Raw genomic sequence first — 118,539 nt, 5'->3', positions numbered from 1 at the left:
AATGATTGTTGGACACGTCCTTGCGTCCCTACTGTTGTCTTTCGTGTTTATTTGTCTTTAGTCTTATTCTCTTTATAAATTGTATTCTATTAATTCTATAAAGAGGAAGCCAGTTGTATATTCATAATCTATGATTCGTTTGTATCTACAGGCTGCAAAATAACATATATAAAAGTTTTGATGTATTGTATTGTTTTTGATGAAGTTTGTACATTGCTATTTAATGCGATTTCTTTTGGTGTTTTTCTGCGGTTTCCTCAATCCTATTCTGGTACATCAACAATATAATGTTGTTTCAGGCCCTTGCCACTAGATGGAGCCATTGGAAAGTGAATACTGTTCTTTGAATTATGTTAGTGCGTGTATAATTATTGATTGACTATACTTTGCTAAACATTGAAACATTTGTTTTACTGGAAGTAATATTCAGTGTAATGTTAACATCAAGTGTTGTGTAAACAATCGTGATTTGCATTAGTACTGGTGTATTTTTTTGCTTTTATCTGTGCTTGTCTTATTGTTTGTTTTTGTTTATAGTTGATGGTGATATTTGTGTTGTTTGTTACATCAGTCATCTCCGTTATATATGCTTATTAATATTTTCCTGTATCTCTTTGTTGTAGACCACTTGTACATGTTTGTGTGTTTTATTTGTTTGCATTCTTGTTTGTTTTTGTGTTTGTACTTGTATCTGTGTGTTTCTGTGTGTGTGCGTGTGTACAGGTGTACTTTGTGGCCCTTGTGGACCCTCGACATGATTAGGGGTCCAGCAGGAGTCTCGGAGCAGGGAGCAGCAGCACAGAGGAGCTGATGGAGTCCTGAGCCTGGAGCTGGTTTCTATTGTCCACGGTAATTGGATTTGGTCTGGGAGAAGAGATGGCTGCCAGTGAGGGGCTGCGATCATTAGGTGTGAATGAGACGTGTGGTGCCAGGGCTGAACTACACACACACAAACAGAAACGCACACACAGATTGGTATTGTGCTGTTGAATATGCGCCTTATACACTTGCACGTGTCAACATTAATCCAGATAGATATGAATTTACTATCTTCATGTCGAACACCAGATCATTTTCTAAGCGCTCACCTACACACTGACACATTAAAACAAATCTCTTCTTCTATAACCATTTACTGTCTTGTGCCTTCATGATATATCCAAAAGCACAGCAAAGAGGGATGTTTCAAAAAGCAAGTGCAACTGCACTTTTTAGCAGGAAATTCAGTTCCCTAAATTAGGTTAAAAGTCTGACAGTTTACTCTAGAAGGAGCTGCTGGAACATCCTCAAGTGATCGTTTTGGGAAAAGTCATGCTCCATTTTTCCTCCTGCTGAACGGGGAGGAGTTATACAGATTGCCACAGGTAATCCTTGGCATCCTTTGCCTTAAGCCTGCTGTACTACAGCGTAGAGGATGATGCTGGCCACCACTGAGTGATAAAACATCTGCATCATTGTTCTGCAGACGCTGAAAGATCTGACTCTCCTTAGGAAATACAGGCGGCTCTGACCTTTCTTGTTCCAGTCAAGCTTTTTGTCTACGTGGACGCGAAGGTACTTTTACTAATCCACAATGTCCACGTCAGTTCCGTTGATTTGGACTGGTGCTTTGTTTGTTAAAGTCCACCACCAACTCCTTTGTCTTTGTGACATTGAGTTGCAGGTGGTTTAGTCCACACTACTCCACAATCCCGTCCACCACACCCCTGTACTCGGCCTCCTGACCCCTCCTGAGTCGTCTGAAAACTTCCGTCCTACTGACAGGACCATGAGTAGATTCCGTAGTCTGAGGTGTAGAGCGTGAACAGGAAAAGGAACTGCTCACTACGGTGTCAGACAGGTTGTTCTTAAGCCTCACCTACTATTGGTGGCCTGCGAGGAAGTTGGTAATCCAGGCCACGAGTGTAGCGTGCACCTGCATGTCCAGTAGCTTATTCCTCAGCAGGGCAGGTCTTATGGTGTTAATAGCTTCAGATACATTTTGAAATATATTTTTGCAGAGAACAAGAGCTGTAAATTTTGTTCCACATCACGTGCATTGAAGGTGCACAATGGCACACTGTATAAGCAGTTAAAACAGCAGCTATCTTTCTCATAACAAATGCATGGGGTCAATGTTTCAGTTATTGCCCCCATTAGAGCTCTCTGTTCAAATAAAGATGTTTAATGCAGCTGTACACGTGTTGCATCAGAGGAGAGCAGATGATTTGCATATTAAAAAATTAGCCTGTGTTTTGTGTGTGTGTGTGTGTGTCCAACTTCAGTGATAGAGAAACATTTACTGGACACACACACACACACACACACACACACACACGGGTGTTTCCATGGGGACCAAACAGCCACTCTGCTCTTCAATAGCGGCTGAGTGAATGGAGGTAGATGGCTATTGTGTTGTGTGTGTTTGGGGGGTCGCGGTGGCGGTTCGAGAGGGGTTAGGGGGGCCAATATTAAACAACGCACTAGACAGATGAAAGCGCTGCACATCCTTAAATCTAATCATAATTTAGTCATCACTGGAAGATGGTATGATCAAAATAAAGAAGGAAACAGGCCGGACTGACAGGACGGAGGGAGACCTGAGTGCACGAGTCAAGGAAAGGGGATGTGAGATTGCTGTTAGATGAAAAATGATGGAGGGAGATGGTCTTATTCCTAAAGTTGATGCTTATTTGTTGCATCAATCCCTATATCCAGGCTCGGGCACTTAGCTTAAAAGGGTTTCTGAAGCTCAGACGCAGCCTCGGCGCTGCAAAGACAGAGGACTCGAATCATACAACCCAACCATAACACCAATACCTGGACTTCCATTTCAGCCTTTTCTAAAATCATGACAAATCAGATTATAAAAGCTGAATGGAAATGGAAAGAAGAAAGGCCACTAAAAGCTGAGAATTTATTGTCAATGTAAGCATATTGTGTTAAATAGAAAGCATGTCAAAAATATTCCGATCCTCATTTATTTGCTTTTTTAAAAACAGGTTTCAAGACTGAGCAAATGTGGAAAAAAGAAAAATGACAAGAAAGCTGAAATCTTCCAATTTATATCTGAGACATGTCGGACTATTGTCCTGCAACAATGCTGCAGAAAGAGTAACACAGAAGAGCCCATTAGGGTGACCTGGCCCTCCTCTCCTTCACCGGTGAGAACTGTTGAAACAAAATCAGACAAAGAGCATTCAGAGAGGAGGAGGAGGAGGAGGAGGAGGAGGAGGAGGAGGAGGAGGAGGAGGAGGAGGAAGGGGAAAAACTTGGGGTTTCTCATGTGAGCTTTTTAAAGCTGATAATGATATTTCTTTGATCAGGAATGGCCGAGTATCAGTGCTAATATTTGGAATAAATAGGATTCAACTCTTGAAATATAAATATTGCACACTGTAAGCACAATATTTATGCTTAAACAACTAAAACTTGTTTCTTGAATACAGAAGTGGCCATCGTTCCTTCAAAGTTCTGCTTATATTTTGCTTTATTGGAAAATAAAACACTTTTTACCTATAAAATCTATTTCATGTTGTAATTTATTGCTTTTTCTACTATTTCAAAAAAAAAAAAAAATGCTTTTTACAATTCCATTTCAGATTTTAATACTCACTTGGACGAATAAGACACGCCTCATTATATTGGATTATATTGCTGCTAGTATTTTCTATTATTATTTTTATGGACATTTTTATGTTTTTCTTCAATAGCTTCTATGCCATGTATCCCAGTGTCCTCAAATCAATGTCAGATGTTTATACTCACTTGGACAAATAAGACACACCTCATTATAACGGATTATATTGCTGCTAATATTTTGTATTAATATTTTTAATACAAATTCATCTTTTTTTCCCAATAGCTTCCATGTAATGTGAACCAGTGTCCTCAAATCAATGTCAGAAAAAAACACTTTTATTATAACATATTCATATAAAAAAAGCAAAGACGGTTTGTCCTGTTTAGTATTTATTTCCCTTAAAAATTTTGAGCCATTACGTCACATGACCTTGAAGCTATTGGCACACAAAAAAAACATTATTAGAAGATATGTGAGCAATACCAACTCAGTTGTATTTTTAATCCTAATTTATATGGGCAAGTCATGAACGTATTATAAAAACGTCAATTTAGCAGTCCTTTATTGATGGTCCCTAAGTCAGGCTCTGCCTCAAAGACTCATTATTCTGCCTGTTAAGTGCGAAGGCTCGGAGTTTAGCTAACCGCCCTCCCTCTACCAACTCTGGGGGAAGCCTGCCTATCGCTTACTCCAGAGTGAATGTCTATCGAATATCCAACTTAAAACTAACTTCACTGCAGTCTCTCTCTGTTGGACTGACGCTGACACTGGGTGCTGGGGCAGCTTCAAGCAGCCCATTAGGGGGAAACTATTCCCCTCCTCTGCGTTGCCCTCCCCTCTCCCGTCCCCTCCCCATCTTGGTCAGATTCGCCTGTGAAGACGTGTCACGACCTTCCTTTGTGAGACTAAATAAATGCTCCTGCTATCAACCCACGGCCTTGATCATGCCTTTTAAAATCTTGTTTCATGGTAATGAAAACATAAAATGCCCAGTGTGTTACAGAAACAGCCTAATACAGAGCACTTCAGTGAGAAACAATTAGTGTCGGGAAAATGTAAAAGCTCTTAAGATTTGGTAAAGCTTTTTTGTTCCCTGTTATGTTGGTCATTATATCTACAAATGGAAATTAAATCAAAACAATTCACAGTAATACATACGCTATACGTAAATGTGACCTGATTCCTGCATGAATAAAAATATTAAATAGTTTGTTTGACTTTTTGAAACTTGCTGAATTATTTCCATATAACTACCTTTTTTTTTTTTTTTTTACAATTTCTATTTTTTAAAACTCTAATGCATAAAGGGACAAGAAAATATTGCACTGTGCTGTTATTGTGTATTGTGCTATTACATGACACTTTTTCAGTCAAATACTTGTGTGTATTTATTCACAAACATTAACAAATAAATTACTAGCTCATAGGGATTATTCCTTTATCTAAATTTTACTTTAGGTATAAAAATGTAAGAATTTATAAAAAGCACTAAACACGCTACAACTTTAGATGGTTAAGGTTTTAAACACAACGGAGGGGGAAATGAACGCTGAAAGTAACCATTAGTTACAGCTGTCAGAGAAAGGTAGTGGAGTAACAATGACAACATTTGTGATATGTAGTAAAGTTGAGGTGTAAAGTAGTGTAAAATAAAAAATACTCAAGTAAATAAACTACAACTACCTCTAATTTGTACAGTACAGTGAGTATAATAACATACCACCAACGTGTATTATAATGAATAACCTTGCGTATAAGGAATTCTGTGTATACTGTCCAAATGTTAAACGGAACCTTTATCTCGTAGCTCCAGTTTCTTTCAGGGGACTCTATCGCCGACGGACTGTCAAAATGACATAGTGGTAAACACAATAAGGTGAGTCTCCTTTTTTGATTAAATGCTTGTGAACGGCGCCAGTTTCACCACAAGACAAAGCCAGTACTGGTCGGTAGATACATAATTGTTTTGACTTCAGTAAGAAGACAGTTTTCTCCTGGTTAAAATTGACATTGCTCAAGGATGGAGAGAGGCTAGCGTTAGCTGCGAGCTAACTAGCCCCGACTCTCATCACATTAGCTGGGGTAAAAACAGGCCTGATTCTGTCAGCCTTCAGACTAGCTTGTTAATTTCATATATGAAGCTTTATCATATGCGTGCTGTGATAAACAGGAAATATTTATGAGCTATCTTACATTTCAAGTTAGTATAGCTTTTCGAAAGACTGACCGTGGCTTCACCTCTGTCAGTGTTTACTGCCGAGATGCTGACTGTGTGATTTTGGATACAGGAGCAGTGGCAAACATACCCTCAACATCAGCAGCACCGAGGCTTCAATCCGCTTGTTTTTCCATCTCTTATCGCTGCTAACCTTATCGAACTTAAGCAGCAATGTGTAACACAACTGATTAAATGAAAGATGAAGCAGGCGTTAAAGGTGAGGAGCAGTGATGCGTTCAAGTCTTCACGTTAGATGCCAACCATAATAGAGATCATCTGTATTAGATATAATCGCACTTAAGGCAAGGGATTTTGAAAAAATGAAAAATCACCAGTCAAGAACATGAAAACATCAAAGTTGTTTTGGTGCTTTTATCTCAGCGTGAATTCATACATCAAACCACAATAAAAATCCAGCCGTATTAGATATAATTGCTCTTAAGGCAGGGAAATTAAAAACGACCACCAGATTAAACATGAAAAATTGTTTTGGTGCTGAGTTTGAGTGTAAATTCATACATCAAAGCATAACCAAAGGGAGAAAGAGTTCAATACAGGAAAACACACTTATAAAAATAATAATAAAGTAGCAGTAATACAGTGTAATGTGTGCATATTACTTAACTAAGGTGTGAAAGTTTGATGGCTATGGATATGTGGTAAATATTAAAATGAATTAAGTTAGAATAAGTAATAACCAGAAAACAACAAGGTGCTGTGTTTGGGGAAAAAATACATATGGCTGTTTTCCCTTTAGAACGTGCATGTTGTGTTTCTGTCAATGCTAGGGCTGGGCAATATGACTATATATTGTTAAAACAATCTGAAAATGTCTATCTTATGTGTTTTTCTGTATCGTCTCTATTGTGATGTCACAAAACTAGCGGCTGAGCTGCTTTACGGCTATTTTTACGTCATTTTGACAACGCTTTATGTTCTAATCCTGGCACGTGGGAGTGAACCATAGAGGGACGCGCTGTTTATTAACATTGAAATTAACGTCCAGAAAAGGACTCAGCCCAAGAAAAAACTGAAACTCAGTACTTTCTATTTGTCAAGTATTTAATTCACACAGGATTATCCAAAAATAGGATTTACCATGTGGTTATTTCACATGGAATAATTATTTGTTAAATTACAAGAAAACATGATATATCGTGATATATATCGTTATCGAGAAATTAAAAATCCTTTGTCGTGATATAGGATTTTGGCCACATCGCCCAGCCCTAGTCAATACTAAGGGTGAGAGAAATAATCCATAATCGTAGTAATGGGGATTCTTCCCTTAGTGATTCTGCAAAATTCAGAAAGCGATTTTCTTTGTCCACTTTTCTGGGCTTTAAATCTGTTAAATCTGCTGGCATCATGTGTCAATTTAAACCTTCTAACAGTCAGAAACTGAACCATAAAGTGTAAAAACAATACTTAGCAATTACGTGAACTGGTGTCAAAATAACTCAGATCACCATGTGTTGAATGGGATCGAATAAAAGATTGCGATGCACCGAGAATCGTTTAATAATCGAGTCGTAGCCCTGATAATCGTGATTGCATTGAATCGTGAGGTCACTGGTGGTTCCCAACCTGAGACAACACTGAGCTTTTGTAAGTTAAAAGGCTGACTTGCTACGATTATAAATGGCAAACAGAAGAAAACCTGCAGCTTCACCTTTAAAATGAGATCAGAATAACTTTAAAGGTAATACATGATCAAACATGTGTCGGGGGGAAGTTAAGGGCCAAATGGAGCAGGGTGGGTTTCTCTTATATGTGTTGTTTTTGTGTTTACATCATCCCTGATCATCCCTTTGTTTCCCCGGCTCACGTTGGCTGTATTTGCTGAACAGTATGAGTAAACGAACAGGAGTTTGGTGGGAAGTTTTCTGAGTAACTAACCTTGTGGATGATGCTCAGTTAGATCAGAGCAGAATCTGCAGGCAGATGATGTCATGGTGAATGTGTTGGAATATGAGTGTGTAAATCACTACAGCTGATTTGTCCGCTAAGCTCCTGCCCTTATAAATCAGAAGATTAGATCAGACCTTGTTATCCTCACATTTTAAAATTTTGTTTATCACAGAAGTGGCTTTTAAATGTTCAAATATTGAGCAGTCAGCAGTTTCAGTGTAATGCTGAAGCTGTTTACAAGCACTGTCCTGGTGCTAAACAGTAGTGAATGTATGATCTTTCTTGTGTTACCAAAATGCATTTTAGTTAATAAATTGGCAAATAAAATAGGATTCAAACCCTTTGTAAAATCTGCGCTTACATCCTCCTTCGTATCGCAATTGTAAACTTTTATCGGCCGGCCCGACTAGAATTGAATCGCAGTGATGTAATGGTCTTTAAATAATTCATATGTGGAGGAAAGTAAACGAGGCTGAGCTGTGGAGGAGAATAAAATCAATGAGGGCGAGAGAGCACAAAAGAGAAAGAAAGAAACAGACAGAGAGAGAATGAGAGAGAGAGAGAGACAGAGAGAGGGCGAGACAGAGGAGTGGAGGGAATCAGAAGAGACAGGCGGTCAGGCAGATGGATGGGAACCCCACCCAGGCCGCTTCCTCTCTGCCTGCTCTGTCCACTGATAACAGCTGAGGAGGAAGTCGAGTATTATTTCATCAGGACATGTGAGAGAGGATGATCAAAAAGCTCCGGTCTCAGTGTGGTGAAGATACTGTAGGGGGGTATGTAGTTCTGATGCTTAAAGTTGTTGAACCTCTAATCTAACTTTCCTCTTGGCAGGCGTCTGTTTTGTTTTCAGCAGGCGCCTGGAATCAGTTTTACATTTCTAATAATCACGGCATCCTCACTATCAGCTGTGTTTCCGTTCTTTTGGTTCCTTCGGCATGCTTCCTCTTTACTGTTTCTTCTTTCTCTCTTTCAGTGAAGCCACAAATAGTGTCCTTCAGATGACATCACAGCCACCTGACGGGAAAAAAAGGAACATGAATAATAAAGTCTTTTTTGACTTTGCCTCCTTCAGACTTTATCTCCAGCATCTGAATATTTCAGTCTGAACAGAGCGGTTTTACAGTCAAGTGTGCGTATCTGGCTAACTGACTCAGTTTGCCACCCAAACTGGCTCGATTCGGGGACTCCCAGGCTGCTGTAGTTCCTGTTTCGCTCTGGAATAAAGCCGCAGTAGCTTTCCCCAGAGAGGCAGTCGACTTTTCCCTCCAGAGCTCGAGACATAGCACTGAAAAGGAAGACTGTAACCCGGGACGAAGGCTCTGTCCTGAGGGGAACTTTGCTTCACTCAGCAGTTTTTTCGGAGCCTGCAGGCTGCTTGAATCTTCCTATTTTGTCAGCATACATAAAAGACTTGCTTTTTTATAAGCTAACAGTCAGTTTTAGTGGACATGTGGATGCTAACAGGGTTTTTTAGCCCATTTTGAAAAATAATTAATTGTGAGACTTCTAGCTTGGCTGAAGGCCCAGCCATGGAGGGTCTTGCGCAGCTTGACATGGTGGGCGATATCAGCCCGGCTCTGGAAGCCACTGAGGACTTTATCCACTGCATGGACGGGATACAAGGCCAAGGTCCGAGCCACGCTCCAGCTGGAAGCCTCCAGCCTTCGAGACCGCCGAAGCAGCTGCAGGAGGTGTCCAGTGCTGCTCTGGGGAAGCTGAGCTCCAGCGGCGTGTGGGGCCTGCTGGCTGGAGAGCAGCCAGAGGTGGGGCCCCTCGGCCTGGCCTGGGCTGACAACTTCTCCGTTCTGGGGCTGGGGATGGGCCTGAGGCACGGGAAGAGGAGCCGAGCACGCTCCACCAACGACTTGGCAGCTCACACCAAGGAGTGTACCAACAACGCCGCCAACACGTCGTCCAACTCGGCCTTCAAGAAGGGACACAACAGGTCCAGGTCAGATGTCAACTACCGGCCGTCTGCGTTCACAGATAACGGCCTGCCCACTGTGGACTGCAACACTCTGAAGAACATGATCCTCAACCACCAGCAGGACGGTGAGTTCAGAGTTCAGTGTGTCTCCCTGTTTAACAAGTTCTATAAAGTTATTGTTATGAGTCAAAACTATTTACATCTATGATGGAGCTGATCTGCAAATATTTTTATTATCTTTTGGGTTTGGACAGTTAATCATTCACAATCGTGATTTATGATAATGGGGTATGAAAGCTGTCGATGACTTTAGAGGCGAACAAATTCACGGATTACCAATATTGGAGCCGATATAATGAAATGTGTTTTGCACCAATATGACCATGCAGAGGTGATCAGAAGTCTTAAACAAGTCATTTTATTAAGAATATTTCACATTTTTTTACAATATCAACCAGTGATCTAGTGTCCACTCGTCTGTGCATCTCTGCTACATGTGCTGCAGACTGTGCTGAGTGCATGAAACTGTGCAGCCTTTGCACTCCCTGCTAAACAAACTGATTGATGATTGATCTCTAAAGCATTGTTTTGTTATATGTTCTGTAAAAAAGGTTTCCATATCAGAAAACATGCATGCCAGAACTATTTATACTTTTTTTTCTCTTTTCTTTTTCCTTTTACTAAATTTAATTTAAATTTTTTATTAAATTTAATTTTTAATTTTTAATTTTTAATTTTTAATTTAATTAAATTTAATTAAATTTAATTAATTAATTAATTTTTTATTTTATTTTATTTTATTTTATTTTATTTTATTTTTTTTATTTATTCATTATTTTATTGGTTGGTTTTGGTTTTTTTTTTTTTTTTTTCGTATTTATACAGTATCAGTGGTAAGTCCATATCAGCCAATAATATCAGCAACTGACATATTGATCTAGCTCTTTAGAAATGAAACCAAAGCTTCTATCCATTAAGCTGAGAGGGAAAATATATGTTGTCTAATTTGGGTCAAGTGACCCTTTAATATGACTGGACCTAATTTGGGCATGTGTGGCGTTAAACTCCTTAAACATGATGACATGTCCTCTGGCGACCAACTCATTAAACGGGCTGGTCCCTCCCTACCTGTCAGCAGCATGCACACCTCCCCCTCCCCCTCCTCCTCCTCCTATATCTATGCTCTAATTGACCGCCCTTTCACTGTAAAGCTTTCTCAGCCTTTGAGAGTCTGTGGGAGAACAGAAGTCTCGGACTATTTGTGCTGCAGATCGGGGCGTACGCTGTACTTATGTTGAAGCATCCTCAGAGAAAGCAATAATGATAGAAGATGATGATAACTTGAAATGACACAGCTGTGCTATGACAGTCAGTATTCAGGCACAGGGCACACGCACACACACACACACACACACACACACACACGCACACACACACACACACACACACACCATTTGTTTGTGTGTTTTGGCCATCTGAAGGCCTAAGGAGATCCTAAGGGATCCTGAGGGATAATAGCCTGTAATCCTGTCAGCAAATGGACTCAAATGAGGCGAGAGAAGAGGCAACCCAATTACCCGGCCCCTGATACTGGCAGGATTATTTAGTATTAGCATATGTGTGAAAAGGCATCAGGCTATTTAGTTTGGCTCCATGTGTATTGAAAGCAGAGAAGTAGGAAAGGGACGGTAATAAGCAGAAGGCAGAGTGATTTAGCTCGGCCTCACGATGTCTCTTCATTCACATTAAAAAAGAAACAGCCTGTTTGCCTTTCCATTAGTGACAGCTGGGGATGTTTAGATGGTGAATGTGATGATCATTATTACGTGCACATTATATGTCTATGTATGGAACAGGCTGTATGTATAGCTTTAATGAAATTATGTTAAGATGTATAATGTTACCGACTGAACTGTAAAGTTTGCTTTCATCTGAATGAGGCCTGTTTTTGTTCGCATTTTATTTTTGCTGCAAGCTTTCCTAAATAGTTTAATAACCAGCTAATTAACAAGATTAGGGGTGGGACTCACAGGGTAACTCAGATACGCGATACGTGGCCAATGCTAACGATAATATCACGATATATGATACGCGTTACGTGGCCCATGCTAACGATAATATCACGATATATGATACGCGTTACGTGGCCCATGCTAACGATAATATCATGATATATGATACGCGTTAGGTGGCCCATGCTAACGATAATATCATGATATATGATACGCGTTAGGTGGCCCATGCTAACGATAATATCACGATATATGATACGCGATACGTGGCCCATGCTAACGATAATATCACGATATATGATATGCGATACGTGGCCCATGCTAACGATAATATCATGATATATGATACGCGTTAGGTGGCCCATGCTAACGATAATATCACGATATATGATGCGCGTTACGTGGCCCATGCTAACGATAATATCACGATATATGATATGCGTTACGTGGCCCATGCTAACGATAATATCACGATATATGATACGCGTTAGGTGGCCCATGCTAACGATAATATCACGATATATGAGACGCGTTACGTTACACAATACGCGATATATCACAATACAGTGATTCTGCGATAATTGATATATTGCATACTAGAGATAGACCGATATGGTTTTTTCAGGGCCGATATCGATACCGATTATTAGTAGTCAAGGAGGCCGATAACCGATATTTGGAGCCGATATTCATTTACAGTAAAAGTGAAAATATTGGCGTCAACATTTTGAATAATACAAACTCCAACACTTAACTTTGTTTAAATGCCTTTAAGCACATGTTTATTAAACAAACAAACCAAAAGCGCAGGGAGTTCCCAGGGTCAGCAGCATCTCTTATAAAGTTAACTGAAAATTTAAATAAATAAATAAATAACTTCCTGAAGTTTTATAAAGTAAATAAAACAAAGTTAAATAAAATTTGCAAAGAAATGAACTCTTATCGGCCGTCAGATCAAAAAAAAAAAAAAAAAAAAAAAAGGCAGATGCCGATATGCGTCAAAATGCAGAATATCGGCACCGATAATAGGCGCGGCCGATAATCGGTCTATCCCTATTGTATCACGATATCTGATTAACTTCTTCTCTGGCCAATATTTTCCCTTCACGTTACCCTCATTCATGTCATAAGTGCCACTGTGAGGAGTCATGAAGTAGGGATCACTAATTATTTGTAAATAAAAATATCTATATTTGACCTCAGCCTGTCAATAATTGTGTTGCACGAGTGAGGACGTCGATATATTGCTGTGTCAGTATTTTGTCCCACCCCTTTTTAAAGTGATAATCTTCAAGATTTTCATTTAAATAAATGTCTGTTAAGTCACTATCTATCACCAAATGAGGTAACACAATGGTGATTGAGCCTATGGCCCACTGATGAAAGCCTTTGTATCTGCAGTATTACAGACTGGGTGTCTGTGGCGACTTTTGCGGAAAACATCACAAGCAGCGCCCAGTTAGTGACGCGTTTTCCATCAGCCAGCAGTGGTTGGTCTGCCAGAGAGGGTAGGCGGAGCTAAGTGGCTGCTTTTCCGCTCTCTGCAAGTGTTGCGAGTAAACAGTAATCTACTATGGCTGAACAAACAAAGAAAAGATGGATGACTACAGATACAACTTCAACAAGAAGTGAAAATCCAAAGAAAAAGAAACAAACTCGACGCTCAGATGAAGCAAACAGTCTGAAAAGGAAAGCGACCGTCAGCCAGGAAAATCAAGAGTTACAACCGGAGCCAACCGTGGACGTCACACATGCAGCACTGTCTGGATATCTGGCAGCAGTATGCGCTGGTTATTCAAACTATAAAGAGTGTAATGACAAGTTAAGCTCGCACAAGAGTTATCAGTCATTATGTGAGCCCCCAGTTTTAAGTAAAAAAGTCAGGGGTATTAAATATGATAGAAAAATATCACCCTAAACGAGGCTGTGACTTGATAAGCTCCGGTCTGTCGTACCTCTCAGCTGCAGCTGTTCTGTACGTAAAGTCGTACTTCAGTGGGAATATTTCAAGAGAGCAGCTTTCCTCGAGTCTTGTGTTGAAATAAATTTTAAAAATGTGAACCCAGAGGCGTAAATGATTAAAGTCTAAACATGCGTTTAATTACAGCCTGCAGCAAATTTTCTTCTCAAGCGAGTTTGCTCGCTGGAGTCTCTTTGGTCCTTGTTTGTTATCTGCAACAAGCTGAGGGCCATGTTCCCCTCACAGACATGACGATTATTTGTTAAACACACACACTGACTGCATGTCTGTGTTTGTACAATATGAGTGCAAACAATAAAGTGAAGTCTCATCGTATAGTCGCCCAAAGCAGTTCCAGTTGTTTGAGTTATTATACCAGAAGTCTTTTCCCCTCTGCTTCTTCATACTGAATGTTCTTCTTCTCTGGTTGTGAAATTTTAGGTTGCGTCAAACCGACAGCCTCTGAAATGATTGTGTGTTTTCATACTTCCTCTATAGTATGAAAATCTGTGAGGAAACAGCTCATGAATCTTCCTCAGTTGTGTAGAGAAGTTGTTTTTGTTACAGATTATTGAGGTAGATTTTGAGTTGAACAGTTAACTCACACGTTGAGCTGTTTTACCTGACCCACGCTCAGTCAAGTTAAAGTCAGTTCGTCTTCGTCTCCAGACACGGCCGACACGATCTGACATGAAGGAACAGTTGAATCTTGCACAGTTGAAATTTATTCCTCAGAGTTTCTTTCAAGTTTCCACCCGTAGACGGGCTTTAAAGCCAAGACCCCTGTTCTGGTTCTGGTTCCCGCCTCCTCATTCTTCTTCTTCTTCTCTTTCTCCTTTATCTTAGTCTTCTTCTTTGTCTTGCTCTTCTTATACTCCTTCGTCTTCTTGTTTATCTTCATCCTTATCTTCCTCACCTTCTCCTTATTCTCCTTTGTCTTCCTCTCCTCCTTCATCTTCCTCTTCGTCTTCTCCTTCTCATTCTCCTTCTTCTTCTTTGTCTTCCTTTCCTTCTCCTCCTCCTTCTTCTTTGCCTTCTTGTCCTTCTTCTTGTCCTTCTTCCTGTCCTTCTCCTTTGTCTTCTTCTTCTCCTTCATCTTCTTCTTCCTTTCCTCCTCCTCCTCCTCCTCCTCCTCCTCCTTCTTCTTCATCTCCTTCGTGTACTCCTCCTTCTTCTTCTTCATCTCCTTCGTGTACTCCTCCTTCTCCTTGATTATCTCCTTCTCCTTAGTCTTCTTCTTCTTCTCCTTCCTCTCTTCCTATTCTCCTTTGTCTCCTTCTTCTTCTTCATGTCCTTTGTCTTCTCCTCCTTCTCCTTTGTCTTCTTCTTCTCCTTCATCTTCTTCGCCTCCTCCTTCCTCTCTTCCTATTCTCCTTTGTCTCCTTCTTCTTCTCCTTCATCTTCTTCTTCCTTTCCTCCTCCTCCTCCTCCTTCTTCTTCATCTAATTTGTGTACTCCCCCTTCTTCTTGTCCTTCATCTCCTTCTTCTTCTTCTTCTTCGTCTTCTTCTCCATCTTATATTCCGTCATCTCCTTCTTCTTGCCCCCCCCTCCCCTTTGCAGTGAGACTAGTTTATTCACTCCCAACAAGTTGATGCAAACACACCCAATTAGCATTCTTTGTTACGACACCCGCTCGCCTTCTGGAGAGTTCTGTTTAAATTCTGTTGCATCATAAAACACTGGAACTCAGTAATCTGGACAAACATCTGTTATCCCCCCCATTTCAAATCTTGCTCAACTTGGAGAGTACCACACACACACACACACACACACACACACACACACACACACACACACACACACACACACACACGCACACACACACACGCACACACACACACATGCACTTTTTATATGTTGATGTTCGCTAAAGTAGAAGCTCTTACTTCCTGTCCACTGTTTAACCCAGTTTTAGTCTCACCCACTGCATGCTGGGATATCTTGAGCCCAGTGTTTTTTCATTTGCGTTGTGTGTGCACTTCACTGTAACCAGGAACCCGAGGAAGTCTGTCAGACCGTAAAACATTACGATTGGCGACGTAACCAGTGTCTGAGCTTGCTCGTTTCAGGCCGCAGCCGAGGTTTTGGACTCCTGTTTGACCTGCAGCTCTGAGAGAAACGTGTTAATCCTGGTTGAAGGCTTGTTTGTGTGTGTCAGACGTATACTAGAGCGTGATGTCACAACCTACCAGGTGGAGATGAAGGCTAATCGAACAGAGCAGCTTTCGCCTCATTCTCATCTCGATCCTCCCAAGCGTGAACGCTGCCAATCAGCCGGACTTGATTCCAGCTCAACTTATTTGCATATTCATTTGTTCCTTTTAGCGAAAAAAGGTTTGTTAACATGCAAAGTCCGGGACCCGGAGTGACACGGCGTCGGCTGCTGTTTTGATAAGATTGATGAGGCTCTTGACTTCGCAGCGTCCAGTTAACGGGAGCGGTGAAGGATTTAGATTTTCCTTTTTCCCCTCCTCGAGTCATTTAGCACGTCGAAGAAACAAAATGCAATATGTGCCCATCAGACTGCTGCTGGAGGGGCTTTATAATTAAATTAGTGTGTGTGATTGGTTTAGGGGTAGGGAGAGAGTGATTGTTGTTATTTTTAAGTAAACTTGTCTACTCATTAAGGAGCTCAGACCGGACTAAATAAGGCTGCTTTATTTTCAGCCATTGTTTCAACTCCCTTCCAACGTGAAGCGGGTCCTAACTACACGCACAAATAAAGTAAAGTCTTTGCTGCCCAGTCTTGAGTCTTAAAGGTATGAGCGTTTTCCACCGGTTTTATACTCTTACCTGTACTTTCGGGCGATCTGCGCTTTGTAGCCGGTGTTTCTCTCTCTTCTTCTTTCGCACACTGAAAGTGGGATGTGATAAAACGGAGACAGAACCCTCAGGAGCGGTGACATCTTTGTCCTCTGCGTCGTTTCGTTGGTTAGTATGAAACCACTAAAGCATGGCTTCAGTTTCATCCACACCTGACGAGGTTAAATCATTGTGAAACCTCACTTCAAAAAGTGCTTACCTTTCACTATCTTCTTTAATACGCTGCTATTGTACTGACATGTTCTTGTCTTCTCAGTTGTATTTATTACACTCTTATTTGAAAGACAGTAACATGTCCGACCAGCACCAACAATTTCGCATTCTGCTAAATTACTCTTCAAAGTTTACGACTGTTTTTTCTTTGCCTGATCTCTAACCAGCACCTAAAGCCAAACCATGCCGTTGTCAGATACCCAAGAGTTACAGAAAAACAGGTTAGGATGCAACTGTCCGGACAAGCCTCTCTAAAACCACTCCTGCAACGTAATCCACCATTAAGCCATTGATCCGTATGCCACAAATTATCATTGCTTAACCTGTGAATTGCCAAATACGCCGCCTCTGCAAGAGATAAGGGGGGGCCAAGAGGACGCAGTAGCACTCAACAGAAGAGGTGTGTTCAGCTGTGTTGTGGAGAATATTTGAGGTCTGTATGTGACCGACTGACTGAGTGAGTGACGGTACTTTCACAGCCGTAGAGAGAGAGAGTTGCGACATCGCAATGGCGGATCATGCAACATATTGGACCTCCACTGATGCGGCTCTCCGTCTATACGGTTCTGGATACTTTGTTCGGGGAGTAGGCGAGGCTGCTCCTCCGCTGCTCGTCCGCTGTCCTCACCTACGTCCGCAGCGTGCACCTGCTTTCACGCACGTTGTCATCGGCAACATAAGCGCACATTGGTGGGTGGTGGGAGGACTTTATATGGTTTCTGCTTCAACTGGATCTTCTGCCGTCCTACATAAGAGAGCATAATACAAACTTGCTTAATTCTTGTACCTCTACTTTATCTCAGGAACTGTAATCTACATGAGCCAGTTTCCTACACAAGGTAGCTTACTGGAGGCTTATCAGAGGTTGGTGTTTTGGTAAGAGATAGCCGTGCGTGGGAGCTCCTCTGAGACCTTTTCTTGCCACCGCAGCAGGAAGAAAGAGTATTGTTAAAGACGTCACAAGGCAGACTGTCCCACTTTTAAAATCTGAAGTCTGGAGACTCCCTTTCCCTATTTCAGCCTTTTCTCTCCGCTATATATCTTCTCTCTGATTGTGGTGTGTTTCCTTCTTGATTAAGGAGGGTTTCAGGCTCAGGTAGACAACAGGCGCGACCTCTGCTTGTACAGAAAACTGGGCCAGCCTTTATTGTGAGTTATGCTGCAATCACAACCACATCCTGCCTGAAAAAAGGCAGCAGATCTGAACAAACTGTTTATGACAAAATATATGACTGGGATTGCAGATACATTGATTGAAAGTTTTCTCTTACTTAACCACCACTGCACCTGCCCTGAACTAGAAACTTAGACCCTAAATTCTAAGAGAAGTAGGATAATGTTTTCATAGACTTACTAAAGTACCTACTGGTACCTGTACCAGTAGAAGATCAGTAAAACGCTGCTTGTTGTCTAACTGTCTCATTTCTATTCCCTCCTCTGTATCTCTGTCCAGCTGACAAAAGCAGCAGCAGCAGCACGGTGGTGAAGCACGGTGCGATGGAGCAGCGCGAGGGGCCCCGGGGCCGTTGGACGTCCTGCCACGTCGAGCTGACACCCTGCGAGCTCCGGCTGTACACTCTGGACAGCAGCGCCAACCGCCAGCTGGGGACCGCCTACTCTCTGTCACACTGCCAGAGCGTCATCTCTCCGGCTCCCTGCAGCCAGCCGGGCCAGATCGCCCAGCCGGCCGATCAGCGCACGCTGCAGGCTTTGTTCTTCAATAGCACGCGTCTCCAGCTGAAGGCGTCCAGCCAGTGGGAGGCGATGGAGTGGAGGCGGCTGATGTGGGAGAAGGTGCAGGCGGCCAGACCTTTGAGGCCGGAGAACCGACAGCGTAAGAGCGGATCAGAAAACAAACAGGTCGCCAAGTTCCCTACACCCATGTCACCCTCTTCATCGCCCTCTCCTTCAGGGCTCGACACCCGGCCTGATGGTGACAGCGACACCCCCACCTCAGCAGAGGCGTCAGAATCTCTCCAGTCTACTCTGGGCGTCTTGAGCAGACCCACCACCCTCCCTCTGTTCACCCAGCGCTGCCAGGACGTCCTCAAAGCCGGTCTGCTCCACCAGCTGATGGATCAGAACAACTGGAGGGCCTTCACCTTCGTCCTGACCAGATCTGCTCTCCGCGCCTTCGCGACTGAAGGACGCGGCTCCGTGTCCCAGCCTGTCCTCCAGTACACGCTGTCCTCCTGCTCGGCTGTGCAGCTCGATCAGGAGCCACAAAACGAAGAGCAGTGGACCGACAGAGGAGACTGCTTCCAGGTGGTTTTCCCTAAAGAGGTCCTCCGGCTTAAAGCAGACGATCAGCTCAAGGCCCAGGAATGGGTGGAGGCGCTGCAGGAAGCCGTCGCAGCGCAGAGGCCTGCCCAAGAAGAGGGAGGAGGATCAGGAGAAGGAGCTCCAGGCCTCCAGGGGGTGCTGCTGAGATCAAAACCATCCAGAGAGAGGAGACAGAGGGAGGCCCAGAGAGCCAAGAGGCAGTCAGTCACCACCAGTTTCCTCAGTATTCTCACCTGTCTGGCTGTGGAGAAGGGGCTGACTGCTCAGAGCTTCAAGTGTGCAGGTAAAGGACCTTCAAAAAAACACACAAACACAAACTGTTCTATTATTCTATTATATGAGCATCAGCATCTCTTCTTTATTTTGGCCTAATTAGATTTTCACCTTCATTGTGTTTCTAAAATAAATTTATCAGCAAAGACTAGAAATTTAAAAATGGCGTCCAGACTTTCAAAACTCCTCCTCTCCTCTGATTCCCAAAACAGTGTATAAAAGGTACACAGATACATTTTCACTCTGTGTGTTTGATTGACTCTAACACAAAGTTCAGACTCATTTTATTGCACATCTTTGTGCTTATTTAGTATAAAAATATTCTCCACCTCTTATATCTATATCTTATATATATATCTTATCTTTTTGAAAGCCGATACATTTGCAGTATTAGTGACGCGTTTTCGCGGATGGATGACTACAGATACAACTTCAACAATAAGTGAAAATCCAAAGAAAAAGAAACAAACTCGACGCTCAGATGAAGCAAACAGTCTGAAAAGGAAAGCGACCGTCAGCCGGGAAAATCAAGAGTTACAACCGGAGCCAACCGTGGACGTCACACATGCAACACTGTCTGGATATCTGGGAAGTGTGCTCCTGCAATTACCGTTTATCACCACAGGTGCCGCCAAAGAGAGCGAAACTGAGATCTTCGAGATTATATTTTTAAAATCCAGTTATTCTCTCTCTTTGAACAATCAGGGATCTATGAATTCTTTGGGAATCGCAGGGTAACTCACGATACGATACGTGATAAGTGGCCCACTATAATGATAATATCACGATACAGCGATTCTGCGATAATTGATATATTGCAAAACAATCACATAACAATACATCACAATATCTGACTAACTGCAGGATACAAAATGCCCGTAAAAAGATAAAGTGCTGGATTAATGTATTTATTTACAGCAATTTGTTGCCAGTTTAACAGAACTTGACATAAACTGAGATAAAACGGTAAAAAGTGGACGTGTTTTTGTCTCGCATGAGTTGGGACGACGATATATTGCCGTATCGATATTTTGTCCCACTCTTATTTAAATGTTTATCATTTCAAAGGTTTAATTTCTGGACACAAGATGTAAAACTCTGCACATACAGTCCAGCTGTAAAAATCATTCTTTCGGTGGTTATATAATTCGCGTCCTGTTGCACAGATATATAAAGGATGCTGTCTCTGCCTCTTCCTGTCAGTCAGTGGTATTGTGTGTTTTTCAGTGTTTACCCTTTTTCATGTCCTGAACCATTACTGCCTCTCCCCCTCCCTTATTATTTCTCCTGCAGCCTCTTGGACAGTCCCATAAATGGCAGGCGGTGCTTTTACTCTCCCTGGGTGTGAAACGTGGGCTTCCTCTCTCTCTCTCTCTCTTAGGAGGGCTTTGAATAATCACCGCTCACCTCCCTTTTTATTTGTAACAACTGGCTTATTAATGCAGGGCTGTTTGAAAGGCCAGCTGAAACAGGAACAAGGACAGAGGCCGTCTGGGGGCAACTGATGATAATTGGTAGGCTTAAAGCACCGGAGGAGAGGAAAAATGGATGAATGAATGTATGAATGAGAGCGAATGAAAGCGGCCTGGGGATGCTGCAGTGGTCAGGCTTGATCGTAGTTGTTTGATTGAAGGGTTTCTGGGTAGAGCTGCATGGGAGGGACAGCTGGATACGTCTATTTTCTATACAGAGCACACCTCTGCTCGCTCAGTCCGTTTATTTCCCTCCTTTTCCTCCCTTTCTCCTGTTTTTCTTTCACCAGTTCATTCAGACCCGCAGGCTTTCCCCCTTTTTGTCTCCCTTAGTTTCTCCCTCTGTCCCCCTCTCGTTTATTTGACTGTATCCCTTCCTAGTGTCCTGCAGGGTTACTTAACCGGTCCTGAAAAAGGCTTTTACACCGTCTCAAGTCAGGGCCTTAAAAGTAGTTTTATTGGTTAATAGTTTAAAATGTTTGTGTCTCTTTCAGTTAGAAATTGGTCTTTAAATTTCACTTTCACCAGCTTAAAAATAAGAATCTTAAATGCAACTGTACATCACAATTCCCTGTTTACTGTATCCTTACTCCAGCTGCTACTCCCCCTCTTTTGTGATGTTCCAGCTTCATTTTATTAAAACATGGCTTATTTTTTTTTACACTTTAATTATTCTGGATTCTGGATTCTTCTGGTCGGTCTTATGGCTCACTGTCCTGAGGAAGAACTGGTCAAGAGGAGGGTTTGAAAGACAGTTTAGGTCGATATATACAATATAATTTCTACTCCTTGTTGATACAGTGAGTTAATTATTTGTTTTAACTAGAGATAGACCGATATGTTTTTTTCAGGGCCGATACCGATTATTAGAAGTCAAGGAGGCCGATAACTGATATTTGAAGCCGATATTCAAAAGTGAAATTATTGGCGTCAAAATTTTGAATAATACAAACTCCAACACTTAACTTTGTTTAAATGCCTTTAAGCATATGCTTCAGAGCCAAAATAACCCAGTTTTAAATTGATCTCTTATCGGCCGTCGGATTAAAAAATAAAAAATAAAAAAACAAATTTATGCGTCAAAATGCCAAATATCGGCCCGGCCGATAATCGGTCTATCCCTAGTTTTAACATGTTAACTCTGTTTCTGTTAACAGTCAGACATCAACTTGAGCTCTGAGATCTCTTCTCAGTACTTATGACAGATTGTTTAAAAGTATTAACCTGATTAATCAGTTATAACATTGTTCGTTTTGGTCTTTTAAGGAGGAATTGTTTTTTAAATAAGTAAAACCCAATAATTCCAGCGCTTTTCTTTAACTAAGTTCAATAATCATGCTAGTAGAAAATATTGATTTAGACCTACCTGACCTCTTGACCTCACCAACTATGGTAACACTCACACTAGCCTTCAGTTGGTGCCAAAGACAGTGTTGGAAAAGTATATAGAGACAGTCTAAAGCTAGGAAAACTGTTGCTGGCATATGCGGCCAAATTGAAAAATCGGGAGCATCGATCAGCTCCCTCTTCTGTCATGAGAGACATGATCCTCAGCTTTATAAGCATATTATTAATCTCTATTTACAGATTCTACATAGAAATGTAGAGGGGTGGATTTTAGGGATGGCAAGTGTTCTGTTGTACTACACTTGTAGTCCAAGTAATATTGACCAATCACGTATCAGCAGGCTGCGGCGTATGCAGGAAAAACAGTCTGTGAGAACAGCAAAGCAGGCGGAACGTAATGCGCCGTAATGACATCACTGCTCCCATCAGCGTCATCTAACAAGGATTTAGCTTCTTATTAATCTCTATAAACAGACATCTGCATGCTAACAGCTAACAATCAGCTGTAGATCAAAAATTCAACTTGACGCTGTGTCACGAAAGCCGTTCAGCGTTCAGATTTCCCGACTTCTTCGAATGCATCAAATCGATCCGACCTCCGTTCAACAAACGAGCATTTTAAAAGTAGTTTCTTCTCCTCTTGAAGACAGACCTGACAAAGCTTCATTTTTACTTTTACTAATCTGCGTCGTGATGTTGTAAGGTCGGCAAAGGTGAGACCCGTTAATTAAAGTCGAGGTGAAATGAAAAATGTCATTTTAATCCTTTTAGATCACATCCCCGGTAATATTGTGCATCTATTTGACAATATAGGCCCAAAAAAAATCCATTTCTTCGTATTCTTATATCAAAATCTGATCATTTTTTCTTCCGGTAAACCTAAATTTCACGCGTGCTTGCGTAAGTTAGCACCAAACAATTTCAACCAATCAATCTGCAACATTTAGCCGCAGAGCACCAAGAACGCTCGGTCAGTTAGCTAGCTACTGCGCTGTGGAGAACGTCTGTCTACGCCCACTTCTCAACGATCAACTCAAATCCCTCTAATGATATGTCCCGCCTGCACGTCCTGTTTCACTCGGAAATACGTCACGATATGGAAGCTAGATACTCTCGGAATGCCGTTTCAGCTCGACTTTAAAGTCGATCACAAGAAAAACAAGTTATTTTTCTATAAACAATGCAGCACGCGGAAGAGGAAGTCTTGACTTCAAGTCGTTTATTGCTAGCCGCCTGGCATGTTCGCCGTTGTCCCCGCACTATATCGTCGTCAGACCATAGACGATGGGATCCGAGAATTGGCGTATTCTGATATTGACTGTTTTGCTAAGTTTGGCAGGTTTGGTCTCAACGAAGAAAAAAAGGATCAGAACACTGCCTGACATGTAGACCTGTAAACACGTTCGCCCTTAAACCTCACAGGCCTAATTCATCACATTCATCCTGTTATGTGAGCCTGAATGAATATGAGATTATTCATATATGAAGCCACTCATCGAAACAAGGTCTCTGTATGGAAGCGACCGCGGCGCCCAGTGGTCAGCGTGCTCCTTACGTTTCCTCTGATTCCTCTTTGAACTTGTTTCAAGTCTGCCCTCTGCATATGCATGCTTCGCCGTCCATACATCTCCAGTGATTGGTTATTTAACATCAAAATGTGAAATGTATTCAACTAATTACACATGGGAATTACTGCGGTTTGATTCCTTTTGAAGGAAACGGTTAGTGTTCGTTTGAAGACCGTCACTCCCCATCACCCCTCGTCCCACAAACACACACACACACACACATTGAGCAGAGTGTGTCCATGGCTTTGGTGACCCCATGTCGTGGCACCGGAGCACGTTCTCAGGCCCCCAACAGACCATGTGAGTCTGCGGGACAGGGGGGGCTTTGGGTGAAGTGGTAATCGGTAGATGTTAGGGGAATTGAGGAAGTAGGTGGGCTCACATCAAAAGATAGACAGTCTCCTGTCTCCAACACACACACACACACACACACACACACACACACACACACACACACGCACCCACACGCTCACTGTCTTACTCCTAGTACTCTCCATTTGTGCACATTTTCATTTGAGTGTTTGGTCGGTGTGAATGAGACACATCAAAGCTCAGGCTTCTCCCGTCCTTTTAGTTTTAATTCACACACACATGTACATAAACACACACACACACACACACACACACACACACACATCAGTGTCCTCTCAGAGGTGTGTTGGTTTAAAACCAGCGGCGGGCAGATGAAAGCGTGCGCCCCTTTTTCTCCTGATGTCATCCCTCTCTCTCTCTCTCTCTCTCTCTCTCTCTCTCTCTCTCTCAGTATCTGTATCTCTCTCTCTCTCTCTCTCTCTCCACCGTTCACTCGCCCCGGGCGGGTCAAAGTGACCCTCTCTCACTACAGAGAGCCGCGGTACAATCGGTAGACCTTTGAGCCACGTTTGAATTCCCATTCATCTTTCCCTCCGTCCCCTCTTTCTGTTCGTCCCAGAAAGACCCATAAAAGATCAGAGGCAGGCGGAGAAAGCAGTTGTTACTCTGTGCTGATAATGGAGGATGTATATTAGCAGCAGAAAGTGTTAATAGTTACTCTTTAAGATGAGCAGGAAACATTAAAAAAGAAGGAGTAATATGGCAGTTAAATATTGGTTGAATGGCTTTAAAAATGCACATTTCGTTTACGAAGCAGCCGTAAAACAGGAAATCCTTTATTTGATAAATCTGTTTTATTCTGACAATCACTTAAAGCCACAAATCAAGATTAAAACTGTTGTTGTCTAGGTACTCTGTTAGACCAAGGGTCGCCCCCTACAGGCAAAGAAAGGTATTACTTCTGCATTTTGAACACATGCACCACCTATAGGCACTGAGTGTCACAGCAGCTACAGTTGTCTTAAAGATACAGGTTTTCAAATGATCGCTGACACCGCTTAATCTTTTTAGGCACTTTACCAAGAAGGGATAAAAGATAGTTACACTCTGATAACCACCTTTATAAAAGAGAAATAAAACAGATACAAAAGACAAGATGGCGGAAGTATTAGAACTGCAGAGTCCATGCTTCACATCAATGAAAATGTGACCAACAGTGCGATGTAGAAAACCTTCAATCGATGGTGCTTTAGTCTGATGAGAACTGAACTGACAAAATCGTCCCTTGAGGGTCAGAAATCTATTCCAGAAATATTCCTGCCAGTCAAGAAGACGATCTACCCGACTGGGAATCCTCGCTTACTTTTATAGATTTACAAATTTATAATTTAAACTACTTCAAATACTTACTTTAAACTTATTGTGTACATGCATACATACTGATATACTTTATTTAACCTCAAGTCAAGGCAAGTCAAGTCCAAAGTCAAGTCACTTTTTTTCCACCCAAGATCCAGCACTCTTACCTGTAGTATCCGGTCTTTATAAAGAGGAAAGAGGAGGTGTTAGTAGCTCGTCTAATGATGATATTATTGGCCAGTTTATATAACCTGTCCAAAAAGTATGACAATGAATTGTATCTGTATTATCTTGGCTCAGACGCAGCCATGATGATGGTCTGCTCTGAGACCGTATTTAGTAGTAACGAGTACGACTGATGAGGGTTCTATTTGGGGGCTTTGATGTTGCGTGTTGCCATAGCGAGGAGTTTGACTGACTACATACTTGATAGTTAGACAGAAACTTGACAACATTGAGTTTTACCATTTTATATTTAACAGCTAACATTAAAACTTATGAACGCACGCAAGTCATCCGAGTCATCATGCCTCGAGTCCAAGTCGAGTCTCAAGGCATTTATTTTTTGTCAAGTCAAGACACCAGTCATCAAAACGTCGACTCGAGTCCAAGTCACCAAGTCTCAAGTCCACATCTCTGGTATATTCTGTAGGGCTGTGAATCTGCAGGGAGCTCCTGATTCGATACTTGGGTGACAATTTCGATATGTTTTGTGATTCGACATTACATTTCTTTTTTCTCCCTCAACACTAGACCATCGAAGACACTTGTCACAAAAGTCCAGTTTAAGTTAAGTTGTGGGACTAGTTCGGTTGGTTGAGCCAAAAGTAATAACCTGTTGTTGACTGTGACTTTTTACTACTATTTGCTGCTTGTGTAACTATTTTATAAAAGCAATATCACACTCGAGGTCGTGCTGTTTCGGTCGTAGGCACGACCCCGCAGATAATCACAGCCGAGTACCACATCACACCCTCTCGTGTGATGTTGCTTTAAGATAGCATCAAATATAATTAGTGTCTGTATGTAAAAACAAAAGGTATTTAAAAGTGTTGACCGTGGGAGCCGTCCTTTTTGGTTCGGTCTTAAATCTTCTGGTGCTCTCTGCTGAGAGTTCCTGCAGTGTGCTCTCTGTTCTGAGGCTGTTTTGCTGCTTGTTGAGGTTTTGGTCAGAAACAGATTTATATGCTTGGTGTTATTTTATCCTTTTCTTCTTCCACAGTCCCACATGCATTATCTGCTCAGGCCCGGGCTTCACTGCTTGTTTTTATGTGCAGAGCACATTATAGCCGCCTTTGGTAAAAGTACCCTTTTCCCTGTGTGTGTGGGTGTGTTCTCCTCTGGTCCTCATGATATAGAATTTGAGGTTAAGGTTAAAGGTTGTCATTTAGGTTGCAACTGTTTTCAGCTTCATACGTATGTGTCTTTGTCCCTCCGGACCCGACAGAAGCCGACCAAACTGAAGCCACAGTTGGCCTGAAAGCGGGCCGGTGGTCAGCTGTTTCCTCGAAGTGACACGGTGTTTCTCTGCCTGCTGGATCCCAACCAGTGGACTGTGGGTTTTTTCAAAGAGCATCCACCCCAACAACAGCATGAGCTCACTGCTGTAATTAGCCTAAATCTGACTTAAACATATGTGTTTGATCACAGGCCCTTCAAAAAGATAAGATTTTGTTGTTTTTGTTTTTCCCAGCGAATACACAAGCAGTAACTCCAACCAAAGGAAAAACAAATATCCATTGTTTGAACTTTGGAAAGTGCTTAAATTCAGCTGATAATTTATGGATGTTTGGAGAAAGTGAAACAATTATTGGAATGAGAGTTTGATCAGAGCAGCCAGACCACATGCGGAGGTGGTCTGACTCACGCTGTGATCAGATGTTTGATGGGTATAAATGTAGTCCGACCACATGAGACAATATTTAAGTTCAAAGGCCAGCTCAAACATCCCCTCAAAACGCTCCAGTCAACCGTGTCCCTGGCAAAGGAAAAGTTAGTAAAGCCCATAAAGCAACATGGCTTTGGGTTATTCGGGGACCTGTGTGACCTGCAAGACAAGGATCAAGTGACTGGTGGGGTTGTTGAGGACGAGATCTTAAAAGCTATTCCACTAGAAGTAGCGTTAGCCTCGTTAGCAAGGCAGCCAGAAAGTCCCTAGACCCTCGCCTTAGACATGTGGTGGGGTTGGGCCAGTGTCTATGAAGGTCATCAACCACTTAGCACTAACACCAACCTAACATTATGATCCAGAACAGAGGAGGAAGATGTTCAACCGTCCAGAAGATGATGAGAGAAAGTTCTCACCCCTCTCTGCTACAGTTCGTTGAATTGTTTGTCGTCATTTTGAGTCTCGGTTAGTTGAACGGTCGATCTGGTCCTAACCCAAAATGTTTTCCTACTGGAGCTGTGATGTGCGCCTTTGAAACCAAGTTTTTTTTTAAGACTAAGGGCCTGTGTCCACTAACTCTTTCCGCTGGCAGCGCCTATTTTCTATTCAAAACCAATGCAATTCAGTGTTTTCAGCACTCAGCGTCCTAAGTGCAAGATTGTCAGTTGTTTTTTGTTGCTACGCTCTCAGTTGAAAATAGTAACCCTTCGATTCCACAGGATCCGTTTCCGGCGCGACCTCTGGAGTCGATCGCGCCCATTCAAGTCAATGATAGTGATTCCACAGCACGCGCCGCGGTCCGTCTCCTGTCTCCGCTCTGCTCCGCTAAAGATACGCGCCGGGTCTATTTTTTGATGGCGGCTGCTTCAAACACGCGTCAAGCTCAACAGAGCAGATCGCTCCAAACAGGAAGTCACACACAAAAGCAGCATACAGCATCCGGTCATTTCAAAATAAAACACCATGTTCAGACCGGCATAGACACGCTTCCTGTGGGCGAGGGCTCGCACCGCTGACTGACCAAAAACGCGGTGCAGACGGAACGCGCCGGAGACGGATCCTGTGGGATCGAGGGGTTTAACTTTTGTAACACCGCCACGCTTGTAAATGTCACATCTCCCTCACCGACCAATCAAAATCAAGAAGGGGCGGGACTTCCAATATCAACTTTATCAACAGCAATGACGGAGGAGAAGCTAATCCTTTCGTCTTTTTCAAGGGAACAATTTCCAGGTGTAGAGCTGCTGCTGTTGCCAGGACAACAGTCCTTTCATTGTTTCTTTGTAAATTCCTCTCATAAAAGCAGATATTAAGCATACGGAGCAATTTAAAACAGACTTAACGATCACTACCGAGGGAAGCGGAACTGCTGCCAGACAACTTTCGTAACCTAGCAACGGTAAGCGCTGGTGAGAAGCGCTCGGAAAATGAGGTTGTGGGCGCTGCCGGCGCGCAAAAAAAACGCCATTAGTGGACACAGGCCGTTACTCTTTCAAACATTCATCTGAAATTATGCAGAAAAAACCTCAAGAAACAACATGTATTTTTCTTCGCCTAAACTTAAATCTACTTTTTTGATAATTGAGATGTTTGTTAGCTCGGTCTGTGTGCGTCTGCTCTGCTCCAACATGAGTTTTTCTCTTTCTTTTGCTCCGATAAAACATGAATCCAGCTGATTAGACCATTGTCTGTTTTTATCTGCTGTTAGATCGCCGTCTCTGATAGAAAAGTAGCCTGAATAACTTCTCTGTATTGTCTGCGTTTATCTGTCCCTGTTTGATGTCACTCTTCTTCTCCATCATGCAATTCCTTCTTTCCTCTCATCCCTACAAATCCCTACATCCATGCTGTCGTTCCTCCTTTTACAGCCTGTGTTGTTTCTTGTGTTGAAGCACCGCTCACAAACAGGCTGACACACGTCTCTCTTCCTGTGCTGTCCTCCCTTTCTGTAGCTCTCCATGCCTCTGTTATCCAAAACCTAGATAGCAATCTTCTGATTCTTTTCTTCTCTCTTCATTTGCTGTTTTCCTCCCTCAGATTGTGCGGATAAGGGACACCTGTCGCACTGCTGCGGCGCTCAGCTGTTTGTATGTGTGTGATCCCAGAGCAGGTCCGGGTGTTTGGGTGGAGAAGGAACTTTAAAGAGTCGAGAAGACAAAGCAGAGAGAGGGGCAGCTATCAGGCTGAATAGAGCTGATGATCTGTTGGTCTTTTGGGTCGACAGATTGCTTTCTTATTGAAGTCTGATGTGTTGTGACTACAGGAAGAGCCAAGAGTCTGGTATCTGAGGGGTTACTTCAAATGGATCTGGCAGGACGACTTTGGGAATCATGGATGTTCTTATGTGAAGCAAAAATATTACTCACATTTGTGTTCTTCCTGAAGGACCGTCAGTTGGTTTAAGACGTTTTTAAGGCCGGACTGGACTCAATGAAAAAGTCATGTTTCTGCTTTTTCCTGCAACTTCAGCAAACAACACATCGTCATGATATAAAGATGTATCATGTAATCAGAACTTAAACCACAAAAGTACATCGTGCAAACGCTTCAAAACCGACGTATAGTTTTGGTCTCCAAATGTTTTTCAGGACCTTAATTGACAACTAATTAGATGAAGTGTTTCCTGAGGGCAGCACTCAGGGGCAAAGTGACTGAAAGATATGAAGAGGGGTGCATTAATCACTTATGTGTGGAGACATGAAGCTGTTTGTTAGCACTTAGTGACTCCGTTCCTTCCTGTCTTGATCCTTGCTTGTGTTGTATTAACTCTCAGATGTTCGTCGCTTCGGACAAAAGCTAAATCAAGTTGTAGTTTTTGCTCTTTTGCACACGACAAAAAAGTGTTTCTGGAATTTTTTGTGTTTACAAAAAAGTAAGTATTTATTTATGGAACACTTTTTAAAACACCAGGTTACAAAGTGCTTCACAAACACAGGAACAAAAAACATATAAAGAAAAACAAAAGGCAAATATCAAGTTAAACAAGGCAAAATGAAAACAAACTTAAACACAAGTGAGCTACAAGAAGGCTCGTCTACACAAATGAGTTTTCAGCAACGTCTTGAAACTGTCCAAAGATTCTGGGCCCGGTCGTTCAAAAGGTTTAATCCGGATAAAAATGATCCAGATTTAGAAATCCACTTTTTTTCTATCCAGGACCAGGTAATCCATCTTACTCTTATCCCGGTTGTTCAAAGAAAACTGGATCAACCTGATCTAGATACTGACTTTTAATGATTACTGAATCTGGATTGCCAGTGCTCTAAATGGGACTTCATACTTTGTCCACAGGGGGCGCCAAAATACACACAAAACAAAAGATCCTTCCAGTTACTTGTATTTTATTATTATATGTTTCAAAAATGATATTTTGTTTGACCAATCTAAAAGTTTTATAACATTCTGTAATCCAGCCTGAATCCTCCCCTCTGCGGGGATCAGTCCCCATCCTACTCCAAAGTTTTGAACAACTCAAACATGAGGTTTTATACAGATAAAAGCCAAGATTGAATTCCCTGATCTCATCCGATTATGTAATCCCTTTTTTTCTTTTGAACAACCCGTTTTCAAAGATTTGATCCTATCCGATAGCTCTAATCCGATCAGATTACCTTTGAACAAACCGGGCCCAGCAGATCTGATTGATTGAGGAAGATGATTCCTGAGAGTCGGGGCTAAACGGGAAATGCGCGATCTTTTGTTTTGCAATTAGAGCGCGGGATGGATAGAAGGCCGAGATTAGATCGAGTGGACGAGAAGTAGAATATGGAACGAGAAGCTCTGAAACGTACCTGTGGGCGAGGTCATGCACTGCTTTATATATAATTAACAGGATCTTGTAGTTTATTCTGAGTTCATACATTTTATGTTATTTCTGTTCATCTCAAGCATATTTTTAGTGTATCATAACTACACATTGTCACATTTGAAACCCTATAAAACAGGCTGGAAATTAAACCCCTTATCCAAACTTAGACCTTGATTTAAGGACATCTTAAACGATCTAATCAGTGCGATAAAATAATAAGCCACACTTTTTATTATCAGCTTATTTGGGTCATGATACAACATATTAACTTATTAGGGTCAGAGTCCTTTTCAAACCTTCACTATCTTGTTTATTATCTACACATTCTCTCGGCTGAATGTTTTTAAAGAGGGGCAATAAACGGACAATTATTAACACCGTGTTCTTTCCTTTACGACCTTTGTGATCTCCTGATCTCTTCTCTACCTGCCGCTCCTGCAGGCTGTTAACACCTAAAGCTGACCTGTGTAACACCTTCTGTCTGATTATTCAGTTAGGACGCGTAAATAGACACATAGAGGAGATGATAATGGATCTTTTTATTGGAGCCGTCATTTAAAGATGTGCAGAGTTTGCAGTAAGTGAGAGATATCGTACTTGTTACCCTTTAAGATAAGAGAGTTTATGGTTAGTTTGAATCCCATTTTACACTCAGGTGAGGAGAACAGTTTTTTTGTTGTCTCTTCTACAAACAGCTGACACAAACAGCTGATCCAACACCGTACGCTGCAGGCGTAGTAACACGTATGTGTTGCGGTCCACGCAAAGTAGTGCCAAATAAAGAGGCGTTCTTACTGAAAGATGAACCCGGTGAAATATCCAAATATTGCGTACAATCGATACCACTATTGATTTTTGGGAGAGACGTCCTTATAAGTGGATAAATTACGTGTGGAATTGACCCTATCTGCAGCGGCATGTAGCATAGCTTCCGTGCCGGCACTCCGGCCGCATCCTAAACACCGGGGCCGTGCTGACCGGCATCCAATGTATGTATTGATAAGTATCTCACAGCCCCGCTTCAAACAAACCGAACTATCCCTTTAAGCTGCTTTCCTCTTAATAACTGAGACACTCATACAACCTGTTGAATATAATTATAGTCCAACAGGGAGGAGACCCTGAGCTCGCTGGCGGGATTATATATCCCGTCTGGCCTGGGAACACCTCGGAATACCCTAGGAGGAGCTGGGAAATGTTGCTGGGTCACCGTGCTTAGCCTGCTGCCATTGCAACCCTGTCCCTGATAAGCGGTAGATGATGGATGGATTGATGGTCTTTAACAGGTCGACACACACACACTTATCCAATGTCTTTCCCCTCAGGTTGTCAGCGTCCCGTCGGTCTGTCCAGAGGGAAGGCGAAGGTCTGCTACTACAGCGGCTGGTACTACTGTCAGAGCTGCCATCAGGACAACTCCTTCCTCATCCCTGCACGCCTGCTCCACAACTGGGACACCAGCAAGCACAAGGTGGGAAAGCACACACAACATTATGAAAATCCCCACCGCCTCCTCGTACTTCCTGTACCTGTACCAAGAAATCAGCTACAGCCAGGAGAAGTTCTGTTAACTTAGCTTAGAGAGGGGGAAACAGCCTGCCTGGGTCTGCCCAAAGGAAACCCACCAGCACCTCTGAAACTAATTAATTAATTGATGTAAACTCGGATGTTTTCTTTCCAGGTGTCTAAACAGGCCAAGGAGTTCCTGGAGTTTGTGTACGAGGAGCCTCTGCTGGACGTCCAGCAGCTCAACCCGTGTCTGTACGAGCACTGTGAGGCTCTGAGCACCGTGCTGCGTCTCCGTCAGCAGCTGCAGTCACTGCGGGCCTACCTGTTCAGCTGCAGAGCAACTGTTGCTGAGGACCTCAGACGAAGGTAGGCAGGCGGCGATGTCTGTGAAGCACTTCTTAAAAGCGAGATAAAAATGCCTTTTCTATTTAGAGCACTCTTTCCTGATCTATTCTGGGTTGTGACTCCGTGAGAGAAGCGATGTCTTCCTGCAAACCATCATCATAGGCTGATACTGTATGCCTACGAGTAGTTCCCCCCTTATTTTATGATATCTTTTATCGGTCGCTTGTAAGGCAAAGTAAAGATGATCAAATACTGTAGGAAAAAAGTCATTAAAATGTGACTTCCTAAAGGAGCTAATAAAGACTTGACTAGACTTGTTATGTTCCCCTGTTGATGCCCAGACTCTTAACATCTCCTTGTGCGATCCGTTCATGTGTGTCTGAGTGCATGCATGTTTAATACCATAACTTTTATCTGCATGCATTCCCGTGTACGTATGCTTTATATACATGAAAGATGTGTGTATATGTTCATGTGTGTGATGGTCAAAAGGGAGGGGGGTGACTGTTTATCTGAGTGGGGTCCCTCACTGAAAGCCTTGTCTGTGGGCTGATGGATGCTGCTTGCCCCGGTCCAGGTCACTAATACGCTCTCATCCAAAGGGCCACGTCTGATGGAGAATCGTCCGCCTCAGCACACACACACACAGATCTATCAAGATAATTTACTAAATAAAACACATTTTAACACAAACCAGTAACATCAGCCATGCAACTAATTTTAATCTCCAGAGAGCAGTTCTTTTATAGAAGGTAGCTCCCGAGAAAGAAAGACAGTGAGCTCTGCTCCAGAGATGTAAGGAGCGTCTCTGGACGGTTGAGTGCTAACACCACAAAAACAAGAATAACTACATAGTATTAAGTTGTCAGCAGAAGTCTCAAACACAGTGATCTGACTCTGTAACTTAAACCAACCATTGATTTACATTTAATGAAACCAATTACTTAATTAAATGGTAAATGGACTGTGCGTATATACCGCTTTTGTAGTCAGACCACTCAAAGCTTCTTTTACACTACGGCCATGTCCACACGGAGACGGAGCCGACTTCGTTTTGAAAAAGTTTTCCGTAAACACGGCGCCGTCTCAGGAAATGTTTGCGTCCCCACGAAACCGCTGAAACGCTGTAATAAATACAACCGGCCTGTTGGTGGCGCTGTAACGCAGCCACACAAATACAACAAACCGGAGAAGAAGAAATGGAGCATGTGTATATGTGTAACAACAAAGAAGAAACACAAGCAGTTGTTGGTGGTGGTGGTGGGGTTAGCGCATGCGCGACGTACAGAGGCGGCGCGATTCAAGAAAGATCCGTATAGGCTGTACACACGGAAACGCCAGGGTGGCGTTTAGGGATTGATCCACTCTGGGAGGCGGTTTCAAAAATTAGCGTATACGGGCTCCTGAAACGCCGGTTTCGTGTGGACGAAACGACCATACGACAAAAAACTTTGGCGTTTACTCCTAAACCCGTCTCCGTGTGGACATGGCCTACATGTCACATTCACTCTTTCACACACACACATTCACACACTGATGGCCTAAGTGCCAATCTCAAGTCAGATCTATGCCCATTCATACCCGATGGCTCTGCCACCGGGAGCTATTTGGGGTTCAGTGTCTCGCCCAAGGACACTCCGACATGTGACTGTAGCAGTCAGGGATCGAACCACCAATTTCCGATTGAGAGACGACCGACTCTACCACTGAGCCACAGTCGCCCTCTGATTTACAATAGTAACCAATAAACCAAATTACTGTCCTCAATTGTTGACTTCAAGCTACATAAAATACATGCCCAAACCTGAGACGCCCATGTAACTCTCACTTGTCTTTATTTGATTCTCTATATTGTACCAGAGCCTCTATACGTCCATAATTTGTGTTTTGCGTGTGTTTTAAATCCCCTTCACCGTTAGGTTGACAAAGCAGAGTCAGAGCCGGAAGACAAAATGTCATAGACAAGAAAGACTACGGCTGCTAATGTTAGCCTGAGTGTCCTTGACAGGTTATGCAGCAAAAAAAAAGACCTTAAAGTTTCTTTAGCAGCAGTACGAGGCAAATATGTCCCTGTGTGTTATGATTCAAGCCAAGTATAAACACATCCGTCATTCCATTCAGGGTTTCCTGTCAGTCAACACTGTCAACTTGTAAGACAGCTTTTCCAGGGCTTGCCAAATAGCTTTAAACCAAACCCAGTGGTGTCTTTTTTTATCAGCCTTTGAATCCCATTCTAGTCGCTCCCTGTTGCAGCACAGACACGAGCAGCATCACGGCGTTCTGTGTTTACTTCTGTCCCATTAGCTTGTGCCGGCTTGTGCCCCGCCACTTCCAAACACTGCAGGATTGATGAGGGCCGTGCCGCTAAAACCTTCCCCTTGTCATCAGTCTACTTCAGGGGGGGATCTGAGGGGAGATGTCTGTTGAATGCAGGCTGAGAGTCATGGATACACAAACGCACACACAACCACGTGAGGCACTAAAGGCTGGAGTTAAAGAGCGCTGTAGTTTTGGCCCTGATTTCTCAAACACTTTAATTGCTTTATATGCAGGGTAAAGTCTATCCTCTGTTATTTTATTGTCAGACTTTAGTCAAGGTGTGAATTTATCACAGAAAATAACCAACAATGTACTTGTTTTTGTGGCAAATGATGTAAGAGCTAAGGTATAGTGAGCAGGTTGTTATTGCAGAATGGAACCCCGACGGGGTGAGCAGGACACTGACGAGCAGGTACTTTATTTTTCTCACCGCTGTTTTCGTCTCTTTTCTTTTTTCCCTCCGTAAACAAACCAACGTCAAACTTACCGGACTTCTTTCGGCGGATTGATACGATTACAGTTAGTCCTCTGGATTGTGTGATTAGAGCCGCATCCCTAGCAACGGTCTGTTCTTCATAGCAACGGTCTATTATTGAGAAATATCAAACCTCTGAATGCTCTATTAACCAGTCAGATTTAGGTATTTAACTTTGCCGTGTAATTAAATGTCTTTATGTCCATATGATGGTGACAGAAGCAATATTGAATAGTAGTGTTGTAGTCAAGGCCATCCAACCAAATCATGACCAAGCCAATCTCGACTTTTTATTTACATTGTGATTCCGCAACAGCGCCGTAATGTAGCTCCGTTGTTACGCCGCATTCGCCATTTTACTTTGAACCAAGCAAAAGAGCTTCACATACACACACACAGCGCTGTCCTGCCCTGCCAGCTCCACCATTTACACTGACGCTGTTCTGCTTCTGTTACTCCCTCCGATGCCGGCTCAGAAGTGGAACGACTTGCACCCACCGTTCCGTCTCAGATGTAACAATCCTGCCTTGAAGCAGTGTCACAGAGGCTACTCTGACATTGTTAGATGCCCTCTAGGTAATACGTGTCTGTTAGGTACAATCTGGGTTAGGCTATGTGTTATATACAAATAGGTTTCTGTAGTGTTTATAGGTCTTTTTTTCTTCACTAGGATAAACAAGGTGGTTTCTTGTGTTCATAAGGCGCTTGTGGAAGTAACAGATGGTTGTAGTAGTTGTTGGAGAAGTTACAACTGGTGTGTAAAACTACAATGTAATATTTTATGTAAAGAAGGTTATCAGACTTACAGTGACCGAAATGTTGTAGCAACACTTCTTTGAAACTGTGTCAACACAAATATAATGTTAAAATTAAGATAAGATTTAGTGCAGAGACATTGTTGGTTTGAATCTGATTGTAATGTGTTAGTTTATCCTCCCCCTGCACACACACACACACACACACGCACGCACACATGTATATTTGCAGGCCTTCCCTCGTCTGCTGCCTCAGACATTTACTCAGGTGAGACCCTCCCTGAGTAAACGATCGTAATCACTGTGTGATAACAGAATCATAATGAAAGGCTGGACTGAAAAGAGCTCCGAGGATGGAGAAATAATAAATGAATACCGTCATGTGTTGGCAAACGTGTGTGATTGTACTCATGCATGGATCTGTGTATCTTCTGTTTGTAATCTAATCTTAAAATGCATTTGTTCTTTGGAACGTTATCACGATCTGCACACTTTCAGGGCGTGTCTGAGTCAGTGTGTGTTTGATTTTTGGAGTTGACTGCGCGCGCGTGTGTGTGTGTGTGTGTCTATATTGTCTTACGAATACTCATGCGGTAACCATTGGGAACATGCCAAACAGAGAAGTTAATCAGTGGTGCCTATCAGTATGAGGTGTCTGGATCACACACACACGCACACACACACACAGACACGCACACATGTGGATCTACAAACACACATACTTGTGTTTTGGTGACACTCATCGCAGCTTAGACGGGATTTAACGTGGTGCCATCCATCTTAGTGGTCTGAGAGGAGGCCTCCCAACACACACGCACACACACACACACACACACACACACTTGGCCAGAGCTCCCCTGTCTTTGTTTTGTCTCATGACGACGGACGATTAAACGTTACAGCTGACACTAAATTAATATTATGACTTTGTTTTTGCGCCTCGGGCTGAAAGGCAGGGGGATAAACATTAATTCAGTGTAATGCTCATGTTTAACTGCAGTGTTTGGTAATTGATCCATTTAATGTGTTTAAAAGATTATTGATTATATAAAAACGGTCCGGCACAGCAGGTGTTAGGAGCCAAATGTAAGCTTTGACTTACTGAGGTGTTCAGTCACCTAGCTTAGCTCGCTAATGACCTTCATTAGCCTCCACTTATGTAGCCTAATGTCGACATTAAAAGCTTGATGGTGTGTGATGATGTTTCTGGAGGCTCACAGGGACGCTGTGTCTCCCCAAATAAAAGACCTTACAGTCTGTCAACAGTTGTCTGACACAGCTAGAAATAAATGAGTTCTTAAACTATCTTCATTATAATAATAATTAAGCAGGGAATTAAACTAGTACCTAAAAGAGCTCTTCAATTCATACATGATATTTTTGTCAAGCAATTCTTCGTCAAAGCTCCGGGTTTAAAAACATGTAAATTATTGTGGTTTCCACCAAAGTTGCTGCCAAATACTCAAAATTCTAACTGTCCTTAAATGCCACATCCGCAGTCTTTTTCTTTTTCCTGGTAAAGAATGCAGCGCTTGTGTACCTCATGAAGACGTGCTTCAAAAACAATGAAATATTTTCTTGTGTCTCCTTTTACAGGATCTTCCCCAGGGAATACCTGCTACAGCACATTCACCTGTACTCCATGGCTGACCTGCAGCAGGTACACACACACACACACACACGCACACACACACACACACACACACACACACATGCTCCCATGATGCATGTAAACAGTAATTGTGGTGTTATAGTCACACATGGACTTAAACTGGCATGAGAACTAAGGCGATATAGAGCACATTAATCTATTTTAGTTTGACCTTACTGTCTCATTTAAAAGCCATGAGTTAGGCAAATAAGCAGCAGCTATAGAACAGTTACTTACATCATATACACTACCAGTCAAAAGTTTGGACACACCTTCCCATTCACTTGTATGAGAAAATTTGTCCAAACTTTTGACTGGTAGTGTAGCTGTTTAACATTTAACTAGTTTAACGAGTTTTTAAGCTTTTGTTAAAAATGAAACTTAAAATTTGTTACATTTTACTTTTTAAAAATATATGATTTCAATGTGGGCCAATAGTTTGGAGCTGAAAGCCTCAGTGAGGAAAGAATGGAGGACAAACAGATTGTTGTCTTTGTTGACAAAAGTAGAAATATTGTCTTTTGACTTATTCTTTAAAGACCCCCTCCTGTGAAAATCAGGTGTTTCACCTTGTAAACATCTCCCTGTGGTGTTCTTCATGTGCTACAAGGCATAAGCAGTCATCGCCATGGCTGGGCCTGTCTGCTTTTAAACTGTGGTGTACCAAGGACAGGCTGAACAACACGTTTTCAGATTGGCAGGGTTTGTGACATCACAAACCTAAGGAGCCAATCCTGTGAATGGATGGGGTGAAGCTATGCATATCATTATGTGCAACCTATGGCAACCACGTGGACGATGCACAAGCCAGCTCTAACAGCCATCGTAACTTTTGCAAACTCACTACTGACTGCTAACGTTAACGTTACTACGACTAATTACTAGATTTCAAGCTAGCTACGTTTCAACAAGTTGCCCCTAAACGACGGCAGAGACGTGTTTTGTTATCGCGACGGAGGGGGCGGTTGGAAATGTGCAATTGCATTTTTACAAGTTAATTAAACGTATTTAGCGGAAAACACAAATCAGTTTCATATGTCTTAAAACATGACTGGAGCTGCTCTTTAAGTGCACACAACCTCTCCTTTGTTTCTTTGGCAAGTGTCCGTGTCGTAACAATGATAAGAGAGGATAATACCTTCTAATGGCCTGACTTAGGACAGGGTTAGCTCCTTCAAGTGTCCTGATCCAGGAAAACAAAGGTCTCAGTGGAAAGAATTTATATCTGGGGACGTGGAAACCTCACCACGCTAAGACACCACATTGTGCGTTACCACTTTATTGTACTTAAAGTAAATTAGTTACACCGCCCACCTGTGATGTAAGGAGAATGCATCGCAGGGAATTTAAACGTGTTGAAGTTACTAAGAAAATACAGAAACTGTTTTTAACGAGGATTATAAAAGAGGAAACACATCGTGGCCTTTCAGCGCGTCAGGATCTCGTCGAGCTGAGTCGGGGGTCAGAGGAAAGCGACCACAAATGACTGAAAAGTTCTTTTGTGTGTCATTATGTTCACTATGTTGGACCCTGCCCCATTTTTTCTCCCCCCCCCCCAACCCCCCCACCCTCTCTGACTCAGAGCTCGGCCACAGTCAGACTCTCACGCTGAAAGAGATTGGACCCCCTCCCTCCCTCTCCTCCCCTCCTCCTCCTCCTCCTCCTCCACTCCCACACTCTGTGTCTCTCTGCTTCACTAATTGGTCACATTCAGAATCAACAGGCAGAAAAACAAAGCGTGACATCCCTCCATTCTTCCCAACATCCCCTTGGCCTCACACACGCTCAGCACATGTGTGTGTTACGTGTGTGTGCGCGCGTGTGTGTGTGTCTTTCCCTGCTAAACTCTGATTTACTCATAAAACTCCAAACTGGTGATTTAGTGCGAATTTTAACAATAGGCGTCTTTGGTGAGAGTCTGCGCTGCTCTCTCCTCCCCTCACCCTCTAACCTCCCTCCCCTCCTCCCTCCCTCCTCTTGGAGATTCTCAAGCACTCTGCCTCTTAATTGGTTTTCCATATTAACAAGCTTGTTTCTTTTGATTCACCTCCTGAATAAAATGACGCTCTTAATCAACATGGCTTTTTTTGTTCCAGCTCAGAGGTCAGCGAAGGCCAAACTCCCCATGCTAAACCCCGGACCACACTAGTCTATTCACCTCCTCCGACGAATAGCCTCCGCCCGTATCCCCTCCTATTAGCAGCCAGCTCATTTGGAGAAAACATATGTGTTTGTCTAAGGACACTCTGCCCTTTTCCTCCGCTGCCTTTAAGGATTGCCTCTGGGGTTTTGTGAGAGGACTAAAGTAGCAGGAGAGTAGGTGTGTTTGTGTGTGTGTTCGTGTGTTTGTGTGTGTGTGTGCAGCAGGCTTCCCACAGTGACACCCTGGCATTCCCTCTATGCCAGGCATGCCTCTCCACTCACACTTGTCCAGACACACAGAGGCCTCTTAAGTAAATGTTAAAAGTTCTCAGAAAGTTTTCACGGCTTTGAGTTCGGGTGGAGCTTTTACCCATAAACACTGAGTTATATGATAACGCTGAATATATAAAACATAAAAGATAATCCTCTTATGGAAGGTGGGAAAATTAACAGAAATTAGAAACAGAGATTAAACAGAAGATGCAGGATTCAGGAGGTGTGGCTGTTTCCTGCTCCATGCTAATTAGAGAAGTAGAAACTAAAGTAAACACATATCATCATTACTATGCTGTTCTTGCTTTAGCTTCATTAGTCCGGCAAACTGTGTTTCTTACAATATCTCAAAAGACACCCATTAATTAATGAGATAAAGCAGCTAAGAATCGAGGTTTAATAGGGACTCATAAGCCACGCCCACACACAACTAAAGCTCTTTCCCACTGGTCAAAAAACCCGCTAACACTCTGCTTTTTTTGCTTAATGGAAAGGCTACAATCGGCATTCAGACCCGGGTCAAATGACTCTGCAGTAGACCCGGGTAATTATCGCCTCGCCTCCCAGCGGCATTGATGGGAACACCAACCGTGTCGACACGCTAATCTCCGCCCCCTTTCCGGAGCGATGCTATGCTCCGTCTGTAACTTCTGCGACTCCTCGTCATCTCAGCTACAATTTCAGCCCGTCTCCGTCCGAGCAGCGCTCGAACATCGTTCCACATTTGTCGGCGCAGAGTTTGATAAACAGACTGAATGAGTAATAGACACAATAAAGACCTAACCACCGTAACATCTTCACTGTTTACTAACCCTGTTTCGGGCGCATTTGTGACGTCGGATGGCGACGCAGCAAAAAAGAGACCAAAAGGAGGATACTTCACTGGCAATGGGAAAGGGGACAATCGGCATTTATTAGCGGGTCTTGCCGGGTCTAAAAAAACCTGCGTTGGAAATTAGGCTGTTTATATGGCATTTTCAAATTTGGCATGACATTTGAATATCGTCCACTGTGACGCAGGTGAAGCCGATGAAAGTGAAATGTCAAACAGCTTTACATTTTTAATTTTGATATAGTCTCAGAACACCCACAAGTATGTGAAAATGTAACTTAGATCATCATCATACTCAAAAAACACATACGTATGTTGAAAATGATTCCAAGTTTACATTATCATTTGATTAAAGTAATGTAGCTAAATTGTAGTTGATGTAATTTTAGAGTCGTTTGAACTCTCCAAACAACAACCAAACAACTGAAACTTAAACAGCTTTTCTCTGAACTTGTCAACAAATCGTTTACGTCCTCCAGGAGTGCCGATCCACAGGCTGAGGCACAAACAGACACAGAGTGGTGCGTTAGTACTGCATCTGTAATCTTACACACATGCATTGTATGTTGAATGTTACAGCAAAAGGTGGCAGGTTTCTCAAAATGTAGGGGGGAAGTCTTCTACACATACACTGACAACATAGATCGGGTCTTCTGTGTGTGTGTGTGTCTGACAGAGGAGAGGTTGCTATCCAAACACAGCTCACCCTGCTCTTTCCAGCCATGTAATCCCAGCTGGCTCTCTAGTTCCTCAATGGAGCTGCGGTAGTCTCCAGTGTGTGTGTGTGTGTGTTTGTGTGACTCTGTGTGTGTGTGTGAGATAGAGAGAGAGAGAGAGAGAGAGAGGCAGGGAGGAGGGCAGGCGAGCGGCTGTTAAACAGCAGTTTTAGGGGATTAGGAGGTTTTGGAGCACAAAGACTCTGCGTGGAGCGAGAAAGAGGCAGAACTGGAGGGGAGGAGTTTAAGAGGATGGATGGAGGGAGAGGAGGTGAAGTGTGTGTGTTGGGGGCATGTTTGGAGGGAAAGAGGGTAAAGGATGTGAGGACTTCTGGAGGGTTTGTCTTGCAGGCTGCTCCACGGTCATATTGTAAATACACTTAAAAGCTGTTTCCCACCTTTGCCCCGCTCCACAACATATTCTGTATTCTTTGTGTTATCGCTGTAGAAGTCAGACACACTGACCGGCTTTAAACTGGCTGTGTTTGAGCTGATGTTCCTTTGGTCAGCAGCTCACGAGGATCAGGGAAGTTACTGCAAGTCTGTGTTGTGTCTGTTACTTAATCATGATTTATAACAGGTTCCAGCAACTGTTGAACCGGCAGGGATATTTGCACCGCACTTGGAGAGCCACCAAGAGTAGCTAAACGAGACAGATGACAGATGAGAAAAATGCTGGCTGTTGGAGACGTCATTTTTACCCATAAAGAAGTAACAACACAAAGACTTCCAGCTTCTAAAGCGGCCATTGCACGGACAGATTGTGATTTCACACAAAGATATAAACGGCAGGGATCATTCGAAAAGCAATCCACGGCAAACTGTCAGATTTTGCACATTTTACTCGAAGCGTTTTGCAGAATCCGCTGTGGATTGTAAGTTTGTTTCTTTTCCCCCGTCCTGTTTATAATCTCAAAACCTCTCGACTACATCCAAACCTCATAAGGACTCTTTAGTAATTCTGCAGAATCCACATTCGGACAAATCGTGTTTTGTAGACAGAAGTAATCGTGACTCAGACGACCCTGTGCGCCCGTCAGAGAGCAATAGAAGGTTTGGCTATAAGTTCCCTCAGACTCTCCGGGCAGACATCAGTATTTGGCCTCGTTGCTGTCCCGGTTGGATGTTGGCGAGTGTACAAATTGAAGGGGTTGAATATGCGACTTCCTGTTTGAATAATGGCCACGGTGCGACCCTGCGTGCCAGTGCTACTTCGGTGCCGTCGGTGAAGCTAATAAAACGCTCACTGGATGTTTATAACGAGCAGTAACAGCAAAGGGAAGTGCAGAAAATGGAGTAAAAGTTTTGTGGGTTTTTCAGCCTTCATAATGAAATGTTGCATTCAGGCTTCGTTGTTTTCACCGCTCTGCATCCATCCATCTTCCCGTGCCTCCCTCCATCTTTTCCCAGCGTCCCTCCAGAGGACCAGTCAGCCACCAGAGCCGAGCTGCCAGCCGTTTGATTCTGCCCAGTCCAATTATAGAGGGACTTAATTACTGAGCCTGTCAGCCTCCATCAGGAGAGCCATTCGTCACCGGGACTGGGCTGGACCGGACTGAGCAGGGCTGCGCCGGGCAGAGGGGGACACGTATATCTGTCTGTCACTCTCAGTACCTGTCTGTCCTGGTCCAGCAGGAGACATTTATCATCTAGACTAGACTCATATTTTTCTCCTTCAAATGCAGCGAAACATCAAAGTAGGGACGTTCAGAGGTACACTGTGTTAAACAACACATTCCCTGTATGTAAGGCCTAACAAACATGTTACATGCTTTCTATCAAAGCCTGCACAGGACAAAAAAAACAGTGTAAGAAATGCTGGTGGATTTTAAATTAGTTAAATAAATGTCTGTTAAGTCTCTATCTAACAGCGAATGAGGTAACACAATGGTGATTGAGCCTGTGGCCCACTGATGAAAGCCTTTGCATTTGCAATATATAATATTATTATGGACTAGGTGTCTGTGGCAACTTCACAAGCGGCGCCCAGTTAGTGACGCGTTCTCCATCACCCAGCAGTGGTTGGTCTGCCAGAGAGGGTAGGCGGAGCTAAGCGGCTGCTTTTCCGCTCTCTGCAAGTGTTGCGAGTAAACAGTAATCTACTATGGCTGAACAAACAAAGAAAAGATGGATGACTACAGATACAACTTCAACAAGAAGTGAAAATCCAAAGAAGAAGAAACAAACTCGACGCTCAGATGAAGCAAACAGTCTGAAAAGGAAAGCGACCGTCAGCCAGGAAAATCAAGAGTTACAACCGGAGCCAAACGTCTGCTTAAATTGGGAAGTGTACTCCTGCAATTACCTGCATTTTGTTATCTATCTATCTATCATCCTGAGATGTGACTATAGCATGTGCGCACGTCACAACTGTGAAGCGATAAAGGATATATGAAATGCAGCCCTGTTGTTTAGTTCCCTTTTTAAACATTATGTGCATTGATTTTTTTGTATCAGAAGAACACGAGGTGATTCATGCATTGACATTTATTAACATTCCCCCTCCCCTCAGCGGTGTAGGTGTTCATAAAAGGTCCCGCTTCATCCAACGCACATTCGGACGATTGCTGCTCCAACCTTCATCTGTCAATCCTTTATTATTAAATAGCCAGCACACTCCTTGTTTTGGTCTCCATCAAACACCATTAAATGAATGATAAGTGTCTGCAGCCCTGATCTGTTTTAGTGCGAATGCGGAGTCCTGCAATAGATCTGTATTTAGTGAGAAATCGCTCTTAAACACGAGTCTCGTGACGGCCTCAGACTGCAGCAGTTTGTACATAAAGGCAGAGTATCGGTTGTGTTAGTAAAAGCCTTCAGTGTGGACATTAATCTCAACCTTTTGGCCCTGTCGTCAGCAGGATCACTAAACATCCGTGTGTTCTCAGAGTGTTTGTTTCTTCCTCCTCTCCACGTCGCGTCCTCCTCTCCTCCTCTCGTCCTCGTCGTGTAACAAACAGCATGAAGGAGGTTATAATTGGGAGGTCCAGAGCTCTGCCAGGTGGAACCACTTGTATCTGAATGCAGGCTCTCGCTCTCTCTCAAGACCTCTCTCTTATGTTGTATCTCTGCCTCTCGTTCTCTTACTTTATTCCCTCTTTCTGTCTTAATAAGCTGCATTAATAACATGATATAACAAATCTTTATTCCTGTAAGCTTTTCTTTTCACTACTGGCCGTCCTCTGAATCATCCACTGTCTGTTCACTACAATACAACCCCGGCCCCCCATCGCCAAAGACCCCCCTCGCTACTTAAAGGAACTTGCCAAGCGTTTCCATTAAAGGCGTTCACCTCTTCCTCTTTCTTCCTCCTTCCTTCCTTCCCTCTCCTCCTGTTTGTTGTCTTTCCTCCAAGTCAGAGAGATTCCTACTTTCTTATTAACTGAGGTTGCAAATGTCACAAATAAGCATCCACGTCATTCCTTATCCTCCTTCCTCCTCCAGGTGATCGATGGAAAACTGGCTCCCTTCCTCGCCAAAGTGATCAAGTTTGCCAGCTCCCACGTGTTCAGCTGCAGTTTGTGTCGAGAGAAAGGATTCATCTGCGAGCTCTGCCACGACGGACAGGTCATCTACCCCTTCCAGGAGAGCGCCACCAAGAGGTAAACACGCTCAGATGACACAGCCAAAGCATCCTGGGCTGCTTATAAAGTATAAAGTTATGAGTATTTGATCCAGAAAGTATGTACACCAAAGAAAAAGCAGATCTCTCGCTGTGTAAAGACACAAACTAAGTTCATCCCCGTTATTGTAGAGTTGATTCAATGGCATCAAGAGAAACCATCACTTTCTATGATCTCCTGCTGTAGCTTTAGGAACATCAGGGCCTGTGTCCACTAACGGTGTTTTTTTGCGCCTGTTTTCTAAACAAACTTTAATGCAGCTCATCGTTTTCAGCACTCAGCGTCCTCGCCGTCAGCTGTTTGATGTCTGTGTTGTGCGACAGTTCGCTCGTCAGTGTCATTTATTCCTCACGACCAATCAAAATCAAGAAGAGGCAGGTATTCCGATGTCGACCTTGTCGACAACAAGGGGATCATTTCCAGGTGTAGAGCTGCTGCTAATGTCAGGACACGCTTTCTTTCCATTGTTTTGCTGTTTTCTTCGCCGAGCCAATATGAAGCATACAGAGCAATTTAAAACAGACTTAGGGCCCGATCAGACAGGACGCGTTTTAGCAGCTTGCTTTGCAGAGCGCTTTGCTTTTTTCCGCTCTGTGCGCCTTGCTTTTTTGAGGGAACGCTCCGAGCGCCTCGAGTTGAAAAAACTTCGACTCAAAGCAGAAAAGCGCCCGACGTCATGGACGTTTTTTCTCATTGTCCAATCGGATGAAAGGAGAGGCGAGCCTTCTGTCAGTTTACAATGTAACGGTGAGGTTAATGACAGCTAATGATTCGGTTGTTGCCTTAACAACAGTAGGAAAAAAAAGCCGCCCCCAGCTGCTAAAACGCGCTCTGTCTGATCGGGTGTTCACTTCCACAAAAAAGGCAGTGCGGTGTGCCTCACGTTTTACAGCCTGCAAAATGCGTTCTGTCTGATCGGGCCCTTAACGATCACAACCGAGGGAAGTGGAAGTGCTGCCAGACAACTTTTCGTAACTCGCTCTGAAATTGAGGTTGTGGGAGCTGGCTCGCAAAAAACAACGCTGTTAGTAGACACAGGCCCTAACACACTTACTAAACTCACTGTGCTTTAAAAGAGTTCAAACCGCTTCTTAAAGGTAAAATTCAAACACCAAGGAGCCCGAGGAGGCTAGCAGTCTAGCTCCGGTCTGCTCTGGTCTGGTGTGAGACACCAGGAGACTGCAAATAAACATGATGCCAGGATGATTCTGATCAGAAATTTAACAACCACTCGTTTACAAAACTTAAAAATAAAGCATTTTCAAGGCTTTTAGTGAACGTAGCTTTATAGATACAGATTGAACTTAAATCATTGGAAGTAAGTCTGTGCTAGTGTTCTTATTTGACCCTAAAAGCCATCCGACCAACTGTTAAGAGTTTAGCTTTAGCTAGCTTGCAACGTAACGTTTATGTTTAAGTGGCAGCTCAGACTTTGGTTGAGCGTTTTTTTAATTAAAGGCTTAGATTCTCTTTGCCGCCTGTAAAACGTTCTTCCATGTTGAGTCTACCTTGAGAAATCCTGTTCTGCAGAAGCTTCTGGAGAGCTTCTTCAGAAAGCATTGAGTTGTATTAAGAACCCTTTGTTCCTTTTCCTGAGGGTACCTAAGAGCCAAGCACCTGTATGAAGAACATAATGTACTTTTATACGTCTCTGGAGCCAGATACGCTGAATGAACTCTGTAATAACTCATCATAGTGAAACTCACGGGTGAAAGATCATAAACTGACACTGTATCATAAACAGGGCAGTCATGTCACTGCCTGAGCCAGGAGCTGGATTGATGTTTGCGTCTGGCTGCGCAATCACTGTCACACACACACACGCACACACACACACACACACACACACGGACACACCTTCTCTGTTGACTTGCAAAGTAAGTGTTAAGTGTTACCTGATAACAGCTGTATGTTTGACTTACTGGAACTGGGCTGAAGCTGTTGACTTTGTTACTCAGATGATGATGAAACAGGAAATGAGCAATAACAGCCCAACATACCTAATAGATAATTCCAGTTATTATGGACGACATAAATCATGCAGGGATGAGTGTTAAATACATATTTAATGCTCCGTATACAGGCTACAGTTTTTGATGCATTGATGGCAGGTTTGACACCTTGAGCTGAGGAGAAGAGTAATATTACAAGAAAAAACTGCACAAAGTCGCAAATTTTCAAGAAAATAGTGACAAATTTGCAAGAATAAACAAGCTAATTTCTGAGATTATAATCAGAAACTTGCTAGAAAAAAAATGGAAAATAGTGTTTATACGAACCTTTTTGATCCTCGAGTGCAAATTTGTGACTTCATAATCTCTTAAATTAGCCAATTTATTCTCGCAAGTTTGTGACTTCGTAATCTCGTAAATTTACCAGTTTATTCTCGCAAATTTGTGAATTCGTAATCTCGTAAATTTACCAGTTTATTCTCGCAAATTTGTGAATTCGTAATCTCGTAAATTTACCAGTTTATTCTCGCAAATTTGTGACTTCACAATCTCGTAAATTTGCAATTTTATTCCCGCAAATTTGTGACTTTGTAATCTCGTAAATTTGCGAGTTTAGTCTCGCAAATTTGGGACTTTGTAATCTCACAAATTAAGCACCTTATTTTAAAAAAAATTCTTGGAGTTTTTTCTCGCACTATTCCTCTTCTCCTCCGGCTCCACCTTTTTTTTTTCTCTTTGTAGTGGCCCTGATACGCTGCCCTAGAATCGTTAAGTTTTCACATTATTTTTTGTCAGTGGCTTTATTTGAAAACACAAAGGTTGATATAGTTTACACTGAAGAAATAAACATTGGTGTAATGTGGAACTGTCACATGTTGATGGTCTTATTCTGAACGCACATATAAACTCAGCACTGAAGTTTTTGTTTCCATTTTTCACGAGTTTAAATAATGTTTGAAGACTTTTTCTACTCATGCAAAAGACTTACTTAGCTTTAAATATGCTCACAAATCTGTTTCAGCGAGCACTTCTTTGCCGTCACGATACGTCCACCTGAAAGATGTGGCTGATCAAACAGCAGGATTATTACACAGGTGTTCCTCGAGCTGGTTACAATAAAAGGCCACTCTGAAATGTGCAGGTTTAGTTGGTTTCAGGTGGAAGAATTATCTTGCAAAGAAGACGTCGTGGCTATGATGGATGAACAAATCTGTGCACAGAATTTGAGATAAAAGCCTTTTTTCTCCGCTCATGAAAAGTGTTTTATTTATATTTTTGTTCAGTATAAATAAAGTTGCTGACAAACGTGTTTCTCTTTGATTTCAGGTGTGACGGCTGCGGCGCCGTGTTCCACACCGAGTGTCGACAGAAAGCTCAGCCGTGTCCTCGCTGCGTCCGCCGAGAACTCCACCACAAGAGGCCGTCCTCCTTCTGGTCACCTGACGACGACAGCCCCGGCTGCTTCCACCTGCCCTACCAAGACACCTGAGAAACACACACACGCTTTCAGGCCGTGACGCTGGACAAAAGTGCCTGATTTCTGCTTCTTGCGTCTCTAGGACAAATTGACGAGCTCAGAGCGTCTGGCGTTTTGTCAGGTTTGTGTTTATGTGTGTGTACCTGCTAGCACACACACACCTTTGTCCTACTGTAAAGAGCAGGGAGAAAACCAACTGAAAAACTGCTGCACAAGGCTTTACAGACTGAAATACATGTATTTTGTAGTCACACATCACACGTCAAATCTGTCCTCCTCCATCTTCATCCCTTTACCTCATCGTTACCTTCACTGGTTTCAAAGTTTAGGGGTGAAACGTCAATTTACAGATAAATACCTGCAAAATTCAACCGTATAGGCGATACGTTTTGCACTGACGTCAGGATCAAGCTAAAAAAAATATTCTCTCGTTTCAGCTTCTAAAACGTGAAGGTACTGTTGGTCAAACAAAATAAGCGACTAAAAAAAGTCTCCTCAGTGTCTTGGAACGTGTGACGGGTGTTTTTGTTTTTGTTTACAGACTAAATTGAGTAAAAAACTGATGAATCTTGAAGCTTAAAAAACCTGTAGCATTAAAAGGTGGCTGTAAAATGTTTGTAGTTTCCTTCTTTACAGATAACAGCAGCTGTTCTAATGAACCTGGAGTCAGGTCAGTTACAATACCATACAGTGTGTTCAAGTTTAAGAATCACAAACCTTTATGAACAAGGTTTTATCTTGCCTCCTGTTCATCCATTAAAACACCCCTTTCTAACTTAATTTAGATCGTGTAAACCTTCAGTGAAAGGAAATGATGATTGATAGAAGCCCTCAGCAGTCAGGATTTGGGTATTTTATGGCAAATACACTTTCTCCTTATGTTACACACGGGCAGAGATCTGGACTTGAGACTTGGTGACTTGATGACGATTTGAGTCACTGTTTTGATGACTTGCGACTTGACTAAAAATAAATGACTTGAGGCATGATGACTCGGATGACTTGCGTGTGTTCATAACTTGAATGTTAGCTGTTAAATATAAAAAGATAAAATTATCAAGTTTCTGTCTAACTATCAAGTATGTACGCAGCGCAAACTGGGAGTCATGATTGGACGACTCAAAAAGCTCCTCGGTATGTGGTTGGCATGATTGGAGGACCGGCTGTCAGTCAAACTCCTCGCTATGGCAACACGCAACATCAAAGCCCCCAAATAGAACTCTCATCAGTCGTACTTGTTACTACTCAATACGGTCTCAGACCAGACCATCGTCATGGCTGCGTCTGTGCCAAGATAATACAGATACAATTCATTGTCATACTTTTTGAACAGGTTATATAAACTGGCCAATAATATAATTATTAGACGAGCTGCTAACACCTTGTCTTTTCTCTTTATAAAGCTGAATACTACAGGTAAGAGTGCTGGATCTTGGGTGGAAAAAAAGTGACCTGACTTGGGACTTGACTTGACATAACCTGAAATTTGTATTTAAAAAGTCTAGAATATATCCACTTCATTTATCCAACAGAGACTGCTGAGGCACGACCACTACCTAAAACATTTGAGAAAATTGTGCTGGGCATTTTTTACTGTTCTCTTGAGTTTTAGAGATCAAGTGGTTCATCTTTTCATCAGGGAAATGTAACAATAATGACATTAATCAGTAGATGAAGCCCCAGTAATGAACAGTAAAGTCTACATCTAAAGCCTGTCCCCTTTTTCATACATTATCATCCCTCAGCATCACTCTCAAAGTTTATTTACAATCCGCTCAGACCCACAACCGACCTGTGACGTACAAGCTTGAAAGGACTCCAACAGATACGTATTTAGTAGTGTTTTTGGAGGGAATATGGGTGTTTGGAACGTATAAATCTACAACAGGAAAGTTGATTATACTTGAAGTTTCAAACCTCGTCAGTGTTTCGCCACTGAAATCCAACTTTATAATCTAAACTAACACAGCTGCTTTTGTTTGTGAAGAAGCAAAATAACTAGAAAACGTTTTACAGTCATATTCAGGTCTTGATGAGGGACTATTTGATCACACTTTGTGTTCACTCGGGATGAAAATGGAACTATTATATTGGGCTGTTTTACCAAATAACAATAATTTATGCTCTGATTGAAGTGTAGAAACCCCTCCATCCTGATCTCATTCACCTTCTCCTTAAACCGTAACTTATAGATGTGGAGTGAAAGATAATGTGTAACTGATTTCACTCATGTTATCATGTTTAAACTTTAATTCAAAGGGACTCTGTCAGTCTGTCCGAGCACATTCTCCTCCATCACTCGAACTGTAAAATAACAGGCAATAATATACTGTAACTTATTCTTTCATTGTTGCCTTTACCCTCCTCTCTTCCTCTGTGATTCTACTTCCTGTTGTGCTTTATTCATGCAGAATCTATCAGACATGATAGCAGCTTTAGCTTTTAGTATTTCTATGCAACCTAGATGGCCTTTATTACCACCTGCTTTCATGTGTAAAGGTCGGGAAACACTTTAGTCGACATTTTCCTTACAAAACCGCTGCACCACGTGGGTCTGTAGCTGTTACATCAGTGTCCAGAGTATAACAATATAAAATCAACCAGATAAAACAGCACTTTTCAGATTTTTTTCAAATTTTTGGATTGATGATGATGTAAAACATTTATGATTCGAATCCTAAAAAGTTGATTTTCATAGTTTTGAACAACTTTGTATTGTTTCTACAAACACAACTCAGAGTTGATCCAGTCAGAATTTAAACTTTTTGTGAATGAAAGAAAGTACAAGCTGCCTCTATTGGTTATTTAAAGCTCCCTGATTTTGTTACAGCGTTGTTTACTTTAAGCTAACGTCGACGGAGCTTTAGGGCCACATCAGATTCTCAAATGAGAATAAAGTCGGGAAAAAAAGAGAAGAAAGTCGTAATATTACGAGAAAAAAAGTAGTAATATTATGAGAAAAAAAGTAGTAATATGAGAAAAAAAGTTGTAATATTATAAGAAGAAAGTCGTAATATTACGAGAAAAAAAGTTGTAATATTACAAGAAAAAAGTGGTTAAATTATGAGAATAAAGTCGTAATATTACAAGAAGAAAGTCGTAATATTGCGAGAAAAAAAGTTGTAATATTATGAGAAAAAAAGTAGTAATATGAGAAAAAAAGTTGTAATATTATAAGAAGAAAGTCGTAATATTACGAGAAAAAAAGTTGTAAATTACAAGAAAAAAGTGGTTAAATTATGAGAATAAAGTCGTAATATTACAAGAAGAAAGTCGTAATATTACGAGAAAAAAAGTTGTAATATTATGAGAAAAAAGTAGTAATATGAGAAAAAAAGTTGTAATATTACAAGAAGAAAGTCGTAATATTACGAGAAAAAAAGTTGTAATATTACAAGAAAAAAAGTGGTTAAATTATGAGAATAAAGTCGTAATATTACAAGAAGAAAGTCGTGATATTACGAGAAAAAAAGTAATATGAGAAAAAAGTCGTAATATGAGAAAAAAAGTTGTAATATTACAAGGAAGAAGTTGTAATATTACAATAAGAAAGTCGTAATATTGCGAGAAAAAAAGTTGTAATATTATGAGAAAAAAAGTAGTAATATGAGAAAAAAAGTTGTAATATTATAAGAAGAAAGTCGTAATATTACGAGAAAAAAAGTTGTAAATTACAAGAAAAAAGTGGTTAAATTATGAGAATAAAGTCGTAATATTACAAGAAGAAAGTCGTAATATTACGAGAAAAAAAGTTGTAATATTATGAGAAAAAAGTAGTAATATGAGAAAAAAAGTTGTAATATTACAAGAAGAAAGTCGTAATATTACGAGAAAAAAAGTTGTAATATTACAAGAAAAAAAGTGGTTAAATTATGAGAATAAAGTCGTAATATTACAAGAAGAAAGTCGTGATATTACGAGAAAAAAAGTAATATGAGAAAAAAGTCGTAATATGAGAAAAAAAGTTGTAATATTACAAGGAAGAAGTTGTAATATTACAATAAGAAAGTCGTAATATTACGAGAAAAAAAGTTGTAATATTACAAGAAAAAAGTGGTTAAATTATGAGAATAAAGTCGTAATATGAGAAAAAAAAGTTGTAATATTACAAGAAAAAAGTTGTAATATGAGAAAAAAAGTTGTAATATTACAAGAAGAAAGTCATAATATTACGAAAAAAAATCGTTAAATGAGGATAAAGTCATAATGTTACAAAAATAGTCATAATTTTACAAGAATAAAGTGGTAATTTTTCAGGAATAGAACATTTTTCAAGAACAAAGTCAGCCACCTGCGCTGAAATGAGGAACGTGCGACTTCACAGTGAGCATCCTGTGAAGTTATACTTGTAAATGATTGCACAGGAGGCTTAAGATAACTTTAGCCGGAGCTATATTTATTAAATGCACCCGATAGCATGGAAGCATAGCATACATGTACCTCACGAGAACATGTGAGATCTCCTGCCTATTAAAGCTCAAGCTCATTAGACAGCTTTATATGACAATACTTTAGAATAAGTTTCACAAATATGAAATACTTATTTGACACATCAGCACCACTTTGTGATGTTATTAGAAAATGACTTGTGCTTTTAGTCATTGTAGTGCAGGCTGCTGGCTGCTCTTCTGACATTCCCCTTCATAATAACCTTTAGGCTAACTATTACGACTTTATTCTCATCTCAGATTTTTCTCTTTAACGTGGCCCTAACACTCTGTTGTATAATGTCAATGACAAGCTCAGAGAAAAGTTTGTATTGATTTTTTTGGCATCATAACAAAGTCATTGAGAGCAGCTTTAAGGTTAAAGTTCAATATGACAGAATTTGTAATTCCTGGACTGAAATGTAGCTGCTGCTTGTTTTCTTCTCTCGGTGCAGTTGGACTGATTTTAACTTCATTTCAGTGTTAATTCTTCGCTCATCTGTCATCTCTTCATCTTGTTCTCAGCTTGTTTGAGCCATAAAAACATGTTAACATAGAAGGGAATAAGCTGTTAAAAAAAACGGGTTTATTAGGGAATATGTATTTTTGTGGAAAGCAGAGCAGTTATTCATGTTTATGAAGCATGTAGGAAACTTAAGACTATCTAGAATAGAATCTAGATAACTCAGTGTTGTTTAAAATGTGATGGGAAAAAATGCACTGATGTGTCAGTTTATATTTTATTTATTGCTGACTGAGTGTGCCTGCTGCATAGAAGAAGTGTAGAATTTTTTGATGTGTTTTTTTTGTCTGTGTGAAGTTTTTGTATTTATTTAGTGAGGGTTTGTTTTTGTTAAATCATGCAGTTTATTTCTGTGCTGCAGAGCCCGGCAGGTTTCAGGGATCTTATTTTACCGGACAGAGAAAGAAATAACCAAACCTCAAACTGGATCAAACCTTTTCCCAAAATTAGATTGAATCTAATAGATTGAAGTTTGAATGAAGAACTCAAACACTTGATTTAAGTTTATGAAACAAGACTTTAAACGAGCAAAAACTATTTAAAATATGTTTCAGGGATGTTAAATGTTTAAATATATCCATCTATACTGTATATCTGTGTATGTTCAGAATAAGTTTCCAATAGATAAATCAGAAATGTTTTCGAAATGTTGTTGACACTATAACATTGGAACTTTAAAAAAAAAATTATTATAGGCATATATAGATATAATTTTTTTTTTTTGCCTGGTCTGTCAGTAATAATTTGGTTAAAATTGAATAAAACTGAACATAAACTGTTTCGGATGAAGAGCCCCTACTGCTCTAACTTTTTGTTTATTTCTGAAAAATTATCTAATTAGGATTATTTTGACTTATTTTGCTATTTCCATAAGATTTGTGATATTAAAATGAATGATAATTTTAACATCATAATTGCCATTTTCATTAAAAAACATATTTAAGTGATTATGATGTGATTTTTGATACTTCAGTCTGTGTACGATGTGTAGGCCAGAACATCTCTGCAGCACAATATCTAAAAATTTAAACATAATTTGACACCTTTAAAGTCGAGGTGAAATGAAAAATGTCATTTTAATCCTTTTAGATCACGTCCGGTAATATTGTGCATCTATTTGACAATATAGGCCAAAAAATATCGTATTCTTATATCAAAATCCGATAATTTTTTCTTCCGGTAAAACTAAATTTCACATGTGCTTACGTAAGTTAGCGCCAAACAATTTCAACCAATCAATCTGCAACATTTAGTCCCAGAGCACCAAGAACGCTCGCTCAGTTAGCTAGCTACTGCGCTGTGGAGAACGTCTGTCTACGCCCACTTCTCAACGATCAAATCAAATCCCTCTAATGATATGTCCCGCCTGCACGTCCTGTTTCACTCGGAAATACGTCACGATACGGAAGCTAGATACTCTACTCTCTCATTTTTGATTCATTTTTCAGCCCTATTTTTTAGCATTAAATACTAATTTTGGGACGTAAATGTAATAAATATTTTAAGATGATCCCCAAATGCCTGCTGGGAGCTGTAGTTCGCCTCTATGTAGCGTGTGCATCCGATCACTTTAAAAGTTGTGTTAATTTATTCGCTTGTTTTGCAGTATTATTTTCACTCGTACAAATTGGAAGAGCAGCTTTGTGTTAAATTTGTTTTATGTTTTCTGCCTTTCCTACAGTTTTTTCTTGTTTTGGAAGCATAATATGAACTTTAGTTTAACCTCTGTGCTTTGTTCTGTCACCAAATTCTTTTAATGTAACTCTTCAGGCCATTCGATGACTGAAAGTGAGCTCGAGTGCGTTTCTGTTCCTGAAAATGTTCTTTATGTCGCAGGCACATCACGTTCCTCGCAGTATGTTTTACTTGAAGAATATATTGTACAGTATTTAAGCAGAGGAACTGGACTGAACTTCTTCTCTGTTTTGCACTTTTTAAGTAATTTTTTTATCATTATTTGTTTTGATTGCTGCCAAACTTTTATGCAAGTACAGGGAGTTTATTTTCTGAACATTTTGTTGTCTGGTTTGTTTGTTTGTCTGCTCGCCACTGATGCCAATAAAGACCATCTTCTTAATAGTTACAGTGTTTGAGTCCTGTGTGGAGAAATGTCTCTTTTCTATCCCTCTGAGCAGGTAGTTTAAAAGTTATGATTAAAACTCTGAATAGTGCTGTCCTGCATTGGTGAGCTAACAGTGCTAGCTACACTAGAAGCTGTTAGCAGTTTTTGGACACATCTCTGCAAAGGTATGAGTGAACATCTGATACTTTAAGTACATTTCAGCCCCTTTCACACACACACTCCTGACAACTTCCAGACAATCTGCCCCTGACACTGTCCCTGTCGGACGGGGGCGGGGTCTCATGAGGCAGGAAGTAGTCTTTGGTCGTACACGACTAGGGATGGGTCATAAATTTCGAATATTCGAAGTCATTAATTTTATAAAGTTCATGCTAGTATTATCTCATCTTTCGTCGTCGTCGTTTTTACCGCCGCGTGGTTCTAATGAGGTACGACCACTGTGATGGGTGAAAGCTGCCTGCTAACTGCCATTAAATAACAAAAGAAGAAGAAAGCTTTAGCGCCAGGTGCCGTTAAAACCTATGCAGCCGAGAGGAATGATCTATGTGTTATATACGGTCTATCAAAGACGAGAATGCTCCTACTTCTTCAACCTCGGATGTTTCTAATCATCCTGTTATGCGTCAGTCTTGTGGTGTTGCACCGGTCACATGATATAAGCACCATCGCCTCGCTCACAGTGAATGTTCCTATTACTTGCTGCGATCACACGTCGGCTCACCCCGACTGTTTGCGGACATTTTACTCGGAGACTGGCAGGAAAAAGTCTGCATGAAGTCGGGGTGAAAAATTTGTGTTCACACATGCAGCCCACCCGGACAACACCGGTGCAGTGCAGTGTAAAAGAGACTTGAGTTAATGACTACTTTTTGGAGTTTTGAGCGCAGGACTTTCTTATCATTGAGGATTTTAAATTGTTGTTACTTCTTCTACTGCTTCGAGCACTTTTTAAATCCCGTGACCTTCCTTCAGAGAAGACGCTTTTTGTAATTGTCATGGAATTCAAGGTTTGAATTTTTTGAGCAATCTAATGACTTTTCAGCTAGCCAACAAATGTAAATCTAAACATTCAATTCAACACAATCATATAAAAACACAGATTGTGTGACATGACTGAGGCTCCAGAAGAGCCACTAAAAGGCCCTTGTGGTGAGACTGTTTTGTGCCAACGGCTTGCTCCGAGGTCAAGATGAACTTCCAGACGAGTTCACAAACTTTTGCTGAGACGACAAACCACAACGTGTCGGTTAGCAGCCTGTGTCAGGCCTCAAACTGAGCGCGGAGTAACGTGTGAATTAAAGGTGCATGTAAACCTGCCTGAGTGAATCTGCATATTGTGTGAGAGCAGCAGCGAGCTCCGGGGCTGAATCGTTTGCCTGTGATGTATGTCGAGCAGCGGGCAAATTGAAGCTGAGTGTCGACCGCGCTTAATTGTCATCGCCAATTAGTGCATTGTGGGACGCCCACAATGGATCAACTGTAGCGAGTAGAACGAAGTCCTTTGTGCTTCTCCAATGGCCCGCGGGCCAGTCAAGACTCATTTAGGACTCGAACAACGACGGAGCAGAAATGCCAACGAAAATGAAAACAAAAGACAGTTTAAGGAGAAAACGGGGACGGAGGAGAGAGAAAGACGGGAGGAGGGGGGAGGAGGACAACGGTCACAGAGGAGGGAAGCACCGGGCCTCTGCGCTCCCAACATGAGGAGGGTGCATGGCTCTGACACACACACACACACAGGGTGCCCCCCCTCTGACATTTAGCGAGCTGCTACACAAAAGCTGGCAGGGCCCCAGTGTTCCCAGTGACCTGGTTGTTCAGAGGCTCCTTTGGCCACGTCAAAGCTTTCAGCAGGTTTGAGCTGAGCAGATTGTTTCTGTGCTTTTGTCACTGTTAAAGGGAACATCCACTGTTTCTTTTTTCTGCTCAAATCTTTGTTAAAAAAAACTTCTTACAAGGATTTAAAGAAATCACTGAATCCAAATTCCCCGAGCTGAATCACAATCTCCTAAAAAATGTTCGACTAGCTGCCAACCAAACCCTGTACAGATTTCTGAGTATTTAAGGAATTCATAAGATCCTAGATTTGTTTGGTCATTAAAGGTTTGACATGCAACATATCAGCAGTAAAATGTCCTGATGTCTTAAGTTATGTACAAACATCTGTCCTTTTATTCAGGGTAGTGCAGCGTTGAATTCATCGCTCGTCTTTCGGGAAAACCCGGAAGAAACCAGATGATTCACGAGTGAGTGATGAAGAACGTCAGTGAACTGTTTATTTTAGCTAATGCTGCTCAATCGATAGCTCAATAAAAGGAAATGACATAATCTGAGTAAACATGACTAAAAGCAACACATGGAAAAGTTAAAAGATAGGGGAAACATTTAGCCTTACAAGCATTTATTCTCTTTACACGACAAAAATCAATTAATCAAATGCTCTCTGTGCTGCAACAGGACTATAAAAAGTCTGTCCGAGCACTGAGCTTGATCCAAATAAATGAAAATGAAGGTTAAGTGAGGAAGCTGGTCGCAAAAAGATGGTAGAGAAATGTAAGCTGTGTCCCAATCCAGCGACTGAAGCCTTCGAAGGCCGTATTTGAAGGCTGATGGCGTCACAGAAGCGCGTCGAAGGCTCCTTCAAATGCGTCCTCCGTTACCCCGGCCGATCGTATCCCAAGATGCATTGCGCGTCAATTCAAACGAGATGGCGGACTTTTAAATGGCCGAGGAATACACTTCAAAATGTAAAAGTTTTTGGTTTCAACTCAATCGAATAGCTAGTGTCACACATGTTTAAGAAAACGAAAGGGCCCGTGAAACAAATTATCTTTACGCAACGTTAGTTATGCTAGCTAGTTAGCCCACTAGCTACCTGTTGCTAGGCGACAGGAGCAGCGTTTGGTGACGCAAGGGTGGAACAGACCCGTCTCATTTCAGTTCGGCTTTTACGGTCTACGCAGGCTACGAAGGGAGCATCCTCCGTGGACCGCCTCCTTCGAAGGCCGCAGCCCGTGGATTGGAACACAGCAGCTAGCGATGATAACGACCTGCTATGCTCCTCTCTCAGCGAGGACACGGTGCACGTTTGGAATCCTTTACAATCTAGCTAACTCTTGCTAGCTCCTCTAAAGTAGCTTCCCCAGCTTTAAGACATGGACCATGATTTCTCCTGAGTCACGACTGATTTTCAACAATGGCTGTTGTTTAACAAAGTGGACAACAACTCCCATGATCCCACGCTCAGTGGACGTCATTAAGCCGTGTCTCTTGTTGTTGTTGTGTTTGCTGCAGAGCTTACATACTGTGCCTTCAATAGTTACATGTTCTCTTCTTTGTATTTCCCTGCATGGCTCCTGCATGTCCGTGTGTTTGGGGGGAGCGGCTTTGACAATTCTCCAGCTGGATTCTTTTCAGATCTATCCTCCTCCAGCTGTTATGTTTCAAAGTTGCCTAACTCGGCTTTAACTGACTGCTTGCTACAAGTGGACGTGACAGAGTACAAAATAATCTCGACACAGCCCAATGAAACGATCACGTTTTTGTTTTTCACTTGTCGATGGGGACGTGTGTTGGTTTATTTTTGCATTTGGATAGGATGGGCACTTAGCATCAAAGAATACAACAAAACTTTAGCAGCAATCTTGTGCAGCAGCATCTGCACAGTATATATATTTACCTGAGGCTGTATGCAGATAAAAATAAAGCTGTGCTACGTTGGAATAAATAGATGAAACAGTTTTAACAGTACTAGCTGAAGTAGGGCCGTCTAGCCCAGCAGCCTAAGTGAATTTATACATTTAAAGTTACTTTACAGTTAAATAGTTAGTCAGATCAATATTGCACTTGTTGGGGGTTATGGATTGAGCTCAGGGGAAGAAGCTGTTTCTCAGTCTGTTTGTGCGAGTAGTTCTGAGCGGTGAACACGGAGTGTCCAGGATGTGATGGGTCCCTCATGATAGTCGGGGCTAGGGATAGACCGATTATCGGCCGGGCCGATATTCGGCATTTTGACGCATATCGGCATCGGCCTTTTATTTATTTTTATTTTTTTAATCCGACGGCCAATAAGAGTTTTTTGCTAATTTTATTTTACTTTGTTTTATTTACTTTATAAAACTTCAGGAAGTTATTTATTTATTTATTTAAATTTTCAGTTAACTTTATAAGAGATGCTGCTGACCCTGGGAACTCCCTGCGCTTTTTGTTTGTTTGTTTAATAAACATATGCTTAAAGGCATTTACACAAAGTTAAGTGTTGGAGTTTGTATTATTCAAAGTTTTGACGCCAATATTTTAACTTTTACTGCAAATGAATATCGGCTCCAAATATCGGTTATCGGCCTCCTTGACTACTAATAATCGGTATCGGTATTGGCCCTGAAAAAACCATATCGGTCTATCTCTAGTCGGGGCTCGTTTGTGAAGACGGTCTGTGTTTTGGAAGTCACTGACCAAATCAGCAGCACTAACAAACAAGTAAATCGAAAGTTATTGATGCTTTTTTACATGAAATCTTCAGTTAAAGTATTACGGAAACATACCTGCTGATGGGCTTTAAATCAATAGTCAGAATGGTGCCCTAGTTTCAGGTAAGAACTGAGTGTATTTGGGCAGAGCTGTGGACGCCTACCATCGATGTTAATAGAGCTGCACATCTGTTGTAAAAGCAAAACAAAAACTACAAATAAAAATCATTAATGTCAGATAATTTAACTGCAATTAAACATTTGTTGAGAGAAGTGTGTGTGTGCGAGAGTGTGTGTGCAGCAGGGCAGAGGCTTTGTGCAGACACCTGTATGAGCCGACAGGGAGGAGACAGAAAACCACAGAGGAACAGATGTCGTTTCAAAAAGGCTCCAACATCTCCGGACGGAACCAGACGCTAGTTTAGTTTTTGTGCTGACAAACTGAAGCTTTCAGAGTTCTACGAGCAGCATGTATACATGTAATTCACTCACACTGAGCTGTGCTGTTTAAAGGGGGTTTCTCTAGTTTTAATCCATTCCACTGTCACATGACAACCTGCAGAGACCCAATGAAGCCAGACAAATAAATATTGATGTCTGAACAGAAACGTAACTCTGACAACAAACAGACGTGATGTTTGCTCAGCGTGACAGATCGCCTCACTCAAACAAGCTCCAAGTCCCTGCACGTTCGTCTTCATGGTTTGTCGACGTAAGTGAGGCTGGGCCGGGCGGGTGAGAAACACAACAGGCACGAACAATTGGAAAACGTATTGGAGTTAACTTTCCATCAGTTGTAACAAGGTGCGTCCAGACTGAGCACGAAGCGAGGTTTACAGGCAGAACACAGCCAGTAGGAAGTCAACAAGTGTAACGGGACGCAGACACAGATGTTGGTCATTTGGCCAAAGACCACGAGAGTTAGAAAAGATTCAAAAAGAGTGAAAACTGTGCAAGAATCCAAAAGCTGATTGACTTTCCTTCAACTTAAGAATCCAGCTAACGGCTAATGCTAGCAGAGTCGGTGAAATTTGATATCCTTTTGAAGACAGCCTTAAAAGGGTTTGACGTGTCTACAGCACGTGTTAGAGAGGACAGCTACATATGTTAAAAAAGTTGTGTAAAGTCTAATAATTGCCTCGAGTGATGTCATTGAGTCAAAAAAAGAAAGGTTAAAGTAATAAACTTGAAGATTGTCAGTGTGTTAAGTCTCTATCTATTGAATGAGGTAACACAATGGTGATTGAGCCTATGGCCCACTGATGAAAGCCTTTGCATTTGCAGTGTTACAGACTGGGTGTCCGCCCAGTTAGTGACGCGTTTTCCATCACCCAGCAGTGGTTGGTCTGCCAGAGAGGGTAGGCGGAGCTAAGCGGCTGCTTTTCCGCTCTCTGCAAGTGTTGTGAGTAAACAGTAATCTACTATGGCTGAACAAACAAAGAAAAGATGGATGACTACAGATACAACTTCAACAAGAAGTGAAAATCCAAAGAAAAAGAAACAAACTCGACGCTCAGATGAAGCAAACAGTCTGAAAAGGAAAGCGACCGTCAGCGAGGAAAATCAACAACTGGAGCCAACCGTGGACGTCACACATGCAGCACTGTCTGGACAAAAGTGTGCTCCTGCAATTACTGTTTATCGCCAAAGGTGCCGCCAAAGAGAACCAAACTGAGATCTTCGAGATTACAACTTTAAGAAGAGAAATGCGAGGCAGCTAACGGCTAATGCTAGTGGAGTTGGTGAATTTCGATATCCTTTTGAAGACGACCTTAAAAGGATTTGACATTTCAAATTGTGTCTACAGTGAGAGAGTACTGCTGCGTATATTAAAAAGTGATGTCACTTGAGTCAAAGGAAAGACGAACACACAGCACACCTAAATCTCCAACTTAGCTGTCGGTGGCTGGGTTGCATTGTGGGTAATGTAGGCAGCAGATTGTGGTGGTATTTTTTGCCCTTAATCATTTTATTCATACGTTTAGTGGTAGTTCAATGATTCAAAGAGTTTTTTGCCTTGTGTGTTTGCTGTTGAGCTTCTCTCTTTGTGAGGACCAGTTGGAGATTTTAGACTTTAAGTATGAGGCCGTTTTTGAGACTTTAGAGGACTTTTTACTGCTCTTCAAATGGCTGTCGGGGGGCTAGGATTAGTTCTTAGGGTGAAGAGGTAACAGAGCAGGTAATTCATTATGTCAGTGAGGGCCCTCACAGGTGTAGAGGTACAAACGTGTGTGTGTGCATCTCTGTGGTTACCTGATCAGCAAAGGATGCAGGTCACGTCTCCTCGTGTTCTCGCTTAAGCCTTAGTCAAACAGGGCTGGCACCTGGGAAAATCACCACGAGCAATCACATGAGTCTGAGTGTGTGCGTGTGTGTGTGTGTGTGTGTGTGTGTGTGTGTACACACTAGAGATTGATGCCGTCCAGGCTTTACACACAAACTCCTCCCTCTCCATTTGCTTTCATTTATCAGAGTAACCTGAGAGAAGGTAAATCAGATGCAGAGAGACTCGTCTCGGCCGATATGTTGAGCACACACACACAAACACACACAAACACACCCTGTGAGACCTTTGTCCCCAAGAAAGCGTTGTGACCTTTGTCCCATGAGGGACGCTGTGTGTTCGTGTGTTTTCTGTGTAGAAGGAGAGAAAGCAAAGTCATATGAATCACGTTATTCAGTTGTTTTTACACTTTAGTGCTTTTAGTCTGAACCCATCTCAGCTGCTGCTCGATTGGTCTCCACACAACCAAACGTTTGGTGAACAGGACCGGATTACTGACTGAAGTGTGTTCAGTATCTGAGCACTTAAACTCTCTGATTCATCACCGTGGTCATTTATTTAATCAAATAGTTCCTGATTTAAATCTGAACGTTTGCTCACTTTAGACTTTATTTCATTTACAGCAGTTCTTCTGCAGCTGCTTGTGTTTAGATGTATAACATGATATATACTATATATTTGATATTTTACATGTTAAATTGATTAATTTATGTATTGCTGACACTTCTGTACTCATGTCTCTCTAAAAATATGCAATCTCGAGATCAATGGGACTTAAGCGATTAATACGAAATATGAAATAAGTAGAGACCTTGGAAAGTTTTCTAACGTGTTTCAAGGTTGATTTAAATTTGTTACTGAAAGATGAAAGTTTTAAGTTTTTTTTAACCTTTTTTAAATGTTTATATTTTATTTTTTAAATTCAGGTTGCCTTAAAGGACATTGGGATTCAACCAGAGGTGGATTAATGATAACCAGATGCAAAAAAAACGTGTGTGTGTGTGTGTGTGTGTGTGTGTGTGTGGTCGGGGTGCCAGTGTGTGGAAAGACCTCATCCATCATCTGATACCTTCAAGCGCTCCTGGTAAACTCCGACCTCCTAATGCAGGAAGTCATAAATACGGCTCTCTGATGCGTTCAGGTGCTGTCAGCGGGAGGCGATCACAAGTGAAAATCAGGATTAAATGAGCTGCAGAATAAAAGTGAAAAAAAGAAAATAAGTTCAGATATAAATATTTCAACATGTTTGGAGTCTTCTAACCTGAAGTGTGTTTATAAACGATACAATCTGGATTATATAGAGTTTATATAGAGTTTTAAGATATATAAGTTTTAAAAAACTACATACAAAACATGACTTAAAGCACAATTGTTATTTAGCAGCATAATGTACTCAGTCAACCTGTATGATATGGGCTATTAGTAGAATATTTGTGATGCATTGAAATGCAAGTAGCATTTTAATTCATAAGATGTTTAAGGTGGATTTCATTTAGTGAACAATAATCTGAAATTAAATCTCGATTTATCAATAATAAAAAAATTTGTTTCGTGTTTTAATTTTGCTGTCTAAAAACTGCTTAAATTTTGTTCAGGTGGTTTTATTTTTCTGATTTATTTTATGGTATTTAAGTCATGTTTTTTCTTTGCCTTATATTAAAGACAAATACATTTGACACAGGCTACCTGTAGTTAATTATGAGAACCCAATAATTCACAATTAAACAGTAGAAAAACATTGGTCAGATATTAATAATGTCCCATCTTTTATATCGGATATATTTATTTGTTCACGTTTAGATTGTATCCTTACATATCAAATAATGTATCCCATAAAAATGTATTTACAGAGATTCACCTATTTTTATTTACCGAGATTTTCGTATTCACACTCACTCGTTTGGGAGGGTATCTTCTCTGTGCACCCATCTTGACATTTCCGACCGCCCCTGAACGCGGCAGTCCCTGTGTGTGATGAGGAGGTGCTGCAGCTTCAGACGGACTTTATTCCGTCCTGAGGCTCAGTGAAGGTTACAGCCGCGCGCTGATGTGATAACAGGGAACAACTTTATACCCTAAAGGATTATTACTGTTTTATTTTTTCCCGCAGAAGAGGCAGAGAAGACGCCTCTGAAACTTTATAAGAAAAAGGTTGCACGTGTCTTAAAGGTGTTTTTTTTGTAATGCAGCCTAACTGAAGGAATAAACACCCGAGAGGAGACTTCAGGTGGATTTTACATATCGGGATCATCGCCCTGAAACGGGACACTGTTATTCCCTTTGACCATTTAAAGTGTGGTTTTTGTTTCCTTACAACTTTCTGCGCAACTTTTTCTCCTTTTTTCATCGATCTTGTGTCTCATGGTGCGACTCTTTCTGGCATTGGCGACCTTTTGGGGACACGCAGAGCTGGTAAAAATGGTACAGGGTCGTTAAATTTATTGGAACGTGACCACCGGAGATTAACTTTCTCTGTAATGATTGCTCGAGTTCGGTTGAATGATTGACAGCAGAGGCTCGACCTGTTGCTCTGTGGACCTTTGTGGACCGACTGGATTTACCAACAGGAGTTTAATCTGTTTTGTTTGAATCATAAAGAGACTGAAAGTGGCTTTTACTTTTTGGGCAGAATGAAACTCCGGTCCTGATCCGTCACGTTTCTGAAATGAACTCTAATTAAAGACGCAGCTGTCCCTTCCAACGCTACTTTTCGTATTTTAATGACTGTAAATCCATATTTTTCATAAGTGATATTTATGGCTTCCACGGTGAACCACGCGCCGTGCAGCTCGGTGTTCCCGCGGCTCCTTGTGCTGCTGCTGCTGCTGCTGTTCCGGTGTCCTGATCTCACTTCAGGAGCCTCCAAGGATCTGGTGTGTGAGCCCATAACTGTGCCCATGTGCAGGGGCATCGGCTACAACCTGACCTACATGCCCAATCAGTTCAACCACGACACTCAGGAGGAGGTGGGGCTGGAGGTTCACCAGTTCTGGCCTCTGGTCCGGATCCGATGCTCCCCAGACCTGCTCTTCTTCCTGTGCAGCATGTACACCCCCATCTGCCTGCCAGACTACCGCAAGCCACTGCCGCCCTGCCGCTCCGTGTGTGAACGGGCCAAAAGAGGCTGCTCACCTCTGATGAGTCAGTACGGCTTTGAGTGGCCTGAGAGGATGAGCTGCGAACAGCTGCCTCAGCAGGGCGACGACGTTCTCTGCATGGACCAGAACAGCAGCGAGACCACCACCCTGGCTCCACTATTCCCCAAGCCCACCCCAAAAGGCCGAACCAGACCTCCCAGTCCGCCTCAATGTGACAGGGAGTGCCGCTGTCGAGACCCCCTTGTCCCCATCAAGAGGGAGTCGCACACTCTGTATGGCCAGATCCAAACCGGCCCCCTTCCAAACTGCGCCCAGCCCTGCCACCAGGCGTACTTCTCAGCTGACGAACGCGCCTTCACCAGCTTCTGGATCGGACTCTGGTCTGTACTGTGCTTCATCTCCACCCTGACCACCGTTGCCACCTTCCTCATCGACATGGAACGATTCCAGTACCCTGAGAGGCCCATCATCTTCCTGGCTGCCTGCTACCTCTTCGTCTCTTTGGGATACATCATCCGCCTGGTGGCCGGTCATGAGAGAGTGGCGTGTGGTGCCAGCAGCAGCGTTGGAGGCGACCAACTGCACATCCTCTACGACACTACCGGCCCTGCGCTCTGCACCCTCGTCTTCTTGTTGGTGTACTTCTTCGGTATGGCCAGCTCCATCTGGTGGGTGGTGCTGTCCTTCGCCTGGTTCCTGGCTGCAGGGATGAAGTGGGGCAGTGAAGCCATCGCAGGATACTCTCAGTACTTCCACCTTGCTGCCTGGCTCATCCCAAGCGTCAAGACCATTGTGGTCCTGGCTCTCAGCTCTGTGGACGGGGACCCTGTGGCTGGAATTTGCTATGTGGGGAACCAGAGTCTGGAGAATCTGAGAGGATTCGTTCTCGCACCTCTTGTGGTTTACCTCTTCACCGGCTCACTTTTCTTACTCGCTGGATTTGTGTCGCTTTTCCGCATCAGGAGCATCATCAAGCAAGGTGGCACCAAGACGGACAAACTTGAGCGCTTGATGATCCGCATTGGCCTCTTTACGGTTCTGTACACCGTTCCTGCTACCATCGTGGTGGCCTGCCTGGTCTACGAGCAGCACTACCGGCCCGGTTGGGAGCGAGCCTTGGCCTGCACCTGCCTTTCAGAACGCCAGCGCTTGGGCATAGGCCCGGACTACGCTGTCTTCATGCTCAAATACTTCATGTGCTTAGTGGTGGGCATCACATCAGGGGTCTGGATTTGGTCAGGGAAAACCCTGGACTCTTGGAGGAGATTTGTGGGTCGATGCTGCCCCTGCTGGCCGCAGAAAACCACTGCTCCACCCTCCATGTACAGTGAGGTCAGTACTGCTTTAACTGGACATACTGGAACTGGGCTGACATCAGGGATGTACCATAAAGCTGCTCCATCCCATATATGAACTGAATGGCAAAGGGATTGTTAAATAGGACTGATAAAGTCAGTACAGAAACCTCTTTGGACCCTCAGTAATAAACTAAAGTGTCTAAACATCCAGAGTGCGAGTACGGACAACAATCTGCAGGACCATGTGCTCATATGTTGCTCTAAATTTTTTTAAAAGTAGACGATCGTGAGGATATGAAGAACAATGCACCAAAAGATAGAGCCTAAAAGGGAAAAAATTAACAAACTGGGAATTTAAAGTTGAATATTTATATAAGAGTCTGACCAACAATTAAAGCAGATATTCTGAGGAGTAGTGCTGAAACATTTGATCGAACACCTACTGGGACCACCATCTTCGCAATGGAATCATACATGCTTCTTCATGTCTGCCTTTTCTCGGCATTGAGAGAGAGAGAAATATATTTATTGATGTATATATTGTACATATCTGTTGTAAAAAATAAATTAGGTGTATAGTGTAATATTTTTAGTTACCAAACAACCAACGTCACTGCCACAACACGAGCGAAGTGTGAGACACAAGAGACAGAAATGTCAGTCTGACTGAATTGTATAAACTTGTACATAAACGTGCTGTTTCATGTCAGTTTCGGAGTGTGGTATCTGCTGTGTTTTGTGAGATCACAAACTGATAAATTGTCTTTGTTTAGGTTTTGTTTGACTAAAAGGATTTTATTTGTAATTATGGGTACAGTTGTGACCTCTGTTGTCAGGTTAGAATCAGAATGAAAACCAGTAGGTGTGTTTTTTTTAAGAGTGAACTGGTTTTGTCCGTTTAGAATAAAAGTGACAGATTTTTACCCCCACCTGCTGGCTCACAGTGGTACTGCACGCTTTATGTTCTCCACATCAGAGACATGGAGCCCTTTCAAATCCTCATTAGACCACAGAGCCTCAGTGGAATAAGATTTTGTGTGTTATCAATCTAAAAACAAAAAAGGTACAAACTACAAACACAATCTACAACATTTATTGTTCTATTCTTTAAAAATGTTCATGATTTCTGTTTTGATAATTCTGCTGTATCGACTCATGGACCCCCGAAAGACTCTTGATCTTGCATTGAGAACCACTGGTCTGTTTTTCAGTAATGTCATGCCATGGTGTCTAGGTCTCACGTGCAGATTTAAGAGTCATAAATTGATATCTATCAACAAGAATATCAATAAAAATTGATTTAATATAAATGGTGTCAGCTTGTAAAAAAGATTTTAAGAATAGAAAACAACTTTATTAATCCCGAAGGAAATTCTTGTGCCAGGTTGCTCCAAAGTTACAGTACAAAAAAGGTGACATACACAATAACTCAAATATAGTTTAATGCACAATATAACGTGTATAAAAGTTAAATGCTGAGAGACGCCTAGTACAATAAGACCAAATAAAGCTTAGAAAAAGTAATGTCGTATTTACTGTGAAAATAAGAAGTAATAAAAACATTATTGCACAAGATAAAGTGAGACATTTAAATGAGATAAAAATGTTATAGCACATGGTAACTAAAAAAAAAGTTATATTGCACAGGATAGTGAAGGTTCAGTCATTTTTTAAAGCTTTTCTTTGATAAATACTGCCAAATTAGTCTCTTACAGTATGTATCTTATATCTGTGAAATGAATTTAGTGTTGGACTGTTGGTCAGAGAAAACCGCTGATTTATTGATGATGAAAACATTAGTTATTGTGTAACAGAGGAGACAGTAAAACATGTAATTGTCATAGTTTTCTAAACGATCTGACTTCAGTTTTAGCAACCAGGTTCAATTACTCGTTGTCAGCTGGAAACAGAGCTGAAACATTTCGTCTAGAAATTCAAAGATTAATAAAAGCTGATAACTTAGAACATTAAATATAATATTTTAGAGGTTGATTATTAATAATAACTTTCAAAAATCCACTTGCAACATAATTTTTTTTTTTTTTTACAATTTGCAGATTTGGAAGGTCTTGCTTTGGATCACGTAACGATATTCAACAGTTTTTACAGAGCACAATCTTATCAGCAGAGATCTGAGGTCTAATGAGGATCATCTGAACTATTTGTTTCCCTTAATTTAACGTGAATCTGACAGAAGCAAAGAACAAAAGGAAACTCACATGTTTCAGTTTGTAATAAATGTCCAAGACTTGGTGAAATGAAGCACATTTAAGCGCATTGTTTTCTGGTTTCTCCTCCCTGCTGTGATGTTTTCATTCAGTGTTGTTGGCCAGCTGTGTTGTTTAGACTACTGTGCGTCTGCATGCTAGATGATACCTCTAATTTATTAGCCTGGTTTGTGTGAATGAATGTGACTGAGAGATAAAGAATGGCAGTAAGTGTGGGTAAAAACATTTTGGTTTATTTGTTTATGTGTAAATCTGATTTCATATCGATAGAGTTCCTCGAAGGATATAAAAGAGTTATTGTAGAGTTTGATTCATATTGTGGAATTAAAACTGAGTTGATCCAGAGATTGGTGCACGTCACATGTGTCTTTGTTTCTTAAATCGGGGATTACATGTTATTTATTTTTAATGAGTACAGCAGGGTTGTGGCTGTAGATTAAAGGGTTGGGGTTGTGAACCAGCCTGTCGAAACATATCTGGATTTTTCCTGATATTCAAATTGCACTTGATAATAATTGTTAATTTAAAAGCTGAATTTTGAAAAGTTAGCTTCAGTATTAATCTCCACACAATGACAGTTTGGTGGCTTATATATGCTGAAAAACATGAGTTTTCTGATATCCTGAATCAAGGCATGAGCAGCTGAAAAACTCAAAATTAAGAAAGTCTTACTCACCAGTTTTCCTCATATGTGTCGCTGCTTTCTTGACATCAAACAGGTGGAGCTTGCTTGCTCCTCGAACCCCTGCCTACAAGGACTTCTCTCTAGCAGCCTCACAGACCACGGTACGGTTCAACAACAAGGCACTCATAAACTCCTTTTACACTGCCAGTTCAAGGCGGGATTATTACGCCTCTGTTACGTTTCGTCTTCTATGTAAAACGCACGGAGGCGGAACGGTGGGGGAGGAAGTAGTATCGCCTCTGAGCCGGCATCGGATGTAGCAACAGAGGGGGAACGCCGTCTGTGTAAACAGTGGAGCCGGCAGGTCGGCACAGTGCCGAGTTGCTTGGTCCAATGTAAAATGGCAAAGACGACATGACGACGGAGCTTCATTACGGCGCTGTGGCGGAATTTCAATTTAAATAGGGCTATACATTAATTTATCCACTAACTGTTTAACTGTTAAACTAAATGTTTATTCGACAGCAAGCAAGCAGTACATTTAGATTTTCATCAGTGATGGGTCAAGTGTTCCAGGCTTGTACAGGATTGTAAGAATAAAATTTGAGCACTTTTTAAGGTACCCAAACAGCAATTCTTTTCACTAGACACAGGACCTTTTTTATTTTAGTGCCAATGTCAGTCAGTCTTACTCCAAGAGGAAAAAAGTGACAGAAAGAAAGGTAAATACTGAGGTGGCATTTCCAGATGGAGAGAGCTTGACTAACTAGGACAACCCCCATGACCCCGGGATACTTCGCAGGGTTATCAAAGTACGTCTTTTGTTAATGTTTCAGTTGAGAGGCTCATGAAGTAAAAACAAAATTACATTCTGTACATTTCATGAGTAAATTCATATATTGATCTTGTCATTGGAGGTCGTCTCTCCTTGATAAATCAGTTCAGCTCGTCTAACACCCAAAACTCGACCCTCATCGATCACAGTAAAAAGGTCAAAGAGATGATGCAAACAACACAATCACCACAACATATCTTTGTTACATGATTAGTGTTTATTTAAAATACTCCATCTGCAAATGTTTTTTTCAATTAAAAACAAGACAAATTTCACAGCTAGTAGCCTACATAGTAAGCAAAAAGGAGGGGAGTATCCGTCAGTCCTTTCTCCCCCTCGGTATCTATGTAGTTTGTTCGAGACGCTCCGGTCGGGGGGCTGGGACTAGCACGGATTTGGTAATCTGATGAAGGGCGCTTTGAGGTCAGGATGGCAGGATTTTAGCGGGAAAATACTGAGGCCCAAACTTCATTTTGTCACTATGGCAACACAACTATAATAGAGCCACTCAGCAGCAAAACTCATCCAGACTAAGTCGCTCTTTTTTGACCACCTGATGTGCATCTGAAAAGTGAAACTGACCCCAGATTGGCACTCCGGATTTCCAGAAACACTCTGACTGAAGAGCCGACTTCTGTGGATTACTTACAGTACAGTTCAATACTTGATTTCGGACATGCTCCATACAAATTAAACATGTAGATAATTTACTGAAATATAATCCAACACTGTTGGGATCACCAGTAAACAAGTCTTTTACTCTCTCGTCAGTAGAGGTGTCACGATTTTAATTATTAATCAATAATAGATTGAAAAGAAGTGTTTTTTTAAATCTTCAAAATCGGAGGCGAGATTATTTCTTTAGTTCTCGCTGACTCCATCACGTCTGAAGATAAACATCCTGCCTTCCCTGTGACCGAGTTACACAAACATCTACAGTTTGCAGGCTGTGCTACATGTGGGTACCATCGATACCACAACAAGAAACATCTGGGAAACAAAATGTTTAACTTAAATCAAAATATCTTCAAAGCCAATTGGATGGATTTGGAGAATCGTGACACCCCCACTCAGAAGAAACTTTTGGTATTCCTTCTAATTTACAAAGAACAACTTTTACATTATATGTGACGTGCCTTCTAAAAGGATGTCTGGTGATATTCTGTATTTTCTTGTCGCCAAAAAGTCCAATGAAAAGACCAAAACCAACAATGAAATCAATTAATTCTGTTTTATACATCAACCAAGTAATCTGATTGGACAAGAGGCATTCCATGAGTGCCGATATAGAGAACATCATCACTGGGACTTTTCACTGTGTGTATCACTCCGCCTCAGCCAGTTGTTCTAAATGACTCTTTTTTCACTGGTTAAATTTAAACATACAGATAAATGTACATGATACAAAGTAGCTGATCTGTGGAACACAGAGTGCAGCAGAATGTTTGGGTTGCTTGGCAACAATAGTCCAGTTTCTGCCTGCGGAACTCGTGCCTATGACCGAATCACAGCCGCGATGATATCAGTACATCCCTCCCTCTCATGTGATACTGCTCAAGTATCTTATTCCTCTGGGATAGAAAGCTCTATTGTTGTCCAAAAACGAGCCTGACTGTCACACTGGGTGACATGTTCCTTTAGTGAACACTGCTACATTTGAGTCAGTCGGACAGACACTGTGCTGCTGCCGTTAATACTCTCTAGGACCATAAAAATAGTTCCCAAAAGATGCAGTGTTTCCTCCTGTTTGGAGGTGCAACCGTTAGAGAATACCTGGGCCTATTTACAAATCAAATTACCGTAATATTCGGTGTATAAGACGCACTTTTAATACTTTTTTTGCCCCCATCTAAAAGTAGGTTGCGTCCTTTATGCCGGTGCGGCCAATATACCAGTTTAAATTGCAGAGAGGTATTTTATTGTGTGAGCTCAACTACAACTCCGGTAGCTAGCAGCATTGCAAACTGGACATGGTGAAAACAGATGGTCGGCTATAATTTCTGTATGATTTGAATGCGTTTCAAATTGAAATAGTGTTGAACTTGTGTCCATGTTTTTATTAAAAAATAGCTACATTATTAATAGCTACTTTTTTCCCCCTTCTGGGAGACACCCCCAAAAACTTATAGTTTGGTGTGACTTATATTCTGGACTTTACGGTAAATGTTTGTGGCCCACATTTAATCTGAATTTAGTACAAACCAGTGGCCTTTAGGCTGAGTGCCACAGGCAGGGCAGAGGTCAGAGACTACAGAGAGACGGACAAACACGTTGTTGGTTTTGGTCTTTTCATTGGATTTGGTGTTAGACTAAAATATAGAATAAGACAGACCTCATCCTTCATGGTATCATTCAGATAACTTAGCAGAAATTACATTTTCATAATAATCCAAAGACTACCCGACAGAGATTACTGCAGTAGAGAATTCCTACTAAACGTTCGCCTGGAAAAAAGGGACAAGTAAGAAATAAATAAAAGGTGGGTGAAAACAATAGTTGTGTGGTGAAGTTTTAGGTATTTCAAGTTAAATTTGTCAATCACCCAGCTCTACAGCCGTAATGCAAGTTACCGTTTGGTCATCTCATACAGTAAGTAGCATCAGAAGGCTGAATCCTGCCTCATGTGACTGTTTTTTTTTTAAACCCCTGTGGGGGCGGCTATGTTTGTCCGGGGCTGGCTGTGGGTGAGCTGGGCCTTCAGAGGGCAGCGGTCTGACCTATGACAGCACAGCGTTGGAGTGTCGTATACCTATCAGGTTGTCTGCGCTGAAGGATCGTCTCATGGCGGCTCGACTCAGGTCCTTGTACTTGTCCTCACACAGTCTAGAAATGGCCTGAATGAAAACGATGGACAAAGTTAATTAAATGATCTTATGGAAACGATAAATAGATAATCAATACAAACATTGAATTTATAAAAACAGATGCTTAAATAAACTGTTTATTTGACCGCCTGTTTTCCCAAGACAGCAAAACAAAATGATCGCCGGTCCATGTCTGAGGAAGCAAACTCACCTCCAGTTTCTGGGCACGCTGGTTGTTGAGAGGCTCCAGAGGGAAACTGAGGTTGTTGTCGTCAGCCAACTGCCTCAGATCAAAGTAGTACTTGGCATAGACACTGGCTGGCACGTTGATATTAAACTGCAAAAGTTCCAGGAAGTGGCGCTCCATCTCATTCCTGGTGGAAGGAAAGACACCTGAGGGTTATTCAAGCTAACCAAAACCATCTTACTCCATGTTTCGACACTAGAAGGTCGCTCGGTACCGTGGTAAACTACACTTGAGTGCAACACTGCAAATCAAAAGACATACAAGTCGTAGAATCTCAAGGAGAAAATAAAAGTCATGTAAGGTCATCTTCTAATGCGGTGGATTGCCAAATCCCTCATTCCTCTGCATCGTACTGCTCAACTTGCCTTGGTTGGCTTAGAACCTGTTTTGGCTTTCCATGTGCAATAACTCTGGATAAAACCCGTTATGTTTTTTAGGCATCACATTGGCTGAGTAACTGACTCACTTAAAATCTTGAAGATCTCAGTTTCGTTCTCTTTGGCGGCACATATGCGGGAGCACACTTCCCAGATATCCAGACAGTGCTGCATGTGTGACGTCCACGGTTGGCTCCGGTTGTAACTCTTGATTTTCCTGGCTGACGGTCGCTTTCCTTTTCAGACTGTTTGCTTCATCTGAGCATCGAGTTTGTTTCTTTTTCTTTGGATTTTCACTTCTTGTTGAAGTTGTATCTGTAGTCATCCATCTTTTCTTTGTTTGTTCAGCCATAGTAGATTACTGTTTACTCGCAACACTTGCAGAGACCGGAAAAGCAGCCGCTTAGCTCCGCCTACCCTCTCTGGCAGACCAACCACTGCTGGGTGATGGAAAACACGTCACTAACTTGTGATTTTTTTCCAGACATTAAAACCACATCCTTATCTGTAAATACATTTCTTAATGGTGTATATATATGCACGCAAATTAGCAGAATCCTGGATTAAAACAAAACAAAGATAATAAAACCAAAAGGGATTATACAAATCCAAAGAGATGCTGATGGAACTTAATAAAGTAGAAGTTCAGAGAGAGAGCCTGTTACAACCTCCTACATTGATTTGTGTCGTACAAAAACGTCTATTCATTAAACACGGAGGCAAATTGTCTTCTTTTGATTTGCTTTAAAAGAAGAAGAAAACTCTGTTCTTTCTTTGGGGTTTTCGCTAAAGATTAAATAAGTTCTTACAGGAGGTGGAATGAAATCTCTCCCACTCAGACCCGTCTCTTTCTCACATACGCACACACTCCTGCAGGTAATCAGACGGGTATCAATATCACAGTTCATCTTCTCCAGACTACAACCTCCATCATCCTTCCTCCTCATCATCATCACAGCTAAGGGAGGTGGTCGCCAAGGAGACAGCATCTAGGATGCTTTGTTGGTCAGCAAAGGTGGTGAGAGTGAGCCTGAGTGTGTGTGTGTGTGATGTCTGGTCTCCCGGGGCAACTAATGGAGTGGGCGAGAGCCGGGGGCCATTATGTAGAAGCCCTGAGAGCACTTGAGACCCTCCCCTGCATTTCTCTCTCTCTGTCTGCCTCTCTGTTTCCCTCTCTACCCTTCCTCCCTCCATCCCTCCATCCAGACCCGACCCGGCTCACAAAGACACTTCAATGGCAGCAATGAAATCAGAGCAGAGAGAGTGGAGGTCAGACACATATGAGAGGAAAGAGAGAGAGGGAGGGAGAGAGAGAGAGAGATGGGGGGGCTCATGGACAGAGAACAAGCATGCAGGCAGGCAGTGAACGCACCCAACCTCTTTTACACACACACACACACACAAACACAGGAAAAGCAATTGTAGGAAATAAAGCCTGGGTGCTTCAAGTGCAGCCCGTGGCCTCTTCATCGGCCAGCGCCACAGCAGAGATGCCTCAGCCTCCATCTATCGGAGCACTTCCCTTCTTCTGTCCGCTTTAAGTGCATCTTTGTTGTTGCATTTCGTTTATTAGAGGCAGCATGTAGTGCCAGAGTCCGGCTACATGCGTGATCTAAAGAATAACTTATAAGTGACACAAATTGGAGCCTGATTTTAACATTAAAGATGAGACCAAATTAATTCATGGATCTTAATGTACATAAACCAGGGGCTGCACAGATTCTAAGGTTGACTGTGGCTTTGCTGCTAATACCATTAGCAACACTTACAGATGCAATTGTTGCTAAAGAAACGGTTGCAAAGAACACAGACATAAATCTTGGTGATACAAGAATGGGACAGTGCACACAAGACAAAAACATCTCAAGAGAAAGGGGCCCTGAAGTTCAGCAGGCCTTCCTTTGAGCCGTTCTTAAGGGTCTCTCTGAACTCAACCTGAAGCCAATGTTTTCACGCTGTGAACCCAGAACATGCAGTCCTTCTGGCCGTCCAATACTTTGTAATCAGAGGTCGGGTGTTGGAATAGGTTTCAGAGTGAGTGAGCCCAAAAACATCTAGTCAGAACAGAACCAGAGTTTAGACTTTTTTCTCGACTGCCAATTTGGCGGTTAATATTCAGGCCATATAGAAAAACTACTGGACATATGCTTTGAATAGCAATATATGCCAGATGAATTCATTAATTCGACATTAATCAACACATTAGACGTCATCCTAAATGTGTATCTTTGCATGTCATTAACTTTAAACTTAAAATAAGCTACATGAAGAAGCCAAAATATGTCTAAAAAAAGGGGAAAATAATCGCCTCGTCGGTCCAAATTCGCGCTTGTGAAGTTGCTCTGTAGCTCAGTTCTCGGCGGGGCTTCAACAGAACTAGTCCGCTGCTTTTGCAAAGTTTAAGCCATAAAGCCCATTGGGACGACTTCCAAGTTATTAACCTTTTTCCTCAGTGAGGCCGTTTTTTTCCGGTTCCGGAGCGAGAGTCCACTCTGTGCGGCCACACTCGACACGGGAATTGTGCTCTGCAATCTTTACAATTCCCAAAAAATCTCAGATGATAGTTTTACAGACGGAGTGGAATTTCAACCCGCCATAACCACGCAGCGCTGTCATCATCGGCGCTGCATGTCGCCGAGTACCAAGATGCAAATGACGGGTCGCTCTGTGCCGTCTCCGTCTCTCCATCTCTCGTGGTTTTAACAGTGGAGGCAGAGGCTGCATAAGTTTATATTGAAGTTCTTTTGGAAACACGTCTTTTAATTAACACAATAGCCTATTCAATACGCCATTACTAATTTTTTTATTATTCATTTATTTGGCATATTTTCCCACCTGACATTTTGGTCATTGATATCTTCTACAGGTGATACAGGACTCAGATTTCCTGATCTGGTAAGTTCACTACTTCTGAAAGATGTCCATCCAGAGAGGTGTTTGAATCACTCTTGTTCTGACTCCATGAGCCAGATTATTCATGGGAGATCCTTCGAAGGTAGCGGATGGTAAACACATCCTGAATTTAAAGCTATAGTCTGCTCTATGTGGTAACATTTGATAAGCTAAGTGACGGTTTTTTCGGTTTTTGTGTAAAAACAAACTCACATGTCCTCCACAGTGATGTCTTTGAGGATCTGGCAGTAGTCTACGTTCCACACAGCTTGGTCATCCCAGACTTTGGAAGCCAGCAGGATGGCTCCCAGGACGATGCGCTTCCAGTTAGCGGGGCAGATATCCAGCTCAGCGTAGGTCAGCAGGCGCTCCAAGTATACCTTGAGGAAGAAGAATTTAAATTTAATGGTGAAGGTTTGGGCAGCTGAATCCTGAACAGTTCTCTCATAATAAACAAGAAACAACAGTTGGGTTACTAATGGATTATGGCTCATGTGACGCACCAGAAATACTCATCTAAACACTGCTTTACTAATATTGTCTCTACTGTTGTTAAACTGTGTTTTTATTAAAGGAAACACGCCTAAACACGAGTCTGTGTGAGCTCCTCACCGACTAACTGTCATTTGGGACGACAGAGTTTGCAGTGGTTTGCTGCCCCCTGGTGGCCAGTTTATAGTAATACAACAGCATCCAACAACATGAACTTCTGTACTAACTACATACTCTACCTTTATCTAGCGTTGCCACAATAACCAGAATATTGAATGTACTGGAGTGTAAAGGATCATATAAGTATTAAAACAATAAATTGGTGTTAACAGAATTGTGTGTGTGTACAGAAGCATCACAAAGAGTCGGACTTACTAGAGTGACGATGGCACATTCTGCAGTGAGCTGTGCGGCACTGAAGAGTGTTCTGACGAAGCGGTAGATCAGTTTGTGTTCTGGGTCTACGCGGGAGTACTCGTCCGGCACTGGCTCTCTCTGTAAGAGACAAACGCGCAAAGTCTGAGGTGAGCAAGGATGCTGAAATGTTCTGGATTTATCTTGATGGAAAAAACGTTAAAGGGAACAGGCCGCAAATTGCTTGTCTGATTTAATTCCTTCATCTTTCTGCATATTAAACTGATAGTGGAAAAGACATTGTTTGGTCAGGGAGTTAAATCTATGAGTGGTTGTAAACACAGAGAGAAAAAACCTGGTTGGAATTGTAATTCAAAATACAAGGCCAAAAAGCAATCCTGTTGTAAGCAGACATTTAGTAGAAGCGTTTGTTAAATCTGAGTCATTCTTTTACAACCAGCACTTGTAATCTCATCAAACCTCATATCAGTGTTGTACCAAATGTTCCTCTTGACCCTCCTCTCTCTACTACAGGCTGGAGTGGCCCTCCAAAACCAGAGCTACGAGGGTCAGCAGTAAAACAACTTCACGCTGGAATGAGACACCAGTTAAACCTCATTATCACCCGTCTATGACTGAGTGGAAACCATTTATAATAAAAACAACGAGAGGATGAGAATGAACAGTGTTCTTTTTTTATATTAGTGAATCATATCCATTCTAAGTCTGCACAACTGAAAAAATAACTTCACCACCATTTGGTACATTTATCCACATGTTGAGAACTCAAGGGGCACCTATTGTACCAGACAGCTTATCGGACATTGGCACAAGGTTTAAGCCGGGATGAGGGTCAAGGAGGATCAGGGAATTCGGGTTGCCTCACAGGTTGCAAGTCTGGCCTTTGGCTGTGTTCATACTGCAGATAAAAATGTCCAAATTCACATTTTTTTTGTGACACAGATCAGATTTTTTTCAAATCAGTGTGAACAGCAAAAAGTTGAATGATGTCGTATTTTTTAAATTCGGAACTGAGCTACTTGAACATGTGGCACTAGGGGAATCCAAAACATGCAACCTGCACGCGACCTGTATTTGAACACTCAAATTGTAATTGGTCCACGTTGCCTTGGTGATACGCATTTCCAGGAGTGATTCTAAAAGAAGAAGAAGACTTGTGTTTTTCCGCTTGACCATGGAGGACATTGACGCACAGCAGGGGAGATGCCTCGATCCAATCAAAACTAGAAGGCTCATACCGCAGCCGAACACGTGAAATTCTCTTGTCCGTCTCTGATGGAGAAAGTCTCAATGCCCGAGAGCCGTCCATGTTTTACTGAAAACGAATGTCAGCCGATGCAACGCCTTTTGTTACTGTTGTTTGCACCTGGTCTTTATTAAACCATTTTCTGTTCACGTTGATATCTTACCTGGGTCACATTCTAAAATAGATACAGTGATCCCCAAACAATCAGACATGAGCCACAAATCGGCACTGAGAAGTACGGACGCAGCCTATGTTCGGCTAGCTCTGCACACAGTTAACAAACCAAAAGTCAAGTCAGTGAAAGGATGGGCCTAACTGGAATGTAAGTGGGATATTAATTTCTATAGCCATTTAAACAGGTGAGTATATAAAATTGCCCTTACATGATATTTTCTGCATGTAAACGTAGTGTGTTGTCTTGTGAGAAAACCTCAGAAAGCAAACTTACTGATAAGGGGTGCAACTTCTCATCAAAGATGTCCAGTGACTTGTCGGAGTCCCTAAAGCACACATAATACATTTGTTAATGTAGCACACACACACACACACAGTAACATCAGAATAACCTGCCAACAATTGCACCTTTAGCATCAAATAAAACATGTGCACCTACCTGTTTTTGATGTGGTAGTATATTGCTAATGTGACACTGAGGAAAGAGAGAAATGAGGGAAAAGACAAACAGTGATATTAGTTTATTGTGTTTTATAGCCTCATTAATGTGAGAATCGTGTGCCTCGTATGTGTGTCAGTCAGCCTCCGAACACAAAACGTTAGCACACATTCAGCTGGGGGGGATCTCCATCTAAAAAACACCGTCATAATCCAGATGAAATGCGTCCAGATTCAGTGAAATAATGTCATTACAGAGGACGGTGCTAAAGCTGTTTCAGTCACGCATCCATTCAGTCTTACTCCAGGATTACCGCGCTGTGATGCAACGGGATTTTCTCGTGTGAAATTAATGACTTTTTGGACAACAGTGCATTGTACGTTTGTGTGTGTGTGTGTGTGTGTGTGTGTGACGTTCTCACCATTTGATTGTGCTTTTGAGGTTTGGCTGGCTGACCGTGTTGTCGTCGATGAAGATTGTGGAACAGGAGCTGTATTTCTTCGACAGCGGACCAGGAGATACCTGAGACAGTGAAGACACACGCCATCAACAACGTGAACTCGTCACGAGACAGGATGTAGTCCTAACTGATGCATTTCTTAGACAGGTTTCTAATCGTTGCCCAAGTCTCAGAATTTTACTGAAATCTTAATCAGTCTGCTGTTATGCACATTGACAGCTGCTTTTCAGACTTAAGTCTGAGCCGATCAGAGTTTGGAGGCAGGATTAGAAATAATTGGGCGATCATCATTATTGTGCTCGACAGGAAAAAGTGCTTGAAAATAGCACAAAGGGCTGTTGATGAGCTGTACACGGCTGTTGTACATATACCATAAAAATATAAGACTGTTTTGAGGGTATCCCAGAGGTAATAAAGGTTTTCTATAGCTATTTATTAATAAAACGTGTCTACAAGTTATTTCAACACAATATTTTATTTGAAGCACATTCTAAACACACACAAACTATAGCCTACCATCTCTCTTTGCCATGTCGAGTTTGCGTAGCAGCCTACGTGAACTGCACTGGCAGTCATGACGGTGCATGTCCGTGATGAAGCGTTAGCTAGATTATAGCGCCATCGTCTGGGTAAAATACCGCAAAACAATAACATACCTCCTTCTGCATTTTAGACAGGTATATGTCGCACCGGTATAAAGGACACGGCCCACTTTTTAGATGAAAAAAAGTATTAAAATTGCGTCTTATAGAGCGAATTTCACGGTTGTTGTGATACATGATAAATTTTGCGATCTCTTTGGCAAAATAGCCAAATAACATTGTACGAGCCATTTCTATGTGCAGGTGTGTAAGGTACCAAATTGGGCCAGTAGGTGTCCTCATGGTGATCGGTGTACTTTTTTATATAGGTGGGAACTTTCTGTCAGGTGTTGCTAGACGGAAGAGCACACAGTTTTTCGACCGCTCCGGGCTCCGTCACGTTTGTTTGTTGTGTGGTGACACAGCTGAATGGACTTTATATGCACTGGCAATGGATTCTTGCACGTTATTGAACATAATTTAAACGGTGAGAAATAAAGAACGCATCCAAAGAAGAAGCGAATCCGGAAGCTGGTATACAAGTTATAGTCGTGCAGTAGCCAGCGCGCCGAATAGTTTTAGCCTGTCTATGCAGCCCCTCAGTGGCTTTAAGTTTTAGGCTCAGCCGCTACAAACATCATCAGTTTTAGATTTTCTGGTTTACCTTTGTTTCTATTTGGTTACTGGGTATTTTGAACTGCTTAAAAAAATCTATCTTTGAGTTTTAATGCAGAGCTTTAGTCGTCTAGGCTCTACCGTTGTTTTAAATGTTTCTCCACACTTGCAGCAAAAAAGTAGTGAACTAACAGTGAATAGATGTTTGACACTCTGGATTTGGTACAACATTTTGTTACTTTAAAAATGTATAAATTCAAACACAAAAGATGCATAAATTAGTTACATTAAAAACCTGTCATGCTACTGTGTATATCCTCCTTTAGGTGAGTAAAAACACAATACATAAGCACTACAATTTTGACACTTACATGACTGATATGATTTATGTGGTTGCTTTTCCTCTTGTCTCGTACTGTAAAGGAAAAAAAGACAGCAGAGAACAGCTTTACTACATATTGCAATGAATTAATCTTGTTATAGCTCATAATCAAACGCAGTATTACACCTGAAGTGTTTTAGTTAATAGTCTTGGTATGAACATATTTACACAGCAACTTAAACCACTCAGACAACTGCACTGATATTAAAACAACTATCTGTTTCAGTATTTGAATGTGTGTGTGCTCTTAGGGAAAACGGTTAATATGAATCACTGCTGTCTGTGCGTGTCATGTCAGGATTGCTCACCGTCTGTCTGGGACTTGCTAAGAAAGATGGTACTTGCTCGGGCGTGGTCCGACGGATTAGACTCCAAGGCCAGCTCTGAGAACACAAAAAGCGTACGCAAGCCGTTTATTAAGACAATCTGCCAACAAAGGCACTTTGTTTGCGGCTAAGCTCTCGCTCTCTGGTAGTGATGACGCCAAAGGGAGAAAACAGGAAGCCATTAGCAGACACATTATTCAAACACACTGATGGGAGCAAAGGGTGTAATTTTGTAAATTGTTGTCTGTGCAGTGTGTTTTGGGATTTATGAATCTCACAACAAACAGCCCTTCAGATACACAGGAAGTGAAGGTGGCTGCTGTTTAGAATTGAGCATCACCAGAGAGGATATTAGAGACTTGACACAAAACAGTCGAAACATAAACAACAGTTAAGTTGTTGATTGTTAAAGGGCCAGTTCGCAGATATTTAACCTCAGTCAGATCATGCTTTTATGGGGAGCTAATGCCATTGTGGTACAAAAAAAATGCAGTTTCGCTCTGTGCCTTAGGAGGACGCTATGTGCCAATGGGCTCTGGAAAACCTCCGCCAGACTGCGTGTAAGGCGTCATCTTGCGGAGGACAGGGAGCTCGCTAAACTACACTTCCTCAATCTATGACGCCCGTCTCCGATGTCATGTCTCGTTCAAAATCGTCAGGTTTTAAATGTAGACTGCAGACCTGAAGATTTGAATGGTAGTATTTCACTCCAGCGTTAGAGTGAGGGGTGCAATGCACCCTGGGTGTTGTAGGAATGTAGAATGGGTGAAACCACAAGCTGTTTGTACAACTTTCTCCACAGCTATGGCGCCAATTTTACTTCTATTGATTACAGAGAACACCAGCTTTGACTGTGGCTTTCTCCAGGGGTGAATTGCTCCTTTAATAATAAAGACAAGGTCAAAACCTAGCGTGTGGCTGAACGCATGTGTGGCTTTCAGTATCACAATATATTGAATGATAAGTCATGCATCATGATACATCAAATCACAATATTCTTGCCCATACAAAGCCTTATACAGAAGGCCCTACAGTTTGATTAATTCATTTTACAGACCTTTTATTGTAGGATTGTAACTACTTGTGGACATGAAGATAGTCTTTAGATAGGACTGTTAGTTCCAGTAACACATACACAACGACAGCACTGGTTTAAACACAAGCTCAAATTGTGTTCTTCTTTATCTAAATCCGTGCAGACAGCACGTTACATAAAGGACGGGGGATTAGGCGATGGCTGCATTTGTGAAGTGAGGACAGCAAGAAGAGACACAAGGAATGTAGGAAGGACTGCTGGACTGATTCTGACCCTCACCCTGCAAACAGCTGGTCTCACCAAAACTGCGCACATATGCTACCGACTGGCCACAACAACATGAATGGAATGAACACCGACTGTGCTCGTCTGGGAGCCAATGAGGAGTGGCGACACTTGGACGGATAGTACAGAACTGAGCTTTGGTCTTGATCACAGAGAAATATCTGAGATGCCTTTCTGATCAGGGGCCTGTAGCACGGCAGGAGATCACAGCATGAGCAAAAAAACTTTAAGGGGGGGTTTGGTTAAGACTTTGTCTATTTGTAAATGTTAATTACTCAGGTCACAGTGTAACACAATACAAAATGCAGTTTATTCACAGGTACATAAGCCTGTATAAAAATAATGTTCTCCTGGATTAGGCATGATCTCTCTCTCTATTTATAATTTATTTCTTCCCCACCCTGCTCACAAGCAGGACATGGAAATAAAACTGGGAAAATAATTAAAAATAATAAAGAAGGGCTTATTTTAATTGGTTAACATCTGAGTGTTTAATGTGGTGCCAAGGAGATAAAGGGTTTGTTTTCATTGTTTATGTCTGACTTGGTAATGTGACACCAGTGTGATCAAAACGATGCAGTGCCCAATTTAAGAGTGCCAAGAATGCCATCATCATCCTCAACATCATCAAGCCCTGCTGGCAGCAGGATGGGAGGCAATAAACACGTCTGGCAACTTGGCAACAGGGTCTCCGTCTGTGTAATTCCCTGCAGCAGTGAAAGATAATATTTCATCAAGTTGTTTTATCATGTTATATTGAAGATAGATCCTGTTAGTGGTGGAGGGTAGAGTCGTTCTGATTCTTTTATCGATCATCTTTCCACGTTCTTAACAGAATCATCAGCAGTGGTTTCCGCTTCACAATTACAATGAGTGTTTTTCCATCTCTCTAAAGCAGACACAAGTGAGAGATGCGTCAACCAACATCTTTGACTGTGAAATGAGAAAACAAAATGCATTCATTCTCTGTATATATTAGGAATTTGACCAAGTTGTGTTGGCGGCACCAAATAAAGACATATCAAAATAGTATTGTTGCTTGTTACTTTTATAACTACATACTGCTTGTAGAACAGTTGTATAAAAGCAGTCTCACATCTGAGGTTGTGATGTTGTACTGAATATCAACACACAGAGATTATCCATGGCACTTGGCCTGCAGCCTTGTGTGTATGACCGCATAATATTCTGTACAACTGCACTCTCTTTCGTGCGATATGGCTTGAGTAGGTATCGAACAGTACTCGGTAGGGCTGGACAATATGACAACATGTATCGTGATGTCACAAAACCAGTGGCTTAAGTGCTTTACGGCATTTTTTTACGCCAATGCTCTACGCTCTAATCCTTGCACATGGGAGTGAACGTGGGGCGAACCATAGAGGGAGGGGTTCTTTATTAGCATGGACGTTAACGTGCAGAAAAGGACTCGGAAACTCAGTACTTTTTATTTGTGAAGTATTTCACTAACACAGGATTATCCAGAAATAGGCTTTACTATGTGGTTATTTCATATAGACTAATTATTTGTTAAATGACCAGAAAACATACTATATTGTGATATATATCGTTATCGAGATATGAAAAATCATATATCGTGATAAAGGATTTTGGTCATATCGCCCAGCCCTACTATCGGTAGATCTCTAGTGGTGGGGTCCCTTACACTGATATAACGAACTCTGTGTTTACGGATGTTATCTTCTTGACTAATTTGAGTGCTAAGGAGTCATAAGGAGGAGGTTCTTTACCATGGCAGTAACTGGATTATGATGAACCACCCGATAAACAAACAATATGGGCGTGATGCGCCATGGGCTCGAATACAATAAATGAAAAGACAGGTTGAAGTTTGTTATCATCACAGGTTTAGACATACCATCAGGGACCTCTCTGTCGCTTATATGCTGCAGGTAGGGCACGGTGTTATCATCGCTCACTTCGGTGCTGGTCTGGAACTCCTCCAGCCGCTCTGCCGGTTGTCGCGACGGTAGCTTAGGGCTGGACTCGGGTGAGACGCAGCATGACACCGTATTCCCCATTCCAAAGCAGGTGTAAGCTTCACACTGTTGCAGCCAAGTCAAAGTAGTGCAAAAATTTGTAGCTAGCTAAAGTTAGCTTCCCCCAGCCTCATTAACATTACCAGGCTATACTCAGTATTAGCACAACACTAATGCTAAATCGCCGCTGTCCACCTCCTCCCAGGAGCCGCATTCCTGTCCATTTGTGGGTATGTAACAGTTAGCAGTCAAACAAGAGTCAGCCAAACAGGCTCACCCTCTTGTTGAAAATCAGTTATATTCGATGTGTTGTTGTAACAACAAGCAGTTTTTACACAAATGCCGGGGGTTGTCTATCCATTCATTCATTCAAAATGCTAGAGTTTCGCTGCTAAGCAGCTAACTAGCATCGTAGCAAGCTAAGTACTTAGCTTGTCTCTTTAACTTTTTTCTACTCCACATTAATTCTAATGTTTACTACCGAGTAAACACAACGAACTCAAGAATATAAAAATGTCTAGACTTAAATTCGAGAAATTCTGGCAAATACGTTTCTTGAGACTTTCCAAACAATCCCACAGATGTCTTCTTGTAGTCGGATCGGTGTGTTGCCAAATCTAGTCCGAGGCTTCTGCGGCCTTCAGGAGAATCCGTAGGTAAAAAATGGGAAAATCCTAGACTGTAGGCTAGAATTTCCCAATGAGGTCAGGTTGATAAGGCCTTGTCCCGGTTCGTTATAAGACAACCATATCTAGTGGCTGGTCCATACTCCTCCATTAGTGCCTCCACCCCGTCAGATTTGTGCTGAATGTCCTCCCAGCCACCGTCGCCATCTGTTGCCGGAGCTCACAAACGGTACTACTTGGAACGGATATGTTGTAGCCCCGCCCACTTAGGAATTCCATTCACTCCCATTTGCTAAGAAATCAAAACAAGGACATTTTCCAGCCGCTCATTGGCTGTAGGAACTGTCTGTTGTAGACGATTTAAACCGATGAAATGTATTTACAACGCTACTATTTTTGTATCGTCACCGATCCACACCCTTTTTTGACAGTGAAATCTGAAGGCCGTCCTCTATTGCATTATCTGCATGTCAATCAAAGCATCTCCCTCATTCAAGCGGTAAGAGGAAGCCAGGAATGGTTGTAGCACTTAACAGTTAATATAATATTCCATATTTCATGACATTAAAAAAAAAAATAGGACTTGATTATTGGTCTTTGTGAAATAGCCAGATAATAATTTTTTTTTAGAGTCAAGGACAGTTTTAACAATTTAAAAAATAATTCTGGGACATATTTTTGGAGGAAATGTTCTATGCAACTAAAACAACAAAGTAAATATATTTATCTGACCGTTATAGTTATAACACTTCAAATTAAATTAAAGGTGCTGATATATATTTTTTTTATAGTGAATGGTTGTACAATGTAATATAAATATCAATCTATACACAAAGCCTCATATCATCATTGTATAACTTTTATGCTCAACCCAGCTCTTCGGCATTGTAATTAATTAAAATGGTTTAAAACATTAATTGACTGTTATACTTGTATCAAAGCAAATGTACTTTACACCAAGAGCAGAATAAAATGGGAAAGCGGTTAAAGCTTACAAAATAGCCATGTTCAAAATTGTTGCAATGCTAAAATATTTCACCTGAGTAAAATTGCAAAAAATCATGCAACCATTTATTATTACATAGCATAGCACATATCACTTGGATCTCATTTTAAATTACCTGTCTCTTAAGTAATAAAAAAAATAATAGTTCAGTAATCATATTATTGAATAATTGAACATACAATACGTAACAGTCTTCAAGAGCATTTTATTGCAACATAGCAAGTGTTTACAAAAGAGTGATGAAATGTCAGAGTAACAGCACTTTCAAATAATGAGCTGGTAGAGTTTTATAATGTGACAATGTTGAAACAAACAGCATCACTTGGTGATCTTGTCCCTACAAGATGCTATACAATACATGGCATTTTCAATTGACAACTTGTAAAAGTGGCAATATATAAACAGATCACATTAAAAGTTAGAAAAAAGTCATTATTACTGTTCTAGAAATTATATATATATATATTTATATATACTTTTACACACATAGATATAATAATCTGTTTCATGCACAAATGAGGCCCTTGGTTATAAACTATCGTGGCACAGAAATGAAAATACTTTTGGTTTAGTTGGAAAGATTATTGTATAACCACAGCACAAAGTTGAGCTCACTATATCAAATCAACAAAAAAAGATTATTAATCAGGGTTTTTTTCAGCACCAGCACTGGATGTGTGAAATACGAGAGGTGGAAATGTTTTCTTTTTCAGAATACACTTTTTTTCAGTTTTCAGTAACTCGTAATGGCACCAGTATCAAAGAGTTCAGAGTGCTTTCCAGCAAGGCCAAAGTGACTTCCCTTGAATGCATTAAAAGTAGATCAACGATGCATTTTGTTACATAGATTCCTGTACACCAAACTTGTGACAGGCAGGAGGAGAACAATGTACAACTCAATACATGCTAATGTGTTCTGGGTCAATATGAGATGATTTATTCAAAGCCTTCAAGCAGCTGTGTGATTTCTGTAGCTGATTCAACCCTTTAAAACTCTATACAAATACAAACTGTGCAATATCAAAATGTTTGAAACTTGGAAAACAGATAGCAGTTTTAATGAACATGTGATCTTTTAAAAACATATTAAAAAAAAACTTTTGTTTGAAGACATCCTGTTTGTTAGAAAGTTAAGAAATGTTGGCATTCCCTCTAACTGAAATTAGAAAGTAAATTGGATTAAGTAACATAAATGTATTTTTTTAAACGTGGATAAGAAATAAAAATAAATCTAATGTTGCATTGTAGTTAAATAAATGCATTCAAAGTACAATACAATTAACACAAAGGGCTCTAGTGGGAAGAAAAATTGTGCTTTCATCTGATTAATCAGAAGGTGTAAAAACGGTTACTGCTTTATGAGATAAAAAGACATTTACATAAATCATAACCGCGTGTGCTTGAGTATGATGCTATCATGGGCTCTGCTGTGTAATAAAAAAAAAAGTAAATTATAAAACAGATATAGTGTATACTGTGGACCCCAGCTGCTCTCAACAGACTCTCTCTTCTCTACAAACAAACACAGCACTCCAAAACCAAACGTCTCCAACAAAGGCCTCTTCTCATACACTTAGCTGCCATGACGGTGGTAGGCCTGGTGGATTACATGAATACACACATACATAATCTTCTATAATACAATGATGTATCTTACAAATATGCAAAGTTGGTTTCATACAAGCTGTAGGAACATTTCTCATATCAAATAAACAGAAAACCATGAGGTCTACACATGCTGTAGAGTCTATATACAGTAATATATAAAAAATAAACAGACAAATACAGACATGTTTCTTCTCAAAAACCCGACATAGACCCACAAGAACCATCTACTTTCAACACATAGATCTTTAGTGTTAAAATCATGTAGTTGTCGCCTACATGTGCTCTAGATTTCACAAAGATTTCAACCTGCTACATATTTAAAAAACGCCCCTGCAATATCGTGTCTCCATTTTTTAACCAACATTTAACAGATATAGCAAATCGTACACAATATTGTAAAACACTTAGAAAATGAAATGTCATGGAAGCTGACAGTTTACTGTGGCACAATGAGATGATGCTAGTTGAAATAAGAAAACACACAGCTGTCTGGTGTTACAATTGCTCAATAAATGTGCGTTTTTGTCCAACCTGGATCTTTTTTATAATATTTTTAGACATCACTCTCATCGGTTACGATGCAACATTTTACTCACTTAGTTATCTGCTGGAGACTTAGCAAGCCACAGTGGCAGCTTACAAACAAACCCCCAGTTATCTAAAGCTTGATCACACCTGAATGACTGAATTGTGCTTTTCCTTTAAAAACTACAACAGTTACATTTTCTTAGTTTTTTAATCAGATAAAAGCCCCGTTTTGCTGCGTCTTTGGACTTAAACTGGTGAGTAAAATGTTGACGTAACTAACAGGAATGTTGTCCATAAATGTAAAAACAGGACTCCAGGTTGTAAAATATAATAATCTTTCTTTAAAGCTTGGCCTCAGCCTCCTTATAGTCTTATTCTTACAGCATCTCTGACAACCGCCTGTTGTTGAGAAGCAGAAAAACAACTTTATTATAAAGTGTGGCGTCACACTAAAATATGTCCTGTGTCTGTTGACGAACACAGCACCACTTCGTTCAAGTCTGGCAGTTGGTAGCATCTTTAAAAACACTTAGAAAAAATATTTTTTGTGCCCAATTAGTTCAACAGTCAGCTGTAAGAGTGGCCATATTTTAGGGAAGGTGGGTCATTAAGTAGGGATTCAAAATTCATTCAAACGCTTTAACTGCAACCGACTGAACTCGCCTCATACATAAATGTCCAAGCCTGAACTGTTGTATGTATTCTTTAAGGATAAAGTTCGTTCTGAACATACGGCAAACAAATACTTAAATAACTTGAGTTGTAAACGTTTTCACATTGGTTTGTACAAGCTGGGTCTTGTCATAGTTTTGGCCAGTGTATTCATTACCACTGAACTTTATTAATCCATGAAACTTTGGCAGATGTCCATAAAATGTCATATCAGGTTATCATAAAGTAATAATCTCGAAGATTTTCATTTGAATAAATGTCTGTTAAGTCACTATGTATCGCTGAATGAGGTAACACAATGGTGATTGGGCCTATGGCCCACTGATGAAAGCCTTTGCATTTGCAGTATTACAGACTGGGTGTCTGTTGCGACTTTCACGGAAAAAATCACAAGCGGCGCCCAGTTAGTGACGCGTTTTCCATCAGCCAGCAGTGGTTGGTCTGCCAGAGAGGGTAGGCGGAGCTAAGCGGCTGCTTTTCCGCTCTCTACAAGTGTTGTGAGTAAACAGTAATCTACTATGGCTGAACAAACAAAGAAAAGATGGATGACTACAGATACAACTTCAACAAGAAGTGAAAATCCAAAGAAAAAGAAACAAACTCGACGCTCAGATGAAGCAAACAGTCTGAAAAGGAAAGCGACCGTCAGCCAGGAAAATCAAGAGTTACAACCGGAGCCAACCGTGGACGTAACACATGCAGCACTATCTGTATATCTGGGAAGTGTGCTCCTGCAATTACCTTTTATCACCATAGGTGCCGCCAAAGAGAACGAAACTGAGATCTTCGAGATTACCACTTTAAATGAAGTTCTGGTCCACAAAGTAACTACTGTTCTAAGCAGGACTAAAGGTAGACTTAACTGCATGTAACCACAACAATGTTGATGCTTTAGCTGGGCATTAGTGTTTACATAGTGAACATGACAATTGTCGGGAGTCCAATGAGGCCCATGTCATATTAATTCTCTCCAAGTTGTATGAGTATAAGCCAAATCGACCACAATAAGACACAAGCTCACAGGGGATGTTGTGTGAGACAGGTCCCCCCATAATTTTAACCTCTAATGATGTTGCAATAGATTGTTGGTATTTTCTAACTTTTCTGTTTTACTGAGTTTTACTGTAATAAATTACTGAGAAGATTTTCTGTATTTTAAATGAATGACACTGACTGCCTACCAAAGAGAGGGTAGTGTAAGCAGAGTCTGACTTTGTCAAAAAAGAGCCAGCTGTGTACAAACTGGAAGGCCAGGCAGGCAGGTTCAAACAGTCGAAGTATTTGAAAAGAACTGAAATGCTACTTAGCCCAGCTCGGTGTTCACGGGACAGGAACTACTCAGATTTATGGCAGTAAAGGTCTTTAAGCGCTTTAAGTTCTTCGATTAGCGTCTTGTTTTGGTTCTCCAGGACGGCCACTCGGTTCTCCAGACACTTGACGTACTCCTTCTTCTTCCTGCGACATTCTCTGGCCGCCTCCCTGTAGGAAGGAAGAGAAGCAATTTGTCTTTCTTATCTAATTTGGCCACTTTTGTGTGAATTATATAATTATTACAAATGTAAACACCTCTGTTATTAATTGACAGTTATAATGATCATACTGTCTGATATTAATGTTACACCTACACCTAATTTTAAGGCTGTTTATAGACACGATCTTCACACAGGAAACCATCTTGGATATTTGTTAAACCTCTCATGACTCAGAGTTTCTTTTTTTGTTCATACCTGTTCTTCATGAGGCGGACTTCTCGTTTGCGTGTGACCTCCTCGGTGGCGCCCCCGGTGGGGAGGGCAGGGGAAGAGGCCATGACCACCCCTGGGGCGATGGTGCTGGCAGGGGCTGCTCGGATCTGATACGCCTGGACGTCTCCGGAGGCAGCTGAAAGGTGTGATTGGATTTTAGATTTTATTTCCCGATAATAAAACGTTTTCTCTAATGAATGCATCTTTAGCTTTTTTTGCAGAGTGAAAGAAGTCCACCCTCACCTTGTACCACCACCTGGTTACTGGGAACCAGTATCTGCTGGCCGTCGCTGGTCTGTGCGTACTGGAGGATGGTGGCTCCGGGCTGGGTGGCTGCTGCTGCGTTGGTCATGGTCAGAGTCTGAAGGCCCTGGACTCCATCCGTACCGTTATTAGCCAGCTGGATGGCTCCACCTTGTGTGATCGCAACTGGGTGAGTGGTGAGAGGGAAAAGATGACGAGGAGGGTAAATAAGAAACCTCGAGCTCTGCTCAAACAGTAAATCATTCAGTAAAAGTGCTGCTTTAAGTGGACTATTGGACTATTAACCTGCAGTTCATCTGCTCTGCTGGCAGAACAGACACACTCCCTCAAGCATTAGGTGAGTAAACAACTACCAACTTTATTGAAAGACGAATCAGTTTTTTGGACCACACCAAGAGAGCAAGTTGGAGCTGGAACATTTCCTACATTTAACTCTACAGATACATTCATCTATTTCTGTCTACTACAGGACAGAAAAACTCCAAAATAATACAGTCTTGAATTATTAGAATATTAAGTTGTAATGGCAAACAAGTGAGCAAACATATACACAATTAAACAGGGTTTTCCCTTTACAAAATAAGTCGCTACCTTTGTCTTCACTGATTTGTGCACTGCTGCTAAAATCAGGTATAAGAGCAGTCTGTAACTAAAAATATAAATATATTCCAATTGTGTTCTAGATTATTTAAAAAACTACATTTTAATAATTAAAACAGCATTTTTAGGGCTTTTCTCATCTCCTCTTCCTACAGACTTAAATTTTTTTTGCACGCTTGCATCGATCAGTCACCTCCATCCAACAGCAAGTCTACACCATCTTACTGACCGTCCACTTATAAAGTCTAGATAAAGTGATTTTATTCATTTGAACACAACCACGGGGCAGCTGTGGCTCTGTGGTAGAGTCGGTCGTCTTTAGAGGTCGGAGGTTCAATCCCGAGCTCCCTCAGGCTACATGTCGAAGTGTCCTTGGACAAGACACTGAAACCCAAAGTGCTCCTTGTGGGAGCCAACGGGTATGAATGTGATAACTGATTGACAGTTGGGTACTTTACGTAGCAGCCTCTGCCATCAGTGTATGAATGCAATGAGCCATCTATCACTTACTGTATTGTCCGCTGCTGGTCTGGTAGATGGGTGTGGGGACAGTGACGGTGGTGATTGCATGTGTGGCAGCAGCAACAGATGCATCCTCCTCAGCCTTTTCCTCCTCGATACGAGGGACCGCCGGAGCGTCTGACGAAAGGTCGTTCAGGATTTTCCTGTTAGAAGAAAACAACAGAGGGAGTTTTGGTGATTCTCCTAATTGGTTTAAACTCGTTTTCATCCACAGATTTTAGGTACTCACCTGTACGAGGGGCGTCGTGACAGAATTTCTCTGCGCTTTTGAGAGTCAGTCACACTGTCGACTGACTCCTGTGAATCCTCACTTTCTGCTATGGTGGAGATCTGGAACAGACAGAAAACAAATCAACAAACCTTCTTAAACTGTGGCTATAAATTAAACAACTGCAACTAAAATGAGGAGTGCACATGTAGGTGTGTTACCTGTACAGCCTGGACCTGTGGGGACTGGATAACAGACGGCTGAGCAGCCTGGATGACACCGTGTACCTGAACCGTCTGTCCGTTGGGAAGCTGAACCAGTGTGACTGTGGGACCTGTTGCAGAGGCGTGGCCTGTCGCCATGGATACCTGTAATTCAGAAGTGACGAGCCCAAGCTGTATGCCCTGTACACTTTAATATACTTTTTGAAACATTTATGCTTTTAAAATTGGTATTTTTACAATGGTAAAATTGTTGAACTTTGCAATCTTTGCAATAATATCATCATCATCATCTTCATCATCTGTTACCTGTGCTAAAGTGGCGATCTGTGCCGGGGTGATCTGCTGGCTCTCTGTCTCAGTCACAGCATTCTCTGCCGCCTGCTGAGCCTCCACTGACTCCATCTTCATTGGTTTAGCTGAGGATAAAAGATGGAAAGAGAAGCTGTTAATTTTCGAGGCGCTGCAGCTACAGCATCCACATTGGTTTGTAGCTTCAGAGTCGCTAAGGTGCCACACCCTCAGGTAACAATACAAACTGAAAAACATACAAGACAACGCTTGTGCAATAAAAAGAAATGGCACCATCTAAGAGCAAAGCTATTAAAAGGACTCACAACAAATGTATCTTTATATTTAAAAATGTATTTAAAAATATGCACGCAAAGAACAGTTGTCAACTTAATCTCTTCTGGATCAAAACATGTTCCCTTAAATTAAAATGTATGAATGTTGTTCTCTGTATCATAAGGAAGGTTCACTCCTGGTTCTCCGGAGGGGTTATGACAATAAACTGGAAAATGTCCTGAAGCCAAATTTTTACTGCAGCTTTGCTTTGTTCTGAGATTAAAATTAGAAAATTAAATATCACATTTTATAAAATGTTCTCTGATTGCATAGAAATTGCTTTCTGTATACTGTCTTTGGTAACATGGACTGCAAGAGTCCTTTAGTGTTGTAGTAGTTTTGACTTTACTTCTGTGTGTCTAATCCTGGCCTGGATCCAGGTGGACGCTACATACACACGTGGTGAAAGACTGATCATTAAAAATGATCAATACCACAGTGTAGAAATATTCTGTTTTAGGTAAAAGTCCTGCAATCAAACTTACTTAAGAAAAAGTATTAAAGTATATACAGAATAATGTATATTTTCTTATTGGATTATAATCATTGATTAATTTATGTGTACATAACTTGAATGCTGCAGCTGCTGAAGCTAATTCTAATGACTTTATGAATACTGGGTATCTTCAGGACAGTCTCTATTTACCTTGTAATAATAATCATTATTATTTACTGTATTTGTTGAGTATATTTTGTATGATGTATCTTAATAAATGAGGTGGTGTGGGGTTAATATTAAGTAGCAGAAAATGGAATTACCGGTCGTCTGCTGCACTTCAGTAGATCTTATGTGTACTGATCTTAAAAGTGGTGGGAAGGCCAGATATGTGCACTTTACAATAGCATTTGCATCTCTTCATTATTAGTAATGTGGTGGATCACTTAGGGAAAATGTTACTAAGCTGCTCCTTAAGAATAGAAAGGGTCTCATTAGAAAAACATTATAAAGAGAGGGCCGCTGTCTTTGATGTTTCTTGTTGAATATGTATTTAGTGGATGATTCTTTCATGTTTTTATCCTTTACTTTCTTTCATGTTGCTGTTTACTTGCTTTCCATTTTTTTCTTATTTTAAGTTTGTTTTCCAAAACAAACAACTTCTTGTTTGTGTAAATCTACTTGGCAATAAACTCCAACCTGATTCTGGTTGTTACACCAAAAATGACACTGTCAACATGCATTCTTTTTGTTTGCTTTAGGGAATGGCAGTTGTTTAAAATATTTTTTAAATAAGAATACAAATGTATTATGGTAAAATACATTAAAATAACTAATTAAAGGGCAGGACATTAGTTAAGTTCTGATGTTTTTTAATGAATCAAATAAAACATTTTTATTTTGACAGCTTGTTTGATTTAATACTTTCTTACTTGACACAAAGAAGTAGAAAATAACAGTAGACACTGCAAACCCTTGTGTGGCTCTGAACAAGTCTACATGCAAACATGATCATTATTACAAAGAAGCCTCAGAGTTTGATCCCTGTCTGACTTCAGGCGGTAGCAGTGAGTTGATCTGGGCCGTGTTGTTCACGGAGCTCAGTGATCTCACACTGTGCGTAGCTTCTCTCCGCTGCATGATTGGCTTCACACATTTCTCCCTCTGCTTTTCAAAAATCACTCGGATGCTCGGTGTGTGACAGCACAGCCACATGGCCGGGCAACGCCCCCTCAACGCTGTCCCGGTCACATCCCAGGAGATAAGGAACGATTAAAACTTAACGTTATCGCAAATTCAAAATGTGTGTTAACTCTCCAGGCCTTCTCAATTCATGTTTTCATCGTGCAACCAAACGCGACGGCCTGCAATGGCCGATTTCTGTCGACGCCAAATGAATGGAGAATAGCAACAATATACTTATACACACATCAGAGGTTATATAAGCAGATTTATAATAAAAATACAACTGCTGGAAATTAAAAAAATGTAAATCAATTGATAAGGTAACAGAAATAATTCAACATAACGCGGCTGATGGTTACAATGCACCATTAAGGGAAAAACGGCGCAAATCTGTGCGCACAAATCTTCAGTTATGACGTAATATGACAGTTAAACGCTTAAGTCCTGTCACATTTTAGATTGTGGTAACACGTTAACGTTCCCTCCTGGTTTACTATAAAAGCCCCACATTTACTCTGTTGCCCCAAAACAGCCGCAGACTCCCCTCCCTCCATCCTGCTACAAACACACCACGGCGCCATGATCTCTTTGTTTCCTTCGGGCCGAACCCGACCAGACCGAGACTTTCTACGGCTTCGTGCAGTCTCTCTGAGCCCCGGACACCGCTCCGTCCTTACCGATACGGACTCCTTTCGTCACTCCCGGGCCTCCGGAGCTCCACTTTTATTCTGGCCGACACGTAAGAGCCCGCGTCAGGCTACACCTCCGCCGCGTCACCGGGAACAACAACACGGAGATTGGAGAAGGACGAAAAAGCAGATGGCGACGCTGGACGGAAATGGCCGAAATGCAAACGGGGAAAGGCGGGAAATGCCGAGTCGAAGCGGAGCATAACGACACCCTCCTGCCTCGTGAAGCGTTAACAACATTTTACAGTCAGCTGTTATGTCACCTTTTAAATGCATTTTAAAGATGCATTTGCTGCTTTTGTTTTACTTTAAATGTATTTTATTTTATATAACTTATTTATTTATCCTGTTTTGTCACTTTTATCCCTTTTACTTGCATTTATTCTTGTTGAAAGGTCTGTAATCTGTTTTATATTCTGTTATCTTCCCGAGTTCCTGGTTTTGTTTTGTCTGCAGATGTCTGAACATCTGTTTTTAAAGGTGCTATATAAATAGTTATTTTTATTATTGTTATTATATTGTGAGCAGTTTGATACAGATTTGATTCAGTAGCAACAGCAACGATAATCTGCTAGCTAGATACTCTGGTCTTTAAAGCTTTAAAGTGTTTTAAACAACTCGTTCAGTTTACCTTGTTTAGGGTAGTTTTAGTTTGAGTCAAGTGGGAAATTTTAACGACTCTAAAGACTCTGACAAGATACCATTATTCAGAAAGATGAACTTGAAACCAAAGTTGCAAAATAATTACAATACTACGAAACAAATAAACCATCCTCACGTTCTCCAAGCTCTAGAAACGAGAGTAAACAACTTTAATTCATAAAAAACTGTAAGAATTAGAGCTAACAACTTCTTATCTCAGCAGGAGGGTCATTGGCCTTTCTTTAAAAGATCAACTGATAGCTTTCTCTTGAAATAATATAATATGTGTTACAGCAGGAACCAACCATAAGGGTTTAAGTCAGACCTCATCCTCATCTAGCTGTTTCCATTTCAGAGAAATACAAGATACTCTTTGTGCAATGCCCTAACCTGCAAGTTTCATCCTAAAGGGGTTTGTCAGTTTCTCACAGGGCAATCGGTCACGCTAACCTGCACACTTTTTTTGTCTCCAGTTCAGGATCAGGAGGTACATGTCTTGCGGGTTAAAACCTACGACATTCTAGCTGTGAGGTGACAGTGCTAACTACTAACACCACCGTGCCACCATCTGGCTGGTATGCATGTGACACGAGGTATGACCCAACACAGGTACTCCTGCTACTATTCCTCCACATTCCTCCGTATGTTTAGTTGTATTTTTTAACAAATAGGTCTTTTTTTATTTTTTGGGGAGAAAGCATAGGTCTAGGTTATAAAATTAATGATGGGCTAATTCCATTTAGCTGCTTCAGTTTCAGCGTCCTGATAATGTACGTCATGTTTCACTGGCATGTTGAACAGAACCATTGTTAATGTTATTAGTAATAACCTCGACTTCACATGGTATGACCTGAGAAACCTGTCAAAATGTCTGTTACGAAATAGGCAAATACTTTGATGAAGCCATTCTCACTGTAACCACCAGAGGGAAGCATAGCACCACTTTAATCCACAGAGTAGCGGCGGTCTGCAGGTACATTAGAATAGATGCATGCAGGACCTTACATAAGAAACATCAAAATACTTCTTTTAAAGATAAACTGATCTGCAATGTTAATGACATTTCTTACGTTTTGTCGGTATGTAATATTATGCATGTTTTTTATGTCTGTGCCTCTGCTTTACATGTTTTAGTAACATTGTCTAATAATGCAGCACAATGTGGTAACATTTAGTCCATATATTTATTATCATTATCTTTTGTTTTGTTGCATATCGTGTATATCGGAGCCTCTGTGTTGCATGTTTTAAATTGATTTGACGAACTTTGTGATTTAAATGTTATACTGTCAGTGTTTTTAAGTTTGTTAGGGTGACTCGAAACATCTGTCCAGGGACTACAGATGAAAAATAGCCTTTTGGCTAATGTTTCTGAATGTGCACTGTCCATGTTAAAGTGATAATCTCAAAGATTTTCTTTTAAATAAATGTCTGTTAGGTCACTATCTATTGCCGAATGAGGTAACACAATGGTGACTGAGCCTATGGCTCACTGATGAAAGCCTTTGCATTTGCGGTATTACAGACTGGGTGTCTGTAGCGACTTTTGCAGAAAAAAATCACAAGCGGTGCCCAGTTAGTGACGCGTTTTCCATCAGCCAGCAGTGGTTGGTCTGCCAGAGAGGGTAGGCGGAGCTAAGCGGCTGCTTTTCCGCTCTCTGCAAGTGTCGCGAGTAAACAGTAATCTACTATGGCTGAACAAACAAAGAAAAGATGGATGACTACAGACTTCAAAAATAAGTGAAAATCCAAAGAAAGTCGCTCAGATGAAGGCAAACAGTCTGAAAAGGAAAATGACCGTCAGCGAGGAAAATCAAGAGTTACAACCGGAGCCAACCGTGGACGTCTGGTTAAATTGGGAAGTATCCTCCGGGAATTATCGTCTATCGCAATAGGTGGTGCTAAAATGAAAATTCCTTATGCCATCTATTGTATTAGATTAGCCCTGAATCTTGCAAGGCCAATGCTGACAGAGTCGAAACATTAGGGACTTATTTACGTCATGACATTTTAGCTCGTTAATGGCACACACAGACGCTCCATCTCCCACCTATCCCACCCCATCCTTAGGTGGAGCTAGGTGCAGACCTGGGGTTGAATTTACAGTTTTATTTGGTGCATGATTCTCCACCACCTCTCAGAGAATGATAAACAAACATTACATTTGTACTAGTGACAGCAAACCCATGTTAAAGACACATGAACAGACATACTGAGATAGCTTCATTCCATGTGACCACATACATATGTAACAGGCCACAGTATCCTCATTCAGATGTGTCAGATAACAGGGCTGCAGAAACACCACCTGACTGAATAATGAAGGAAATCTACAACAAGCTCGCAGTGAGCTGAAAAATCAATGTGTTATGCAAGTCTGGAAAATGTTGCAGCTTTCACAATGAGGAGCAAAAACTTTCCATTCAAATGTATGTTGGTTTTTTTTTTAATCTGTTTTCTCCATCTGTCAAACATCACAAAGCAGCATGTCACATATAATCTCACATGATTCCTTTTCTTCTTTCCAGGAACCAGAGATCGACACAGGACAAGAAAAGCAGCCTGTTGTTTTTAATCCCCCCCAGCTGGTGGCGCTGTAGAGCCGTGCAAACCCTCTGACCATGTGCTCCTCAGTCTGCGCCTCCCCTCCTCCTCCCCAGCGACAGCGAGAGCAGAGCTGCTGGTGTGTCATCACGCAGATATGTGGAGTTTATCAAGGCAATTCCTTTTATAATCCTCCTGATGCTCGTTGCCTGTGTTTTATCTGTTTAATAGCATTTTACGGCTACACGCCATAAAAAACACCCTTTTTATTGTGACACCAAACACATTGTTTGGGGAATTGACCCTGCCTGGGTAATGAACAGCAGTGAATTTGCAGCCAGTTATAAAAAAAAAAAGAAAAAAACAGTAGGGGAGGAGGGCGGAGGGCGGAGGGGCTGAAGGGGGGAGACAATTTTGACCCAAAGAGGAGAGGAGGAATATTTTACAGGAGGGGGAGGAAGCCTGTTCTCTACGTCCCATTAGAGGTTTCAACATGGCTGGGTTTCAGTCGACTAAACAGTATTCACCTAATTCTGTAAAGAAAAACAACTGTAGCAGTTGTAACTTATCTACATAAAATTGTGAAGTCCTATCACGTAGCTAACATTAGGATTAGGATTAGGATTAGAGTTATGTAACTAAAATACTTTAAATATACTAAAAAATACTAAAAACCAAACTATACTAAGACTGTTTCTAAACGTTAAGCATGTGTTCCAGGCAGTGACTGTATATAAAGATGGCCGACAAGTCTCAACCTCCTCTCGTTGAAGAGAAAATTAAGGCAAAATAGTCCCTAAGCGGGCGCTGCCATCTTACCCATGTAGAGCCAGAGACTGCGCAGTAGAAAGTAGTAGAAAATCTAGATTTAACTTAGTGGAAAAACAGCAAAGATCCGGCACAGGTCGACACATTCAACAGCAGAACAGCTTCTTGTGTCAGACGTTCAGATATGGGAACTTCACTGACTGTACTGATTGTTTTAGTTACATCTCCTCTCGACGTTCCTCCTCTACTCTGCTACAGATCGGCTGCAGGAGCCGTATTTGTCAACAGAGCTGTCAATCATCCTTTTTACAGCATCAAACAACTGATTAAAATTAAACTTGTCAGAAAAATGAACACTTGGACGTAAATCAGCATGATAAGAACTAACTATAATGACAGAAACAATGTTTGAGAAAAATGAATTTCACATGTATTCTGATTTTATAGTTTGACTCATGTTCCATCTGTTAACATGGAGGAGGCGGGCTTTATGACCTATACTGCAGCCAGTCAGCAGGGGGCGATAGAGAGGGTTTGGCTTCACTTTTAGGGAGCTGTCATGTCGTCCATCTTTTTATACAGTCCATGCGTGCACCTGTCACTGGTACCCACCAAAGCTAATATATCTCATTTTGGAGGAGTCGTTTGGGGAGTCAGCGACAACCTTTTTTTTTTTAATTACTATTTTTTGTTATTCTTTTATTGCCAACTTTACTTCTTGTCTATTTTTATTACTTGAGTGTCTTTGTTTTGTGAGCTGCTGTAACGAGTACATTTCAATAAAGCTGATATTATCTTATTCAGCCATGACATCGTGTTGCATTTTTACCTGTTTGCTGTTTTGGCTGATTCTTCTGTTTTGTTGTCTCACAAATGATGAATTCCAAGCCATCATTTGTCCCTGACAAGACACCGAAAGAGGGACGGGAAGATTTCTTGATCTGGTAATAAATGAGAATACACACAGAACACACAACCAACAGAGCAGGGAAATATTAGAAAGATTAAACATGATTATAGTGATATGTTGCTTATAATTAGCACAGTGGAGCAACACCAGAAGTGGCGTCTTTCCTTACAGATACAGGTGTTAACACCAGGTATCTATGGGGTGAAAGTGTCTGAATAGCCAATGTAATTTCAGCCCTTTAATATTTCTGTGGCTGCAGCGAATTTGAATGTGAAATCTGATGATAATTTCAGATAGAATCAAAGTGCTAATAACAGGACTCACAGGTGCACAGTCCACTAATATTTCACCTCATCTTTATGCTCGACATTTATCAGAAGAGGAATCTTAAATTCTGTGTTTTAAGCGGACGAGGTTTTTAAATTCAAACCCTAGTTCTCACTTCGTTGCCAACACTTAAAGTGATTATGACACCTTCCGAAGAAACTGTGAAGGTTACCTTTGTTACCATGTAATGTGTCATTGTAGGTTTAGGTTTTGTAATTGAGGGAGCACACTACCCAGATATCCAGACAGTGCTGCATGTGTGACGTCCACGGTTGGCTCCGGTTGTAACTCTTGATTTTCCTGGCTGACGGTCGCTTTCCTTTTTAGACTGTTTGCTTCATCTGAGCGTCGAGTTTGTTTCTTTTTCTTTGGATTTTCACTTCTTGTTGAAGTTGTATCTGTAGTCATCCATCTTTTCTTTGTTTGTTGAGCCATAGTAGATTACTGTTTACTCGCAACACTTGCAGAGAGTGGAAAAGCAGCCGCTTAGCTCCGCCTACCCTCTCTGGCAGACCAACCACTGCTGAGTGATGGAAAACGCGTCACTAACTGGGCGGACACCCAGTCTGTAATACTGCAGATGCAAACGCTTTCATCAGTCACCATTGTGTTACCTCTTTCAGCGACAGATAGAGACATAACAGACATTTATTTAAATGAAAATCTTTGAGATTATATCTTTAAAGATGGAGAAGCAGTACATGTTCGACTAACAGAGGAGTGTTGGGGAATATTTTAAAGATGAGAGTGAAGTGTGTGAAATAAAACTGGTTCCACTCACAGACACACCAGAGAGAGGGAGAGACACAGACAGACACAGAAAGAGAAAGAATCAATAGAGGCATTTGGTCTATTATCATAAACACACAGTGTGTCTGTGTGTGTGTGTGTGTGTGTGTGTGTGTGTGTGTGTGTGTCTGTATGTGTGTGTGTGTGTGTGTGTGTGTGTGTGTGTGTGTGTGTGTGGGAAGAATGGTGTTTTTATCTCCAGATGGTTGACTGAGACTTGGCTGGTTGGTACAGAGAGTCGGAGAGAAAAGCAGGCAGAAGGCGTCTTTTCTACTTGAGCTCGACTAAGTGTGCGTGTGTGTGTGTGTGCGTGTGTGTGTGTGTGTGTGTGTGTGTACCACGTCTGCCAACCTGCCCGCCTGTGTGTGCGTGTTCATGTATGTGTGTGTGTACATGTGTGTGTGTGTGTGTGTTTGACTGACCTTGAGGAAGGAGGCTCAGTTGGAGGAGAGAAGGATGAGGAGCCCCCCCCTCCTTCACCTCCCTCACCCCCGCTGTGCCTCCCCCCTGGGTAAAGAACGACTGGCTTCTCATCCTCCTCCTGTCCTCCCTTTTCTTCTCCCGTCCATCTCTTTTCTCTCCTCTTTTCTGCTTTTATCTTCTCTCCTCTCCTTTCATGTCCAAGTCTCCTTTTCATTTTTTCTATCCTTCTCTCCTCTCTTTGTTTCCTTGCCTTCTTTCTGGCCTCTTCTTGCTCCCTCTTCTTTTCTCTCCTCCTTTCTTACCCTTCTTGCATCCTCTCCTTCTTTCTTACCTATTCTTGCTCCCTCTCCTTTCCACTCTTCCTTTCTTACCCTCCTTGCATCCTCTCCTTCCCTTTCCTCCACTCTTACCCTCCTTGCTTCCTCTCCTTCCCTTTCCTCCTCTCTTACTATCCTTGCGTCCGCTCCTTTACTTTTCTCCTCTCTTACTTTCCTTGCTTCCGCTCCTTTTCTCCTCTCTTACCCTCCTTGCTTCCTCTCCTTTCCTTTCCTCTCCTCCTCTCTTACCCTCCTTGCTTCTCCTCTTCTTTAATTTTGTTGTTTCCTCTCCTCCACCCCACTTCTCCTCATCTTTTCTCACCTTTCTTCTCATTCCCTCATCCTGTCCTGCCTCACACCTTTCCTTGTCCTTTCTTCATTTCCTTTATCTTTGCTCCTTTCCTATTATCTTCTTGGCTCCTCTTCATGCTCCATTACTGTCCTTGTTTCCTCTCCTCTCCCATTTTCTCCTCGTTTCCTTTACTTCTCCTATCTCTTTTCTTCCTTCCTACTTCTTGTTTCCCCTTATCTCTTCCTCCTCCATCCTCATATATTTTTTGCTTATTTCACACTGTCCCCGTTTCTCCTCTCCCCCTTTTCCCTTGTTTCCTCCAACCCCCCTTACATCTCTACTCCCTCTGTACCTTCCCTTGTCTTTACCCCTCCTGTTTCCTTTGCTCTCCTCCTTTCAAACTGTCTCAATCTCTCCTCTCTGCTTTCCCCCACTTTTCCTTCATCCCCTCTCCTCTTTCCTTTATGTCCTCTCCTTTCAAATTTCTCCTTGTCTCCTCACCTCTGTAAGCTCCTCTAATTTCTTCCTGTCTCCTTTCTTTATGTCTTCTCTCCTCTCCCCTTTTATCTCCTTGTTTCCATTCCTCCCCTTTCTTCCTTTATCCCCTCCCTTGTCAGATGTCTCCTTCACTTTCTCCTGGTCTCTTCTCCTTTGGTCTTGTCTCCTCTCCCCTTTTTTCTCCTAACCTTATTTCTATTCCTTCTCTCCCTTCCTTTGTCCCCTTTACTTTCTTTTGTCTCATTGTCTCCTTTCCTTTCCTCTTTTACGTGTGTTATCTCCTCTCCTCAACTCCTTGTCTCCTGTCCTTTTGTCTCCTCTCCTTTCCATTCCTCACCCCCTCCTCTGTCATCACCCTCTCCTCTTTTCTCCTCGTCTCTTCTCCTCTCCTTTCTTATCTCCCTGTTGACTAACTGTGGATTCCTCCAACAGTCCCTCTCAGCAGCCAAGGTGTTTTGCATGAAAGAGAAGAAGAAAAGAAGAATCACAGACACGTCGAAAGAAAAGGGGAGCAGGCAATCAAATGCCAAACTAAGAGCTCTTTGAAAAGCTTTGGATGCTGCTGGATGTCCGGGGGGTAATTTTACAAAAGCTGCCAGGGGGAGACGGTCAAAGAGAAGGTGTGACAGTCTGTCTGCAATATGCCTCATATTCACAAAGGGTCCGAAAACAGCGCTTTGATTCCTCCGCAGCACTTCTATCGGCGTGTTTCAGAGTGTGTGCTTTCTCACATGATGTGGGTTTGTTCTGTTGTCCAATGTCATGCATGTGGATTCTTCACAGTTACTTGCTGTTAACTCACCTTCTCTGGATGTCTGTGTGTCTTACTGTCCGCCCTGGTTCTCTCATCTTTACCCCGACATCACAGGGACTGAAAGAGATACAGGGAAACATTTTAGTATTTTTACAGAAGAAATAAGATCGTAAACCACAGCTTCTTTACAGCTAGTCACGGTCAGTCATTGGTGACTCTTATACCCCTTTCCCGAGTATACTCCTGCAGTCTCTTTTCTGCTGCGTCACCGTCTGACATCATAAACGCGCCTGAGACAGGTTTAGTAAACAGTAAAGATGTTACGGTCTTTCTTGTATCTATTACTCATTCAGTCTGTGTATCAAACTTGACGGCGACAAATTTAGAACGATGTTCAAGCGCTGCTCGGACGGAGACGGGCGGAATTTGTAGCTGAGATGAAAGGAGTCGCAGAAGTTACAGACGGAGCATAGCATTGCGCCGGAAAGGGGGCGGAGATTAGTGCGTCGACACAGGTTTTGTGTTCCCATCAATGCCGATCGGAGCTGAGGCTAAAATTACCCGGGTTTACTGCAGAGTCATTTGACCCGGGTCTGAATGCCGATTGTAGCCTTTCCCATTAAGCAAAAAAGCCGAGTGTTAGAGGGTTTTTTTGACAAGTGGGAAAGCTGCTTTACAAAGCTCAGTAAGGTGTTGAATTTACGGCCCAGATGCACCAAGCTCGTCCCAAAGTAGAAAAAAAGAACACAAGCTGGCTGATCAAACGCTTTGTGTCGCCTCATGTCCTCTGTTGTTTTTTTTGTGATCAAGCGTCTCCTCTCTTTTGTCAGCGATCAACCAGAGCAACACAAACCAACAAGACTCAAGAGAAGCAGCCAGCATCATCTCATAGCCTGATAGGGAAGCACTCACTGTATATAAGGTACACATTTAAATTAATGTGACAAAAAAATAAGCATTCTGGATTCAGCACTGCACTAAAACCTGAGACACAAACTCTTTTATTTATTGTTAAAATAACTTCATTAAATTAATTAAGCAGAACCCATTCCATTTGTGTATTGTGTTTTGAACTTATCAATTAATTAAGATTAACTAAGTTAAGTAGTTTATCTCAACTTAAAGCTCCTGTGAGGAGCTTTTAGAGTTATCCTGCTTTCTTTTAAACATATGAGATAAAAAACACTTCTTACACACAAGAGAAATGTACGGTGTACGATGTACGGCTTTGTCCACAGGGGGCGCCAAAATCAACACAAACCAAACGTTCCTCACAGGAGCTTTAAAACTCTCCTGTGTCGACTCATTTCAACTGAGGAAACCGATTACGTTAAAACTTTTAAGTTGCAATAACACAAAACAAATACCGTAAAATTTGATGTAAAAGACTTTTAATACATTTTTCTCATCTATTTATAGAAAAATGTTATGTTTTTTTTCAATAGCTTCTATGTCATGTGACCCAGTGTCCTCAAATCAATGCCAGATGTTAAACACACCTCAATACATTGGATTTAAACTATGCTGATATTTTATATTAATATTTTTATAGAAAATGTTTGTTTTTTTTGGACATGCACCATCATAAACGTGTGAAAAGAAACAAATTGGACGCTCAGATGAAGGCAAACAGTCTAAAAAGGAAGGCGAGGAAAATCACGAGTTGGAACCATGTCAAAGGGAGCCAGCCGCAGACGAGTGCTCTTTTAATTACCGATTATCGCCAGTGAGAGGCGCTCAAGAGCACAAAAATTGAAATCTTCAAGATTGTATCTTTAAGTTAAAGCATCCTCTTTTTTATAGACTCGAGCTGAGACCAAATTGAAGCTTTAAATGTTTCCGGAAAATAAAATAGTGAGCCTAAATAAGTCTGCATTTCAACACGATGATTTACTTCCTAAGCAAAATTACTAGTCAGCAATTTGTCCACACCAACCGTTATAATATATAACTGTACATCTTCTCAACATGTTGTTACCTTGAAGGGAACCAAACCGTGAAATTTGGGCCTTTAGTCCATAAATTACCATCAACCCTCCCTCCCTCTCCCTGTTTTCTAACTGACTCTCGTGTTTGCACTCGTCTATCTGCACAGCACACACACACACACACACACACTGCTGTAAGTCTCCTCAACTCTTACCAACATGCCTGAAATCACAGTTTGACATTCACTCTTTCATGTGTGTGTGTGTTGAGGGAATCGTGTGTGGGAGGAGCGTCTTCAAACACCTCTTTCATAAGAAGCATACACTGATATTCAAACAGGCTCGTTTTGTCGGCTCCATCCATCTTCTCCTTGTTTCCTCTGTGACCTTTAAAAGTGCGGAGGAGGAGACACAGGAAGAAGCAAGTAGACCTTTAGCAATGGAGTGCATCCTTTTCCCACTTTGTATCACTTAAAAAAGTGTTCGCTAACGAGACGCCTGTTTCCTGCTTTTTGAAAGGTATTAAAAAATAGCTCATCATTTATGAAATAATAAGTTTGGATGGAGGCGATTTACATGTTGATGTTCGCATCAAATTTAAATTGAATTTGTGAATGAATGAAGGAGGAACCCTAATCACCCTGCACTAAGCCCCGCCCCTTTAGTCACTGTTGATATGCCTGGAAAGCTAGTAAGTAGCTACCTGAAGTACCACTTAGTACGACAGGAGTAACTTACTAACTTTTGATATATGCGTCGTTAGCATCAATCAAACGCTGACAGAAGTAGCTTCTTGTTCTATGTGACCAGTCACCATTGAGTTTGTCGGCATGACATTTATTCCTGGCAGATTTCTTTAGCTGAAGCTAGCTAGCTAACTCCAGCTGATCAGAGATTTATAATGGCCGGTTGTAACTGAAAAGAAGGCCTTAAATTTCTTTTTTAAAAAGTGCCTTGGAATTTTTCTAGTGTTTTTTATGTCTCCATGTATCCCCATCCAAAAAACCACCTCAAACCTACTTTATTCGACTACATGCCTGAGTCTAACTTGATTTTTCCACATCTCACATCCCTGATGGGCACATTCATGAACTGACAATGAACTTTATCTCTGCTTTGCATCCACAGAAAGGAGCAGGCTTCTCATTTTTCTGTCTGTGCATCCTCGTTTCTACATTTAATGTCTGGGAAGAGCAGCGCCTCATTTCCCCTGAGCGGAGACTGAGTGCATGCAGAGGAGGAGTGGGAGGCGCGAGGAGGCGTGCGGCGGAGGCCTTAGCACGGCTATTTTTATGAGACACATAATAAAGATATGGAGATGAAGCATCTATATGCTACCTGAGGACCTTCTCTGTGCTCCCAGTCTGGCCCGACAACCTCCTCTCTTGTTTCTGCCCGCCGAGGATAGAGAGAACAGGCCCGAGATGAATGAGAGTAATAACCCGACTGTCAGGAGAGAGAGAGAAAGCAGCGGGGAGGGTCATGATGGTGTAAACACCCGAGCGAAAGCTTGCAGGTCTGCGGTTCTATTTTTACTACGGCACAGGGGGGAGGCGGAGGGGGAGGAGAAAATGGGACGGAGGGAGGAGAGAGGAAGTGGTATGAAGATGTGAGTTCTGCATTATTCATGGAGGCAGTGGAGGAGCGTGGTGGACGCTGGCTGGGACATCTTTCACAGCCTGCACACAAACAGGGATATACGAATGAGGACGCTCGCTGACATAATACATGGTTTAGGCAGTAATCTTAAAGGGGAACTGCACTGGTTTTACACATTAAAGAGCCAGTAATCATAAATAAACAAACAATCTGATGTGCAAGTGGTCACAGTGCAAAACCCCTACTGAAAAATCAGCATTTTTGCAGCTCAGTGAGTTGGTGGCCTCTTTCGGCTCATTGTTTTGTGTTAATGGTACAGTTACTGTATGATGAAGTCTCTTAAATCTCGTCTGCCAGCATTTTCGAGCAGCAGCAGGCCTTGATTTTCAGCAAACAAGCTTAGATAAACTCACACTACACTACCTGCCCAGTGACAAGTAGATTACAAAAGCCACACAGGGACCGGGTCTAAATTTAGTTTGACTAAATTAATTGGTGCCCCTAAAAGTCCCAGCTCAGGGAGTATTACTTTTCAAGATAACAAAAACTTTGGGGGTGGGGCTTGCAGGACTGGACGTTTCTGATTGGTTTAAGTATTTATAGCATTTTACTTCAGCCAGCTTTTATACAAATCTGCAGCTGGTACAGTATGTTTGTTTTTTGCTGATGTTTTGCTGGAATTAAAGAAGTAAGCTAATGTGAAATGGATCAATAAGAAGTGTATGATTATTATTTAAATCTTGAATACCATTCATGCAGACTGTTGTTGTAGTGTGTGTCAGCAACCTAACTAGCTTTATTGATTCAGGTCTTTAGACCACCAGGAACACAGACAACGGGCTGAAGTAGCATTTTCGTTCCTTAAGTAGTCAAGTAGTTCCTCGAACATAAAGTTTTTGGGTACTGGGATTTTAAAGCAGCTAAAGCTGGGGTGCTGGTTTAGGTCAGTTGGTAGAGCAGGCGCCCCATATACAGAGGCCACAGTCCTCGATGAAGCGGAGGCAGGTTTGACTCCCGCCCTCGGCCTTCTCCCAATATTTCCTGTCTCTCTTCTGTGTCGTGGCTAAGGTCTGTGAAGGTTCTCAGTCGTCCAGGTCATAGTAATTCTACACTTAATCCAAAAGCTAACTGTTCTTGAAGATGTTTCACCTCTCATCTGAAAGGCTTCTTCAGTTCTAACTGACTGGTGGACGGAGCTACAAATACAAGCCTCTGTAGATCATTGGTATACTAACAGATGTGTAATCAGGGGTGAGCTGTAAACCCAGTATCGGATGAGAGGTGGAACGTCTTCAAGCACTTCAACCAAGTCCAGTAGCCTTTTGGATTAAGCGTAGAATTGCCGTGGCTTAAGTTTGCAACTAGCAGGGAAATCAAGTGGAACACCAAGGGGCTAAATAGATTTTTCTCAGGAGTTGGAGGAGACAAAACCTGAGCTAAAAGGAGAGTCAACTTTGGACCCTTGAACATAAACACACAAACTGTTGACTTACAGGTTAGCCAAACAAGTTTGTACACTTTTGACAGTAGTTATGCTGCCACCTAGTGGCCAAAATATACTTAATGCAGCTTTAAAGTCAGCTATTGTAGTGGAGTCATACCCAATTAATCTTTATTTAAGATAATTTAGTCAATTTTATTGTGCATACTTTTACTTTTATCTACATTAAATATTAAAGTAAAATTTAAAAAAAAATAATTATTGCTAAAGTTGTTTTGCTCTTCTGTTCTGGAGGATCTGGTGCATTTCTATGTTTGCGTGTGCGGCTATGTTTGCGTGTGTGTCTGTGCGTGTGTGTGTGTGTCTCATTTAGATTTCAGTATGTGTTTTTGACCATGAACTGTTTCTCTCGGGACACATATCGTCTCATATTTCACAGCAACTTTATGGATTTATTCATGTTCACATCTGATACTCTGATACCCTCGTGAGTCTTTGTATTGCTGTCCTGCGCTGCGTGTGTGTGTGTGTGTGTGTTAGTCAGTGTGTGTTTGTTCATGGATGCCATATTATTTACATGGATGAGTGACCTTCACAGGGTCGTGTCACGCTCAGTGAAACCGTCTGTGCTGTAACTGTGCACAGTTTTCAGACTGGCACGAATATCATGTTCCACCACGATGGAGCTTTAAGAATCACAGCGGCTTTATGTTTCACGCTCACACGACAGTGAGGTTCAGATTGTGTATAAATAAACTCGGCCTGCTTATGTGATGTATTAAATAAACTCCAGTGTACCGTGAAAAGAAACAAAGGACAGGACAGAGCTTGGCATTAACCAGACTTTATTATACGGCTGTGTTAAATACCTGATTCTGATTGGTTAATCACAGCATTCCGTGGTCTGCTATTTCTTGATAACAGACTGTTGCTATGAAGAACAGACTGTTGCTATGAAGAACAGACCGTTCAGGGATTCAGCTCTGATCACACAATCCAGAGGACTAACTGTAATCATATCAATCCGCTGAAAGAAGTGTGGTTAATTTACTCACCATACATTATCCTTTACTTAGAGTTAAAAGGTCAATTTCTTGTTACTTCCTCGAGAAACAGTGAATCTTCTTCTAGTAAAATCTGAGTACACTAGAGTCAAACATTTAATGTCCTGTAAGAGTACGTTTTTTACACTTTGCTTTAATACAGATTAAATAACAATAAATATAACGTGAATTAGTGAGCCGCAGAGTTGCTGTTCGGGTGATTTTGTTCCATAACTGCTTTCCCCCCATTTACAGTCTTTATGCTAAGCTAGGCTAACCTGCTGCTTGGGGTGCTGGTTTAGCTCAGTGGGTAGACCAGGCACCCCATATACAAAGGTGACAGTCCTCGATGCAGCGGCCGCAGGTTTGACTCCCACCCTCGGCCCTTTGCTGCATGTCATCTTCTCCCAGTACTTCCTGTTTCTCTTCAGCTGTCCTATAAAAAAAAAGGCACAAATGCCCCAAAAATAATCTTTAAAAAAAATAAGCTATGCTGCTGCTTGGTCCTGCATCATGTGTATCATACAGAAGTAAGGGGTCTTTACATCCAAAAGGGCATTTCATGGATTTAAGGTGTGATACTTTTACTCTTTTACTCTTTATAGTTTTAGTCAAAACATTTTTCTCTCTTGAGAGATATTACTTGTGTTTCGAAAGATTAGACGCTCACCACTAACATTTCAGTCCTGTCTCGTCTCGTTAACGAAAAACAATACGTACGTGTCGTGAGTTTTTATCATCAACGATCAACGTCTTGTCATAATTTTCGTTAAAGTTAACACCGCACAGGTTCTACATGAAAGCTTTTTTTTTGTAACTTAACGTGTGGACATCCAATCAGTATTGATAGTTCATGCTGTCATTTGAAGCAATACGTTTCTCAGTGTGAGCTACCTGAGAAGGCCGAGTTTTCCTGCTGCCAAAGCCGCGCCAGCAGTTGCCTACACGTACCAGGATGCATTATGGGTGACCTCACGCAGCGTATTCCCATATAACACGCTCGAGATGGGTCAAATTATCCTGCTCGTACATGTTAGTGAAGGCAAACTGAGTGAAGCTCACTCTGAGTAAAATATGCAGAATTCTGCCCGTGTTTCTATGGTTGCATCATTTCATTAAAATGGAAAAATTATGCATCATTTTAGACATTTCTTTAAGTTATGGATGGATAATGGAGCCACCAGTGTGTCTGGCTGAGAGGAAGTGGTTAGGAGATCCACATTTACCGCGTAATGAGGTATTAACATTTGAAAAGCATATTTTACCAGTAGAATAAATCATGTTACCTTTTCCGCCTGGTGAAATGCCTCTTCATCAGCTGCTGCTCCTCTTCTCTTGCACCACCTGGCACAGAATCATGAATTTATTTCTACCATAATGGGACTTTCCGTGCTCTGTGATTCATTGGTTTCTGTGGTGAAACTGTGGCGCTGCTCCACCTGTCCCGCCACCTCTCCACTTAGCTCGGCTCACCTCCATTCGACCCTGGGACCCGGGCCGACGGAGCGGCAGAGTCCTGCAGAGACACAGAAGACAGAGAGACGGAGGCGGAGTCAGAGGGGAGATAAACAGAGAGTCTGTGAAATCTATCTGCCGCCGCTCGGCTGCCGGCCAGGATGCTGCTGCTCTAACATCCTTAATCTGACTGGCAAGGCCTGATGCTGATCTGACAGCTCCTGCTGATGTACTGTGGAGGGAAGAGATACGAGTTACACACACACAGGAACAAACACACACATGAGTACACATCATCATTCTTGTCTTGTTGCAGAGTCCCAAAATCCCAAAGACATTCCCAGAATTTTGGGATGTTACTAAATCTAGGAGTGGTATTTATCTGCAGTTAATCGATACTGTGTGACAGAGAGAATATGTTATTAAATTAAACAATTAAATATGTTATTAACTTTCCTTCAGAATGACACACAACTGTTTCTGCACTAAGGGTCTGTGTTTTCAGCACTCAGCGTCCTAACCTCAAAAACGCCCTCGACATCAGATGATTTTTCTTGCTGCGCTCTCAGTTCAAAATAGTTGGAACAGTGCCACGCTTGTCAATGTCCCTTCTCCCTCACTGACCACTGGACTGTGGTATTTTTCATGTGCTACAAGACATATCAGGGACAACATCAGCAGTCATCTCCATTGCTGCGCCTGTCTGCTTTTAAAATGCAGTGCACCAAGGACAGGCTGAACAACACGTTTTCAGATTGGCAGGTTTGTGATGTCACAAACCTAAGGAGCCAATCCCGTTAATGGACAGGGTGATGCATATCATTATGTGCAACCTATGGCGACCACTTCGGCGACGCAGCTGTAACCAACATCGTAATTTTTGCAAACTCACTACTAACTACTAACGTTAACGTCACTACTGCTAATTACTACATTTCAAGCTAGCTAAGTTTCAACAAGTTGCCACTAAACAATGGCAGAGAAGCATTTTGTTTTTGCCACGGAGGGGGCTTTTGGAAATTTGCATAGTGGGCGGGGCCTATGTTGAGTCAGGAATTTTTGATGAGGGAGACGGAGGAGACGCCTTGGGAGGATTTTTACAAGTTAATTAAACATATTTTGCAGAACAAACATTTCAAACACAATTCATTATTTCAAGCAGAGCATTTTATACGTCTTAAAACACGACTGGAGCTGGTCTTTAAGGGATAAGTAAAAAGCAGGTCGACATATTTCATTCTATTTTGGAGTAAAAAAGTCTCATAAAATGTAAACAAATAAAAGAACATTACTAGTACGGCTGATTAATTGTATTGAGCCTTCTTATTTTATTATCTTGTTAAAACAGAAATGTCCTCATTCAAAAGCCAACTGGAGGACATTTAGTCTGTAGTCTCAAAAAGTTTATTTAACTACACTTCACACCTTTGTTATTAGACGGTGACCATCATCGGCCGCCAATTACACAGTGAGAAAACTCCCAGGAAATGAAACTAACATTCTGTGTAATGAAGTTAACGAGCTGCAAAAGAACAGACTCCATTGTTCCGACGGTCCCAGGTGATCTCACACACACACACACACACACACACTCGCAGGGGAACAGTCTTCCAGGAACTGCATTGGCAGGGGGGGAGGGGTGTTTGTGACATTGTTCTTGCACGAGTGGTCATAAGACACATTTTAGTAAAACACTATGAAGTATATTTTTACAATAATTTTGAGTCAGAATTCGAGCTAGCGGATCTGTTAACCTCTGAACTTCTCCACCAGGGTCGTTTAAGAGGTAAGTAGAAACTCCGAAAGGCACCTTCAACCTTTCCAACCTTCAGAAAACCACTTTGTAAAAACATCTGACTTCGTCAAGGTGACACGTCGTTGGATGTCACAGACACTCTGTTGCATTTTTCCAAGCCTCAGAGATGACAACAAACTGAGCAGAGCAGAGAGGAAACATTTAGATGTCTCTTTATCCGTTTCCCTCCTCTTCCTGTCGGGCCAGTTTGGTCATTTATTGCCATTATTGTACAAACAAATACCCCTCTAGCTGTCTTCTCCTTTTGCCCTCTTCAATCAAAATGTAATCATTTACTTTCCTCCTGCTTCTCCACTACTTTTCCTGTTTGTATTTTAAGCCCTTTCTGTACCAAGCTCCTGCAATCACACCATATAAAAGGCCCTCACTGAGCTTGTTTTGCCTCATTACATTGAACCAAACAATGTCTGCGTACTGCTACCCCAGTTTGTTACTATACAAAGTGATTATGTGGCGGTTGATCGTGTGCTCTACTGATTTATTTTACATGCAGAAACTTGAGGAGTGATAAGATTATATCTTAAACCCCCCTAGCCGGAGCCTGCAGGTGCATGCTGGGGCTGAAAGTATAAGTGGGCAGCGGTGGCAATGACAGAGCACAAGGGGAGACGGGAAATCTTGCAGCTTAAATACAGCTCCGAATTGGGAGGAAGTGTTTGTCAGGTTATTGTGGAGAATGACGCATGTCAAGTGTGAAATCAGTGCAGCTCACGTTGCCCGCCTGAAGTAGCCTGCAGGCATTGCTCCATTTTTGATTGTTATATGTATCTGATAATTTATTCTTTTCCATATTCTCTGAGGTAGCTGCAAACGTCACAACCCTTTCCCATCCTGCTGGTTCCCACATTTTTTCAGTTGTCAACTCGGTCATGTTGCTAAGGCAACATTCCCGGCTTGTACGAGATGTTTAAGAGGGTGTTTTGGTCATGCTTGTGTTTAAAAGAGAAAAACACGGCCTCGCTTTCAGAGTGCTTACTGTTGCTAGGTTACGAAAGTTGTCTCACGGCACTTCCACTTCCCCAAGGTCCCGATAAGACAGAGCACGTTTTAGCAGCTGGAGGCGGCTTTTTTGTAGTTGTCTTCAATGAGAGGGACGCTTTTTGCGCACTGCTTTTGCGTTGCTGAGCGCCTCATATTTTTCCGCTCTGCGCACCTAATGTTTTTGGGGAAATGCTCTGAGCGCCTCGAGTTAAAAAAACTTAAACTCAAAGCAGAAAAACGCCCAACGTCATTGCCGTTTTTTCCCCATTGTCCAATCGGATGAATGGAGAGGCGGTCCTTCTGGGGGTGTGATGACACCAAGTTTACCGTTGGGCCAACTACTCGCCGTGATATTTCCTCTCTCTGAGTGTCTCATGTACCCACAAAGATCTCTGTTTCCCTGTGTATAATGTATTTAGGAACAGCCTCTCACCCTCCATCAAAGCCAGAGCAAGTGCCCTCTGCCTGTCCATTTTGTAATGCAGATATAACAAAGCTATTAAACACAAAGTATTTTAGCTAGCCAAAATAAACGGGAACAGTAAGTTAGATTAATGACAGCTAATGATTCGGTGGTTGCCTTAACAGTAACCGCAGGCTTCAACAGAAAACGCACTGCGGTACGCCTCGCGTTTTCTGTTGAAGTCTGTTTTAAATCGCTCTCTATGCTTAATATTTGCTTTTATTCGAGTAAACTTAACAAAGATAACTTGTGAACAATGGAGAGGAATCCTGTTCTGGCATCAGCAGCAGCTCTACGCCTGGAAATTTTTCCCCTCGAAAAAACGAAAGGATTAGTTTCTCCTCCACCATTGTTGGTGACAAAGTTGATATCAGAAGTCCCGCCCCTTTTTTGATTTTGATTGGTCAGTGAGGGAGAAGTGAGATTGACGAGTGCGACAATGTTCCAAAAGTTGAACTACTTTTTTAAACTGTGAGTGCAGCAACAAAAAACAGCTGAGGCTGAGGGCGTTTTACGCAAAGATAAATGTTCTCCAGGAGAAATATAACTATTGTATTGTTCTATTGTATAAATAAGAATTAAGCGACAGTGTTTATAATTCACTTCACAACAATACGCTTATCAGTATCAATACACTGATAATGTTACATAAAGCAGAGACAGATGAAAAGGATGCATAATCAGTGCTGACAGTCCAACAGCCCTCTGGTCCTTTGTGTGTGCGTGTGTGTGTGTGCGTGTGACTAGAATAGCAGGTGACTTGTTTTGGTGCTGAGTCCCATATGTGCTACGTTGAAGGGAATACATATGTGTGTGTGCGTGTGTGTGTGTGTTTGTCTAGCTAATCATGTGTGGCTGAGTGCACTCAACAACAACAACACCCCATCACCAGACAGACAGGCTGGCCGGCAGGGACCCCTGTCCACCATCTGTGTGTGTGTGTGCGCAAATGACACACACAGACTGGTGGTAGTGATGGTCTGGTTTCCACCTGTCCCCCCTGTCATTACCCAGGAGGTGATGGAGGGGAACAGAGAGAGAGAGAGGGAGAGGAGGGAGGATGACGAGGAGGGGGGAGGTAGAAAACAGCAGAGGTGAACAGAAAAAGAAAAGAGACAGAAAGAGCAGAGACCTCAGTGTGACAGAGTCCCAGGTGAAGGAAGCGTGAGGAGACATTGAGAGACTGCAGAGATGACCTGATGTGACAGAGACAGAGAGACAGGATGAGAATGGACAGACTGAGATGTGGATGGAGAGGAAAAGGGCAGATCAAAGAGGGATGACGAGGGGAGGTTAAAGTAGAGAGGAGGAAAGAGAGGTGAGCAGTCCTAAAATAGATGAAGAGGCCCAACAGTCTGTGAAAGTGAAAAATAGACAGGAGAGGAACAGACCAGGTCCAGAGTGAGGACAGGCGGAGGACAGGAGGCTGGAAGTGAAAGACAACTATAACTTATTTTACAGTGTACTTGAAGATAAAATAAATGAATCTTTATTTGTAGTTTAGGATGTTAATAGCAAAGTTAATTTGCCTTATCATAAAAGCTACATTTATCCAAATAGCCTATTTCATCTATTTCTCTTTATTCAAATGCTGTCCCTGATACAACCAACAAATCAATGAAATGTTTGTATTCAACATTTTTTATCGGTTTTTGCAGTTCAAGGTGAAACACTAATGAAACAATGGGACATAAATTTATGTTGATATTGATCGATATTTATCTATTTGTCTGTGAAAATTGGCCTTCGGTATATAATTTAACACTGACAGAATTAGAAAGGTTATGTAGCAGTTGATTACAATGCATCTCATTTTCTAAGTTGTGGAGTTCCTCAAGGCTCAATTCTCGGACCATTTATTATTTATCAGCTCATTGTCTATAAACACATTATTCCACAGACAAAAAATCCTAAAAATGTTCCCAAAGGGGCAAAAACCCATGTATTTAAAAGATATAAGTATTTTAAAAAATACTAAACATAAAAGTAAATAAAAAGTACCATAAAATCGGGAATATAAATTTCAGTCTGTTTTTGGGGTATCCCAGAGGGAAAAAAGGTTTTCTATAGCTAGTAATTAATAAAAATGTGTATACAAGTTATTTCAATTTATCTTCATTTAAAACACATTCAAAACACAAATTAAAGCCTACCATCTGTTTCCGCCATGTTGAGTTTGCAATCCTGCTATCTACCAGTGCAGTAGTTAAGCTAGATTATAGCTCCATCGTCTGGGTAAAACACCGTAATACCCCTCTGCATTTTATACTGGTATATAAAGTGCGTAGGCCTACACTGAATATTACGGTAACTGATATGTGTTGAAATTGTATAATGCCACTGAGGAGTCTTGGCATGTTATCTTGCAGCTGAATTTAGCATTTATTGTAATTTGGCAACAGATTCTTGACTTAAACAAGACTACATTTAAAACAGTCTAACAGGCTAAAACTGTCTTTTTGAGACACAGGACAATTTTCTTTAGCTGTTGGAGAAATAAATAGGTGCAATATAAGGACAGGTCTCAAAATCAGACAGAAATCAAATATTTCTATGATGATTAACAACAAGAATCCAGGGAAACGTAATATAAATAATTATTTAAAATAATTCTATTGTGGGAAAGTAGAATATATTGGTGTAATTTATTTGAGGTTATAATTGTAGCACAGATTCACAAACAATTTCATTAAGTTACAAGATTTAAGAGCTTACTGGGTGTTACAGATATTAAGAGTAATATCATCAGCATAGTGGGAAAACATGAAATAATATTGGTTCAGTCACTGCCAGCCCTGTACTAGGTCTTGAGTTATAGGTGGCAAGCTCTTGACTGACATGAACGCCTTTGACACTTTTACTTATTCTGCCGTTTCCAGAAATGACTGTATTGCTGCCATATTTCTCTCTGCCATAACAAGCACATTAGTTTCCTTAACGCTGGCATAACCGACCATGTGTAGGATTAAGAAAACACACTTTGGCTAAGAGCAATGAGATG

At 41.6% G+C, this 118,539-nt stretch overlaps 4 protein-coding genes across 5 annotated transcripts; 2 read left to right on the top strand and 2 right to left on the bottom strand.

Annotated features, from left to right (window-relative positions):
• Window positions 1-8,907: 8,907 nt before the first annotated feature.
• On the top strand, window positions 8,908-56,020 carry plekhm3 (pleckstrin homology domain containing, family M, member 3). The gene is made up of 7 exons (XM_069663431.1): window positions 8,908-9,746; window positions 18,085-19,197; window positions 32,267-32,412; window positions 32,623-32,816; window positions 37,941-38,004; window positions 45,403-45,560; window positions 48,860-56,020. Exons 1-7 carry the CDS (start codon window positions 9,224-9,226, stop codon window positions 49,020-49,022), a joined length of 2,361 nt encoding a protein of 786 aa, XP_069519532.1. The 5' UTR covers window positions 8,908-9,223; the 3' UTR covers window positions 49,023-56,020.
• Window positions 56,021-65,618: 9,598 nt separating this feature from the next.
• fzd5 (frizzled class receptor 5) lies at window positions 65,619-67,796 on the top strand. Its single transcript, XM_069662886.1, has one exon. The coding sequence runs from the start codon at window positions 65,694-65,696 to the stop codon at window positions 67,305-67,307; it is 1,614 nt and encodes a 537-aa protein (XP_069518987.1). The 5' UTR covers window positions 65,619-65,693; the 3' UTR covers window positions 67,308-67,796.
• A 3,293-nt stretch (window positions 67,797-71,089) lies between these two features.
• Window positions 71,090-86,439, bottom strand: ccnyl1 (cyclin Y-like 1). The gene is made up of 10 exons (XM_069662887.1): window positions 85,491-86,439; window positions 82,273-82,347; window positions 81,954-81,997; window positions 80,348-80,448; window positions 79,927-79,962; window positions 79,762-79,813; window positions 78,068-78,187; window positions 77,414-77,580; window positions 73,896-74,058; window positions 71,090-73,714 (listed from the first exon to the last, which is right to left on the bottom strand). Exons 1-10 carry the CDS (start codon window positions 85,651-85,653, stop codon window positions 73,598-73,600), a joined length of 1,038 nt encoding a protein of 345 aa, XP_069518988.1. The 5' UTR covers window positions 85,654-86,439; the 3' UTR covers window positions 71,090-73,597.
• A 4,233-nt stretch (window positions 86,440-90,672) lies between these two features.
• creb1b (cAMP responsive element binding protein 1b) lies at window positions 90,673-96,625 on the bottom strand. Of its 2 annotated transcripts, none has more exons than XM_069662833.1 (8): window positions 96,537-96,625; window positions 93,921-94,030; window positions 93,612-93,785; window positions 93,412-93,512; window positions 93,171-93,325; window positions 92,040-92,225; window positions 91,779-91,932; window positions 90,673-91,530 (listed from the first exon to the last, which is right to left on the bottom strand). In XM_069662833.1, the coding sequence occupies exons 2-8, from the start codon at window positions 94,020-94,022 to the stop codon at window positions 91,386-91,388; spliced, it is 1,017 nt and encodes a 338-aa protein (XP_069518934.1). In that variant the 5' UTR covers window positions 94,023-94,030; window positions 96,537-96,625; the 3' UTR covers window positions 90,673-91,385. The 2 variants fall into 2 exon arrangements, with proteins under 2 accessions (XP_069518934.1, XP_069518936.1); XM_069662835.1 differs by having other exon boundaries at window positions 93,612-93,758.
• Window positions 96,626-118,539: the final 21,914 nt, after the last annotated feature.

The sequence above is a fragment of the Semicossyphus pulcher genome, unplaced genomic scaffold (assembly GCF_022749685.1).
Source record: "Semicossyphus pulcher isolate SPU_LCO1_2020_fin unplaced genomic scaffold, fSemPul1.0.p SCAF_15, whole genome shotgun sequence".
Lineage (NCBI taxonomy): Eukaryota > Metazoa > Chordata > Actinopteri > Labriformes > Labridae > Semicossyphus > Semicossyphus pulcher.
This window is presented reverse-complemented; position numbering and strand designations above follow the sequence as displayed.

What these genes read in the sequence shown, in the direction of transcription:
- fzd5 (XM_069662886.1), top strand. Translation starts at nt 65,694, where the DNA reads ATGTGCAGGGGCATCGGCTACAACCTGACCTACATGCCCAATCAGTTC.
- plekhm3 (XM_069663431.1), top strand. Translation starts at nt 9,224, where the DNA reads ATGGAGGGTCTTGCGCAGCTTGACATGGTGGGCGATATCAGCCCGGCT. An exon ending in GGGACACCAGCAAGCACAAG is followed by an intron (nt 32,413 to 32,622) that starts GTGGGAAAGCAC and finishes TTTTCTTTCCAG; the next exon opens with GTGTCTAAACAGGCCAAGGA. An exon ending in CAGGAGAGCGCCACCAAGAG is followed by an intron (nt 45,561 to 48,859) that starts GTAAACACGCTC and finishes CTTTGATTTCAG; the next exon opens with GTGTGACGGCTGCGGCGCCG.
- creb1b (XM_069662833.1), bottom strand. Translation starts at nt 94,022, where the DNA reads ATGAAGATGGAGTCAGTGGAGGCTCAGCAGGCGGCAGAGAATGCTGTG. An exon ending in AGATCGCCACTTTAGCACAG is followed by an intron (nt 93,786 to 93,920) that starts GTAACAGATGAT and finishes CAGGGCATACAG; the next exon opens with CTTGGGCTCGTCACTTCTGA. An exon ending in TCACGACGCCCCTCGTACAG is followed by an intron (nt 93,326 to 93,411) that starts GTGAGTACCTAA and finishes TTCTTCTAACAG; the next exon opens with GAAAATCCTGAACGACCTTT.
- ccnyl1 (XM_069662887.1), bottom strand. Translation starts at nt 85,653, where the DNA reads ATGGGGAATACGGTGTCATGCTGCGTCTCACCCGAGTCCAGCCCTAAG. An exon ending in GACATCACTGTGGAGGACAT is followed by an intron (nt 74,059 to 77,413) that starts GTGAGTTTGTTT and finishes TCCTTCCACCAG; the next exon opens with GAATGAGATGGAGCGCCACT. An exon ending in AGCGTGCCCAGAAACTGGAG is followed by an intron (nt 73,715 to 73,895) that starts GTGAGTTTGCTT and finishes GTTTTCATTCAG; the next exon opens with GCCATTTCTAGACTGTGTGA.